Source organism: Leptosomus discolor, chromosome 7 (genome assembly GCF_034619465.1).
Source record: "Leptosomus discolor isolate bLepDis1 chromosome 7, bLepDis1.hap2, whole genome shotgun sequence".
Lineage (NCBI taxonomy): Eukaryota > Metazoa > Chordata > Aves > Leptosomiformes > Leptosomidae > Leptosomus > Leptosomus discolor.
Genome location: NC_141397.1, coordinates 38,241,566 through 38,379,232, shown reverse-complemented (window position 1 = coordinate 38,379,232; position 137,667 = coordinate 38,241,566). Strand labels below are relative to the sequence as shown.

General features: G+C 49.9%; 9 protein-coding genes across 15 annotated transcripts in view; 5 read left to right on the top strand and 4 right to left on the bottom strand.

Moving 5' to 3' along the window:
* SENP2 (SUMO specific peptidase 2) overlaps positions 1-7,719 on the top strand; it is a 12,989-nt gene extending 5,270 nt beyond the window's left edge. Inside the window, exons 6-17 of the mRNA XM_086468552.1 lie at positions 330-459; positions 1,383-1,486; positions 2,174-2,271; positions 2,661-2,718; positions 3,765-3,828; positions 4,139-4,261; positions 4,427-4,558; positions 4,970-5,173; positions 5,301-5,380; positions 6,416-6,500; positions 6,990-7,085; positions 7,657-7,719. Of these exons, the coding sequence (XP_086324678.1) occupies positions 330-459; positions 1,383-1,486; positions 2,174-2,271; positions 2,661-2,718; positions 3,765-3,828; positions 4,139-4,261; positions 4,427-4,558; positions 4,970-5,173; positions 5,301-5,380; positions 6,416-6,500; positions 6,990-7,085; positions 7,657-7,719 (1,237 nt within the window). The remainder of the gene's footprint in view (positions 1-329; positions 460-1,382; positions 1,487-2,173; positions 2,272-2,660; positions 2,719-3,764; positions 3,829-4,138; positions 4,262-4,426; positions 4,559-4,969; positions 5,174-5,300; positions 5,381-6,415; positions 6,501-6,989; positions 7,086-7,656) is intronic.
* A 3,877-nt stretch (positions 7,720-11,596) lies between these two features.
* Positions 11,597-35,907, bottom strand: IGF2BP2 (insulin like growth factor 2 mRNA binding protein 2). 6 transcript variants are annotated; one of them, XM_086468763.1, is made up of 17 exons: positions 35,718-35,907; positions 35,126-35,186; positions 24,948-24,996; positions 24,511-24,562; positions 23,850-23,913; positions 21,534-21,806; positions 17,326-17,460; positions 16,752-16,874; positions 16,329-16,464; positions 16,017-16,145; positions 15,182-15,205; positions 13,649-13,717; positions 13,395-13,511; positions 13,075-13,149; positions 12,691-12,822; positions 12,289-12,402; positions 11,597-11,692 (listed from the first exon to the last, which is right to left on the bottom strand). In XM_086468763.1, exons 1-17 carry the CDS (start codon positions 35,905-35,907, stop codon positions 11,597-11,599), a joined length of 1,839 nt encoding a protein of 612 aa, XP_086324889.1. The 6 variants fall into 6 exon arrangements, with proteins under 6 accessions (XP_086324889.1, XP_086324890.1, XP_086324891.1 ...); XM_086468764.1 differs by lacking the exon at positions 15,182-15,205; XM_086468765.1 differs by lacking the exons at positions 13,649-13,717; positions 15,182-15,205 and having other exon boundaries at positions 16,011-16,145; positions 35,718-35,892.
* Positions 35,908-43,080: 7,173 nt separating this feature from the next.
* On the bottom strand, positions 43,081-63,728 carry TRA2B (transformer 2 beta homolog). The gene is made up of 9 exons (XM_086468222.1): positions 63,647-63,728; positions 56,581-56,714; positions 52,538-52,700; positions 51,963-52,151; positions 50,614-50,729; positions 49,339-49,422; positions 45,130-45,192; positions 44,307-44,380; positions 43,081-43,482 (listed from the first exon to the last, which is right to left on the bottom strand). Exons 1-9 carry the CDS (start codon positions 63,680-63,682, stop codon positions 43,472-43,474), a joined length of 870 nt encoding a protein of 289 aa, XP_086324348.1. The 5' UTR covers positions 63,683-63,728; the 3' UTR covers positions 43,081-43,471.
* Positions 63,729-71,547: 7,819 nt separating this feature from the next.
* Positions 71,548-76,685, top strand: CFAP410 (cilia and flagella associated protein 410). The gene is made up of 7 exons (XM_086468031.1): positions 71,548-71,624; positions 72,013-72,031; positions 72,740-72,786; positions 73,601-73,830; positions 74,483-74,654; positions 75,319-75,412; positions 76,515-76,685. Exons 1-7 carry the CDS (start codon positions 71,548-71,550, stop codon positions 76,638-76,640), a joined length of 765 nt encoding a protein of 254 aa, XP_086324157.1. The 3' UTR covers positions 76,641-76,685.
* Positions 76,686-80,388: 3,703 nt separating this feature from the next.
* Positions 80,389-86,934, bottom strand: PFKL (phosphofructokinase, liver type). The gene is made up of 22 exons (XM_086468156.1): positions 86,859-86,934; positions 86,286-86,359; positions 86,105-86,182; positions 85,827-86,016; positions 85,458-85,623; positions 85,332-85,376; positions 85,133-85,241; positions 84,716-84,811; positions 84,546-84,638; positions 84,056-84,181; positions 83,884-83,948; positions 83,661-83,724; positions 83,428-83,574; positions 83,245-83,315; positions 83,038-83,125; positions 82,760-82,912; positions 82,443-82,607; positions 82,170-82,231; positions 81,730-81,841; positions 81,550-81,649; positions 81,312-81,417; positions 80,389-81,210 (listed from the first exon to the last, which is right to left on the bottom strand). The coding sequence occupies exons 1-22, from the start codon at positions 86,911-86,913 to the stop codon at positions 81,063-81,065; spliced, it is 2,313 nt and encodes a 770-aa protein (XP_086324282.1). The 5' UTR covers positions 86,914-86,934; the 3' UTR covers positions 80,389-81,062.
* Positions 86,935-87,793: 859 nt separating this feature from the next.
* On the top strand, positions 87,794-89,625 carry PROCR (protein C receptor). The gene is made up of 4 exons (XM_009953079.1): positions 87,794-87,848; positions 87,968-88,204; positions 89,160-89,426; positions 89,513-89,625. Exons 1-4 carry the CDS (start codon positions 87,794-87,796, stop codon positions 89,623-89,625), a joined length of 672 nt encoding a protein of 223 aa, XP_009951381.1.
* Positions 89,626-97,095: 7,470 nt separating this feature from the next.
* Positions 97,096-110,045, bottom strand: DNAJB11 (DnaJ heat shock protein family (Hsp40) member B11). Its single transcript, XM_086468020.1, has 10 exons — positions 109,978-110,045; positions 109,691-109,847; positions 106,254-106,351; positions 104,996-105,128; positions 103,923-104,065; positions 103,300-103,382; positions 102,645-102,702; positions 101,969-102,080; positions 101,428-101,587; positions 97,096-97,202 (listed from the first exon to the last, which is right to left on the bottom strand). Exons 1-10 carry the CDS (start codon positions 110,043-110,045, stop codon positions 97,138-97,140), a joined length of 1,077 nt encoding a protein of 358 aa, XP_086324146.1. The 3' UTR covers positions 97,096-97,137.
* A 540-nt stretch (positions 110,046-110,585) lies between these two features.
* Positions 110,586-118,468, top strand: TBCCD1 (TBCC domain containing 1). The gene is made up of 7 exons (XM_009955887.2): positions 110,586-110,927; positions 111,009-111,158; positions 112,480-112,846; positions 113,804-113,990; positions 114,141-114,638; positions 117,687-117,850; positions 118,436-118,468. Exons 1-6 carry the CDS (start codon positions 110,586-110,588, stop codon positions 117,814-117,816), a joined length of 1,674 nt encoding a protein of 557 aa, XP_009954189.2. The 3' UTR covers positions 117,817-117,850; positions 118,436-118,468.
* Positions 118,469-120,797: 2,329 nt separating this feature from the next.
* CRYGS (crystallin gamma S) lies at positions 120,798-128,132 on the top strand. 2 transcript variants are annotated; one of them, XM_009955886.2, is made up of 3 exons: positions 120,798-120,818; positions 125,556-125,798; positions 127,805-128,132. In XM_009955886.2, the coding sequence occupies exons 1-3, from the start codon at positions 120,798-120,800 to the stop codon at positions 128,075-128,077; spliced, it is 537 nt and encodes a 178-aa protein (XP_009954188.1). In that variant the 3' UTR covers positions 128,078-128,132. The 2 variants fall into 2 exon arrangements, with proteins under 2 accessions (XP_009954188.1, XP_086324027.1); XM_086467901.1 differs by lacking the exon at positions 120,798-120,818 and having other exon boundaries at positions 123,293-125,798.
* The last annotated feature ends 9,535 nt before the right edge of the window (positions 128,133-137,667 follow it).

Below are 137,667 nucleotides of genomic sequence, written 5' to 3'. Positions count from 1 at the left end.
TTCTTTAGCCTTCTGTATTGGCTCAGGGCTTGGACTGCCGTGGTGTCACATGTGCCTCCGAGGGCAGTTGTGACATGTGGATCAAACAACAGTGTACGTTAAAGGCAGTTGCTCTGGTTTTCACTTTTACACCTCTGTACTTTCCCATTAGCCAGTTGAAGACAGCAGGGCTCCCTCTGAAGGTCATAGACATCTTGTATCTGTCTCCAGCATCATTGGTGTATGTGCTTTACAGAAGAGTTGGTGGTGGAGCTGGAATCAGGAGATGCATATTTGAATGTTCCTTTGATACTGTTTTCTTTTGCTGTTGGTGTTTTTAGCGCGAGCAGGAAACACCACATCAAACCTGTTCCGGACAACATCTTGACACTGAGGCCGCCCATTAAGGAGCGCCCTGGGCCGGAATCGACACCTTCTGAGGTCAGCAAAATGGGGAGGCTCTTCTGTGCTGCGGAAGAGGTGAGCTGGGTGAGCCAGGTGTCTTCTGAAATGAAACACCTCAACAGTTACAGCAAAGCTGTACGTCCACGCTGAAGAGGCAGTTTGTAGCAGCACAGTGGGTGCAGTTAATGTAGTTGTACGAATGCCTCTGGAAAACCGGCGTGTTGCATTTTATTTGCCTTTGACATTTATCAAGCCTTGGAGCAGAGCAGTACCATGTTGCCAAAAGGCTGAATTTTAAAGCATTTTCATGGAAATGTTGTACTGGGGAAGGACCCTCTAGCTGGTTTCACTTGGCAGTGGAGCTGAACTGCCTTGTCACTGAGTGTGTATTTGTTGCAGAGTTGTTTCACTATTTTGCCCTTAACTAGCCCAATGGTGATCTTTACACAGCAACTGTGAAAGGATGAGGTAGGCAAAACCCCACTCAGTTGCTGACAGTCCTTCCTTACAGGACTTTCTGAGAGGTCTTTCCCTCTCCTTTCCTTCCAGTATCTGCAGCAACTCTTGAAAATTCCTGATAAACCCAGCTTACGTGGGAGAAGAACTTCCCGCGAGGTCATGGGGAAGCAGGCCATGTCAAGGTGTGGAGTGTGATTAAGAAACCCTGGGGACCCGTAGCATCCAGTCATGATGTATATGGCCAGGAGTGCATATTAGCCTGGGTGGCTGTGCCAGAGGTGCAGTCCAGAGCTGAAGGGAAGAGGCCCCCATTTGAGGGAACAGCTGCAGAAGGTGTGTGGAGGTTTTTTTGGTGGGACACAAGTTCCTAGCACAGGGCTAACGCAAAATGGAGCTGTGGGAGTTCCTGCTAAATTAAACTTGAACAATGTGCCAGGATTTTGGGAACAGCCAATGCCTCCCATGCTCTATCCAGATTCCAAACATGGGCTTCGTATGCAGTGGTTCTAATCTGTTTGGTTTTTCCTTCCATTCTGTAGGATGTTCAGCGAGAAGAAAAGGAGAAATACCAGCAGCTCCTGCAACTTGTAAAGGAAAAGTATCCTGGCAGCCGCCCGATTCTACAGCCAACAAGCTTCCGCAAGTAATTACAGGAAAAAGAACCATTCAGTTTTTTGGGGGTAGCTTTGTAGGTGTTGTACATGGAAGTGGAGGGGAATTAATCTTTCCTGCCCTCGGGATTCTGGACAGTGTCCCAGGGCAGGTGTTGCGGCAAAGTAATTTTCAAGAGACCCCTTCAGCTCCCTGCAGTGAAACATGAATATTCTCTGAATGTAAATTCTGTCTTGTCCAGTAAAATGAAGTGGCCTCCTCAGTTTAATCTAGAGAGTTGTGGGATGTGCATGGATTCTCTTTTATTTTTAAAGACAAGCCAAAAAAGCTACTGATTTGCTGGTGAGAAGGTAAAGGAATCCCATTTCAGGGTTGATTTGTCTCTTTTGAAATTCTGAAGAAACAGAAGATGTGACTCCTACATAATATGCCCGAGGTGGAAGTAGCCGAGCTTCTGAAGGTGAACTGCTCCTCAGGGAAATGCCCTTTGCATTTTGTCCCGAAAGCAGCGCAGGAGACAGGCTGTTCCTATTAAGGGATTGAACAGTCTCGTTTTACTCTACATATTTCTATTGTTCTGACTATGGCTTCCACCTCTAGTGTAGACAGTTGTGTACGAATAAACTGTGTCCTTTCTAGAGAATTGGTATGCACTGATGACAAATACCAGACATATAAAACTTATGATTCTTCTCTGGTGTTTTTTGCTGCATCCAAGTGTTCAAGCCTCCTCCCAGGAACCGGTGATGCCTGTGAGTCACCTGGAAATACAAAAATACGGCGGAGATGTCTATCCATGTGCAACACTAAGAACCAGTGAGTGTCCCCATAATACATTTCTGTTCCACTCTGTAGGTAGACTTGGAATCAAAAGAGGGCGTTTCCTTCTGTCTCGAAGGTATAGCCTATGCTAGAAAGATTTGTTCAGTGCCAGTCTGTACTTTATCTGTGTCTATAAGGAAATCTAAATCAGCCAGCGTGTTTAGGCTGGTATAGCTTATGTCAGCTCTTAGAAAGAAATGAGCTGTCTCTGGACAGAAGGGGAGAAGAAAAAGAGGGGGAACCCCCCTGCAAAGCATAGATTGTTGTTGTCTAAAATGGCTTTGTGAGGTTTTTGTGGGAGTGAAAAAGTTTGTTTAAACTTGTACTTGAAAGACGTTACTCCAGTTGACTTCTGATTTTCCTCGTCGTGCTTTTCTGTGCAGATATCAGACATACAGACGTTTGCAGCCCCCGGTGGGCACAGAGGAGTGACACGACCAGGTAGAGTCTCTTTTTACCATGGACCTTGTTTCTTTTGGCCCTGCATGCATGTCTTTCTCACCCTCCAGTAGCGTCCAGAAGAAGACAAATCACAGTGACTGTCCCAGTGCTGTGGCAGAGGAGTAGCTGGCTTGTGGCTTTGGGATTGCTCGCAAGCCAGTTGCATCTCAACCACAACTCCCATGCTGGGGGCTTGCTGTGTGCCAAACTAGATTGTGCTGGTGTGGTGGTTTCTGGGCCCTTTGCTGGGGGCAGGAAGCCAGAGGTGGCCGTATCAGGCTGTCCTGGGATTTGCAGAATGCAGTTTTGCTTGTGAGTGCCTTTCTGCCAAAGCACTAATGAGCTGACATTTCACTTCTTTCCCTTTGAAACCAGGATCCTAAGCATAAAGATTTGGGAGCTCGTAATGCCTGGTGGGACTGAGGCAGGTTTTGTGACTGACGGATTTAGTGACTGTCTGAGGTGGCTGGACTGTGAGCTCAGATGGCTTGGGGTTGTGAGGGCAGCGGGCTTTTGGCTGCAGTAAGTGCAGCTGCAGGGAGAGATTTGTTGTGGCAGTCTGATGCACGTGTCTTTCTGTAGTGACCTGCCCTTAAATGAGAGAGGAGAATGCATAGGTGGGAGCAAAGAGAGAGTCAGCTGTGACAGTCCTGGTTTCTAGCTTGTTCTGTCCCTGTCCTCGTCCCTGCTTTAAACACTAGCGCTAGATTTAGCTGTGCAGCACTGTCCCTGTGCTTAAATTGACAGAGGAAGTGCTGGTTGCTTCCCTGTTTCCCAAATAATGACACTGATAAACAAAAGGAGTCTCTCGCCCATGGGGGTGGCCAACAGTTTGCAAAGCTCCCAGCTCTTCCTTCTATCCCGGTCTTCCTGCTACGGAAGAACGGTGCTGGAAGCTGAGACGATGTTGTCACCTGCTCTTGTGTGCGACTGAGGCTGTCAAGAGAATCGGCCTTCAAGAAGCATTTCTGCTCCAGAAGGTGAATTCTGGAGAATGATGTGAGGCAGCACCAATACACAGCTCACCTCTCTTTCTCTCCTCACAGGTACAACAGCCCAGCGGCCAGCTCCCCCCTACATGGAAGAGCAGTGAAACAAGCTGTTGCAGGGGTAAGCTTGTGCTAGTCATCATTTCATTTTTTAGGAACATACAGGTGTTTGTGATCAGAAATCATTGCACACTTCACTGATGTGTGTTATTGAGTAAGTAATGCATGTATCCCGGCTGTTTTTCCCTGGGAAAGCAGGAGCATTCTCTGATGAGTAGCGCTGTACAAGGGTTTCCCACTGCCATTCGTTTTGTTTCTGGACACTGCACTGTCCTGTTTTTATTCTTCCCCTTTAAGCAAGACTTTCTGCAGTGTCCCCTAGCAAACAACTCTGTGCTTATGTGCTAGCTTCATGTCCTTTTCTCTAATAGGGAGCTGAAACATCAGCAGAGGGCTTCCACGAGTTCCCCCAGGCACCTCTTGTCCTCCACACGCATGAAGAGAAGCCGCCGAGAACCTCAGAGAAGCCCGAACGCCTTTCTCCACTGACAGAGGTACCAGAGCTGACGCTGTCGCTGACCTGGCAAACACTGTCAGGGCCAGTTGCTCTGTCGCTTGGGCTTGATGTACAGGCCTTGTTTCTGTTGAAAGCTGCCCACAGGTCAGTGTGCTCCGGGCTCTGTTTCCCCAGCCCTTCCCCATTTAATTGTTCACTCCAGGCCATGGAGAGAGAGGTCGCTGCGGCGTTTGGCCCAGGGGAGCCAGACGAAATCCTGAGCAGCGCCTTTAAACTCAACATCACGCGTGAGGACATCTGCACCCTGAGGCACCTGCGTTGGCTGAACGATGAGGTAAAATGAGCCGCAGCACAGTGAGATTCTGATTGAGTGTTTCTTTAAAAATGCCCCTTCACTGTGTGCAGAAGTCTTTCCAGAGTTATGTGGTGACCTCCACCGCAGAGCCTAGAAAGGGCTGTGCAGTTCTTGTTTGAGGTACTCAAGGGCCTGGTGTTTCTGGAAGTTCCTCTGCTTCTCGTGTGATGCAGCTTCCAGGAGTTAGTCTGGGTTATTGGAGGGGGTGCAGATGTTTATCAAGCTGCAGAAGTAACCAAGTGCAAATTTCTCAGCAGAAAAGCTCAGAGCTGGGGCTGAAATTCTTTCTGCTATGTACTCAAGGGTGGCCAGCAACGACCTGTTGCTCTGTTTTTCTTTTGCTGAGCCAGTGTCTGATTTTACATCTCAAGTTTACTCTTTGTGCTACAGGTGATCAACTTCTACCTGATGCTTCTCAGTGAAAGAAGCAAGAAGACAGGATACCCAGCCATCCATGTGTTCAGCACGTTTTTCTACACAAAATTAGTTTCTGGGGGTTACCAGATAGTGCGCAGGTGGACTAGAAGTATAGACCTCTTTAAGCAAGACATCGTCCTGGTCCCCGTTCATCTCAGAGCGCACTGGGCCCTCGTGGTGAGTCAAACTGGCTTTTTACTTACAATTGGATAGAGAGAAAAACCGAGCCAGAAAAGCCATTGAGGTTTTGTTGTGCGTGCAGCACAAGGTTGTGCTTTGTCTAACAGTCACCTTTTAACACCAGGCCATAGATATGCGGAAGAAAACCATCAGGTACTTCGACTCATTTGGACAGAACGGGGGTGAGATCTGTGCTACTTTGTTGTAAGTAACTACTCACTCGGTGCTTTGATGTGGTGAATTATGAGAAGGTTTTGGGGGTTTGTCCCAGTGATATGGTTGCAAGTTTTCACCTTTCTTGTAGCTACGGAACACAAATCTTTGATTTGCTTCTGCCAGTGGTGGCTACTTATCTGGTCTCACATCATCCCCTTCACCCAGGGTCTTGGATGCCAGATACCTTCCCACTCAGAAGATTACAGTGAGCCAAGAGCTTTCGAACTCCCCCTTCGCTAAGAGCTTTGACATGGCAGCTCAGCACTGTTGGTGCCCTAGGGTGTGCACACACTTGCCGGCCATCAGCTCCGCAGGCACTTTTACTCTTTCTTGCTTAGCTCCTGTGCCCTCCTCTTGTGCTGAGACCTTTCCCCCCCCAATTTGTCACATTCTTCCTCCCTACTGCAGCGAGCTATGGAACATGCTCCTTCTCCCTTTGTCTCCAGCTCTTCTGTTCTGCAAGAACAGGGCAAGCACAGGAGAGCAGCCCCACAGGGACAAGGCAAGAGTTGTTTTAGCCCAGTGCTCTCCTGAGAGTTAACAGCAGCTGCCTGGGAGAGGGTATGAGAGCAGCTCTGCAGAGAATCCTTGTTTCCTCAAGGGTATTCTTCCAGCAACTGGTGGCCTGGGCACTTCCTCAGCCAGAGCCATCAGCCCAGAAGCTTTTGTGTTAAAGCACACGCTGGAATTAGGGCGTTGTGGTTCCTTGCATGGTTTTTCTGTTCCTCCTCTGATAGCAAGTGGTGTGGGGTTGTTTGACCTCTACAGAGCAACAAGCTCATGCTTTTGTGGAAGTCCCTGTTGGAATTAGTGGTCTCATTCCTGACCATTAGCTCACAGCCTCTCACAGGGTTTGTGAATTTAAGATTTGGATTATTCCTCGAAATGCTTTCAGTCAGCTGCTGTGAGGATCCGCTGACATTTTACTGGCCTGCCACTCATCTTCCTCTGATCCTTCAGCAGCTCCTTTTGCGTTGGCCTAAATGATGGAGCTGAAGAGGGATTTTGTTTTGTTTGGAACAGCCAATACCTGCAAGAAGAACACCGGGAGAAGAGAAGACTGGACCTGCCGCCTTCTGAATGGACTCTGCACAGCATGGAGCCGCATGTACGTGAGCGCTGCTTGGGTTTGAGCTGTGAACTGGAACTCTTTGTCACAAAGTCTTCATGCTTTCTAAGAAGTCCAGGCCTTTAGAGAACGGCCATAAGCATCCTGTGTTCTTGCAGTACCAGCTTAGGCTGCAGGTGGACCAGGAAGCCCTGCTGGGATGAAATCTTTAAGCAGCGCCTCTCCCTGCTGGCCGAATGCTTTCTTTTCCTTAATTAGTCTGCCACATGGAGGTAAAGCTGGCTCTGCCCCTGTTTCACAAGTCAAATTGAAATATCCGTTTAGCTGTTGCCAGAGAGCGTGGGCTTCTGGTTTGGAGCATGACTTCATTAATGGGGTGTATTCCTTGTGTTCGGGAGGGGCAAAGGGGCTGTGCCAGCAGGTTCACGCGTGTCCTGTGAGCGTATTGTTGGTGTGGGCAACGTGTGCTGCTTCCAAATTGCTTTGCTTTGGAGACACAGGGAAATTCTCCATCTTTGCATTCATTAGGAAATCCCCCAGCAGTTTAATGGCAGCGACTGCGGTGTGTTTGTGTGCCAGTACGCGAATCACATCTCGCGAGACCAGCCGCTCACATTCACCCAGGTGAGTGAAGGTTCTGAATAGCTCCAGGCTTTTTTGCACTGCGCCAAGTGTCGGGGAAGTCACACAGCAGTTGTTAATGGTGTCTGGGGCAGGGCCTGAGGTTTTGTACCTCTGTCTGGGTTTGGTGACTGGTTGCTGGGCTTGGAACTTCCCAGTGGCCTCCTCAGCAGGGCAGAGCTGTATTGTCCATCCTTACATCTGGGGTCTGCCTCCCAGCTGAACCAGTGAGATCCCTCTGGGGCTGTAGCCAGCAGGTCTGTGATATTGGGGCCTCTTGGAGAACTGGGTTTCCCCTTTTGCCCAGGTTAGACACAGGCTTTTTGCCAGTGCGGTGCCGTTTTAGTAAAGTGTGTGTGAGCTGCTATGTAGTTGAGTGACTCTGGTTGTGTTGGGATGGTCATGTCACCCTGTTGGGAGCCACGTGGGTGAACCCCATGTTGGACCCAAACAGCGAGCGTTGACAGTTCTTCAAAGGAGCTTCACGTTAGAGAGTTAATGGGGGGGGTTATGCGTGTTTTGGGCCTCTTTCTGCTGTGACTTCCTATTCCAGGGATTTTTCTTTTCTTTTCAGAGTCATATGCCTTATTTCCGGAGGAAGATGGTATGGGAAATTCTACATCAACAGCTTCTCTGAGTTTTGTTTTGGGGGGATGGGGGGTGGGGTCTGGGGAATACCTCATGTGAAAAGAGTATTTATTTATTTTTGTTAAAATAAATATATTAACTTATATAAAGAGCCTTACGGTAATGAACATCTAGCTGGTAATTAAACAGAGAGGGTTTTTTAACAGCAAAAAAGGTTGACCCATCAGTGTGTTTTTTAGCTCACTGACAATCTACGAGGAAGAAGCCTCTAGTCAGGAGGACTGTCAGAGCACAAAAGCCTCAAAGACATTGTCACAACATCCCGAAGGGGCAATCAGGATATCGTTCAGCAGCGGGATGAGCAAGTGCAATCCTGGTCGTACCAAAGCAGGAGATTCCTCTTTGGGGTAACTCCCTGAAGACGATCAAAGCCTGTGTGCGCAGCTTGGGGAACACAGGCTGTCCCATACCGGGATCTGTTTCGGGCTCCTAGGGGCGTCTCCGCGCAGTATTGCGGTGTACTGCTGTGAACGTGGGATGAAACGTGCTCGCACCGATGTGCCGGGCTACGGCCGTGTGTCCTGCCAGGGTCAGTGGTGTTGCTGGAAGGTGTCACTGCCTCATGGCCCTGCTGCTGCAGGCACTGCCTCCACACATCTGCCAAAGGAAGAGCTCGTGTCAGTCCTCGCTCCGTTATGCTTAGACCCAGCCAGATCAGTTGAAACGAAACGTGGTGGTTTCCCCTTGCTTTTGTCTTTTCTCCTTTCGGTTCTACTCCAAGGCTGGAGCAGGATTTCAAGTCTTTCCTTGACCATCGCAGAGGAAAATTGCCCCACGGCTGGTTTGGAAGCCGCATGTTCGCATGCTTGTATAAATAACCGTGTCTGCTTGTTCCTGTCATGGCGTCGGTACCACCAGGTAAGGTGATTCATGGCTGGTGACTGCCTGGTATCTCCTCTGCTCAGCTCTGGGGGAAAGATGGTGATTTTGGGGCCATCCCCTCTGTCGCTGTGGGTACAGTCAGCCTTCATGGTGCTGCTCCTTGCCTGAAGATCTGTTTTCCTGGCACACCTGGTACACTGGTTTGTCATTGGTGTTGCTGGTCAGCAGCTGCATCAGGCTTTGCTTTCAAACTGATTAGCTTAATCCATCACAAAACCAGAGGCAATCCTCCAAAGAGAGAAGCATTACAAAGGCGATCTATCTGGCATGTTTTGTCCTTATGTGAGATACTCGATTGTCCCTGGATCCCCAAGCGCTCAGAAGCTTGTAGCTATTCATTAACCCTGGGACCCAGGAGCTGAAGGCTTTAAGGCTCCTTTCCCTTTAGCTTCAGTCCTCACTCTTTGGGGCATGCAGTTTTGAGGCTGACCCTGCAGTCTGCTGGTTACAAAAGCAGAATTTTTATTTTGGGGAAAAGAACCCAACAACAAACCAACCCCTACAGAGGGGCTAGCGGCATAAGGCTGCCCTCCCGGTCCTCCTTGTGCTCACCCCTTCAGCACTGGGGGCTTGGCTAGGGAAGCAGCAGGGTGATGCTGCTGTGAACAGCCAGTGCCTTCCCTGCCCTCCACACCAACCCAAAAGCACTTTTGTGGGTTAAACCCTGTTAGGGGCCACTGCACTGGTTGGTGGTTGCTGGTCACTTTGAAGTGCCCACATGTCTGTGGCTGCTGAAAGCCCCCCTGTATGAGATGGCAGGGAAATTGTACCAGTCACTATCCCCTCTGGCTGGAAGGCCAACTCAGGGGCTCTGGCCCTTCAGATGGGGTTTGGGTCCTTATGCCCCTACAACCTGATGGGTGGGAGGGAAGGAGCACAGGTCCAGGGCCGATGGCAGGGGTTCCCTCATTGTGGCATCTGTCAGCACCCCACGCAATGCCCAGATGCAGCCCTACCCCTGCCACAGTTTCATGCAAGGGACACCTACCCCCATTCTGGTCCTTTCCCCATTGGGTGTTGCCCTTCCACCCACCCCAGAGGTGACTGCCTCCCTGCTGCTGGCCAAGCTCCGCTGCCTAGCTAGAGAAGCAGCCCTGGGGGTCAATAAAAGCACCCAAGCTTTCCATAGCATAATTAACACATCATTAATAACTGCAGCAGTGCCACAGCATCGTTTTGGCTCTGCCAGCTAACTGTGGAGAGGACTGGCCTCTGGTTTAGTGTGACGAGAGGCAGCTTCACAATGGCAACATCTCTCCAAGTGACTGAGTAAAGCTCTACACCCAGCAATGTCTGCAACCACCACCCTTCCCCTCCCCCAAAAAATACCCTCCCCATCCACCCCTTCACCCCCCAGCAGTGAGCTCTGGCTGCCCAGTGCTGGAGACAGGGACACGGGGTGGCCGTAGGGGAGCCCACCCTGCCCCAAGCTCAGCTTGGCCATGATCAAAGAAAGAAAGCAACAGAGAGCAACCTCAGGCTCTTGTTAGTTGGATATATTTCTCTTTTTTTTTTTTCTTCTCATTGTCGTTGGGTTTTCACAGAACACGTTGCAGTAGAGGAAAAGGCAGCAGTGCAGCCCATGGGTCCGGCGCTGGCACCGGCCCCTCACCGGCACACTCAGTGACAGCACGCTGCTCCCCTCCCTCCTCGTGCCTGTTGGGTTTCACCGCTTTTGTTCATTTTTTTTTCTTCCTACCTTTTTTATGGTTTGTTTATTTTTCTTTTTAAACATTTCTCAAGCTTTCTCCAAAGGAACAGCCACTGGCTCTCAGCTAGCAGAAGGAGACTATAGAAGAGCTCTGGGAGACATGGGATGGTTTCCTTCTCCCACGTCGCAGCTGACTTGGTCAAGATCATTTTCCAACTCGTTTTTTATTAAAAAAATAAAAAAATGCTCCAACTATCAGTTTTACAAGGCATACAAAATCTCTAAAAGGGAAAGACAAGCGCAAGGTGCTGAGGTACGAAAACCTGAGGTAGATTTTGTGTGTGTGTCGTGGGGGGGGGGGGTCGGTGGTTCTTTTTTAAACATTAGAAAGATTGTGTTGGTGGTTTTTCCAACCTGGTGTAAATCTGTTTTTTTCCCCCCTCCTCTCTCTGCAATGGGAAGTGTTCCCCAAAGATCCCTGCCCAACACGGGCAGGGCTGGTGCTGCCCATCATTCTCCGGGGATGTTAGCACCAAGCCTGGCTACGTTGGGCACCGATGGCGAGAGAGGGAACAGACCGACACTCAGAAAGGGGGCACAGAACAGATGCAAACCCCAGTTTGGGACTTGGTGAAGCAAACAGGAAAGGGCGTGTGAAAGAGAGATTCCTTGTTCAGGAGACGGTATCCCTTCTGTTGGCTCATACAGGCACTGCTCTTCTCAAAGCCCTTAAAAAGTGATCTCTTAACACAACTTTTTTCTTTTTTTCCCCTGCTGGCAATCCTACATCTCTGCTCTACTGTCCATTAGAGAACCAATGGTCTAGCTCCTTTCCTTAAAACTCTAGAAAAGCCTGCTTTTGCTAAAAACAAACATCGCCCTCCCCTGACCCCTTTGAAATTAAAAAAGAGTTTAAAAAAAATTCTTACAGAACTTAAAAATTGGCATTAGTTTTGTTATTGATATATTAATTCTAAAATCGATGAGTGCCACGCTGTGTGCCGCAGCCCCCCCAAGCCGGGCAAGCTCCTCTGGCCGTGCCTGGATGAAATGGGTGGCTCTTATGAAATTCAAAATAAAAAAATCTCGCTCTCTGCCTCTGTTAGTCCAACTAAAGGGATAGCGTCCGGAGGCGATGGGAGTAAAGGGGAGGCTGCGGGATGGAGAGAGCCCTCCCCGTCCCCTCCACTGCGCATCCTCACGGCACTCTGGCTGCGGGAGGGGGGGTGGGGGGGGGTGGTGTCTTTGGTTTGCTCCCCTGACCTGCTGGGGGGTCCGGCAGCGGCAGCGGGGTTACATTCATCGGGCGGTGCTGGCCGGCACAGCGGGAGCCTCACTTGCTGCGCTGCAAGGCCAGGGCTCCCTGAGCGTGCTTCAGCTCCTGCTGCTTCACCTGCTGTACGATTTCCCTGATCTTGCGCTGTGCAGTCTTGGGGAAGTGGGGGAAGCAAGAACCGCAGGTCAGGGTGGGCACCGCAAGCAGCCCGAATAGTTGTTCCCCCCGCCAGCCACAAAAGCGTCTTGCTGCTCGTCGCCCTCCAAGCTTTTAATGCCAGGACAAGCATGCGGTTCAGCACAGCCGTATTAAGGATGTGCTAAAGCAGGAGCCGCTCTGCTTCCGCACAGCTGCAAGCGGAGTGCTGCAGGGGTTTAACTTGCGCTGCTTCTGTCACCCCGCATGAGCCTGAATTTGGGGCTGCTGCTGTCCCGCTCAAGCAGTCAGGAGATAAGATCGTGGTACATGCATCCACGTGGGATGCGAGTGCCTGTGAGAGCTCCCTGCTGGCACTGATGCCAGGAAGAAGGTGATTCCCACCCTGCATGGTGTCCAAGACACATACTTGAGCTAAATCAAGCCAATCTTTAATTTTTTTAGTGCTAGCACAGCTGGGGAGAGCTGCCAAAACACCTTTAGCACATCCCACGTGCACAAGAACAATCCAAAACAGAGCAGCATGATGCTCAGGCATTCCTTGCTGGATTAAACTGGCTGGGAATATTGGAAAAGCCACGGCCCAACCTTACCTGACTGGCAAAGAAATGCCCAATGATTTTAACGATGACCTCCTTGTTCTCGTCTGGGGTTTGGTCTCGTGGCACAATGACTTCTGCACTAGTTAAATTTTGCAGTTCGTTCACCTGGGGAAAACCACAGAGCCCCAGGTGGGTTTTGCTGCGGAAGAGCCGAAATCCTCCGCTGCCAGTGTCACCCCCTAGCTCCAAGTCAGCACTCAGCACCAGGCTGCCATAGGTGACACCCTGTCCCCACCTTGGGATGGTCATCACCCAGTAAGAGCCACCACCAGGACACAGGGCTGGGGTGAAGACATTGCTGTGGTCAGTGATAGGGTGGGCAGGTGTGATATGCGATGCCCAACTCTGCAGCCCCAGGGCAGGGGGGGAGCATCCCTGCACCCCCCCACCTACCGTCTTGCCACCTTTGCCTATCACGCGGCCGGCGGCGAAGGAAGGCACCTTGATGTGGGCTTCAAGCTTCACTTCTTCTTTTGGGTTAAAGAAGTTTTCCTCTTTCAGCTTCCCAAATATTCGCCCCTGTGCCTGGTGAGGAGACGTAAGGGAAGTAAAACTGGCAGGCAGCCATCCTGGGTGCTGCTGGCAGGGCCCTCCAGCCCTGACCGTGATGATGGGCCAATGTCCGGCAGCATCAAACCAATGGTACTGAGTGAGGAGCTCCTCCTGCACTCAAGGAGGCAAACCCAGGCTGGCAGCACAGCGGCGACCAAAGGGATACTTTCGACTTGTCCTTTAGCACCCCACCCAACCACAGCCCCCGCCCTATGGCCAGCCCACCTTGAACTGAGCCTCGGGCGGCCCCGTGATAATGACCATCCGCTCGCTGATGTCAGGACCTTCTGCCGGGGCAATCTGCGGAGGGATGGGGGAGAAGGAGCATGAGCGTGGCCTCATTTTGGCAAGCCCTCCCCAGTGTGGGACTTGCCCCCATGCAAGAGCATCCCAAGCAGGGCTGATCAATGGGGTGTTGCAGGACTGGGTTTCTACTAATTTAGGGAGCAAAACCGCTCCCCAAGAGCTTCAGTTCGCTGCCCTCAGCAGTAGCAAGGGGAAACCAAGACAAAGCCCGGGACCAGCCCCGCAGTGCCCTGGCTCACCTTGATGGAGGCGCCGGCAAACCGTGCCAGCTGCTTGATGTGCTGCCCCTTCTTCCCGATGATGGCCCCCACCGCCTGCGTCGGGATGAACAAGTTCACAATCTCCTGCTCCGGCAGCTGGCGAGGGCACGGAAGAATGAGATGGTCAGTGGACCAGCTGGATCACGGGAGGTGGCTGCCCACCCCGGCCACGTGCCCACCCTCCCAAGGTGCCCGAGAGACTATCTCACAGAGGAAGGTGCCAGGGCACTTACAGGGTGCTGATGGGGGAAGGTGCCGACTGGGGGGGCTCCGTACAGACCCGAGAGGTATGTCGAGGAGCTCTACGGTGGGAGAGAAAATGAGGGTAAATGACAGCCCTTCCCAGCCACCCCCAGTCCAATGCAGAGCATCATGTCACCACTGTGAGCCTGGCAGGGACACGAGGGGACAACCTTCAGCCCCTGAAAGGCCCCCTGGAAAGCGCGGGTGCACTCGAGGGTGTATCAGGATGAGCTGCAGCCTGGACCCTGCGCCTGTAGCACAGCATAACAGGGCTGGGAGTTGGATGGGAGCTCCCAGTTATCCCAAATCTTTCCCCACTTTGTCCTGCTAGAGTTTGTAGTGGAAAAACAGCCCCTACAGCCTTTCAGAGCAGCCACAACCCTGGAAAAGCTGAAACCGTGCTGTAACCACCATCAGTCCCCTGTGGAGAAGGTGGGGGTTTGGTGAGAACTCAGCAAAAACGTCTGGTTTGGCTCTGATTGCCATCACCATTTCCCTTCTCCAGTTCCAATAGAAGCAAAAGCAAAGGCTGAAGATAGTCTCCCACAACCTAGGCTGGGGACAGGGAGAAAGCAGTGTGTCTCTCCACTGCCAAAAGCAAGGGGTGCATGGCAGCACCCTAACCCGACTCAAGTCAACCCAAGCCAACTCCTCTTCAGCTCTTGTGTGGCTCAAATACATCAGACATTGCTCCTGGAAGAGACACAACACTCTACCACTCTGGATTTGGGCAAGTGCAACCAGATGCTACCTGCAAACCATGGTTACTCAGGTGAAGAAGACCTAGCTCCCCTGCCCATGGCAGACACTGCTCTTGCTCCCAGCCCTCTATTTAAACCCATTGTACTCAGGTTCTGTGCTCCTCATCACAGCAAGCTCATGCTTCCTGTGTCCACCCTCTGCTTCTGGCCACAGGCTGCTCCATGTCTCCTACACCAACGTGTCCTTTCCTGCCCAGCCAGGGTGGGCACCGCACCTCCCCAGCTCCCCCTATTCACCGTGAGGCTCATTCCTCATCCTCACCCTTGCCAGGTCTCTAGAGCTCCAAAGTTGAAGCTACAGCCACCGGCCCCAGGTCCTGCTGAGGACACGGTCAGAAGTGACCACTCTGAAGTGTGAAACACAAAGTACCTGGCAGGGGGGGGAAGGAGCTGCCACAGAGCCAAGCTAGTTTCCTATTAGATTTTTTTGCCAGCTCCTTGTTTTACTATAAAAAATTATGGCAAAGGCAATTGCTCCTCTTGGCCTCGCCACAGAAAAAGGCAAAGCTTTGGGGTGAAGGAGCCCACATGGAACGCTGCCCTTTCAGAAGACCTGCCCAGCTCCTCTCCATCACACCGACAAAAGCTCGAGCAGATGTCTCCTGAAGGCTGAGCTTGCTCAGGTGGCCAACGCAGGCAGAGCATCCTCCCCTCCGTGTGCTGGCAGTGCACAGACAGACCAACCGACCCTCTCGGTGCCCTCTGGGGCCATCACACACATGACACTCATCCATCCCTCCACACCGCCAGCCTGGCACTCACCGTTCTCCTCCAACTGCTCTGCTGCTGGCGTCGCCAGGAAAAGAAAACAGCACAAGTAAATTAACCAGCGTGCCAGTCACCGTGCAGAAGTATTCAGAGAGACTGAGACAGACCACAGAGCCTGCTCATGCTACGGGTGCTCTGCAGGTGCTAGGGGGTTGGGGATGGACCTTCCCCGCCAGCACTTTGGTCGGCGTGTTTTCCTGACACTGGACCATCCTTGCCTGCATGCAACCTCAGCAGTTTTGAAACTGCTTCCCAGGCTTGCTTTGCCTCAGGTCTCAGCAGCCACAGCACCCCAAGAAAGAGGAAGAACCCTTGCCTACGAAATCAGATGAAGATCAACTCCCAGCAAGCAGAACCCCTTGGCTGCCAGGGCCACCGAGACCAGACCCACAGGGCACAACCAAGTCCACGCCATCACAACCCAGTGGTGGGTTTGGGGTCAGGACTGAAGACCACCTACATGGTTTTTCCATGCCAGCATCAGCACAGATTGCCCCCAGCCACCTTCAGAGAGCACCACCCTTGGGACACGGCTAGTCCTTAAATACAGGTGAACCGAGCTCAGCACAACATGGGGATGCAGCTCATCTTCCTGGGGAGCTAAATCCAAGGAGGGACAAGCAACATTCATTCACCATCCTCTCCATTTCAAAGCTGTGATGAGCACTTTCCCCAAACGGCCAAAAGCCAGAGCTCTTGTTCAAGGCTCCCCACAACATGGCTCCTCTAGCTACAGCGTCCACCCAAGGCCAAGAGCTACAGCAGAGAGTCTAGAGACCACTCTGCCCCCAAGAATGTATTCCCCCCACCCCAAACCTCTTACACTTACTGCAAATGGGTGGTACGGGGCAGCCGCGGCAGGCCCTCGGGCCCCCGGGGTGGATGGGAGCATGGACAGCCCCGTTGAGAAGATGCCCAAAGCACTGAGGTTCAGTCCTGGGATCAGGTTGGCTTGTTGCTGGGAAAGCAAAGACACAGAGAAACACGTAAAAGGTTTTTGGGGTTCTCACCACATAGTGTGGACAGGATGGGTGAGGGCGAACCCTTCTTGTAACAGACTGACTCCCCCCAGTTTTCTTCTGGCCACCTCAGCAGCGGCTCTGAAGCAGGGGCATCCCAGGCACGAAGGCTGGGAGCTTACATTGACGGCCACCACATCGTTCTCGTAGGCCTCTCGCAACTTCTTCATTATCTCCACTTCGGCATTGGAGCATGCCTCCGTGCTGCCCTTCACTGTGATGGTCCGCTCAGGGTTATAAATGGTTAAATCCTGCAAACTACGCCACAGACAAATCCAGAGATGTGGTTACATTTTATTTCCTCCAAGTCAAGAAGAAAAAAAAAAAAAGAGGAAAACCCAAATCAAAGATAAAGGCTCCCCCCTTAGACAGCATGGGACCACATGCCCTCTCCCTGTCCAACACCACCATCCACCTGGGATGAGAAATGCCCACCCAGGATGGGGAACGTGCACGAGAGGACACAACTGCTCTGTTTTCTGGCTCCAGCACTGCCCGCACTGTGTTGGATAGAGGGGGATGGCCTGTTGTTCACCAGGACTTACGGGGAGATGGTGATCTTCGTGCCCGTGTCCTGCTCGATCTTCTTGAGGTTGCGGCCCTCCTTGCCAATCAACCTCCCCACCAGACTGTTGTGTGCTAGGATTTTCAAGGGAATCTCTTCTGCTCTAAAATGGATTAAAAAATAGAATCTAAAGGTCCATGTGGCCAGCAAACCAATTTCCAGCAACGGCACTAATGACGCGGTGGAAAGAGCAGAAGAACCCCCACCATTTCCCACCACTGTATCCGTTCAGCTTCTGGGGAATGGGAAATCAGGGACTTCCCAAGCCCGATGGCACATCTGTATTTCATGGGGTTTTGGTCTCCAAGTTTGCCCACATGCTCTTTGGACCCACCCAAGCTTCTGGTCTCTACAGCACTGTCAAACACACCGTGGAGAAGTCAGTAAGTTGGAAGTTAGTAACTGACCCATGACTCTATCCTTAAACTGCAAATGCCAGCAGTTCCCTCAACAAGTGTGGGGGGGGTGACACAAGATGCCTTCTACTCCACTAATAGCTGAATTGACCTCCCTTCCACCAAACCTGCCTGTTTTGCTGACCCAGGACCACTTACGATTTAGTTTCATCAGCCTCCTTCTGCATGATATCAAGGATCATGCGACACGCTTCCGAGCACCCCTCTGGTGTAGCATGGATGGTGATGGGCTTTTCGGCAGCGCCAGCATTCTCCTTCCGATGAATGTCAACTCTACAGTGAAACAATCAGCAGAGAGGAGCCCCCTAAGATGTGACTTGTGTCACAAAAAGGCTTTTGAGTGCTCAGGAGCTGAGCCTGCTATTCACAGAAAAGCTCATTTCAACACCTGCTCAAGCTTTGGGGTGAACCTGGGTCTTGCTGACATACATCTACTGTCATTTGGTCTCATGCAAGCCCAGGTTGTGTTTCGCTTTGGTTGGTTTAGATCAGATTTGAGCTACGTTCACCTTTATGACCTGAGGTCTGCCTGGAAGCTGAGGGATGTCAATCGACATCCAACGATGCATCAAGAGGGAGCAGAACAAATCCTCAACTGGACAAAGCCCTGAGCAACCTGATCTATTGTCTTTGACACCAGTCCCACTTGGAGCAGGAGACCAGATTAGAGGTCTCCAGAGGTCCCTTCCAACCTCAACCTCTCTCTGCACAACACCTGAGGCTGTCCAACAACCAGTGGCTGCCAAAACCGTTGCGTGTCGTTCGGGACAGAGACAACTTACCCGTAGGCAGCATTTGTCACGACACAGAGGCACGCATCAACAACAGCACTCGTACTCACGCCCTTCCACGGGAGACCAGAAAGCTCTCCCCCTTGCGCACCAGCAGGGACCATGCTCTAGCTCCTCTGGTCCTCCCCTCAGCTCATGGCGGGGAGGAGGCACATCCCTCCAGCTCGCTCCTCACCGCTCAACCGTACCTGGCAAAGGCCCTGAGAGAGAGGGAGAGAGGAAAGCAGGGTAGGAGACTCCCACACGTCAACCACACATCTTGAAGCACAGTGGTAAGCAACCTTTCCATCTTCTCCACATGAGTCCGTGTGCTCTTCCCACCAGAAGATGATGCTGTGCAGCCATCCTGCCATCGGCTACCTCCTCAATGTCCCTGTCACTGGTGCGGTCAGGGCTGGGCTGGCCCAGATCTTCTGCAAAGGTGCAGTAGTGGCTGCTCAGCCACTCAGCGAATGCCACCAGCGCTCAGCTCCAACATGGCACCCTCCAGCCACGTCTCTGTTTTCGTAAGAGGTCCCCATCCTGACCGGGATCGTTCATGGGTGCTGCTGCGCATGCAAGGCCAAGGGTTGTGGTGGAGAGTCACCCCTAACCAGCACCACGTTTGGATGCTACAGGGTCATGATGGGTTTGCACAGGTCAGCTCTTCCAGGAGCTCATGAACCAGCACGCAGAAACGAAGACTCTTCATCTACAAGTAGTGGGAGAGCAGCTGGGTGAACCTTTCCTGAGATAAGTGAAGAGCCTACCCCACAGCTTCAAAAGGGACCCTGGGGTGGTTTCATCTGAGCACTGAAGAGGGAATGAAGACAGAGCGATGTCCTTTGCAGGCTACATCTCTCCAGATCTCCTACAGCTTCAACCAGAGCTGCTCAGGCAGGAGACTGGTCCTCCCTGGACTGTGCAAAAGAGGTGCTGGAGACGCCGGCACCAATGACCTCTCCCTACCCTTTGGTTATGTCTACAGGACAGGGTGACGCAGTTGCATGCTGTGTGATGCCCTCCACGGCACTTCCGGCTCCGAAACTCCACTAGGTTGACTTGGAAGATCTGTTCCTTCAGAGACAGTGCACAGCAAACACCCACTGCCACCCCCTCTGCCAGGGAGAAGGCAAGCACATCACGACATGCCACAAGAGGCGACGACAGGCCCGTGCTCCAGAACGGTGCCGCAACACCACATTGGGCTGATGCTCCCAACTAGGGGAAACGAATGAGGAATCCATGGCTGCCCCAGCAAACCCCATAGATAGGACTCAGGCAGCTTCTTGAACCCATGAGTAGTTGAGGCTGGTGGAGATGGGGTACACAACTGAGCCTTTGCACCAAAGAAGGGCCAAGAGTCACGGATGGGCTGAATGGATGCACCGAAGTGATGAGTACCTTGGACAAGCCCAGGAGAGGGACATGGGCCAGGCTTCTGGCTGACATCCAACCCATCCCAAACCTGGATGGGCACGCACAAGCTCCATTTGCAGAAAGAAGATAGGGCACCAGGAAGGGGCTGCTGCATTCAGGCATGTCCCACCCCAAAGAGCTGGAGTGTGGAAGACTTCCCAGCACATCCCAGTGCTGCTGCTGCACAGCTCCATCCCAATGAGAGGATGGAGAACGTGACCCTCAACCCCCTCACCCTATCAGCAGCTGCCTGGGAGCCCAGGATGCTGCAGGCAGGGGAGGCTGGGGCAGCTGAGAACAGGGATGGCAGGACAAGGAGAAGGCAGGTTTGCCCATGGTGCAGCAGGAAAAACCTCCGAGACACCTTATGGATGCACTGGGAATGCTTCAGAGAGCAGTGTCCATGTCCTCTCAAGGTGGAGACAGCACGGTATGCATACAGGGTTATCCTGGCCCCACAGCTGCTTCGCAGCAATGGTGCTTTCATCAGGTTACAAGGGCTGCAGTCACTGTGGAAGGTCATCTGGTGGGGTCGGCTCTTGGTCTGGGCTCCTCCACAGCCAAGGAAGAAGATGGCTCAACCTGGGGACAGTTTTGTCCCCTGGAACTCAGGAGCATCTCTGGGCATCACTGTGTGTGGAGACAGGGGTGAAGTCCTAAGTGACCAGAGGAATCCAGGACCCAACGTTGCTCTAGCCAGGAGCAGGGACCAGGCAACAGGATGTCACCAGCACCCTTGTTCCCTGGACCATCACACCCGTGGGTGAGGGTGGCCTGAGCAGGGACAGAGCTGCAGGCTGATACCCCAAACTGAAGGCAATGGTCTCCTGCAATCGCCCAAGCTGGGTGCATGAGGTCCCCCTTGCCCAAGGCCAGAGCAGAGGTGGTGGCCCACCATGGCACAGGGCCTCCTTGGCAGGTCAGGAAAGTTGAGAGCATGGAACACGGCCTTCCTCCATGGCACCAGGTCTTCGGGGCAGGCATGGGGAGCCAACCCACAACAAGGGACAGCTCAGCGGTAGAAAGTGCCCCAGGCAGCAGTGTATGGCCTCATGGTCAGGAGCAATCTGCGCCTCCCAACTTCCTCGCCAGGATCAGGGCTTACAAAGGGCAACCTTCCAGTCTTCAGTGGCAAGGACACAGCTACACCCGCTGCTCATCACACCAGGGGACTCACCTGGAGAAGAAGGGCTTGTGGCCAACCAGCTCACAGCTACTAGGTGGCCATGCTCTAGGGCTATATGGGCTCGAAGAGCTCCTCTCCCTATGCATCTGCCCCCTTTCCGTACAAACCTCTTCCTGCAAACCCAATACTGGGGTTCGGCTCACTTGGCTGCAGAGTGGCATGTCTTCCTACCTTCTGCTCAAGCAGATGTGCTATTATCAAATAATTTGCCTCTAAAAGCTTCTCTGAGAACTAGGACACCCTGGAAGATGTTCTGGTACAGGAGTCCTATGTCCTGTGGGGTCACCGGGTTCAGGATGACAAGCATGGGAGAAGACAGCTTTGGGTTAAACACAAACAAATCTGGGCAGGAACAAACCATGCAGGAAAAACATGCAGAAAATCAGAAATGAAATCAATGTGAACATTGACAAGAGAAACATGGAAAACTTTGGCAAGACAGTCACCCCCTTTCCTTTTTTTTTTTCTTCCAAAAAAAAAAAAAAAAAAAGGTTAGATTGCAAAAAAAGGCTTCAAACAGTTACAAAAAGCTCATCCTTCTCAAGGCAGTGCTCCCACCACGCCCCCTTTCCCCCTACAACAGCTCTGGCCCACATGGAATGCTGTGGGATGAGCAAATCCTGAGGGCAAAGACTGCATGGGCACCGACTGCTGTACCTAGTATCCCCCTTCAGCATTTTATCCCCAAACTTGCCATTTCTCCCTAAAGCCTCCACCCCAGCCATTCTCATGATTAGACTCTGGAAACTCATTCCTGGCCTTTTTGAACGTGCATCCCCCTTCTTGCCACACCCAGACCACCCTGGCCAGCAGGAATGGTTTAGGACATGGGCTCTGCCACCATCCCATGAAGGCTGCACCCCGAGAAAACAGCACTGGCTGGCACTCAAAAGCCCCAAGTGCATTGAGGACCCATGCTGGGGGACCTACAGCACCCTACGGAAGGAAACAAAACCATTCAAGGTACTTACTTGGACTGGGTTTGCTTAGTAAGGTTCTTTATGGTCAAGCCCTCCTTTCCTATGATCGCACCAACAAACTGCGTGGGCACCAGCATCCGCAGTGGGAAATCGAGCTGTTTGGGCTGTGAGGAGCCCCCCGGGGAGGAGCCCCGCTCCCTGGAAGAGTGGCCCGCGCGGCGGGATCGCTGCAGGGGCGGAGGGGAGCTCACCTCTTCATCCGGGATGTAGGAAATCTTGAAGGAATAGTTCTCAAACTGGTGGTTGCTCAGCTTCTCAATTGCTCTGCAAGGTAGGGAGAAAGGTGCTGAGGGGCTCTCTGGGGATGCAGTACCCCCAGTACTTGCCCTTGTAGACCATGGTCCCTCCCCAACCTTGCATCTTCCTCCTGCACCAGTCTGGAGAAGGTGGCCATGGGAAGCCAGAGCCTCGCCCCTTTTCCCTGTGTGGAGCAAGCCCCCACAGCGTGGTGGGACGATGTCCCCTCCCACGTGGGTGATACCCACTGTTTGTCCCCCCAGCAGAGGTGAGACGCCAGGCTGGGGAAAGCGCTGACAAGAAGCCACCACACAGCATGGAAACAGTCTCATGCACTTTTTGGACATGGAAAAAGGTGACAGGTGGACTCCGACCAAGAGCCACTGCTCCAAGGAGGAGGATGTGGCACGTGGTGACCCTCCATCGGGAACTCCAACTCTCTTTCCAGCTCAGTGAGACTGGGAGTGCAGCACCTGGACTTTTCATTCCCCCCCCAGACCCTCCTTGCTGGTGCAATGCTCAGCCATGCCAGAGCCTGTGATGACTTCTGCAAGCGGTGATGGCTTCAGCCATACTTCTTCCCTCTTCCTACCACATTTCACTTTGGCCATTTATAGGCAGGCGTATGAATGCACCGCTGCAAGCAGCTCCTTGTCAGGTCTGAACTTCATATCCAGTGAGGACTTCTGCACCTTTGCCATCCCTTTCCAAAATCAGCACAGTGCCTCACAGCCAAATTTCTCTGCCAATGTCTTCCTTTCTCCTGTTCCTATCACAACATACCAACACATGAACCCACGAACCACCCCTGCCTTTCCTCCCATCGCTCACTTCTGCATTGAGCTGCTGAGCACTGCCTAAGATGGACATCAGTCCAGCTGGACAGTGTCTTCTCTAACCCTGAAGCCTCTTACCCCAAAGCAACAAGAACTGCTGTGTTGGTAAGACTCTTCTTCCCACACATCCTAAGACACAGCAGCTCGTGCCACATTTATCTGTGGTCCACGGCACCTTCCTCCAGCCACACGAGGCTAGAGCACATCTAGCATGGCCATCCCAACAGGCACAACAAGGACCCTCCTCTGGCCTCCTGGACCAGCAGATCATTCTCCCCATCTCCGTCCTCACAAGTCCAACCTCGTCATGGGTCAACTGGGACGTTGCTCGAATGTCCATCAGCAAATGGACTCTGGCAAAGGCTCTTCCTTGCATGGGGTCTGCCTGGCTCTTGGTCATATAAAAAAATATCCTGGCCACAAAGTATGACATGTGCTCACTATATACTCGTAGCTAACTTAGGGCTGGTCTCTAGCACAGGGTTAAAGTCTCTACAAGCCCGTGACAAAGAGTTTTGCTTAAAATGCTCCTTGCATTTCTGAAATAAATGGGGTGTTTCTTCACCTTCTCTCCCACCTTCTTCACCATATTCCACCTCTTCAGCAGCTCAGGCTGGATGGTCAGATCGGTGACCAATCTGGTGCATTCCCAGTTTAGGTTTGGATTCCCAACCCAGGAAGTCAACTCCTTGACAAACTGCTTATCTGAGCCAACCCTCGGCTGTCTAGAGTGCTTTACTCCCTCAAGACAAAGCCACTGCGACCCTGCAGAAGGGCAGTGTTCAAAGGGAACTGCAAGATGGCACATCTGGGAGCCATGTCCTTGGGGACAAGAGGAGAAGGCACAGAGGAAGAGGGGACAACCACAGGACTGATGGTCCCAAGCTGGTCCAGCAGTGCCTGCGCATGTATGACAGGGTGCCACAAGAAACCCCGTCCCCCATTGCGAAGGCAGAAGGCAGGAGACCACCCAGCAGTGGGACAAAGAGAAGACTGCTGGCAGAAGACAGGTGAGATGACACAGCTCAAGATAAAACCAACATCTGCCTGCTGTATCTTGAGAAGATACACAGACAGCCCTTAAGGCACTTGAAGCCTACACTGCAAGAGCTTAGAAACAACCCAAGGAGACTTAGAGACAAGACAAGAAGCAGCCTAGGAGATATCTGGGATTCCTCAGAAAAAGTTCAGGTGGTGTGAAAATATGGACAAAAAGAAACAAAAACCCACTTACACTTTTGCTTCTGCTTTAGTTGCATATGTTACGTTGACAACGGCTGTTTCTGTGTCTGTGTTGACTGAGGGGGGAAAAGCAAAAGGAGCGTTAGAGCAGGGGAGGAGGGAGACGTCACTGCCGCTGCTCCCAGTCCCCCCAGTACGCATCAGAGGAGGGATGCAGGTGGGGATGGTGGAAGGGTAAAGCCTGTCCCACAGGGGACTGCCCTGGCCACCGCACACAGTGCATGCTTGTGCAATGCTGTTATTTTCCCCCAGCACAAGGATTGGGCTGGGCTGGCAAAGGACTAGAAGGTGCCAAGGCCAGATCTTGCCACCCTCGCCAAGGAGGACGCAAAGCTGGACATCAACGAACCACCAGCGGACCCCAAGCAACACTCGGTTCATTTTTGCTTGCAGGGACAATTGTTTTTTTTAATTTGCCAGTGACCAGGGGTAGCCCTGGGGATGGAGGACTGATGGCCCATGCCATCCCACCACTGGACGGGTGGCCCCACCTCTACTAGCAGGGCTTGGGTCCACAGGGAAAACCATTTTAACCCAATACCAATGACTGGGAAAACTAGGTTGCACCCCACTGGGTTTTCTCCAGCGCGGACAGAGCAGGGGAACAGCACTGGGACCTTTGCACAGATGAGGACCATGCTGGATCACCTTACCTTGCTCTACGTTCTCCACCGTACCATACTGAGCTAACAGGCCATCCAGCACCTGGGGGAGAGAGCAGCAAAAAGGGCAGGTACAGCAGGCAGGAGAAGCTGACGGACAGGCAGGAAGCAGGCAGGGGAAGAGCCTGCTTCATCCACAGACACCCTCCAAAGAGCCAGTGTCACCCAACTGCTTAAATGCCTCCACCCACCTGCATCCCATTATCCCAATGATGCCCTACTGCTCAAAGCTGCCCTGTGGCTCCAGGACCCACACACAGGCAGGAGATGGAGCCCAGTTTACACTCCACCTCTCTCCTGGGGTTACTGGGAAGGTAAAGGGCGGCCCACGCGCAGACCACCCGCTTCAGCAGCACAGCTTAAGCTGCTCAGCATAACTGATGGAGGAAGAGATGAATGGGATGTTTTTGGGATCGTCTGCTTCTTACCTCCCACTGCAGGTGGGGGGGGATATTTCGGATCTGGATCTTCCTGCTCCTGCAAAGACAAAGCCCCAGGTTAGGGTCTGCAGGCAACATTGCAGCAGGAGAGTAAAGGCTTTCCGGGTATCAGATGGCAGCTGGCGAGAGCTTGCCAAAGCATCCCGCTTCCCCACGCCAAGCTGGAGCAGCTCATCCCTGGGGAAAAGTCATTTCTCCCAGCCTTGCCCTGGTCACCACCCACCAGGGCTGAAGCTGTCTCGGGAATGCTCCCTCCTCATGCTGGCTGCCAGGTTTCCAAGGAAACCTTCTGAAATGAGCCTCTGCAAAGTCACAGCTGCACAGGCAAGGCTGGGATGCATGCACACCCCTGACCGCACCGCCTGGGGCTGGCCAGCTGGATGGGGACAGAACCCTGAGACCCCACCATGGCCAGCCCCGCTATCTCTTGAGAGGGGCTCTCCAAAACTGCATCCTGCTGATGTCCACCACTTCCAAGCAACGTGGGGCTGCTTTCCATGGGGAAACCTAAATAAATATCCTCTGAGGCCTGCCCTTGGAGATGGCCAACACACCCAGCCTTGCCTGGTTGCATTCTCAACCTCACAATTGTACCAACTTGCCACACTGCAGCCTTGGGGCATGGATGCAAAGGAAGAGTTGCAAAGGCTTCTCAAGAGGTAATGGCAGCCAAACGTCCTCCCAGCCTGGCTGCAAGAAGATGTGCTTGGGCAGCAGGAAGTTTTGAGACACCCAACTCCATGGAGGATCCAGCCAAGCCATGAACTCATCCACTGTCCACCCAGACCAGCATTCATAATCCTGTTTGTAGTCAATCACCTCCAACCAAAGCAATGTCCTGTGTTCTCACCTGGTCCAGCTCTTAACGCTCTGATCAGAGCAGACCACCTCTCCCAACATCAGAGATGCATTTTCTGATGGAGCCACCCCACGCACACAGCCAGGTTTCAGGAGCTGATCGGCAGCTGGAAGCTGGTTTTATGAAGCTTTGATCTTCCTTGAGACAAGCTCAAGGAGGATGCTTGGAAGGAATGATACCACCAGCCTAAAGGCTATGTGGGGACATGCAAGTAGCCACCAGCAGTCCCATCTGATGGCCAGCAACACCCAAAGGCTTTGGGCCAAATCCTGAAGGACAAGCTCTGCAGGAGGAGGTGGGAGGAGCTCTGCTCATCTGCAAACCATCAGCACCCAGCACCCTGATTCCACCAGCAGTCTTCCAACAGCTGGAAAACAAACTTTGTCCCAAGTGGTGAGGCTGGTCTCTGCACTTGGTGCTCATTGCAGAGGTGCACCCCAAGCCCCTGCAAACAATTTTGGCACATAAAGATTTTCTCAGGTACTTTGGGGCCAGACACTTGACACAGGGCGGAAATGTGAGGCACAGCAAGAACCAGAGGAAAGGCTGGCTTTCATGCAGACCCAAAGCAGGCAGGGCTGGGAGAGCCATGCACTGCAGCGCTGAGGTTGGCGTGCTCCAGACACGATCCTTCTACCTCCACAGCAGCCACACGCTACCCTTCCTCCTGATTTAATAGTGCAGGACAACCAGACCCTTGTGATGGACAACTATCTGCCTTGTGAAACATGAATTTAGAGGCAGCACGAGCAACACGACTATAAGGATGCTGATGAGTACGTGTAGCAATCTGGAGCATCCACCCCACACGCAGCAGATAAAATGCAGGCTCCAAGTGAGAAAGGGATGGCAGGGAAAGGATGTTTCTTGCAATGCAGGCTATGAGGGCAAGACAAAATCCACAGAAGGACCACAGTCAAGCAAAGCAGCTAAAACCACCATCGTATCTCACGGTGCTGCTCAAACAAGTATGGTCAGTGGTGCAATCAGCAATGGACAACAAAACCCTATGCTCGCATCCAACCGAGGACGTGTGCTCAATAAAACCCTGCGTGGGTTTGACAGATGGCTCTCGCAGGCCAGCCCCTGCTGGATCCTCCTCCAGGGATCCTGCGTATGGCCATCCTTGCTGAACCCTGCCTGGTTCACAGCCTACCTCCCGCTCTGCATGTCTCTGCAGAGATGGCTCTGTCAGTCAAAAGAAATCGGTCAATACAAAAAAGCGTGGCAGCCAAAGCCAGATAAAATGGCGCTCTCCTGTAGTGTTACCAAACCTCTCTCCTCCAGCAGCTGGACTCCTCCTGTCCCCAGCTGCCACCAGGGATTTCAAGGTTTGGAATGCAGCTGTACAATCCTTGCGAGGCAAGCAGCAAGGTTCATCCCATCACATTCAATCGAACCCCACCTCATCCCATCCCTAAGACATTCCCACCCCATGCCAGGAGGAAGACACTCAGGAGGACCATGACAATGACAATCCTGCACTACTCACCAACAGCCTAAACCCTCCTCCTGCCTATCCTTGTCACCCACTTGTGGCTGATGCCACACTGCTGCTCCCAGTACCAACACCCTGCAGGGCCCACTCCAGAAAACAAGACATGTTTCATTTTTAAAACCCACCAACATTTTTCCAGAGGGGCTACTTTAAGGTGCCCAGGTCCAGTCCTAGGAGATGCTCAGCCCCCAGGGTGACTGTTCCTGCCTGCTCCAAGAGACTCATCCTGGTCCCGAGCCGACTGGCGACATGCTGCGAGGCCGGTTTGCCCGAGCAAATCCCGGACCAAGTGCCAGCACAAACCATGGGCACCCTGAAAGCTTTCCACGGAAAAGCCCTTCTCTGCTCTGAAAACCCAACTGAAGCCAAGGACTGGCCTCTCCACTCCTGGCAGAGAGGGCTGGACATGCTGCCCGGTTACTTCTACCACCTTCCAACTCCAAAAAAAGAGTGGTGCCGCCTTCACCTGCCTTGCCGCAAGATGCCACTGCTCAGCTACAAGCCAAAGCATCTACTACTACAACCATCCTCCTCCCCCAGCCTGGGAACCATCTGTGCCCATGGGATGCCACAGGCTGGACCACAGAGAAGCCACTCTCCTTTTGGGGTTCATTTGGCTCACCCTGCCCCGTTACCGAAGCCCAGCAGCCCGGGGGACATGGGGAATTTTGAAGTAGCTCATCCAAGTGAAACCAGCACACTGGCTGGACATGGTCCCCTCACCACGGTGTCGGCAGCGACTCTAGAAAAGCCTCTGCCTTGAACTGAACTGCACCAGGGCCATCACCTCCCAACACTGCTGCCAAGGGAGATGCCAGGGCAGCCCTGGTCCCGCGAGGTGCTGCCTCACCCCTCCATGCTGCTCACCTGACACCCGAAACACCCAAAGGGAAGGACCACAGCAAGATGCCACGTAACTCCACTTCTCAGTGGAACACTACAGCACATTCACACTTCCAATGTCCATGTGAGCTGATGCAGAGCACCTAAAGGTACCCAAATAGTGCTCAAGGCTTCACCTCCACCACCTGGCAGGTCTCCCAGCAGCTCATTATCACCACTTGGCATTTAAAACAAGGTTATTATTCCTACTGGGTGTATTTTTTATAGCTCTCATAATTCCCCACCTGGTTGAAGCGGTGCTGGATCACACACGGTCATCACTGACGGAGTGATGGATGCATATGCGGGGCCATGACAGACAGATGTGTTATTCTCAGGGCTGGGGCACGGACCACAGCATGGTCCTCACAGGACAGGGCAGCAAATCTCAAGGCCACTCTTCTCCAAATTTGGAGCAGAAACCCCCTTTATTTTCATTTTCCTTGCCCCTCCCAAAACCTGGGAGACAAGGGATTGATTTCAGTGCACGCACACAAACCCTGTGCAGGACTTGTGCCGAAGGCAGCAACCACGTTTCACCCAACCTGTTTTGCAGCAGGTTGGCAGGAATTAAAAAAAAAAAAAAAAAAAAAATCATAGTAACTACAGGCACACAGGTCGAGGAAAAATACTCCATTGTGTAGTGCAACTAGCCCTGGCATAGTGAGCTGCCCTCAGATAACCACGACAGCTGTATCCTTCTGTATCACCAGCCTGCTCTTCCATACCTGCACATGCATATCAGCCATCTCAGTGCCCAGCCCAGGACAAAATGTCTGGTGGCAACCAAGCATCAGCTTCAAGTGTTAAAGAAACCCGATTTACAGAGGTTCACCTGCCTTTTTGCCCTTCTAAATTCAGCTAAAAATGGTCCTGCTTGCCAGCAGCTACTCTGGCTGGAGAAGGAAGTATCTCCTCTACCCCAGAACTGGGTTTCAGGTACCACATGCCAGCCGGCATCATGTACAGGACAAAGGAGCCAGCTTTCTAAGCAAGTGAGGCTGTCAGCTGGGTTCATGAAATAATCCACGACAGAGCTGTGCTATATTTCATGCATCCACGAGGTCAACATCACAACGCTGCAGGGAAAGGGAACAGAAAACCCACAGTCACCCATGCCCCGCCAGCATCACTGGCTGATGTTCACAAATGAGAGCTTCACATGCTGTGTGCTGGACATCAAACAATAAAACAGAAAATGCCTTAAAAGTTGCAGTTTGTTCCCCAAAATCAGGTGGATTGGGTTATTTTTTGGCACATCTCTCCCCTTCCCAGCAGCCCAGGTAAGCAGCAGCACTCACAAGGCTTCGTGGTTACCCCCTCCCACAGCTCCCAGGGAAATAACAGATAAAAGCTTCCCCCAAAATTCAGGGCCACAGAGGAAGAAGAATAAAGATGAAATGAAGCCATGACATGAGAACAAGCCACCAGCCCCCCTGCCCAACCTCCATGAGCCCTCCCTGCATCTGCCCATCCCTCCCCTGCCCGTTGGGCTGCAGCTCCATGGACCACCCACCTCCCCCACCATCCACTGGTCTCATGCTCCAGAGGGGCTTCACCTCCCACAAGCGTTTGGGAACCAGAAACTCAATTTCACTGAGCTGGCTTAAATACAAACCTTACAATGGCACGTAAGGGATGGCTTCACCACTCTTTGCCCTAAAAAAAAGACTTTTTCCTAGCCAACCTTCATAATATCTTACTATAACAAAGCCACCTTCCACCTCAGATCAGTACCAAGGGCAGAGAAAACACTGTCTGGCAGTTCCTGCTTTCAATAAAAATCAGTTTTCAAGAGAACTGGGGAAAAAATCAGAGGGGAAACGTGCTGGAAAACAACCATCTCCCCAGCAGCCCTGCCCGCTTTATGAAATATTTGTCCAAGGCAAGAAAACACTTACAAAAAAATGATGCTTAAGACCAGGCAGGGATCAAACTCAGTCCCACCTGAATTTTTCAGACCCGGCAGCTTGGAGCCTAAGACAGGCATGCTCCCCTAACCAGGCAGGGAAGAAAGAGACTGATGGGTTTGTGTCTTTTGATTATTCGATATATTTTTTCGGTTTATCAGGGTCATCCTTGACAAGTTTTGCTCTCACTCAACCCAATTCATCAGCAGATCTTAACAAGCAATGGCTCCATCAGCACCGGGCTGGATAAGCATTAAAGAGTTGCCCCAGTTTCAACCAGTTGCCAAGAGCATCGTGGATGTGTCTGCTCCAGTTCCCCTCCCAGACCGGGGGCTTTGCCTTGACGCTTTTAAGGAATTAAAATCTGTTCACATTAAAGCCCTGTCCTCTTCCGCAGGATGAACATCCTGCTGAGGGACGGAGTGGGGTGCAGGGGATGGTGAGGACAGCACGTGACTGATAGCCCCCCCGTGAGCTGGGGATGTATTAACAATAGGGATGAATGGGAAATAACGTCCCATCTGTCACAGTTTTTCAAGATTAAGGGGAGGGGGGGGAAGAGGGGTAATTAAAAAAAAAAAAAAAAAGAGGGAATAAAAAAAAAAAAAAAAAAGAGGGCAGCAAAAAATAGGGGGGAAAAATAGGGTGAGAGAAGGAAAAAAAAAAGGGGGGGGGGCAAAAGAAGCCACCCCCTGCATCCCCATTCATCACCAGGATGAAGAGGAAAGCCAAGCCCTGGGCAGGAGCAGGGCTGCCAGCCTGTCGTGCTGGAAGCAGGCAGGGAGACGTGCAGAGCTGCTGCAAGGGGCCGTTAGCCACACCATGCTCCTGTCCTCTGCCACCCAAAGCCATCCCACCATCCCCCAAAGCCACCCCACTGTGCCCCCCCAAGCCCTGGCATCTGTCCCTCCCCAGGGAGGGCTGACGGACAGCGAGCGGGAGTAGGCAGGGCATCAATGCCATGCCCAAAGGGGCAGAAGGGCAAGTTCAAACCACTGGAACAACTATAAACTGACAAAAATAAGAGGTAATGAATGGCCTTGGTCACCCCCCTGCATCCTCCATGCCCCATCACGCATCCCCAATGCCGCCCTGCTCCCATCCCCGTGTCCCAGCAAAGAACCAAGCGAAAAAAGCGTCTAAAGGAAAATAAAATCACTCAAATGCCACCAGCTCCCAATTTATCCACACCTGAAAACAGATAAAATAAACCAAGTGACAGTGTTACACCTAGATATAACAAGCACCTAGGAAAGGATCACTTCCGAGGGTTTTTTCCCTGACCAGCTCCATAGTGAACAGCATCCGAGACCTACGGGAAAGCTGCCGTGCACCGAGCGGGCAGCAGGAGGCGGTTTCCCCATGCCTGATATGGCTACCATCACCCTGGCAGTGTCATATTTATGTGTATATTTATATATAAAGTCTTTTTTTTAACATATATAAATACGCATTTAAAAGCATCTTTTTTAATACATATATAAAAAGTATATACATAAAGTATCATAGATATAATTATTTATCTACTATCTCTTACTTACATATACATAAAAGATACTAAATAAATACTGAAAGATACATTACTAATTTATATAAATACAAAAGAAACTAAAATATATTAAATACGTATGTTTAAAACCCAGACTAGAACCGAGTGCAGCCCCACTTTTAGCAAACTCAGTTTTAGATCCGGTGTAACTCAACAAACCCCCCACACAAGAAAATCTCCAAGTTTAATTCTCTCGGTGAAGCAAAGCAAACCCTCCCATCTGCAGCTGGAGAAAAATCTCTTCTTGTTCTTTAGGATTCTCTAATTTAAAAAAAAAAAATTCTAATTTTTAAATTTTTTTTCTAAATTTCTCTAATTATTTTTTTTTTAATTAGATTTTTTTAAAAAAAAAATAAATTCGAGATATGGGAACTAGAGGGCCAGGGGAGTCTTTTTTTATGCTCCTTGTGTGTATTTATAGACATGCGGGTAAATAGGTGCTGGGGGCTCTTCCTGGCAAAGCAACTGGTTTGCTTGAGGATTTCCTCACCCCTAATTAAGCACCTCATTGACGACAAGCAATTAATAGTGAGGAAAAAAAAGATGAGCTGCCCGTAGGGAGACAAAAGGGCTTGTACGTTTATTCTAAGCCTTAAGGTCACCAGCATTTTGGGTTTAAAAACAAAGGGGTGGGGCAAAACAAACAAACAAACAAATAAAGCCAAAATACACGGAAACAAGAACTGAATTGATGCTCAAGAGAGGAAACCTGAGTTAAGGATAATTCCTTCTGAAAGAGGAGAAAATCCTGCAGATCCCACAAAATCACCCCTAGTGAAGCTGCTCGGGCTGGCATTTTCATCAGACCCCTCCAGCAACCACTGTCCAGGGCAAAACCACCCAAGTTTCGCCCTTTATTAAAATAATCAAAATTATTATTTTTAATATTACAGAGATTTCCAGCCCAAACTCTATCCGACAGCCTCCCCCTCCATGCTGTTCAGCTCTCCCTCGTGCTTTTATTTCTCACAGCTGAAAATTATAGCAGAAGCAGAAATGAAAAGGCACCTTCACAACCAGGAACCTGAAAAATTTCACTGGTTTGGAGACATTAAATGGGGCTTTGCTAACTCGCTGCTACTTATTAAACTCACCGTTTTCTCCAATCCTCGTATAAAAGTCAACATTGGGGTGGCTGAGTTTTACTTCCCGTATTTCACAACCAATCGTAATTTATTTTTTTTAGTATCTCTCTTTCCCGTTGACAGGATTTTCAGAGATGTACAATCTTTAAGGGGAAAGAGGCCAATGCTTCCCTCACAGCCCCACTCCGGATCCCAAATACTCTTGAAGCGGGATTGCATTGCCTCGCTTTAAGCAAATAAAAGCATTCTCTGCTCCTGCTGAATTTAAAAATCAATTTTAAAATAAATTTAAAAATTAATTTAAAAGTTTAGAATGTTGATTAAAAAAGGGGGTGATTTTTTTCTTTAATTCTCCAAGGCACAATACAGCAGAAAAAAATAACAAACAAACAAACAAAACAATAGAGACACTCCTTCCTATAGGAGCCCAAACCATTTGCACAGCAGCAGAAAGGCTGATTTTTAACTTGTGAGAGGCAGAGCGGGCAGGATTCATGCTCCTTCCCACTGCCGTCAGGTTTAATTCATGCCTTCAGAGAAACAGAAACAATCCCCTGCCAGCAACTCCCGGCAGCACCTTGAGGAAAACCCTTCCCCTACCTACCGCAGCAAGGTGTCAGAGGTGTTTTCCAGCCTGTTTCTTATCGATCCATATTTATATGCATGAAAATACATTAGTAAAATATACAGATATTAGATTTGGTTATAAAAATAAAGCACTCCAGGTGAACAGAGGGGAAGCATCGGGTATTGTCACCGCCTGGTTCCCATCCCCATGACACAGAAATGCTGGCAGATGAGAGCCAAGAGGGGCTTAGGTTCCACAAACCAAATGAAAACACAAACTCGTGTAAATAACCGGGGGGTTTCACTATTTGAACCCCCCAGCACCTCTCTGGGACTCAACTGCAGCTACAAAAACTAGATTTTCTACAAATTTTAAGGGGGGGGGGGGAGGGCAGGGAACAACTAAAACATAACCACGTGAGGCTCTGTTCCCTGCCAAAAATCGCATTATAAACATAAAAGCTATAATCTACAGTGGCAAAGGCATGGCCCCCCTAACCAGACACAGTAACATAAAGTGGCAATGTTTTTAGCTGCAAAAAAAAGATGTCATCTTAAATTAGATCTCAATAATCTGATGAACCTTGGGAGCCCAGCTGAAATACAAAACTTGGGAGCCAGCTGAAAACAGACCAATGCAAAATAAATCAGCATTTATTTCTGGTCTGTTTAAATATCTTTTTTCTTTTAAAACTCAGAAGGAAAAGTAGCAGCACCCCAGCCCAATGGAGAATTTAGGTGAAGAGTAATTCCTTGTTTACATCCCCTTTATACACGGTAAAGGTCAAGTCCTGGTTCCATACTATCTCCCAAAACTCCAGTTTCTGACTCCATCACTCTTAAAAAGTCATTGTCAGACCAGCCTAAGGCTGCTGCAGACTCAGGTTAGAAATACTACAGCTGGGATATTTTTTTTGCCTTGTTTTTAAAGACTTTTTAAGGTAAGAGAGCGTGTGATCCCTTCCGAAGAAGAAATCCCGCTCCAGCACACGTGATGCTGGGCATGAGCCGTTCCCCCACCGAGCCTCAATTACACAACAGCATTCCCCCCCCCCCCCCCGTAATTTCAAAATTAATACTCCAAGATCAATCACGGGCCAAGCCTCCAAGCCAAGCAGCAGCAAATTATCCGGCAGGACCATTCGATGGGGTATTTTTTTCCAGCACACGGACCTTTTATCCTGACACGTGTGGGGGGAATAATCTTGCGACGAGGCAGCTACGCAACGCGGTCCCGGGTTTTATTTTCTCTACGAGATGAGCGTGTCCCCGGCCGGCCTCGGCGCTCCCTGACGCCTGATTAAAATCACAGGGCGCGCTTCGACGCAATATAGAAACTCATCGAGTTTTTTTGGGGAAAAAAAGAGCAAATTTCTGAATTATAGATGAAAAAACTTCCCACAGCACCGGCAACCCCGTTGCTGGGCACGACCCCCCCCCGGTGTAAACCCCAGCCGGCCCTCCAGGAGAAAGTAGGGGGGGGAAAGGGCTTTTTAGGTTCCCTCCCCGCCCCCCAAAAAGCAGCTGTTTTCCGCTCGCACCGGCGGGGAGCGCCCGCCCAGCGCCACGGCCGCCGCCTGCCCCGCACCGGGCCGGGGGGCCGGACCCGCCGCCACCAGGACCCCCGCGGGAGCCGATGCCGGGCGGGAGCTCCCTTCCCCCTCCTCCGCTTTCCGGAGCGAAAGTAAAACCGGCGGGGTTCCCGCCTCCCACCCCCCACCCTCTCCCATACCGCTGCTCCCGGAGCTCCCCCTCGCCCCAGTGGGGTGGCGGCAGGGGGGGTGGGTTTGGTACACCGGTGATGGCGAGGGGTTACCTGAGCTTTTTGGGCACGGAATAATCCACTTCCATTACTTTGCCATGCAGCTCCACTTTCCCTGCGGAGACAGCGGGGCGCTCAGCATTACCCCGGGGCAACCCATCCCTACACCCCCTCCTCCCCAACCTCCATCCCATCGCCCCCCCCCCCCCCCCCAACCTCCATCCCTCCGGCCCCCACCCGGCCTGCCCGCCCCCGCCCCGCCGGTGCTCTGCCCGCGCTCCCCCGCGCCGCCGGCCCCCAGCCGCCCCTTCGGTCGCCCTTTGCTCCGCGCCCCCGGTGAGTTAGGGCAGGGCACCTCGTAAAATGGTTCCCCAGGGGGAGCGGGTGCCGAGGGGGTGGAGGGTCGGGGGGTTCCGCGCCCAGTCGCCTCTTAATAAAATCGAAGAAAAAAATCAGCAAAAAATACCCGAGGCTGGAAAGAGCTGGGGCGGCCGCAGGAAGGCGGGGGAGGTGGGGGGACGGCGGGGATGCCCGGGGAGGGGGGTCAGTGGGATGGGGGAGCCCCGGTGGAGACGGGCGGGGGGGGGGGGGGGGAAGCCGGGGGGATGCCGGCGGGGGGGGTGTCAGGCTGCGGCGCTTGGCTTACCCGAGAGGGTCTCGATAGCCCGGATGGCCCAGTTTTGGTCTGGGTAATCCACGAAGGCGTAGCCCGACTTGAGCAGGACCTGGCCGGCCAGGGGCAGCTTTCTCTCCCCGAAAAGCTGCTTGAGGTCGTCGGCGGTGGCGGCGGGGCTGAGATTCCCGATGTACAGCTTGTTCATCCTCCGTCGCTTCATGGGGAGAGCCCCCTTACACACACACACACATACACACGCACACTCCCCCCCACAACCCCGGCTCCTCCCCGCCCTCGGCGGCCGGTAGAGACGCGGGGACGGGAGAGTCCGGCTCTGCGCCACCCGCCCTGCCCCAAACCCCAGCCCCAGCCCCGCAGCAGCCCTGCAAGTGCGGCGGGCAGCGGGCGGAGCCGCCCCGAGCCCAGCCCAGCCCGCCTCCGTCCACCACCCCCACGGAGCGCCCAGTCCCGGAGCCCCCCCCCGTCGGGGGTCGGCAGCAGGTGGAGCGGGAAGACCCCCGCGGTGGGGTCGAGACAGGGTGTCCCCGCCTCGGGGTAGGACACGGGCGGCCAGAGCCAGCACCCCTCCCCGGGGTGGGGTGGGGGTTGCCCAGAAGCGGCTTGGAGCGGGGTCCCAGCCGTGTCAGGTCGGTTATCGGTGGTGGGTGAGGAGGTGCGGCCCTGCCCGCGGCTGCTCTGCCTGCCTGCACGGCCCAACACCTCCGCCCTTCAACCCATCACACTCCGGCACCGAGAGTCTGCCGGGCGCTGGTGTCCCGCTGGCAGGGAGCACCCGGCCTTGCTCGAAACCGCTCAAGGAGTTGCTTCCGGGAGAGGAAAACTGTCTCGCTCAGGAACCAGGTGAAAAAAATCAGTAAATAAATAAAAGCCTGTATTAAACGCACTTTTTGGGAAAGCACGAGTGCGCAAACCCACCCTGACTGAGGTCCAACCAGCCATCGGGACCTGTGAGCCCATCATCCAAAAGGCTTTAAGAACTGGCAAGCTGGTACTCTGACACCCCAGCACTGAGTTTCGCATGTTCTCAGCCCGGTGGTAGATGGCTGCTGTAGCTTCTAGGGCATGTGGCTCTCTGGGGCTCTGCAGAAGGATATCCTCGAGTGACCAAGTTAGTGTCACGACCTGCCTCATTTGCTAAGGGCTGGATGCTGCAGGTCACACGACTTTTTTCTCTCTCTTCTTGAGAGCACAAAGCCAAATCTTCATGGAAGTGCATCCAGGCCGTAACCAGAGACTAAAATAAAGTGCAGAAGTAATACTGGCCCTCGCAGCAGAGTTGTGCCCAAGGGCCAGTCGTCCTTTACTAGGGAGGCAGGTATGTGTGTGAAGGGCGATAATTGAATTCCCCAGATTTTAAGCTGCGTGGCAGGACAATTAGAAGCGATGCTTCCTCCTGCCATGCTCCATCCCGCTGCCACTCTTCCCATGTCATGCGGAGGTGCTGGATGGAGTAGGAATAGCAGTGACGGGTGCTTGATGCCATGCGTATAGCAAAAATAGATGTGGTTGGACTGTGATGATGCAAAGCGAGAAGAATCCTTTCTTCTCCAATTTCTTCGTCTTCGCTTTCAGCGCAGCTCCTGCCAGGCTGCTGCTTAGCAGCAGGGCTGGGGGCTTTTCCATCCCAAGCACCTTTTTTGGGGTGCTTTTAGGCTAAAATGTATTGATAACATCCTTTCAAGAAAGGCTTACCCTCATTCAGGTCATTAATTCATCCTCAGTGATGAGCTATCGACAGTAAGGGGGCAGGGAGCTGCCATTTCAGCACACGACGTCATTGCCACTGGGAAGCAGCAAGAGAAACCCAAGGTTTCTGGAGTAGTTAGTGACCACAGGCTGCAATACTAATTTATGGCTCATCGCTCAAGTCTTCTGCAGGAGCTGGATGTAACGTAGGAAGTCTCTTGCAATTACCTGCATGGTATCATCCCTCCTGGCCCTGATTTTTGACTTTGCAGAAGGAGCTCAACAACCTTCTTCAGATGTTTTCTCAACCCTACAGAAGTGGTACTGTCTTTCCCAGACTTTTGGTGGACCGGTCTTGGTCTGGATGAGATGATCAAGGGAAGTATATGCTTTGGGGAGAAAGCTTTAAGAGCGCTGGTACAAAATAGCTGGTGAGGCAGCAACCACACAGGCAAAGATCAGGGTAAATGGTCTTAAAGGTGGTGCAGGACCCAGCAGGAAAGGCAAGTCTTCTTCTAAGGGCTACCCTGCAGGTAGAACGTGCAGCGAGACCATTCCTGTCTGAAAAGAGATGCTGACATGGAATGAGTCCAGGAGGCAGCAGCGAGACTGATAAAAAAAGAAAAAAAAGTGAGAGCATGGAGAGGTTGAAGGAGGATTTGTTTAGTCTGGAGGGTTCAAGATAACGAGCTTGTGTGAAGGGCTACCTTGAAAAGACAGGAGAAATTAGGAAAAAAAATCACGAGCATTTGGTTGATCAGACACACGAAGAGGAGGAGGCATCACCATTCCTCAGCTGGAGGTTTTGGGAGGAGGTAGGACAAAAATCTGGGACTACCACATCCACCCTGGTACTGGGGCTGGCCCAAGGGATTCCCGAGTCCCCTCCAAGGCCCACAACTCTGTCTTTGCCCAAGCCTTTGTTAAGCCTGTCTTGGAGCAGGCAGGTTAAGATCAATGAGGTTTCATCACCCTTTTCTGATGGACTGGTCTCACTGGGACCTGCAGTCAGGGCACTGGTTGGGCTCCTGTCAACAGATGTTTTCGGGGGGGACCTGGCTGAGGCTGCCTTGGGGCATCTGTATGGGATCCCTCCTTGGATCCTGCAGCTGCAGTGTCCATCCCCAGAGGGTGTTGGGAACAGGATAGAGAAAGGGACAGCGCGGGGAGGGGAGGATCCTGCCTCAAGCCAACGGGAAGGATACAGTGAAACCATCACATTTCCATCCATAGAGGGGCTCCAGAAGTTGTGTACTTGGCAGGGCTGGCAGCAAGGTGGACTTGGGGATGATCCCAAGGGAGATGTCCTCCATGAGCCATCCCCCACTGCCACCAGGGATCAGAGAAGCGGCTGGAGGGGATGCTAAAGCATCAGTGGACAAACAGAATGTCTGGCCAGATGTCTCTGTCAAACCCAGGGAGGTGAGAAGCATGGCTTTTCTACCAGCAGACAAGAAAAATCACATGCCTGCTCTTTGCAGTCCAGTACGGCAGGATTGTAGCCCCAGCAGGTGGATAAACAGGCTATGCAGTGGGAGGAAAACTGGCCCAACTGTGCTCATCAGGGGCTGCATTAATCTGGCAGAAAAAGCCCAGCTACCTGTCTCAGGAGGAACCTGCCTCATCTCTCTGGCCTGCTCACTTTCCCTGAATCCTTAAGGGCATTTTTCACCCATTTATCATGCAGGAGAAACCTCAGCACAGCTTTGTCCCATCCCCGCCCCATCTGATTCGGGGGCAAGATGAGATGCAGCCGCTCATGACTCTTGTGTGGGCACAGAGGAGCCTTCACAGGAGAGGCAGTGCCAAAAAAAAAAAAAAAAGCAGCCCTAATTAAACCCCGCCCTACAAATTAACCTTTACAGAAGCACTTATTTTTGTCTTCTAACCAGTTGCAGACCTGAAATTTAACTCCTCTAATATAGTTTTGATGAACTTTCTTGGAAGTGTCTTTTAGCTTTTAGAAACCTCTTTGCAAGAAAAGCCAGCAGCTGCTGCAGAGACGAGGCAAGAGCATCACAGAAGTGGCTGCAGGCAGCAGCGCCAAGTGCGAGGGCAGCCCACCTCGGTAGGGTGAGATTTATCCAGCACCAACAGCACAGCTGAGAAAGTAATTCAGAATTTGGTTGAAAAATGCTTCTGTACTTTTCAAGCCATGAGGGAATCGTTTATGCTCACTGTTTGCTAGGACACAAGTGAAAAATCTACCAGCTACTAACAGAATTTCAGAAGCTTTCAGGACATCAGCCCTTAATACTGGGGGGATGCCAAGGTGCAAGGCAACTTTCACGGCTCAGTAATTAAATTAATAACTGGGTCTTTGTTACTTGCACCTGTCCAGGGGCTGAGCGTGATTGAGACATAACTCTTACGTTATTAACGATGGGAATGGTAGACAGAGACTGTCAGTAGCGAGGTACCAATAGCTCCTTCCCAACAGGCTAAAAGTTCTGCTGACTCTCCTAAGGTGATCTTGACGGTCTGGATGTCTAGGATCAACGTGATCGAGCCAGGGCCAGAGACTGACACCCAAGAGAGCCCTATGGAGCCATACCTGTCATATTGAAGGAGGAAAAAGAAAGGGTCAGCTTCTCTCAGCTCTGAAAGCAGCTCTGTTGGGTTGGGAGTACCTGCCTTCGGTGTGATGAGATTCGCTGGAGCTGAAACATGAACCACAAAATAAATTGCTTGAACCCAAATTAAGGAGTTGCGAGGGAAAATGTGATTTTTAGGAACTTGTCAAGTTCAGTGGGGAGATGAAAGCTGCCGCACTGCTTGTGCAAGGGGTGCCAGGAGAGTCGCAGCCCTGTGCTCTCCATTCCCCCTGCTCAGTGCCACCCTAGACCCAGACACTCTCAATGTCCAGTTTCAATTTGTGTTGTAAACCACCTTTACAAGTTGATTTTAGTAAGGTTTGTCTGAATATGCTAAAACCAGACCTATCCCATATGATATCAACACTTGCTTGTGCCGATGCTCGGCAGCTCCCTCAAAGCTACACCACCCCCACGGGGACCCTCCTCAGGCCCAGGGGACTGGGGAGACATCGCGGGGGTCGCACAGGGACTGGATCATCTCTCATGCTGGGAGAGGCACACACTGACCCAGAGGAAACTCCACCTGCACACAGTGGGGAGAGACCAGCAGCACAACGGCACAAATGTTACCCGGTTTCCTTTTACCCCCGACGTGCTTTTAAAGTGGTTTGGTGGGGTTTTTTTCATATTTGTCCTACTCTTGACAGAAAAGCGGGTCAGCAAAGGGCACAGCATTTCGCATCCACCCCAGCGGATGTCACTGCGGCAGAGGATGCCTCCCCACCGCTGGTGGGGTTTCTGCCCAAGCTCAGGGAACGTGTCTCCCCCCTTCCCTCCCCTGCGATGGATTTCTGTGTTACACGCTGGCAGAGCACCAGGACATCCAGCAGTGATTCAGACGTGGGTTTCAAAGCACATCACATACCACAGCAATCTGTCATTCCTGCATAACAGGGCAGCATTACACAGGCCAGGGAGCATCTGAGCAGGAGCTCTTTCTGGACGAAGAAGCAGATGGAGTAATTCAGCGGCAGGGAACACCCAGACAAAAGGCTCTCCACCCTCCATTCCCCCCCCAACCCCACAAGGCTGCAGCAGCACCGGAGCTGCTGCTTTCCCAAACCCTAGAAGTGGCTTTAAAACAATTTTAGGGTACACCTTGGCACACTGCCTCCCACCAACACAACACTCCATGTTCCTTTTGTACCCTTTGCAGAGGAAAAGCTCGTTTTCATCCATAGCAGAGCATGGCTCCACAGCGGATCTGAGCCTTACCAGAAGTACCAGGTGTCACTGTGCAGGGAAGGGGTGGGAGGATGCTCTTCTGGCAGCAACAAGCCATCAGATGAACTCAGCTGCCAGGAACTACACCACAAGTTACGAAATCCTCATTTTACTAAAACATGAAGAAGCTTACCCAAAGGACAAGTGTTCTTGACTCCACGTTTGTCAACCCATGCCGAGCAATGCAAAGGAAGCGTAAGACCAGGACTAAGAAGATGAGGTCAAAAGAATGAAGAGACTGCCTGCTCCGCAAAGGAGGTCAGCTCTGGCAGGTGGGACTCCACCTTCCCAGGGAACGCTGTGGCACAATCGCAGCCCCAGAACACCCACACCCACCAGGCAGGGACCTGGGCAGGGATTCAAGATGCTCCCAGTGCAGGAGCAGCGCTATGCATCCCACAGCACGGTTCAAAGGGAGTACTGACTTGTTAGGGATGGGGTCATACTGCCAATACAGTTAAAAACAATTACTGCTGAAATGCTGTTGTCCAGCCTTACATTCAGACAGTAAAAACCAATATGGATTTATAGAAAATATCCAGGTATTGGAAAAAGCCTTCCCAAGACACCTGGTGTACTGCTGACAGCCGCCTTCCTTTCCAGGCAGCTGCAGAGGTAGACTGAAGAAATAAGCCTTCTTGCTTCATGCAATCGCAGAGAATTTGTCAAACTGCTTCTGCAGCAAAAGGGCAAAAAATTTTCTTCCCTATGTCAGTAGAGAAAGTAATTTTTTGATTCCAGAAATGAGCATACCACTATTCCTACACAAAAAAATATTCTCGCCATAAACCAACGAGGCAAGCTTAATGCACCTCCTCCAACAGAAGATTAAAAAATAATTAGACCATAGATCTAACAGCATAGTTACCACACGGTATGACAGACAGACTATGCAGTGTTTGCCCAAGATCTTCTAAATCCAATGCCATCTTGCTCCTTCCTTCCACTCTCCTCCAAAAGAACAGACCAAGTTCCTGACAACTTCCATACAAAGATCTAACTAGACCCGAGAACCACCGTGAGATGAGAGATGGAGGTGTGGATTAGAAATGGCACAGAACTGCATGGAGAGCAGCTGTCTGTTCCCCAGGAACAGGTGAAATCATCAAACAAAGGTCAAGAGGCTGCAGGCCCATAGGGTCCTGTAACTGCTCTTAGTCCATGAAAAAAAGTGTGGAAATTGCCACACAGGAAAAAAAAAAAAAGCAGAGCCTCAAAAGCCAAGAGAACAGTGGCAGCTGTAGTCTAGCATCGCACTGCTCTGGTTTTCTAGGTCCTCCATGCATGGCCAGCTTTGTAGCTACGATACCAGGCTGAGGAAAGGTCTACTCTGACAAAGTACCTTCAAATCTTGCACAGAATTTTCCTATAAGTGTAAGAAGTTCATGAATCCAAGTAGGCAAAACGGTACTAGGAAAGCAGCATTTCAGAGGGAGACTGCCTTTTAGCCATCAGTGAAGAAATAAGAAAAATCCAAGTAGTCTAAATGTTATTTCGTTGCCTTCTCTAAATATATGCTTACCTACATCCACTGAAGCCCTCTCCATGTTACAGGTGATTATCTGCCAACAGCTCACCCACCTCAAGGCTCAGCAGCATTATCAAGAGTTTATGACAAGCCCTGCTCCATGCGTACAGTGCTGCTGAAGGTCAGTTCTCACTCCTGCTGCTGCACAATTTGCACAAAGGACTTCTCTATACACTGGGCTTACACACCTGAAGGTATTAGACATTTAGAAACAACACAAAATTATGGTGAATTTTACCTCTGGGCTTTAAAGGTTATTCTAGAACACACAGCGTAAGTGTTGTAGTCTCTTCTCAACCCATAACTTGTACTGGGCAAAAGTAAGTAGGAAAAGGAAAACCAAACTTCTTTTTATTTTATTTTTCACTTTTTGAAAGCATTTTACACAGGTTTTGATCTTCAGAATACCTTGGAATCAGTAGAAAAAACTAACTGAACAGTTTATCTTTACAATAGAAACCTTTCAGGAGTCAAAATCGAGACTAAAAAAATACATGCAAAACATACTCCTTTCAAAACACAACTTGAAACAAAGCACCAAACTACACAAATATGCAGAATGAACAGCATTTAACATCACAGAAGTAGTCGTCATAAAAGGTGTAAAAGTCACCTATTCACTAGGCACTGTTCACTTGTTTAAACAGAAGAGACAATAAAAATATTGTCCACAAACTTGCAATTTCAACGCAAAGGCTGTAGCTAGAAATTCCTCTACATGTCATGCTTTAATAGCGACCTGAAAGAGAAACAAAAACATGCCGTTAGACTTCCAAGGACCGACAGATCTTCCGAGTTCTGTTGAAATTCACTGCCACCGCTCAGGTGCGAACTCGAGCACCCAGCATCAGTAGTGCTGCCAGCAAGTCCCTTTGTATAGAAACCCCCCCAATTCCTGTCATATGCCTCGGGGCCGGGGCTGATGTCTCAGCACAGGATGAGAATTCAGAGTGTAACTGCTCCCTGGGCACCAGAACCTGCCTCTCAGTAAAAGCAGTTACACTTGTTTTTGTTTGGACACAGGAGAGAACCCAACCTATTCATTCACTCTGGATCCGTTACAAAGGCAGTATGCTAGGAATGCTATTGCAGTTTATTAACTTTCTGCCATCAAAACGCAGCTTTATCTTCCATGCAAATAAGCACTTCAGAAAAAAAAAAAAAAAAGCTCTGTTCGGCTATTGGATGAAGTTAAGCTCCTCTTTAACAAGTTACGTTGGAAAATTTACTGTCAGTGTTTGAACGTGCGAGGCTTGGGAATTCGGCCCTGCTGTCCAAGAGGTAACCAAACTGTCAATGTACTCAAAACTCCTGCTTTAACAGTTTCAGAGAAACCTCAGACTTTTTAAATAAGTGGTATTATCTAGTTTATTTTTTGCAAACTAAATATTTGCTCTGTCCTTAAGGTTGCCAGTTGCTCAATGAAACATTAAAGGGAACTGTGGTTCAAAAAAAAACCCCACCGCACTGAAGTCAAATCATCTTGACGGACACAAAAGCTCCAAAGTAAGATCAGGGAAAGTGAAAATTTGCTTTTGACACGCGAGCTCTACGGCTACTTACGAGGTGAATAGGATCGAGATCTGGATCGCGATCTGTAGCCCCCTCGGCTGTAATACGGGGATGGTGATCTCCTCCTGGGGAAGAGGGCAACAGAAACAATCCCTTTGTCAGAGCCTGCGGCAGCTTTACATGGAGACCTCTAACCTGGTCCTGGTATCAAGAGTCCACTTGGGAAAGCCAACAAGCACATAAAGAGCTGATTTCTACTGGATAAAGCAAATACTTGAATTTTCTCAGCACTCTTTTTATTACTGAGTCAGAGTAATATTACTTTGGACTAATGGAAGAAATACAAGCTCTCTGCATTCACAGTGCGATCCTTTTAGTGTTTCAAGACAGGAGCATACCAACCAAGCAGTGGAAGCCACCTCACACCTTAACTTTTAATCTGACTTATTTGTTCTGAGATGAAGAGCTTATTGGACTAGCAGTCACTGCTACAACCAACCCACCCTCAAACCCCTCCAAGCCAGGCACTCCCAAGTTTTGCGTTTCCTTGCCTAGTTCCACTAATCTCCTAAAAATAAAAAAAATAAACCCCAAATATGCAGGACATTCAACTTCTTGGCATAAATCACAAGTTTTTCCTGCACAAAAGTGCAGTAACCTGCCCTATACTAACCTCATTCCTTTCCACAGCAATAAGGGAACCTCTGAAACGAGATGCACTGCTTGCTGAAGAGCTGCAAGTGCCAATCATCCACCCAGTGTCCGTTAATGCGTTTAAAAATCTCCTAGACTTCATTTATAGAACACTCAAAATCCCCCCGTGTATAAGAATATTTCCACTGATGACCAGACACTGAAAGCTTTCCCACCACACCTGTAAAACTGATCCCTGTCTTGAACAGCTCTCCATCCTCCTCCTCCTCCGCCACCTCCTCCTCTGTGAATACAAAAGCAGAACAACTTTTGAAAATTTTAAAAATAAAAGTTTGTTGTACAGGGAAAAAGCGTCATCAAGCATAATAAAATGATGTGAAGATAAGGAAACATTGGTTCCTATGCTGGATTATGCTGAATTACTTCATTATGCTAATTTTTATCTATTCCTGGAATGAGCTGGCTAAACTCTGTGTCAAGGAACAGTTAAAGAGGACTCATGTTCCACCTGACCAATATTGTATTTTAAAATGTCATACTCCCCAGCGAGCAGCATTTTAAGATCAGTACAGAACCTTCGCTTCTAAGACCATTTCTATTCTCAGATGCTTATCCACTTGAGGCAAGCAATTTTTTTTTTTTTTTTTTAAATAGAAAGAGCAATTCACTGTCCTGAGGAAAAACTTGAGCCAAAGTGGAGGCAGGGACAAAACCCCACACCCTTACATTTTAACACTTTACAAGCATGTTCAAACAAGGGCATTTAAGAAATGTAGTAGAACTTCCCCATATATAGAAGCTGCCCTGAACTGAAACAACACATTATAGTATTTAACAATATTAAGTGCTTGGGCTGGTACCTCCGTATGTTTAGAGACAGTAAGGCATTACCAGGAGGAGACTAAATTGCATTTGGATTATGGAACAGTCACTACCACAGATGTCTCACAGCAGCTCACAAAGGTCATAAATCACTTGAAGGACAAAGAACCCCCCAAATACCGCGCTTCCAATCAGCAGGTTTTTGTGGTTTGGTTTTTTTTTTTTCAATTTTAGTTTTTTAAAGTCATCTCCATTTGGTAGGTAGCCAGTGCACAAGTGGGGGGGGTGTGGGTGGTCGTGGTGTTAAGGTTTTTCTTTAGTTTACAGATGCTTTTCCAGGCAAGATGAATAACCCCACAGCAATGAGGAGAAATTAAAAGTTATTTAACATGACAGTTCCCATCTGAAATTGTATTTCCCTTAAGGCTTCACTGCACAGAGGGCAAGAAAGGCAAAGTAATTGTTACTAATTGATTTTCTAGGGTGGAATACTAACACCTAACTTTCCCTTTCTCAAGGAAACAACTTATTCTTCTCTCCGTCTCAAACGACCAGTATCTGCAGGATGTAGGTATCTAACCTGGGCAGACCGTATTTTTAGAGTAGCCACACACAAACCATTTGTGGCTTACTTTCACTTTTTCAGTATCTGATATGAAAAGACGTTACAAAGGTTCTGCAGTGAGTTGTAAAACATTGGGTTGTGGGTTGGTTTGGTTTTGTGTTGTTTTTTTGTTTTGGTTTGGTTTTTTTTAAGACGGGAAACGGAAATCACCCTCGCTGGAATTGTCCATTTTCTGAGTATTTCCACCCCAAAGCCCTAGTTCACAACAGGCATAGGATAGGAGAGCATGTAGGAAGGTCAGAACATGGCCCAGCATATGACTGCCTTAAAGAGCTGGACCAAAGCACGGCCGTGAATTCCGATACGCTACGCTCAGACTAGTACACTAAAGTAGTCCATCTTCTCACATCACTTCTTACTAGCCTGCTCTTCCTCATCTCATGCACACACTCTGCTTTATGTTCAGTCACTATCACAACTATTCTCAATAGCATGTACCCAGAACTATGTAATTGCAAACTTTTGGTAACGTTTTACAAACATTTGAGCCACTGGTCACTATCAGGAATGGAAAAGGTAACACTTAAGCACTAAAGACTTGGGTCACGCCATAATGTGAACAAGGAATAAATTACATTTTAAGACCACACAAACAACAGATTTCAAGGACAACCAGGACACCCCGACTGACCCTTCAAGAAAGAATAAGGAAATCTGTACTATGAAGTGCAAGACGACAGACCAATGGTGTGAAACTCTTACCAATGACTGCACAGCCCCACATCTTTTGCTGGTCTTTAGGTGCCTTTGCCATTTTGATAGGTTTACATCAGAACCCCACAGAAAAAAAAAGGAAAGTGGGAGAAGCAAGCCAGAAGCACCACTTAACAGGCCACTTAGCAGGCAACGCTGCAAGTCTTTCCTATTGGGCCCCAACACTTTGGCAAGCTGCTGCAGTTAATTTACCCACTAGACTTCAATTAATCACTTTTAATCCATTAAGTGAGATGAGGCTATGTTAACTATCATAGAATCATCTGAGTTGGAAGGGACCTTTAAAGGTCATCTAGTCCACCCCCCCTGCAGTGAGCAGGGACATCTTTAGCTGGATCAGGTTGCTCAGAGCCCTGTCCAACCTGGCCTTGAATATCGCCAGGGATGGGGCTTCTGCCACCTCTCTTGGCAGCCTATGCCAGTGCCTCACCACCCCCATTGTAAAAATGTCTTCCTTATACCTAGCCTAAAGCTGCCCTCTTTTAGTTTAAAACCATTACTCCTTCTCCTACCAAAGCATGCCCTGCTAAAAAGATTGCCCCCATCTTTCTTACAGGCCCCCTTTAAGTACTGAAAGGCCGCAAGCACGTTTTTGTACCTTGTGCTCCGAAACCAACTGGAAGTTTGGTCCAAGAGCCATCTACCACATACGAAAGCCTAGATACACATGCTGGTAAAGAGAAACCCAACATATCTTTGTTCTTGTATGCCCAGATCAGCTTCAGATTTTAGCTGCAACAGTTCTCCAAAACGTTCAAAGCCACTGATGTTTCAAGAAAAGGATTGTTAGAGGCAGAAGTACCCTAATGACTGCTTCCCAGAAATGTAAGCAGCACACTTGTGTCTCCTGTATTCACTGTGGTGATGTAGAGCACCTTGATCCCCCCTCTGTCCCCAGAAGCACTGAAGCACTGTAGAAGCAAGGCACCCAATTTAAGTGACAACAGCAAGGCAGGGAGGGGAGAAATAGACTGGAAGCAATGCCAACAGCCCAGGAAGGAGAAAAAATGGCTGAAAGCAGTAAGAGGGGAAGGAGGAGATAGCTGCCCTCAGTCACTGATAATGACCATACAGCTATCAATGTCAGGATAAAGATTCTATTCTCTTCTACACCTAGAAAGCAACAGAAGAGTACACCGAAAGCTAAGATCACAGAATTTAATTATTTCCTTTATCTTTAAGCTATAATGTGATAATGCAATTTGAATTCATGTATTTCCATGAATACATGGTTGCCATCAGGGAACAATCACAAGTCCACCCATTGCTGATGCATTTAAGCTTTGCAAACCACTTAGGAAGTACTACTACAGAATTCTGCTGCTATAGGAACATTGGGTAACTGCAGACAGAAAAAACAAAAAACAAAACTAACTCTTATCTTTGTGTCCAACTTAACAGTGTCCAGAAACCGTGAGGATTTCACAGAGCACAAGTCTTGTTGGCAGTCTTAATGTAAAACACAGAAGACAAACTCGCTTTATCACCAAAACCAATTACACACCAACCATGTTTTCAACAGATTTTATGTCAGTTTGACTAGCCCCTGACAACGTATATTGCCACCTAAATATTCACCTCTTTTGGCTAACTACTATGCTGTCGAACACAGAAGTTTAGACTGAAGACAGACAGAAATAGGAGGTGTGAGTCCAATCAAAACACACATCCAACCCAACAGAGTATATTAAAAAAAGCTTTTTTATGCTTTTTTAAATTTGCATTTTAATGCAAATGTCCAATACAGAAAAGGTAATGTTCTAATCCCTGATTCCTTATTTTTGGCAACAGTTCAGGTGCCGTAATTATTAGCAGTGGATACTGGTGACCACTGAAATTTCCCACTTTTTGCCTACTAAACTATGCTCAAAATGTAAGCTGGCACTATAATACCAACTCAAATACTAGATCTGCACCTGTATTCCCATCATGTCAATGCTAACAGATGAACCAACAAAAGTGTCTTTTAAAATGAGAGTATTGAGAATACACTTTGTTTTTCAAAACTTAATGCAGATTAAGACAAAAATTACGGACTAACTCATGCCACAGGTTGAAATCACAAAGTACTTCTCAAACTGACCAATCTGGTTTGTACTGAGCAATCACTTTGGTAATGATTTCATAGCAACATTCAAGAACAACAGTTAGTGCAGAAATATTGTGGCATATGCACGTAGGATGAACTGCTTAACACTTACATAGGTAGAAATGTAGATGAGAAAGCACAGTTTAAAAAGCAGTCAAATATTACAAATGCTGCCTCACCTGTACGATCTGCTGTAATAGTCACGATCATCATACCCTCTGTCATACCCTCTGTCATAGTAATCTCGTCGTCGTGAGCTGCCACTACAAACAGTGAAACAGAATTACATTTAATAAAATATAAAACATTCAGACTGTTTGCAGTGCTTTTCAACAGGCATACAGTCAGTTAAGTATACATCATTTTAACTGGGTTCTATTACTGCCTTGTGTCCTCACAGCTGAAATGATTGTGAGCACTCCTGCTCTCCCATCAGTGCAGATGGGAACAGAACTACTTCAATATCTGCTTATTATTTAAGCAATTCCCCTCCTTGGTCTGAAACCTTTTGATACCACAGGCACATAAGGAATTCCATTCTGTGACAACGCTTCATTCACTTTTAACTCTCAGAAAGTTCCTTTTGGATTAACTTTCTGATTAAAAAAAATAACCTGCAGTCTCAACACAAAATCAACTATGTAACTACCAGTACCAGAAGCTGAAAGGCTTGGGAAACAACTGGGAAATGACTTGGGAAAGCAATTTACATTCTTGGCTTTACAAGAAGTCAAAAGCGTACTCTGTGGGTAGGGCAAACTGTGCCACACAGCTGCTCAACTATTTGTCAATTCACTCTTGAAAACTTGAGCTTGCAAAAGACATTAATACTTGAAAGTACACAGGACAACTACTTAAAATAATTTAGAAGTTGTCAAAAAAATCTTACTGTAGACTTACTGAAATGTTCAGATACCTCTGGCTGGGCTACAGAACTAAGGAACACAGGTTCCTGCTCACTGTAATCCAGGCCGACCCCAGATCAGTCACCAGCAAGTGCTATATAAACCCCTCCTACCTAAAGAAGCTGGAAAGATAAGCATTACTACAATGGCTGTCCACATGTAGTCTTTCTTTTTTTTTTTTTTCCAATTCTGAAAAGCCTTCTTTATCAGTTGAGTTTTTTAGTTTTCAGAAGCTTTGCCAGATAAGCACACAAGTACTAGCACATCTCCTGTTAAGTAGACTTTTTAAAAAAAAAAACACCCTAATTAGGCATCAACAGTGATTTTTGTGTTTTAGTTTCTAGTACTGAAACATCTGCATGATGTACAGGACACAAGTCATAAGCAAGGAAACAGCTTTCAGAACAGTGCATTAATGCGAAAGCCCAATACTCTAGGAAAAACACAGAGAATCAGGTGTCTTAGAGGGGATACAGAACAGGTTTTAACAAAACTCAAGACAATCCTATCCCATACTGGTTTGGCAAAAACCCCACACAGCTAACTTACTAAGTAGGTCTTCCCATATAGATTCCAGGGGTAGGTGTGTGAGGTCTTTTTGTTATGGAGAAGTCTACCCGGATCCTTCTTCCATCCAGCTCCATTCCATTGGCACGTTCCTTTGCCTAAACAGTGAGAAAATACAACTAGCTGTAGGTATGAACTTTACCCCCAACACAAGTTTCTAATCCCTGCTTCAAGTACTAAAAGAAGTTCTAAAATGGCTCATGGATGCATGTCTAAAGCTTCTCTTATGCCTTGTAGGTAACACTGAACATAAACTCTAAGACGTTCTAGGCCAGCTGGATTAAGCTTCAGTAACCACTTAAAGGGTGAGTTATATAGCATAAAAAGCCTTAAAGGAACATAATTTAACAATTGTTTCAGTACCTGTTTCTAACATGATTAAGAGCAACCTTTTAACATGCTTGTGTAGGGAGATGTAAACACTCCAACATACAACATGAAGCAAAGTATTCAAAAGTCAACAAAAGAGCACTGTTAGGGTTTTTTTCTCCAATACATCCTCAAAACCTACCGTAACCTTGAATATAGTAGTATCTTGAGTCATAAGCAAGTCTGAAGTAAAAAACCCAAAACCATTGGGTTTTTTTCTGCCAAGTAGCAGGACCTACATTCAAAGCTCCAACCTAACATGGAAGCCTTCATGCCAAATTTGGAAAAGATGATACTAGGGACTTTAAGTACTGGAATTTATGCCAAATATAAGCCTTGTTATAGCCCATAAGCACACTGCTGTCCAAGGGCTGGCCTGAGAATAGAATCCTATACCTAGCAAGTACAGAATCCCCCACTCCTTCTGTAGCACTTGTAAGCACAAATCCCATATTTTGTTACATGGCATTGACTTTGCTTCAATTTACCGAGTCCCTTAGGGTTTGCCATGGATACCTGGAGGCACCAGGAAGCCATGTACAGCCTGGCCTTTTATTTTCAGAAAAGATTCCCCCCCACCCCCTTTCAGACAGAAGCACTATAAGTCAGCAGAACACACACTAGTGCTCCTACAGAGAGCTCTGAAATGGCCACCTGGTCCACTCTGAACATGCCCATTATTAAACAGAAGATCACATGTGCAGTGAGGCAATAAATCCCATCTGATAATAAAACAGAGAGCCTGTGTTTCTATTTTCTTCTCCTTGTTGGCACAGTTTGCATATGGCTAGCCTTAAGTTTGCTTTTGTGAATTACATGACAGCTCCGCCTGCACAGGGACCAGGATTGATACCCCTCCACTGGCACATAGTAGGTAACCTTTTGAACCAAGACTCTGACATATAAATTATGAGATGATGAGAACCCAGCAAACGTGCCATATATTCTATACCCCAACCTACTTCCTTCGCATCCTCGACGTTTTCAAAGTACACAAACGCAAATCCTCTCGAACGTCGAGATTGCTGATCATACACAATGGAAACATCAGCAATTGGACCATACTTGGAGAAAACTTCTCTCAGGTCTCTTTCTGTGGTGTACAGACTCAATCCAAACACGCCAAGACAACAATTTGGGTCAGGATTTGCCTAAAGGAAGGGACAGACATTAGAATAAAATTGCTTGTATTCACAGTACAAGGTATTTCCCTCCTAATTCTACCCCCATCCTTCACTGCATACATTCCCTCACTCATTACAGCAGGTACACTGACAACAGCCTGCACTGGTAGCACAGCGAAAAGCATCTGTTAAAAACCAAACAAGACGTCCCCATCCCACAATCTTAAGCAACTTACGGAGATTCATGGCTTATCAAGAGCCAAATGACAATTCACCTCAGTGAATACAACAGTACCTTTTAAATAAACCTGAGCACAAAGCAAAACATTTTTCTGGAACATGCCCATCAATTGAGTGATTTCAGGATGTATTCAGGACTATGTACGAGTCATCTGCTTCTACAACAGACATACCCTGTTTCCAATATGGCGTCTGCGAGTAGACATGGGTGAATGGCTGTGACTGTGTCGTCGACGATAATCCCGACTGTAAGATCTACTTCTGGATCTCCTATGCGAGCGGGAACGAGAGCGGGATCTTGTGTAGTGTCTACGGGAACTCCTCCTTGATCTAGATCTGAGAAAAAAAAAATAAAAGGGTACAGTGTTGGGTTTGTTTGTGTTTTTTAAACCCTTCAAAAATGTCAGATATTCACAAACAAAAAGCCCAAATAACCATTTTCTAAAAACCTGCAGTACGACATGATTCAGCTATAATCAATTTAGTCACTAGTCTCAAGGACTGTGTGCTATATCTTTTTCCCTTAGATTATGGTAGATGCTCTCAGAGCATTTCTACTGCAGAACAGGACCTGGTCTCCCATTTTAGTTAGCTTTTAATTCCTCAATAGCTGTTAATTTGCTCTAACGAGGTTATCGTTATTTAACACCGTACACACTTAGAATATTCACAGCATTTACAGTAGCATTTAAGTAAAAACAGCTGGGGGGAGCTTTCTTTTAGAATTAAGAGAAAAAAGGAACAGGAGTAAACATGACTTAACATAAAGCACGCACGACTGCAGAGGTGCACACTGCTTATTCTAGCACTGCTTTCAGTGACACTGAAAAGCAAATACACTTTTCACTAGTGCATAATTACAAGCACAGAAGTCTGGCAAATGCCCCTGAAACAGAGCTCAACACAACTGTGGAAGTTAAGCTGTAGTCGGCTCATTTACCTTCTGGTATTTCAACAGTGATTTAACATTAGCTGTTCACGAACGTTAACATGTTCACAGTTCAAGTGTATTTAGGCAAAGGTGAAACTGCTCACTTAATTTCAGGCCAAGCCTCATCAGCGCAGTTCCAGAAATGTTTTCTGACAGCACTAGGTCTGTGGAGATGACGTTCTCAAACATTTCAATTCCTTCTACTAAACCCTCAGCCCTCCCAACACAGACAATCTTAGCTGAAAAGCTGGGCAGGCACTTAAACTGGAATATTATGCCTGAGCTCGGCCTGTTGGTGGCAGTCACTGAGTAATCTGCGTTCCACACAACTACAAAAAAAATCACTGCAAGGCTAAGAAGTGCAATGAGCAGTTTAATATTCAAAGGCTCTTTGTCATAAATTGTTTATCTTCAGACTCTTGTTTGTGTCTTCTAGTTTGTGAAAACCAAGGTAGTAAGTACAGACCGAGACCATAAGGTATCACTGCTGCTCAACCGTGTTTCACAGTACCACCACCACTACACTGCCATGAATGAAGCTCTTAACCTGAACCTGTTTTTACTCCTGAGCATTTAACAGCTTCTACCACAGACAGCATTCCTCACCAGGTAAGTGTCACCAGACAGCCAGACTGTATGAGACACTCTGTGCATTACAGGCCTCCTTAAAAAATACATTCAACCTCTTCAGAAGTGAGCCAGCTAAGTTCTGTCTTCCTCAACTTAAAACATGCATGCACGTCCAGGAAAAAAAACCAAACCTTCAGCATGTCCCATTGCAATACTCCTAATTTCTTTCTATATTCATAGTTATTTTTGACAACAAAAAGCAAGAAAGACAGAGAACTTCCCTGAGGAGGGGAAGACAGTAAAGACAGACAGAAATAATACTACTACTACAAAAAAGAAGTGCAACATGCGCATATGGCCACATTTCAACTGCTGACAGAAAAAAAAACTGAAGGCAAACACAGAACTGATGGTTCCAGGTAACAGAATGGATCTGTTACACTGAATACGAGCTGGACACTTCTAAACCAGGCAACTCATTATGTGAGAGAACAAGGCTTATTTTAAATAGGTGCCACTTATATTGCTGCCTTAAAACATCATACTGCCATTATTCTCCTTTGCTGCAAAGCCACCGCAGCTGAAAATCCTATTCCTTCATTAAGAATTGTTTAGACTTCACAGAGTCAGCCAAAGATACAAGCTTGCCATGCTGCTACTGAAAACTTCAATAAAAGATTTTTAAATCAAGTATATCCACACCGCAACTGATAAATACGCCAGGACACAGATTTGTTCCCAAATCAAAGTTTAATTTGCAAAGCTGGTAACTCAAAAATAATTTGCCACAGAAACTGTCATGAAATATGAGTTCTCACAAGGTTGTTTCATGATCACATCCAAACAAGTGAAGGCACTGGAAAGAGATGTAAGTATGTTGGTTCTAAATACATGCCTTGACACAATTCTGCCCAAATCTGCTAATCAGCGCACCAACTCTGCAATTTACTTCCAGTATTCCCAGCCAGAGGCGTTTTCAAGACAGCTGTTAAATGCTCAGGAAGCCATGGCAGTCATAAGCTTCTACTTTTGTTCATCAAAAAGTAAAAAGTCAGTTGCCAGGATATTATTTAAAGGGTGATTTCTTGCGAAAGTATGTGATTTGCCAGGTCTCTCAAATTCTAGATCTTGTATTTGCTTCTTCCAGCATTTTATACAATTTGCAATTGCATTCTTACACAGTGTTATGACTACTCTGCAAGTGAGAAACACAGTGCTTTAAAGAGTACGGAATCCCTAGGGGTTACAGATTAAAGTGCAGAAGGACATGCTGGGCTGGGTCCCGACTTGCTTATTTTAAAATTAAAAGGCTCCCCAAAGCTGTTGTGCAGATTCCATCCTCCAAGGTTTCCAAAACCCCACTGGATAAAGCCCTGAGAACACTGTGTGAGCCCAGAGCTGACTCTGCCTTGAGCAGGATTTTGGACTGGACCCTTCCTGAGCTGTCCTATGAATCTCTCGCTACTTGCAATTCCAGAGGTCACTTCAATTTCATACTCCATAAAGCAGTATTACCCTACAAAGGTTTTATTATTAATTTAATTCGACATATTTGTTCTTGCACTACAGGGATTGCCAAGTGCATGACTTGACGCTTCTGACTGTGCCTGAAGCACACAAAACCCAAGCCCATTCCTCTGCTGTCAAAACTTCCCAAGTATTTACCTTCTCACAAAAGCCTTTCAAACTCATCACTTTGATACTGCAAGGAGACCTAAACACAGTATTTGATAGCGTTTTCCATCGTGGGTGATTTGTAACAGCACAATGCCTTCCAGAGTTGTCATCTTTCCTCCAGCCTGACCCCCAGGCTTTGGCAAGCCTAATTCATTGCATATACTCATTAAGAGTATATTGTGGACAGCTCAATCAGAAACCCTGCTGCCGAAATCCACGTTTTTTAACCTAAATGCTTAAGAATGGGTAAAGAAACTATCAACACGTTCATTTCTGCAGTCGGCACTCAATTATCTAGACTCTTTAACATCATTTACCCATTTACAGGTTTTGTTGCCTCTCTATTCATTCCTCTGTTAAACATATACCTCTTACATGACACACCTGGTAAAGCCAATGTAAAGTGGCTAGCAATGACATCTATAGGCTTATTTCTCAACCAAGAGCGTATTTTATGCCACATAAATACAATAAGCAAGCTACTTTTTTCACAACTTTTTTTGAGGGCTTGGAAAGCTGCCTAATCTTTAAGGTTTTCCAGCCTGATAATTTTTAGAAGGTCAGACAGATTCACATTTATCTCTACTGCTTCTTTTTCATGGACTATACCATTAACTACTCCAGAAACTTCACTGTTTCCAGCGAGAAAATGTAATACATTAATGCAACCTAAAATGGAAAACCTACTGATGCACATATTTCTTTTAATGCACAGAAAAACGAAGATGTACAGTTCCTCATGCTTCACGCTCAGAAACTAGCTGTTATTCTAAGACTTAAAAGGCAGGCCACCTCCAAACTCTATCAGCAGAGATACAAGCCTATGTAGCCAATTACCTCTTCGAAAAAGCTGCAAAAAGATCGAACTTGGTAATTTAGCTTTTCAAATCCTGAAACCACACATGCCCCTTTGGATTCAATGTCCACATATCACCAATTATCTCTGGAAACAGAACTGGGCTAAATGGATTTCAGTTCACCTCTGACATAATCATCTGACCTGTGAAGAGGAGGAAGAGGTAAAAGAAGTAAACTCACCTGGATTCAGACCTGGATCTAGATTTTGATCTGGAACGCCTGGAATCCTCCTTAGATCGAGATCTCGCAGGGGTGTGCCTCCCTGACTTGCCAGACCCATGAGCACTTCCGCTTCTGGAAGCAGAACGGGATTCCTGCACGCAGATATTGAAAGCCTAATTTGTACACAGTTTCTCGTTTACCCAAGGTCTGTAAACAAGCTCCAGTGAAATAAATGGTAAAAATTCATATCTATGCGTCCGGGCAGTTGGCATTAGAACTGCCTAGATTTTTAAGAAGGTTGGTTGTTTTTTTTTTTTTTTTTTTTTTTTTTCCCTGGTAGACACTTCTTTACCCTGCATGTATTTTTGCTATTAAACAGATAATGCATGCATGTTTAGCAAAATATACAGGGACACATAAACAGACTAGTAATTACTTAGCGTAGTGCTTTCAGATTCCAGATTACTTCTTATCTTAACTTCATTTTTATTCCTTTTCTTCATTCTTCCGTTTCAAATTCTGACTTCTTTCATCTTCCCCACTTCACACAAATTGCTCAATATTCTACAAGTGGGACTTCTGGTCTGATAATTAGCATGCATTCACTTTCTTTTTTTTCAAATTTCAGCTTCACTTATTCCTGAGCTTCAAATAATTCTCATTTATAAAACTCGTCAAATGGCGACTTCCGCATTTTCCTTCTTCAACATTAACCTTAATAGAAAAAGAACAGGATGAAGAATATTTAAAAACTCCAGGATAAAATCTAGTGCCAAAACTGAAACTAGAAAAAAAAATGTTTTGTGGATTTTTACTATGTATGCAGTTCAAGATTTGAATCTACCAAATGCCCTACTATTTTATAAACAGATTCAGTCAATTCAGTTTAACTTGGTACTAAGGAACTGAATTCGCTATTTATGCCTGTATTTAATAGCAAACGCACAGTGGATCAACTGAGTATCTACTAAGAAATTCTAGCATTAGGAAACTCAAAATACTTTGCACTGTCAGCCACATACTTAGACAAAAAAAAAAATCAAGAAGTGACTTAAGCAAGGTCCCTGCTGCAGCCAGAGATGACAAACTGCTGTGCTTTTTGAATGCAGAAAGCACAATGCAGTTCTCTTTCAACGACTTACAGTTAACATTACTTTTGGGGACATTTCTTGCAGTTTACAAGGCCCAGTTTGAAGGTCTAGGAGCACACTCACACCTACTCTGCCTGCACAAGTGTGATTACGTACATAGGCTTCATGCTTCCAAGTAAATCACAATTTTCCACTGATCAAAACACAATTCTGTGCAACGCACTCAAACACTATTCTGGAATAATACCCCACCTACTCTTATTATTTACTTGTAATCTTCTTTGGTAATGACATAACCTAATTAGCATTTTCGTCTTTGACATATACCTTTTTTTTAACCAGTATAATGCTTAACTTTAGTCACACGGCTTAAACACTTGAACACACGAGAAGGTATTCTTTATTTCAAGATATTAGAGAAAATTTAAAATTCAGCAGCAAAATTCTACTTTTTCCTAAAACCAAACAATTTAAACATTCTGTCAATTCCGATCAAGAATGCTCACTAACAACACTGGAGTACCACATTTTTCTCAAAAATCACTTGTTTTGTCTCTGTAACATCTATTAAACCCAAACACTCAACTTCATGGGCATTCCGTACTAAGCATTCAAAAATGCATTTGCTAACCGAAACTTTAATTGTGCTTAAACCACTTCCATAGAACACAGACGAAAGTTTAGCTATTTACAACTGCCTACGACACAATATAGGGAGGAAGGGGAAACATGACTTACAGGATAAAGCAGGCATAATACCAAGAGCAACCAAAATAATGCAAAGTTGGTCAAGGTCATATTCTTCTCTGTCAAAATGTTTAAGGAGGTGTTCTGAACTACAGCCACCTCATATACTAACTCTGCAAAGGGCAGTGCAAACAAACACTGAGAACTAGTTTAACTTACAACTAATAAATTTAACCTAAACCCATTACTACCATCAAATGAAAACAATCCATGGAGTTCTGAGCTAATATATTAATTTAGTCATAGGAAATCTTCAACTCTTTCTTTTAAAGAGTTAGACAACGAAGAAGGGCTAAAAACCAAACTAAGACTGTTATTCATTTGAGGAAAAATACCTCCCTTCACAAAACATAACACTCTTGACAGAAGGAGCCATGTCTAAATACTGAAATGTCCAATACTGAAAAGGACACAAGAAACGCACAATGGGAGGGAAGCAGCAGGGAGGATCTTGCCTATGAACACACCCTTTTTAGGGTTTTTAGAAGTCAATAAGCTTTGGAAAACTCAGTAAAGAAACAGTATTAGCGTAAGCAAATGACTGAAGCCTTCATCTATTTAATACATTTTTTGGATGATCTTTGCTGTATTATGTTAAGATTGATGTGGAAACTGGACACCAAGGATCTGAGAAGAAACTTAGGAAGAAAGAAACCTCAAGACAACTGTATATCTAATTAAAAAAATTAGACAGATGGCTTATTTTCATCCATCTTCTTTGGATTTTACGTTTTCCAGTTTTTAAACACCCACATTTTGCTTCCAGTTCATCCTTCTTCAAAACCTTTATCTTCAGTTTACACCATCTCTTTATTACTTCCAGCCTCAAAGGAATTCATTGCACCTCACCTGCTCTGGGTATTACTAAGATTGGTAATAACCCCTAAAATTTCAAAGTTGTCACTCTCCCCGCCCCAACCCCCAGGAAATCCTCCCTACCCCAAACTTCAAGCACTAGGAGCCTGCAGCATTCCAAACTTAATTTACACCCCATTATACTGACACCCATGGAGGGCTCACCCCAAGCCATTCCCACAGCTCACTTAAATTGGAGAATTTCTACTATTTGGTCTTGTCATTCTTAACACACTTTCTTTTTCTCCTTTTCACTCGTTTGCTTTGTGAATTTTAAGGTTTTTTTAAAATGCCATCGTAGACTCCTGTCATGACGTGGGAGAGAAGAGGAAACAACCTTCTTTACCGTACCTATATTCAAACACTGCTGGTAAGCAGATCAAGACTGGTTTTCACTATTAAATAACTTTTTTTTTCCCCCTAGCCTTGAGTTCATGAAGCGTAGATTTTAAAAACCACCAGCTCCCTTAATCTTTACCAACAGTTCTTCACCTTCAACACGCATTATTGGAATTCAGTTGGAAGCCCTGACATCCAGCCTTGTGGTTTTCAAACTATTCTTTCCATACTTTTAAGTATGCTAAAACCAACGTGTAATACTGTAGAGATAACATTTTTAACACCTCCAAGCACAAAAACATGCGTTACAGCCATTTACTCCATAAGCAAGGTATGTCACAACAGCAGCATTATTTTGGGGGCAGTAGATACAAGGTTTCCATGAACAGGAACGGCTGTAAGGCATGTTAAGTGAAGGCCATGCGTTCTTTGCATTTCTGAGATTCAGTTTTTCCTCACAGGAATACAAGCTACAGATTTCAGTTACTTAATGTAAGATACAGGCAAATAAAATTATTAGTATTTTTTAAACCCTAAATCCCTCCAAACTTACGGATTTCCACTTGTTTTTCTAAAGAAAGGTACAGCCTCGCATCACACATTATCAAATCTGTAGCTGGATTTATTCAAGGTGTAATTGTGCTAACTTCACATTCCTTCAACCTCTCTACTACTGAATTTAACAATTGATTCAACAGAAAAATAACAGTTCTTGCCTCTCTTCCCCCGAAGCACACGATCACCAGAACAGGTCACTGCTGCTGGGGGGCTGGGAATCCACTCATAGGGAAAGAAGAACAACCCCTTTCCACAACAGTTTCCAAATTCCACCAAAAAAAAAAAAAAAAAGGCAAGAAATGTGTTTTGAAAAATCAAAATAGCAGACCATGAGCACAGAAGCCCAGCTTCCTCCCACCACCTCTGCCACCTGCACTGACCCTGTGGGCTCATTCAGTACACCAAGCTGGCAGCAAAATAAAGTCAGCAAAAGGCAAACTATTTTCTGACAGCTTGGGGTACTAAATCTGCCCACCAAGAAGTCAGATCAAGTGGCAGCTGACAAAGAAGGAACACAGAGAATGACCTATCCTTTTGGCAGCATCAAGCTATGAGACTGTTTCTAATCTTCTCAAACTGCTTCCTTAGACCTTCTTCCACAACTTAGTAATAAAATCAGGATGTTTGAAAATGTATGTCTTAAGTACCTTGTAGGCAGATCTATAAATTGAGCATTTACACCATTCAAGTCATTCTGATTGAAAAAGAACAAAAACACCTGACTACCATATTAAACAGTTTATGATCAGACACATACCAAGTAATCACTATCAGCATTAACTAATTCACAGAATAAGACATTGTTTTTTTCCTTTAACTGCCTTCTTTCCAACCCTTCCATGCTTGGATCACATGTTCTTCAGTAAGCACAATTTCAATGAATGCAAACAAAATAAAAGTGACTCAGAAAAACGTGGCAATTATTACAGCATACTGACAGTATTTGAAGTATATTCCATACTTGAAGTATTGGTAGCATTCGATAATTTATACTCCAATCAGTTAAAAAAAAAAGTTTCCAGAATTTAATCCCACTATGGAGTATAAACTGTGAAAGAGAGTTTGACTGTGAATTTTTTCTTCCCTTTTTTTTTTCCTTTCCTTTTTAAGGTATGACATAAGCCAGTTTAAGTTTGTATTGCTGCTGCAATAGCAAGTCCCATCACTTGCAAAAGCACCTGGTATTTCTTCTTCATCCCCAATGCTGACATTAGGATTCGTGCCTACACAACAAGTCAAGCCTGCAAACCAATGCAGCTGGAAATGGAATCAGAAAAAAAAAAATCAGCTGATTTAATTCCCAGATCTGACTGACTACACAAACACTAGTACAAAGGAGAAAGCAGGAACACATTTTCAGCAGTAAAAATCTTGTTGGCAGCAGGGACTTGGAACACCTTAACAGACAGTTGTAAAGTCATATCCTAGATTATTTATCCAAATACTGTTTCTACTCTGCAGAGATTTTAGCACTTCCAGCTTGAAAAATAGAAAGCCATTGACTCAGTAAAACATAAGCCTTAAGTAAGTAAAAAATATCATAAATAACACGGGCAATAGCATTAGAAGAGCCACTCCCTGATCTAGTCTGAAATACCAGGTTTGTAGTTCTATGGTTTTATCTTTTAGTTTTACAAACACGTACGTTGCATACAACTTATGTATTTACAATTCACGAAAGTTCAGGCAGAACTCATTTTAAGCCTTGGTGAAGACTGCCTGCATATGATTTATATTTTTTTAATAGTAGAAAAGTATGTAGGACAGCAATCGCTGTCCTATCACACCCTGCACAATTATGTTTCAAAAACACTTTGCTAAAGGTTTTAACATTTCCACTCATTCTGACTGAAAATACAATTAAGGTAATCCTTCAAACTTTGCAAAAGTTAGGCTACCATCTTAAACTGGCTTTCAGCCTGACTTGCACAGCAGCAATTAAATCCCGCTTTTTAAAAAACGAAGACAGAAATCCTCATTGAGCAAGTCAGAAGTAATACTCCCTCACTAAACATGCACCAGTTCTAAACGTGACATGAAGACATCAATGAAAAGATAATACCAGTGGTGGTATGAGTCTCCTCTTTAATCCCTATCTTTCAGCGTTCATTTACATTTAGTATTTTCAGCCACCGGAGACCAAATTTTTGTAACCTAACCTACCTTGAAGTAGAAACTAGTATGAGTGTTTAATAGTTCTAAAGCTTGCTGTGGTGGAATTGAGTAAGCAAAGGCCAAATTCAAAGACAGAGACTGCAATTTTGCGCTCAGAATTACTACATCCTAATTTTCTTTTTGCCACCTCCAGTGAAGGTTTAAAATTTAAGCTACTTATCACCTCCACAGCTCCCTCTGATGCTGCAATAAATTAAACTTACAAACTGACGCTGAGAAAAAAAATTAGACCCCTGCGCTGCACTCATCTATTGCAATAAAAATTAAAGGCCTCAAAGGAAAATGAGACCAATTCGCTAAAGAAAAAACAACTATAGGTAATCTGTACTACAGATGTACATTACAAATGTAAAGCTTAGCAAGTTACCTACTGCAATATTAGTAAAATTCCATCCAGACAGTAACATCTTGCAGTAACTATGCAGTTTAAGAGAACATCTACTGCAAGTTTCACAAAGCAAGGATATTGCCCTAGCACTGACTACTGCAATCGCATTTAAATTCGGGGACCAAGCCACCTGGATGCAAGGCTGCAACTACATCAAGAAGCAGAGTTAATATTTCACAAGCAAGCGCGAGGAGCAGCAAATCAGAGCTCAATTTAGAAAATAATTCAACAAACGTGCGTTGGAATGCAGCTTTGCAGAGAGTACAACAAAGGCTCTGACTACTACCGGCTCAGGATTGTCTTTCCCTACCCAGATGTCACCGAACGGGGCTGGAGGATGGAGGACGAGGCACCACGGCACCAGCCAAGACCGCCGCAGCCCGACTGCGAGTTCGGAGGGGCCTGAAGGGCCGCGCCCCACCCCCAGCGCTGCCGCGGGAGGCACGAGGGAACAGAGCCGGCCGCCTCCCGCCCGGCCCCGCCGCAGTCCGTGCCCCACCAGGCTCGGGGCAAGTGCAAGGCGCCCCACCGTGGGGGCGCAGCGGTAGAGCACGGGACACGCAGGCCGGCCGCCCTCGGCCATTTTGTCCCTCTCCGGCGCGCCCGGTCACCAACCCAAGATGGCGCCGGGCACACTCACCATGGAGCGCGCCGGCGGACGGGCAGCTAGAGCGTCCTCGCCGCGCGCCCCCACCGCCTTCCCGACCGGGCAAGCCGCCATCTTTCCCCCGCCAAGCCCCAGCCCCGCCGGGCCTCCCGCGCGTCCGACGGGGCCTCTTCACCCACAGCGCCACGGCGGCGGCTCCGCCACCCGCTCCGCCCAGGCCGCGGGACGGGGACACGGGTGGCGGCGGCGGCGGCGCCGCCCGGAGAAGGGCGGAGGAGGGTGGGAGGTCCCGGCCGGGCAGCGCACTCAGGCTCCGTGTATTACCCGCTCGCCGTAGTTCTGCTCCCCGCTGTCGCTCATCGTCCCGCCACACCGCTCCCCGCCACCGCTGCGTCGCGACGACCCGACCGTCCCTTGCACCAGCGCTCTCCGCAGAGGAAGTGACGCAGCCCGCGCGCGCGCGCGCCAGGCCCCGCACCCTCCTCCCAGGCGGTGAAGGCCCCGCCCCTCACTGACCGCAGATGGCGGTGGCGCGGTTTGGTGGAGTTTGGCGGGGGCCGTCTGGTCACAGCCTGCTGAGTGACCCTTTCAGAGGCAGCTCCAGTGCCCGGCGGAGGTGCTGCTCCTGCCCGCCCGGCCGGGGGGCTGCGGCCGAGGCCAGGATCCCCTCCTGCCCCCCGGCCGCCCTCTCCGCAGGCCGCGAAAACGATTTAAAAAAAATCCCTGGGATTGCAGGGAACTCTCTCGGAGGCGATGCCCCAGAGTTTTAAAGCGTTAGTTCAGTGCAGGTCGGGATCGGAGATTGGGATATTTCTAAAATAGTCGCGTGAGGGCAGCACAGCATCACCGAACGGTCATTTTTGATCAGTCCGTGGATTGTTTCTTCACAAAACCCGTACCGCCGCCTCTGCGAGTGGCACAAACACCTTCTTCTGAGTAACAGGCACTGAGCGTTGTCACGTCTGTTTGATTTCACTCTGACAAGACAAGCAGCACAAGTAAAGCACCATCATCTGCAAAGGGTCAACAGTGTATTAAACAAGGATGCCCAAATGGAGTGGACTGCCATGACTTAAAACACATCACTTCGGTTTAAGCAAAACACCGACTTATCCAACACTCTCAAGAGGGTTGATGCGTGGAGACAGAGTCATCACACCCGGTCGGCACACCTCAGTGCACCAGTTACCCCACATGCCGCTGAAGGATGCGATCCTGCTCCACACCAGCAGCCATTATTCTTCCTCACTTAAATGCATTTTCTGTGTAATGAGAGTTGAGGTAATGGTCTGCACACCCCCTACGTTTGTGCTGTTAAGCGAGCAGCCAGGCAGAGAGCTGAGCAGCTCAGTACCTCTTAACTGTGGATGTTTTGCTGCTGAGGTTGTTCCCAGCACCATTTACCACACAGCAGTAAGAGGTGGCAGCAATGTGCTCACACAGTAAAACTGAAAATGCCAGAGAGCAGGCCGGCAGCAAACTGCAAAGTGAAGACAGCAATTTGACTGACAGGTTTCAACATCATCAAGCTCTGCTGTGTGGTGAGCAGCTCTGGCACTGCAGATTTCCAGGTGATGACTCCTGAAATGCCCAGGGGGGACTCCAGCTCTGTCTCTAGTAACTTTGACACTCACGAGAAGTGACAAGCTGGAGGCTGCTTGGCTGCCTTCCTTCTCCCTCCCAGCCTCAGAACACAAAGTTGAATTTATCAACCAAAGAGGAAGGTGAACAGTGTTTTTGTAGCTTTCACTGATTTAAAGATACCACAGCATTTTCCAGTGCACTTTCCAATGGTTTCATCTCAATGCTTTTGCTGGTTTTATAGCACAGTTAGGGATACACTGCACTGTACAAAGTCATAAGCAAGGGTGGAAGGATGTAGTCACAGCAATCACCACTATGTTTATTGAATCGTTGACAACGCAAGCTCAGAAAAATCAGGTTTCTCTATATGCTGCTTGTAACGCAAGGGGGAGAAGGAGCATCCTGTGCTGAAGGGGCAAAGAGATATCTGACATGAGCTATCAAAGCTGGCTAATATTCAGGAGCATGACATCGAAGTCCTGGGTTGTCTTTAGAAACCGTGACACTCACCCAAAATGTGTGGCGGAGGGTTTTGACTGAAAGCATACGAACTCTACAAGGAACCTCCTTTGGTTCACTTTTGTTGCAGAAAGTTTCAAGGCCATTTGTTTTCCAGCCCTTGGTCTCTATTTACAAAGCCAGGCAGTCTTCGAGTCTAAGAGAGGGTCCTGTGACTGTAAAAGCCAAATCTCTGCCCACAACACTCACTGCAGAACGAAGCATTGGCGTAGTCAACATAGTCCCATACAAGCTACTGTGGAAAAAATTAACTCTATCCCAGTCAAAACCAGCACAGCAGTTCAAGTAGCAGTCTCACACATGTTGCGTCATCTTTCGGTGCAACTTATTCCTCAGAAGAGATGCCTCCAAATGTACAAACAGGTAAGGTCGTGCACTCTTGTTTCAGAGTGTGCTTAGACATGACTCAGGTCAAGCAGTGACCGTCCTCTCTGTGCTCATTTCCATCAGCAGCAAGGTGAGCCAGCACCCAGGGGAAAACATTATTATTCTTAGCAGAATCGGTTGCTCTGATCGCTTTCCAGCAGAGCTGCACAAGCGCTTGGTCTGGCACTGTTCTGGGTAGCACACAGCCAGGAAGAAGGGGTGCAGCGAGACGATGGTGGGAACTCACACCCACGCTGCCACTGAAAAGCTGTTTGAGAAACTGGACTGTCACCCTTGGCAGCAGAGCCATCCAATGCCAGTTCACTAATTATTTTCGAGCTGGCTTGCTCCCTAATGTGGTTTCTGTGTGCTCTAGTAAGCGTGTTGGCGTGCCACGCAGGGCGGTGTGGGGGCAAGAGGAGGTGGAGGGGGAGCGGGGAGCTGTCAGGTTGGCTCTGCAGCTGCAGACATGTTGGAATCAGAGTGCGCTGCTGAAACAAGTATCTTTTCATAACTTTCAGAAGTGCGGATTTTTTCATAGCCTGCAATTCAATAAACAAATGCCAAAGAATTAGCAACCCCCAAGTGAACATCGCTATTTGTCTTTTACATCACAGAAATCTATCTGTCAAAATAATCATTTTTCCTCATCTTGAATTGCTCATGGGAGTGGATTTTTCCTTTACTCAAATTACATATGATATCTGTTAGTCATTCAAAGCTGATCATAGGCGGTTCATTGTTCTTGCTTACCAGCCTTAAATGGCACAGGATAAAAACCTTTCATTTTTCGCCATTACAAGAGCTATTGCAATAGTATTTTGCCCATCTGGGGTCAGCTGAAAGATGATTTTGAAGCAGTAAGAGCAACCCAGTCTGCTCCAGAGACCTGAACAGTGTAGACATGCTCCACGTGGGATCAATTTTGGTGATTATACATAATTGCTGCTGCTGGACAGAGTGAAAGTGCTGTTCTGGGAGCTATTACAGCAGCTCCTTGCCACGAACGGGTGTTTTCTGCTCAGGCCCTTTCACTTACTCTTTGTTCTTAATCTTTCATCTTCACTTAAATTAAATGTTATTAATCTTCACTTAATCTTTGTTCTTCCAGTACACTGACCTCATAATGGGGCATGTAAGGAAGGAGCGGGATTGAGAGGTGAAACAACTGGGCTTCAAGGGACATTTCCCCTGCAAAGTGGCATTGTCCTTGGCAGATCTGGGTGGAGAAGACAGTGCAGGTTAAACACCCATTACCCGCTTGTACCTCCTTGTGCTCTTCTCCAGATCCTTTGTAAAATGTAATTTTTTTAAAAAATTGCCATTTCGTTGTGGCTTCAAAATCTAGAGTATTACGTAGTGCTGGTGCTGTAATCCACACATGTCTGTAATGATCAGTAAACTTTTGCAGGATTTCTCTGCTTTTTTCCCTTTTCTCTCTTCCCCAATACCTATCATTCACCCCCCTTGCAGTCAGTTCTACTGTATTTTGGCTCCCTTCGCTCTGCTTCACTAATTCTGTGGGTTTTTTTCTTCAGAAAGGATGAAGTCAAGAGGAAGCTTTCTGACCCACCTAGAGTCTAATGTTCTGCCTTTTTTTGCATGTCTTTTGGTCTCTTTGTAAGGGAGAGACCTATCGCCCTGATCCCTTCAAGCTCCTTCTGGTGAATCTCAGAGCATCATATGCTCTGCAGAAAGAAGCGTAATATTTTACTGTGATTATGTGCAAATCAGCAGGGTCTCAATTCCCTGTAAATGTGTTCATACAATGTGTATTATTGACAAAAGGATCTGATAATAATCATCTCTGCAGAGCAGTAGAAATTGCTCCTTATTTTGGCATTTCAGCTGTAACCAGTGACTGACTCTGTCGACATGGCAAAGCACTAAAAATCTGGACTGCAACAGCATGGCGATGCTGCTGTGCAGTTTCTATCTTGGGGTGATGACAGCACATAAAACAAAGGAAAGAAAAGCTGACGGAGCTCCTGCACAGCAGTGAAGAAGAGCCTGAAGAAAGAAGTCTTCCACCTGTCTGGTGGCCTTTGCCTCTTCACTCTTAATTTTGTAGTCTGCACAGTAAATTGAATGCTTGTTCTATGCAATTGGCATGAGGACAGCAAGCTGCTCCGATGAGATTAGCTTTTAATAATACAACAATTTGCTATATAAATAACTTGTAAGTTCTTGATTTAATGCTTTCTATGTTTTAGTTAGCTTGACATGATAGGGATTGAATTTTAAGCTGTTGTTTATTGAAGTGGCCCTTTTTGATTTCCTTCTACTGTGGATGGCTGTCTTGAGAATTCATATTTGTCAGGTTGGATGGGTCTTGGCTGTCGTAAAATCCCTCGGCCTGGTCAGATCGCTGAACCTATGCGATGTCCTAAGGTGGCTTCAGGAGTGCTTGCTGCAGCGTCCATACAGCTCTCTAGGGCAACAGTGCTAGTGCTGGTGTGATCATACAAGAAAAATCTCTGCTGTTCCTCCCTTTTGTAGGTAGCAGGAGCTTTCCTGGAAGCCCTCTCCAAAGCTCTTTTCCAGAATTTCTGCAGAAGCTGCACAGTGACCCAGGAGTGCTCATCTCCTTCACTGGCTCTGGCAGTGTCTTGTAAACACCGGTTTTCCTCTTATCTGGCTCTTCAGAGGGGCTGAAGAGGATGCTTCCCAAAGAGAAACTGATGGAGCCTGTGTAGGTCTATGGTGACATGCCTGACTCCATGATGACAAGATTTTTTTATTAGCTCTTACCAAACCATGGCATTTCCTGCCAATATCTAAACAGCAAGCCCATCTGTCATTGATGAGCCAGAAACAGTGACAGCTGCACAGAGGGAATGTCCTGTGGCTAGAATAGCTGCTGGAGGGCTGCCATGAGCAGAGCATCCTCTGAACCACAGTATGGTCAATCTTGCCGTGACGCTAAATTACATTGGAGCAGTTACAGGAACAACTTGCTGCCCAGAGACGACTGCTGAGACATTTTCAAAGAAGTGGGGCTTTCCTAAGAACATGCCCAGCAGCTGCCCTTCCCTGCCACACACCACACAGGAGGGGAGGGAGCAGAACCCATCTCCAGGAGTGCTGATCACCTCTCTGGTGATACCAGGAGGATAAAACAGGTTTCCTGAATGTCTCCCTCAAATTAATCCTTCTCCTTCTACCTCATTTAGCAGCTCTTCCTAATCAGGATTCAGCTTGGTAGGGATGAGCTTCTAGACTACATAAAACTGCTGTAAGCAGATATCACTGTTGCAAATTGGGTAGCATCAAAGGAGGTGGCTCTGGTTGCCCTCCCAGCTGCAGCAGCAAGGCTGCCTACTGCCACAACTCAAGAGGAGGGTGTCTGTACAGGCACTGCCCTGCACTTCTTGTGATCATCATCATCAGTGGCAGCTCCCAGCTCCTTCAAATTCCCTTTGCCGTGACTCACACACCAACAGCAATCCCATAGCACGTCCTGGGAAGGTTCAGTTTTAGTAGCTAGGATGCTCGGTGGTTCAAACACCTCTTTCTGAAGCTGCTGTGGGCATTACAAGTAAGCTGTGAGACCCAGTGTGGAGGAATCGCAGGTCACAGCAAAAGCTACTGATCAGAAAAAAGAGCTTTACTGAAATGAGAAAATACACATAAGGATTATGTGAAAGAAGTGGCTTTCCTGGACGCTCTACAAAGCAATTAAATAAGCAATAATAGATTCATTGTATAAAACACTGAAACAGAGCTGGAAAGGGAACATGTGGCTACAGCATAGTGCAGACCAAACTGAAGGTACTCTAGATATGAGCCCAAGCATAGGAAGAGCTTTCTGCTTTCTTGCTCGGGTAGAGCTGAGAAGCAAGCACAACCTGCCACCAGGAATTAATGGGCAAATTGGACCTCATCACGCCTGAGTATGACGCAAGCTGAGAGCCTGGGGAGCTCGCAGTGGGGACATTCAATCTCTGCACCGAAGCCTTGAAAGATCTGTTAGGTGACACTGCAGGGTTGGGAGCAGGAGGAGGACATGCCAGGGACTATAGGTGATCCTATGCCACCTTACGAGGCCATTGGTCCCAGACCTCAGTCATTCTTTTGTTCTCTCCAGGTTGCTACTTTAATGCACTTTACAAGTCTGTATGCATTATTTAAGTGCTCTCCTTTTTAAAAGACCTGGGAGGAAGTTTGCCTGAGATCATTATTGGTACTACTTGCAATATTAAACTGGGGATTAAAATTTATTTTATTTAATTAACCTGAATGAAACAATCTTTTGTGAATATTTCAGTTGTGGGAGAGATGTCAGAGCAAACAGAGGAGAATGTGTAAGTTTAAACTGACCGAACTGTACTTTTGTCAGCAAGATAAGTAAGAAAATCTTTCTGTGGCACCTAGAGAAGATTCCTTTATCTACCTCAAGGACAGGCTTTGCTGCCAAAAGTGCAGCAAAGCATGGCTGGGGCCAGGATTGTGCGGCCAGGCAGTTGAAAGCGTGCTTGGGTGTTTCCATATTTCACTGGAAGTGAAAGCAGCCTGGGATTTGGAGAACGAAAGTATTGCAAAGCCATTGCTGTTCCTCCCGTGATGCCAAGGATTCGGATCCTGCAGCTGCTTTCACTGACACACAGCCCAAGCGGCCAAATCCCCTGTCTCAGCAGCCATCTCACGGCAGCTGGCCTGTGAACAGCCACACACTTTTCTTGACAGAAAAGTCAAGAACTCAAAAAATCGCTCCAATTTCCTCCAACTGCTTGTATATCCAGCTCTAAAAACCTCAGTGCAACACCTGTGCTCTGGCCTCACAGCCCAAGGACCCAGCTAGCTCTCCATGGGTGTGATGACAGGCCAGCACTGAGAGACAGAAAGAAGAAAAGGCAGAGGGATGATCTGCCTAACCCACTTATCCCACATTTTTCCTGAAAAGCACATGCCCATCAATCCCAATAAATGCATCTCTTGGCTCTTTGCTTACTCAAAAAACACCGGCATAAACAAGTAAATAACTGCCAGCCCCCATCCTGCAGTTGTTTCTGTTGCTGAATAAAGCAGAAACATGCAGAAAAAGCATTGGGAAATTCTGCCTTAACCCTTATTTTGGACTGTAAGTCTTTGCTAACCACACTGCTTCTCCAGGTCTTTTTGTTTCAGTTATCCCCGTTCAACCACCGAAGTTACGTGTTAAGCCCCTGAAGATACGAAATGGAGGCACATCACAGCAGCTTTACTCCAAAATGTGATGGAGGAGGACTGCCTTTGGGGCTCCGGGTGCTGTTGCATTCAGTAGTCCTGCCTACAGTTCTATATATAAGGCGGTGTAGAAATATGAATAAATATATTTATGCACAGTTCATATATATATAGGGGTATATATGCTCACGTGTAAAGTTAGATATAAATATATATACATAAAGGTGTTGCTGTATGTATGAAACATGCTCTAGATCTAACGAAATGAATAATAAAACTTACACGTAAATATCAAGTATTTAAATAACACTGCACCTCAGGGAGCCCCAGGGCACCCAGACTTCTGCAGCCAGGACAGCCAGATTCGGGCTGGGCAGACCCCGAGCAGAAGCGGGGCCTCTGCCCCCCTTCCCGGCCGCCCGCCAGCCCCCGCAGGCCGGGCTGGGGAGGGGCAGGCCGGGCAATGCCCCATGGAGCTCCGCTGCCGAGGCCCGGCCCGCCCCGGCCGGGAGGAGCCTGCGCGGCCGGCGGGTCCCGCCCCCGGCGACAGCGGCGGCGGTGGCGCCGGGGCCCGGCGGCCCGGCCCGGCCATGAGGTTGACGCGGGCGGCCGTGCTGGCGCGGACCAAGGCCGCCGCCCTCGATGGCGTCCGCCGCCTCAACTGCTGGTGGGCGCCGGCGGGGGACGGCCTCAGGGCCGGGCGGGCCCGGCGGGAGGCGGGGCGGGCAGCCGGGCAGGGCGCTGGCCCCGGGCAAACTGGCGGCCCTGGGGCACAGGCTGGGCTGGGGAACGCAGGCAGGGCTGGGGCTGAGGGGGCAGGCAGAGCTGGGGGACACGGGTTGGGGCTGAGGGGGCAGGCTGGGCTGGGGGCACTGGCAAGCCAAGGGTTGGGGGGCAAGGCGGCCTAGGGAATAATGAGGCCCGTGGTAGGCCGTGTCAGAGCAGCTTTGGTGGGGACAGGGTGGAGACGGTGGGGGTGCGCGGCTGTGAGGGGGCGGCGGGTGGGTTGCGGGTCCCTGCCGTGCTCCCAGTGATCCCCTGCTCTCCTCCCACAGGGGCAGCCACCTGACAGATGTAAGTACCGAGGTGTCCCCCTCCCATCCTGCCAGGACAAACCAGCGAGGAGGGGTCCCACAGCTTCCGGCTGCCAGTGTCTAGCCCTGGCCTGCACCCTGCAGTGCTGCCTGAGAGAAGCCTTAGCCTGGGCCTGCAGCCGGAACAGTGAGGGGACAGAGTTGATGGGGTGCTGAGGAAGGTGCAGGCTTGCATTTGGGCTGGCCCGGTGTCAAAGAGCTGCAGTGCTTTTCAGGATTGATTAGCATGTCATACCAAAAAAGAAAAAGGATTAGCATTATTTCCAGAGAGCACTTGGAAAATTCCTCTCTGAGGCCCTGCATGGACCCCCGGAGAGTGGGACCCTGAGTCCTACCTCGGCTGTTTGGGACTTTGGTGACATACTCTCCTTACGAGAGGGCTGTCTGGGATAAGAGTGATCCTTGCTGCATGCGGTGGCTGGAAATGGGTGCGGAGACTGCAGGGTTGCTGGAGCAGAAGAGCGACGTGATACTGGCTGGTGTCTGCGCTTCCACTCCTGGGCGGAGAGGGCAGAGGAGTTGCTGACTCTGCACTGACTGTGGCAGCAATCTCTGGTGGCGTTAAGCTTGAGTTAAACTGAAGCAAATATCAATTCCGTTATCTTGCTCTTTTGTGATTTAAATTGCCTTTTATTTTTATTTTTTTTCTGGGAGTGCCAACTTGCTGTTTCTGTGTCTTCCTGCCCAGATATCGATATGCCGGGACTTGCCCAACATCGAGGTGATTACGTTCAGGTGAATGTTGGAGTGCCAGCTTTGGAGAGGGCAGGCGAAATGGCCTTTCTCATGGGGCTGTGGCTTGGTCTGTGGTTTCATACCACCTTTCTGTGGTTGTGTGTCTGAGCTGCCTGGCTCTTCATGCCTGATTTCTCAAGCGGCAGAGTTGCAGAAATGATTCTTCTTTTGCAAGCTTCTCTGCGCCTTTCCCTGTGCTACTAGAGAAAATAATCCTGGTTTTGAGAGGTGTTAAAACCTCTTCGGATTATTGCTCCCTGAGTCTTATTCTGTAGTTTAGATGGGATCTTCTAGTTCTCTGTATGGGGCCAGTTTGCAGAATGCTTGTTGAAATGCTTTTTGGATATCACAAAGCTTTTTGTATCTGTAAGCCTCCCTCCAACACACCTATCCTTCACCTGCCCTGGGGATCCCACGGAGTCAGTGCTGTCTGCAAATTTGAGAGTTTTAGCTTGGAAATCTTAAATGGGTTCTCATGCAGTGAGTCTGAGGAGCTGCTACAGCAAAGGGTGCAAGTGTGACAGGCGTTTGGGTGAAGCAGAGTCTGTTTTGTAGTCTTCAGCATAGAGGAGAGCCTGCTTTTTTGATTCTTTCCTCTGTTTAAAAAGATGCAATGGTATATTTCTGTTCTGTGCAAAGCCATAGGCCTCTGAGTGCCCCTTGCTGTGCTGTGCCAGGGCGAGGCTCCTCAGTGAAGCTGTTGCAGGAAAGGGGGCTGGAAAGCTACTGTGCTATGGGGGCTGTGCTCCCGCTGGAACAGCACAGCAATGGAGGGATGGGCTCGCTGGTCTCTGATCCCACGATCTCTCCTCAGTGTGAATGGCATCTCGGACCTCGAGCCACTGAGTCAGTGCCAGAATCTGAGTGAACTCTATCTGAGGAAGAACAACATTGCAAACCTACATGAGCTCTTCTACCTCAAAAACCTACCCCGGCTGAGGGTCCTGTGGCTGTCAGAAAATCCCTGTTGTGGGTCGGACCCCCACCGCTACCGAATGACGGTACTGCGTAACCTACCCAGCCTACAGAAACTTGATAACCAAGGTGGGTGTTTGCAGGTAAACAAATAGCCCTAAACTATGGGCAGGGTGAGCTGGAAATGGGTGATGAGTTGGTTGCTCTTGTTAAAGCATCCTTTGACTCTTCACTGACATGGTAGTGATACTCAGCCAGGCAGGATCTGTTTGAGGTTGAGCGTCCCCTCTGCAAGAACCACTGCTCCTAAGCGGTTTTCTCCCTTCCCTGCGGTGCCAGAGTTAACACTCGCTGAGAAAGCCTCATTATAGCTGAGACAGTACCACTAATTAGTGGGGTTTTAGAGCTCTCTCCTGTGCTGTGGCAAAACAAAGATTCTGTAACTATATCTGCTGTCACAAAAAAATGAGAAGCTTTTCTGTCTGGTAGCAGTAATTTGGTGGATTTTGGAGCCTTCTCCAGAGACAAGAAATGGCAAAGCATGTTTGTGTCCCTCCCTGATACCTTTCCCACTTTGAGAGACTGGTGATGGCTGCTGGTGTTCTCCTATGCAGGTTTAACTGCAGGAGGAGGGTGAAAGCAAAAGGCCAGTACAAAGGACAATTTTTGGACCAAACCCCTGCGGTATAGCTCTGCAGCAGCAGTACCTGCCCCGTTACAGATGCTGTCTTCCTGGGCTGCTGGAGTTCATTGCAGCAGGTTTTTGTTTTTGCTGTTGCAGCTGTGACAGAGGAAGAGCTGTCCCAGGCCCTGCTTGATGGCGAGGAGATCACGGTCCCACCAGCTGGGAGGAACGTGGAGGACAGCTGTCCCGAGTCCACTGAATCCAGTGCTGCTGAGTCCACAACAGAGACCGAGAGTGAACTGCTGAACTTCAGTCTGGAGGAGACAAAGTGAGGGCTTGCTTGTGAGCTGTTAGGATTTCTGGGCTGAACTTGTGTGTAGCATGAAAGGACCCTGCCAGACAACCCTGATATTCCATGGGCCAGGCCTGCAGCTGGTTCAGATTCCTGTTGTTCCAGTTACCATGGTGGAGCTGTGCTGGTTTAATAACACTTGTGGGTCTGGTTCTATATCTGCAAAACTGTCTCTTCTATAGGTGGGTACTTATTCTCGAGCGTGTCAGCTGCATGTACAGACAGAGATGAATGCTCTGAAGTGTGAGCTCCCCTCCATTCCTGCTTAGGTCTGCTTCTGCGACACACTTTGGCACATGTCAGTGCTGTGACATGTGCTGTTTGAGGGCGCTGTTACACGGTCTGCAGTCCCAGCTATAGCATCAGGCATGGGAATCTGCAGTCCCAGGTGGGACTGTGAGCAGATTCCTTGTGGCAGTGTGCTCGTTTACATTTTCTAGCTGTGAGGCTCTTACTTCATGTGGGAGTTTTGCTTGGAGTGTTGTGGTCTGTAGGCAGTGGTGGTATGTGAGCAGATGTGCCTTGAGTCCTTCAGCTAGATACTTGGTACGTGGTTGCCCATGGTTAGAAAGGATTGGCCTGGTAGAGTAAGGTTTTCCAGCTGGTCAGAATAACATTTGCTCTTCCTCCCCTTCTTTAGCAAAATTCAAGAGGAGCTTGATATGAAGCCTGTTCCCAGGGATAAGTTTTCCTCCTTTTCACCTCGAGAGACAGACTGCAACCGAAAGAAGAGAGTGAGTATGTTTAAAGACCCAATTGCTTTTCATCTTTAAGACTTGATGCAATGTAAAGAAACCTAGATGGGGTTTGTCCTCTTAATCTGTCTGCACGCGAGCTCACGTGCGTCCCTTCACTGATGTTGTACTAAGAACACACGGTAGCTGGGCAGTGGCTGAAATGCAGCCTGGCAGAAAGGAGACTGCTGAATTGAAAGCTTAGATGCTTCCTCAGCCCTCTCTGTGGTGTAGCCTTGAATGAACCTCATGGATCTTGGGCGTTCAACTGTGAATTGCTGTCTGCTGGGCTCAGTGCCATCACTTCAGTCAGCACCGGAAGGCCGGAGAGAGATCTAGACCACGTTCTGCCTCATTCTGGTATTACTTGCCTGCAATCTCTCTTCTGTTCATGTTTTAAGTGTACTTGAGTGTATTGGTTTGCAGCAGCGTGAGTACCACCTGGCCTTCGGGAAAAGAAAATGTTAAAGAAGGGGAAACAGTCCCAGATTGCAGCTGGGGAGGTTCAAGTTGGACGTTAGGAAAAAGATTTTCCCTAGAAGGACGGTTATTTAGAGAGGCTGTGGAATTTCTTCGTGGAGTTTTTCAAGACGTGGTTTGACAGAGCCATGGTCTGGTGTTGGCAGTAGTCCTGTGTCCGTGGGAGGCTGGGCTGGGGACCTTCGAGGGTTCCTTCCAGCTCGTGCTTCTGCAATTCTGCCAGCTCTTCTTACTCTTCAGATCCGAGGGTTCCTGTCCTTTCCTATCCTACACTCTGTCACACTGGAGAGAGAGGGTGGCTGCTGTTGAATGTGCCTCTCCTAACAGAAGACAACTGGGAAGGCAGCCAGGAGCCCAAGGCGTGCGGGCAGTCTGTGCAGGCCTGGGCAGACTGGCTTGTCCTGTGTTCCAGTTAGCCTCATCACATGCAGTCCCTGCCCATGTTTGCCCTGAGGGCTTGGTTGTTCTGTCCCTGTAGCTGCAGGTGGCTGTTGAAAACCACTGCTGGTGGTAGTGGTGGTGGTGGAGTTCTTAGAAAGAGCTGCTCTTTGAAAATCAAGTGTCCTTTTTTGGACTGATGTTAACATGCTTGTATAAAGCAGTGTCTGTCTCATCCCAACAGAACAATGTCCTGAATGCCATCCTGCTTCTTATGAAGGAACTGGACGCAGAGGGTCTGGAGATCGTCCAGCAGTCAGTAGGGAGGAGGCTCCAGACCCTTCAGAAGATGGAGCTGCAGGAGGAGTGACGGTGCCCATTATAAACCTCCCCGGAGCACCAGCCAGCCCCAGACCTGCAGCACCGTTCTACCCACACATGCCTGGCTGAAGCCAAAGCCTCGGTGTTGCCTGCTGTGCTTCCCCTACGGAGGAGCTGGGACAGGGTGCTGCTGGCTGCCCCTGTAGCTCCTGACATTGCCCCTGGCTCTGTCATGCTGGCACCGGCAGGACCTGACCTGGACTGCAGGAGCTTTCCTGCTTGCGTAGCAGGCTCCATTAACACCTGTATCTCATGTTGCTGGGACTTTTTGATGGGAGCTGCAGGCGAATCGGCAAAGCAGAAGTGAGCAGGGCTGCAGTGAGAGGTGCTGCTGTGCTGTGCGATTGAAGAGCAAAGCCCGCTGATGGCTAAGAAGGTCAGTGCTTGGTGGCTCCCTGTCAGACTAACCCTCAGCCAACCTCTGTTTGTGTGTAGCAGACTGTGAAGGCAGTTTCTATGACAAAGGTTTGTTCTTGTGAAGTCTATCGGAGACACTGCCTGAAACGATCACTGAGAACTGTCTGGTGCAGATTGTGAAGGTCAATGTCAAATTCTTCCTTATCTTCAACTCCTGACTTCTTCTGTCCTCCTTAGTCATGCAGCATCTGACTCAGTGATCAGGTGGCCAAAAGAAAAGCTCCGTGCAGCCTAGGTGAGACAGAAATTTCTCTTTCCCAGATCCTGAATGCTCAGCTGTACTCTCACCCCCACATGGCCCTGCAGGCATTAGAGCAGCTTAAGGAAACTTAAAGTCAGAGCAAAAAGCCCCTGGGTGTTCTGCAGTTAGGAGAAAACAAGCCAAGCGTTACTGCCTGGCTTGCAGAGGCATCAGGGGTGGTGTTTCTCTTTAACTGAAAAAGCTACATTTACTTTATAGAGCCTTTAAATACAAACTAAAACGTTGTGACGGTACCAAATAAAACCAATTATCCCTCTAGGATGTGTAAGTTGTGGCTGGGGTTCAGCAAACAGAGTGAGAACGACTGACTCTGGGCATTGCTCCATTACGTCTGGTTCATGGCTTGCATTGTTAGCCCTGAGGAGCAGGAGGAGGGCTGTGGGCCCCTGCGCCTTCCCGCTTCGCTGGACCTGTGAAATGGCTCACCCGCCTCCGGTGCTGGTTGGTAACTGCACCAAGCTGCTTTTCAAAGGCAGCCTGTGGTTTGGGAGCCTTCTTGCAGCCACGAGTAGTCTACACCCAGTGCAGGAAGCAAAAGAGATGGTGAGCAAAGCTCACTTGCTCAGGCAGAGGTGCAAAAGCCTGCCCAGGCAGGACAGTGGCCCCTGAGACATAGGACAAAGCCCTCCATGCCGCTTGCTGTGGGCCCTGGTGCTGCGTGGCATGGCCCGTCCGTGTCCCCACTCTCCCTGTTTGTGCAGGTGTCCGAGCCCCTGCGTGCCGGGTTGTGCTGAGGGGAAGGCATGTTCCTCAGGGATGGTGACAGCCCTGTGTCCACAAGCCTGTTTACTTGACCTTGGTGGGAGGAGGGGGGAAGAGTTTGACCCTCGTCAGTTGGATGAACTTGCCTTTAACTCTTCAAATGACCTATTTCTTGCCTTCTGCGTTATCCAGCTGTGCATTTAAATGGCTAGTGTGATTTATGATGTACCAGCCTTCCCTTGACAGCCAGGCCCGAGAGACTTGCCCATCATCTTGTTTGCATCTTGCCCTTGTGCTGAGGGCAAGTCCTCTCCTGGGCTGTCTCGACAGCCAGCTCAGTGACAGAAGTCACACCTTTCCATGTTGGGGAACAGGGGACCTGCTGTTGCGGTGGGCTGGAAACCCGCCCCAGCTTTGCTGGGAGGAGAGCGATCAAAGCAAGCTCATGGTTTGTCATTGGGGCTTGTTTGGAGTGAAAGTGGTTAATGGAGCAATTGCCACGGCCTGAGGCTGCTCTGGCACAGTTCCTCTCCACTGCTGGAGAAGTTGGGCGGTTAATCCCTGACTGCACGACTGTCCCCAAGCAGAGCTTGCTGCCTATGTACTGTGCTCGTCATACTTGGCCGGTACCAGCGCACAGGCTGCCAGGCAAGCTGCCCTTGATGCCTCCGACCACTCCTCGCAGGGTGACCCCGCAGCATCCTGCTCGCTCTCGGCACATCCCAGGGGTGAGGCTGGCCCCTTCGGCTCATGCCTCTTCCCTCCAGGAACCTGGCAGCCTGCCTTTTGCTGTGAGATGCTCATGGCTTTTTGCTCTTCTCTCTCTTTGGGGACAGGGAGAAGCCAGGGCTGGACTGGATGTGCTGGGGAGCCTGGGTCCACAATCACATCCTCTCCTGCTTGTCCTGGCAGGGGACAGGGTGATTGGCCCCCCCAGAGGGCTGTGCCTGTCCCATGCCCTCCAGGAATTTGGTGCTCCAGGCCTTTTTTTTTTTTTTTTTTTTTTTTTTTTTTTGAGTGGAAATGAGGTGTTCGGGCTGCAGAGCCCCCTGTCCCCAAGTGCGTCCAAATGTGCAGCTGATCTGAATGTGGAGACGCGCCCTTCCCCATTCACACCCTAAACCTGGCTGCGGGAGGGCTGCAGTGCCATGCCAGCCCCGCCGAGAGCGCCATGCTGGAGAAAACATGCTGGAGAGGAGCCGAAGGCGAAGGCCCGGGGCCTGCCAGCTGCACCCAGGCACGAAGCTCCGCCTGGGTTGCAGTACAACCCCGGGGCTTTTCGGTGTGACCTGCTTTCACCCTGACTTGCCTCAGCGGGGGATATTGAGCAGTGAGGGCAGACGTTTACTGGTTGTGGAAAATGCCAGCGGCTGGCTGCCCGCAGGCACAGATCCAACGCGACTTGCATTCAAAGCATCCTTGGGGACTGTTGGAGGCTGACAGTGAGGCAGGCGTGCAGGACCACCGTGGCACGGTGGGCCGTGGCTGACGAGACGTCCTGCTTGGGGCTCCTCAAAAGTGGCACACGGGATGGTGGAAAAGCCTGTTTCCTACCTGCCAGAGCTGGGAAGATCAGCCAGGTCTGCCTGGTGTCCCCAGAGCAGATACTTGCCCAGGAATAGCAGCGATGCTGCCTCCATCAGCAAGGTCTGTTATTTCTCTGTCTAGCTCTGGCAGGGAAGATATAATAATAATCATCTTCCTCCAGAACCTAAACCAAGTAACGTGGCCAGCTAGGAGAAAAGCACTGAAATCGAGGGGGACTTGTCACTTGGGGACAACTCCACAGGGAGAAAAAAAAATAATTGCGTGTTCGACTCAAGAGGTCGTGATGCATCCTCATGTTGGCAGCATCCCAGAGGCTGGAGCTGTCAGCTGAAAGCCCCAGGAGGAAAGTGGCCTGGGAAAGGGGCTACGTGCAGCCATCTGGCATTGGCCGAGTGCGGCGGAGCTCAGCCAAGCCTGAGCGTTGCACCCGGGAGCCGGCACACTTGGCAGCCACCCTGAGAAGCTGCCTTAACAAAAAGGCAGTTATCGCCTTGATAAATCACTTCTGTGCTTTCTTTGAAGGTGGGAACCAAAACAAGGGAGATGCAATTTTTCTCTGTGATTGCAAAGTCTGCCCGCAGAGGGATGCCGACCTTGCACCCGCCCTGGCCTGGCCAGGGAGAGGCCGGCCACAGTCCCACTCTTCCAGGCTTTCAGGATGCACAAAGCAGCAAATCATCCTGGCCTGGCGTTAATCTGGCTCCAGCAAACCATCTGGCTTTGCTCATCCCCGTCCTAACCCCAGGTCTGCCCCCCATTCCACCCCGCAGGGACTTGGTGTGCAATAATCACTCTCTGGCAAGGCAGGTTTGGCTCCAGCAGGTTTTATGTCTAAGGAGGAGAGCAGTGCCGCGAACAGTACAAGATTGGGGGGGGGTCACCGAGCAGTGGTGAGATGATGGGCGCAGCACCCGGGGCCGCGTGGTGACGGTCGCAGCCAAGCGTCATGCAAGGTGGCCAGGGAAGAGGGGCTTGCCAGGACCGGTGCTCTGCGCTGAGCCCTCAAGACACCCCACTGGGCAAACACCACAGGAGGATGGAGCTTTACTGGGGCTCACAGGGCAGCCAAAAGCCCCCACCTGCTCTGGGAGAGCACCGCATCCTCCTTGGTTCCCCTCCCGCACACAGGGCAGGCGACTAAAAGCAGCAGTTGGCTCAGGCGGTCAAGCCGCTAAATAAGGAATTGAGATATCCCATCATTAAATAATAGGAAGAAACCATTAAGGGAGCATTAAAGGTCTGGGCTGTGCAGCTGGGCTCTAGCAACACCTCTTTTCTGCATCTGCACAGGGACCAGACCCTGTACCAGCGATTCGGGGCTGGAATGTGCCATTTTGGGAGCTGGGACCAGACTCTGCCTGCTTTAAGGGGTTGATGGCAAAGCTACAGGGCTACTGAGAACAGGGAGGGACCCGGTCCTCCCTGAGTAGCACGTGGGGATGGAGAGGACGCAGAACGGGGCTATGGCTCAGGCTGGCGTGACTAGAAGCCCTTCTCAATGCTGAGGGTGCGGCGGGTGACATGCTCCATCTTCCCCGAGATGTACTCGGTCAGGCTGATCTGGTAGTTGGCGAGCATCTTCAGCATCAGCCGCAGGTTCAGCCACCACTGCTCCTGGGGCAGCCTGTGCCTGCGCAGGGAGGAGACAGAGCTCTAGAGTGGCCCCAGAGACAAATTGGGAAGGTCCCCCTGGGACCTGTGAACCGCTGGGGCATGGGGACAGGGACTTACTCAAAATCAGTAACTTTCTTAAGCTCTGTCACGGGGCTGAAGGCCACCACCTTCTTCCTGAGCCCGATCACGCAGGCAGAGTCACCTGAGTTGGCAAACACGCGCCCTGGAAGGGGGACAGAGCCGACCACGGCCACCTCGCTGGGGGCTGAGTGGCCAAGCCTGGAGCAGCAGGGGCTGCCCAGTGCCACCAGCCTCCTGCCACCCCACTGTGGGACTCCCCCAGCCCTCGGCTCACCCTTGCGGTAGACCTCCTGCAGCTTCTCTGACATCCACAGCACTGCCTTCACTCCCAGCTTGGTCCCGTAGTTGCGGTCAAAGGGGGTTGGAGCTCCCCCCTGGGGGCAGAAAGATGGCCACGTCAAGCCTGCCCAGCTCTTGAGGACAGTGGTGGCCCATGTTGCCCTGTTCCCCATACCTGCTGGAGGTGGCCCAGGACGTTAATCCTGCAGTCAAAGATGCCTTTGCCCTCAGAGGAGTAGAGGTTGTAGAGGAACTCGGTGGTGTAGTGCTCATGGCACTTCTCGTTGCTGGGCGAGCAGAGAGAAGGGAGTGGGGGGCTGCTTCTTAACCTGGCATCCCCGGGGGGTCCCTCCATCCTCCCCTAAACACTTGGGGTTTTGCTGGTTTGTTCTCCCTGAGGCCCAGAGCCCTGGCCCATCTCCCCAGCTGGGGCCGGGGTGGGGATGGCAGTGCAGGCATGCAGCACAGGACTGTCCCCCTGGCTAAGCGTGGCATCAACCCAACCCTGCTGTGCCCAGGGACCCTCTGTGGCCATGGGAAGGGCTCAGCTCCGGCCTCGCTTCCCACCGCGGGGCTGGGTTTTTCAGTGAGTGTCCCCAAGGATCCTCAACTCACCGCAGCACCAGCCCTCTCTGGATATCCGTCTTCATTTTGTCCGTCAAGTGCTCCACGTTGGCCTGCAAGATGAATGTCAGGTTGCTGGCAGCCATCCTGGGTCCCTCTGGTCCTCTCATCTGGACCCAAGTGTCACTAATGTCAACCCAGCAGCTACACAGGGCTTGGTCACACTCCTCCAAATCCTGCCCCGACCCAGCATGCCCCCTTTCCCATTTTCCTTCTTATTTTACCCAAATAATGCTGCCAGAAAGCAGCTCCTGCCCTGCTCACCTTCAGGTCGTGAATGGTGAAGGGATCTTCATAGACGTAGGCGGCGTCAGCGCCCACCGCGATGCCAGTGACGGTCGACAGGTACCCACAGTAGCCACCCATCGTCTCCACGATGAAGACGCGGCGCTTGGTGCCTGAGGCCGACTGCTTGATGCGGTCACAGCTCTGTGCCGGAAGAAGCAGGGGTCACACCAGGAAAACCCATCTTTGCTGCTCGGGATGGGAAGCTGGTTCATCCCACACATCATCCCAAAACATGATGGGACCTGGTGGAGCGGGACAGCCCCATGAGCTGCACCCCCTGCCCCACCCCTCACCTCCATGGCTGCATTGACGGCTGTGTCCGAGCCCAGGCTGAAGTCGGTCCCAGGCACGTTGTTGCTGATGGTGGCGGGGATGACACACATGATAATGCAGAGCTCCTCGTACTGCCCACGGGCCTCGACCAGCTGCAGCACCCCCTCGTATGCCTGCAAGGAGCCAAGGGCTGGGGAGATGCTGGCCCCGGGCCAGATCCGCATCCCAAAAGGGATGGCCCAGGGTGCCACAGCCCACCCTACTCTCCACTGAAACAGGGCTGAGGGTTCCCCCGCACCTCAAACCCCCCGATGACCAGCAGCCCCTGGATGTTGAATTTCCGCACGTTCTCCACGATCTTTTCCATGCAGGTCTTGGGTAGCGTCCTGTGGTGAGGAAGGGGAGAAGAGATGATGGGGTGAGGACACAGGGTCCCTGCAATCCCCGGGGACAGTGGCGTCCCCGCCTGCTACATGCCCTTGCCCCCCCCCAGGGCTGTGCTTACCGCTTGGTGCCCAGCATGGACCCGCCACGTCCCAGCCAGCCTGCCACATCGTGCCAGCCCACCTCACGGATCTGCAAGCAGCAGCATTTGGTTTTGGGGTGGGGGAGCACCCCACTACCCCCTCCAAGCCCAAACCTGGCCTCCTGGGAAACCCACAGCACCCAGGGTTGCTGTTCCCCTTACCTGCCCCTTGGACAAGCCCTCGAAGCCATCGCTCACCACGTAGACAGTGTGTCCCTGGCAGATGCCGATCCGCACGGCCGACCTGACGGCAGCGTTCATGCCGGCAGCAGGGGCACCCACATTCAGGATGGCCAGGCTGAAGGGGCTCTGCGGGGACAGGGATGGGGACGGCACATCAGTGCATGTCTCCAAGGTGGGGACAGTGTCCTCTGCCGCTCCCCATCCCTCCTCACCTTCTCCTGCGCTGGCTTCTGGTGTGCCAGCAGCTTGTAGATGTTCCAGTTGTTCTCAAAGCTCCTGCAAGGACAAGGAAGTGTGGCCCCAAGGTGTGTGTGGGGCGAACCCTCCCTGGCTGCAGGAGCCACTGGTTTCCCCCCAGGAGAAGCCCCCATCCAAGCATGTCCTTTTGGACACCCCACAGGGATGTCTTCCCCCATCCCAGTCCCCGCTCCTCACCTCCCACGGAGCTGGATGGCCTCCTCAAACCTCTTCTCATCCATGGCCTTCTGCACATCCTTCGTCTTGGGAAGGGGGAAGAGATGCAGCACTGTGACACCCATGATTGCAGGGAGGGGAACGGGACCTCCACCCAGTGGGCTGGCATGTCTGATTCCCCACCAGTACTCACCACCTGGACACACTCCATGAGTGGCAGCCGCACAGACTGGTTCCCCGAGAGGCTCACCACACAGGCAGGGGTGTCTGGCGTGGCCTCCAGCAGCGCCATCACCGCTTCCATCCCCATCTTGCTGCTCTGCAAAGGGAAAGGGGCACTCGCCGCCCTGTGACACTGGGTCCACCCGTGCCAGCCAGGTGCGATGCTCCCCTGGGCTCACGCAGGGATGCTCCCATGGGCTTGGAAACAGCGTGACTGGTTGCATGCCTGATTTACAGCCAGAGAGCTCCTGGTTTTATTTAAAAACCTGTGAAATTTGCAGCAAATGAGGGGAAATGGGCTCATTGTTCTGTCCGGCACGGAGGGGCCGAGTCCATGGGGACTGTCGGAGCCTCATCCCACCTTTGCAACGGGCAGAGGGAAGGAAGGAGCAGAGTTCCCCAGCTGCCTGTTCCTTTCTGCAGGGTGACACCCCCCCCCCCCGCATCCCCCCAGGACCTACCAGCACACGGTCAAAGGCTGACGGGGTCCCTCCACGCTGCACGTGGCCAAGGACAGTGACCCGCGTGTCAAAGCCCAAGCGTTGTACCACAAGCTGAAGAGAGAGGACGTCACGCCAGGGACCCACCGGCCACCACGGGTACCGGAGCAGGTGCTGGAGTGGGCACTTACGTCTTTCACGTAGTTGGAGGAGATGGGTTTGCCGCTGCGGTCGATGGCACCCTCGGCGATGATGATGATGTTGAGCCGCGACCCTCTGCTGCGTGTCTGGGGTGGAAAACAGCCACCGCGGCTTAGCCAAAACTCACCAGCGGCTGAGTCTGAGCATCCTTCTCCCCCCTCCGGCCTCACTGATTGCTGCCCAGGGGGTGGCTCAGGTTCTGGGCGGCCGAGCCCCTGAGCCAGCACTGCCCCTGGCACCCGAGGGCTTGATTTGTGCTCGGCTGAGTGCCCCATTTCACAGGGACAATGGCAGGAGCTCCCGAAGCTTCGCAGGGGCCAGGCACCAGGCACGGGGCTCAGCCTGGGTCCCTGCAGGGACTCTCTGGGAAGAAAAGGGGGATGGGACTGTAGGAACCCCCCCCTCACCTCCCCGAGCCTCTCGCACATGAGGTCCTCCCAGCCGTCCTCCGGAGGAGATTCGGGGATGAAGAGCCAGTCGGCGCCCGAGGCCAAGCCGGACACCAGTGCCAGGTACCTGGGGAGACATGACAGTGGCAGCACCAGCACTGGTCCTGGCCTCGAAAGTGGCACCCACCAATTGGCTTCCCCACCCACAGGGGCTTACCCACAGTGGCGGCCCATCACCTCCAGCACGAACGTCCGCTGGTGGCTGCAAGGACATGGATGAGAGGAGAAGGAGAGTGAGTGCTATGCCCGGGGTGGTCCAGCACCCAGCAGCCAGCACGCTTACCTCTGTGCCGTGGTGGTGATGGCGTCGATCACCTCCATGATGCGGTGCAGTGCTGAGTCAGTGCCAATAGTCATGTCAGTGCCACAGAAATCGTTGTCGATGGAGCCCACCAGCCCCACGATGTTCAGGCGACAGTTCTCCTGTGCCACCTCCTCACTGATCTGCCCTGCATGGGGGGGATGACCACACCACCGGTTATTTTATGGTGCTTTCATTCGCCCCGCAGCATCAGGCTGGATCCTGCAGAGCAGCAAAGGAGCCCAGCCCTCCCTGGGGGTCATAGTGATAGGGTGGACCTCTGGACCTCAATACGCCTTGAATTCTTTTGTCTCTCCCCACCCAGGGGTTTTGGGAGGGGGGTTCACCCACCATCTTGGACTAGCTCCTCCAGCAGCCCGCCCCACTCGGAGCGGAAGATGTCGGCACCCGTCAAGCTGCCGTCCCCGCCAATGACGCAGAGGTTGGTGATGCCATGTTCCACCAGGTTACGGGCAGCCTGCAGCCGGCCCGCCCGGGTGGTGAAGGCTTTGCAGCGGGCGCTGCCGATCACTGTCCCACCCTGGAGAGATAAAGGGGGGAGACACAGCTCGTCATGCAGGTTTGGGGGGAGGAATTGGGGATCCCATGGCCCCACCGGTGATCCTCACCAGCTGGATGATGTTGGAGACGCTGAGCCAGTTGGCTTGCTTGATGTTGTCTCCCCCCTCCACCAACCCCTCGTAGCCCTGCAGAGAAGCAGGAGGCAAAGGTGAGGGGTACTCTGGCACGGGGCGGGGGGAGGATTTGGTTCTCCCCCAGCCATGATGGGAAGCAGAGGGGTACCCCAACCTCGTAGATGAGGAAGACCTTGGCTCCCACGTATATCCCCATGCGGGTGACGGCACGGACGGCAGCATTCATCCCTGGAAAGGTGAGACGTGAGCCGGGGTGGCCTCAAGGGACCCCACACCCCATAGGGGACCGGGTCCTATAGGTGACCCTGAAGTGTCCCCTCGAGTGGGGGACACCCACACAAGCAGAGACTGGGGAAACTTCAGTGCACGGGTCAGAGCTGCAGATGAGCAACTGCCTGAGAGCGAGACAGAAATCGCTGCTTATCCCCGGGTCGGACACACACGGGGGACACCCCACCCGTGGGCCTTCCCCCGTGGGGCCAGTGACCTCCTGTGGCGGGTGCTCGGGAGGGGGGGGGGGAGGGGGACGGCGATGGGGAAACGCCGCGGGGAAGGGGGAAACGTGGGCGGCGTCCCCGCTGCTCGCCCCGAGGCCCCGCCGGACTCCGGCCCCGCCGCGCCCGTGGGGCCGGGCGGCTGCGGCCACGCATCCCCCCGCGGGGCGGCACCGGGGCCGAGCCGCGTCGCGTCCCGCCCCCCCCGCCCCGCTCCTCCCGCCGGGCCCCACCTTGCGCGTCGCCGCCGCTGGTGAGGACGGCGATGGCCATGCCGGCCCCCGCCATCCGCAGCCGTTCCAGCTCCGCCGCCGCCGCCATCGCTGCGCTGCCGGCACCGGCGCCGCCGGACACGCCCCCGAGAGAGACACACCCCCGACCGGTGAGGCCACACCCCTCCGGCTGCTTGGCCACGCCTCTCTCCGCAGCCGTGGCGCACCATACCACGCCAAACTGTGCCATACCGCCCCAGGCTGTGCCAGCGGGGCGAGCTGGCTATTTTAACATCCATTTTCTATTTTAAAAAAGTTTAATCTATAATTATTTTCGGTGTAATTAAAAAAAAACCCAAACAACAAAATACACGGCGCGAGCCCAGCCGGGAGGAGTTTCTTGGTCTCCAGCCCCCACACAGCCCGTTCCGGGGGCTGCAGGGATGCCGCATCCCCAGGGTTGCAGCGTTGCGGGGGTGGGGGTCCTGTCATACCAGGGAGCACGGGCGCTGGATGTCCACCCCAGGCCCCGACGTGGTGCTGCGAGGCTGCTCCCCTCCATCCCTCCGTTCTCCTCCTGGAGGGGTTCCCCTCCACTGTGTTGTCACCAGCCTCCCGTATCGCCCAGGGCGAGCGGGTTTGGGGCCCCTGCCCAGCCAATGGGTGGGGAAACTGAGGCAGGCGTTGGCCGCTGGCTCCTCCACCAGCCGGAGCGGTGCTGTATGGTCCTGCAGGCCTTGGGTTGAGCTCGAAGCCTCATCCTTGGGTGCTGCAGCCAGGCACCCCTGGCATATCCAGCAGGGAAGGGGTGTGGGTGGCTCAGGCTAAGGAAATGGGAGAGACTTGGCTGGACTCCCACTCTCCTCCTCCTGCAGCCCCACCTCTCCGGTCCTGCTTAACTCCCCTCCAGGCCAGCTGTGAGGCCACCATTCTGTCCACATCCCTGTCCCCACACGATGCTCGGGTTGCTGCTGCTCTGCGGGGCCCTGGGCTGCGGGGCGGACCAGGCGGGTAAGGCAATGACACAGTGGCAGTGGGGTTGGAGAGACTTGGGGTTGGCATGGGACACACACACACAGAGCTTACGGGGAGGGGACAGGGCGGTGGGTGATGTCCGGTGTCTCTCGCAGCCCCTCTCACCTTCACCATGCTGCAATGGACCCGCATCTCCAAAGGCAGCTCCGAATTCTGGGGGAACGCCAGCCTGGACGGGCAGCTCAGCCATCTCCTGGAGGGGCTTAATGTCACCCAAGTGCTGCCACTGGAGCCCCCAGATGCCTGGGCCAGGCGGCTGCAGGACGTTGATACCTATCTGCTCTACTTCAGCCAGCTGGTGATGTTCTTCAACAAGGAGAGACCCATCAACTGTGAGTGGTACCCCGAGGGGACACAGGGATTGGGATGCATGGCCCGGTGGGGGGACGGGTCCCACTGGGGAAGGGGAGCCCCCCCCTGCACTGCCTGGCCATGGGGAGGGCTCCCTGGGGACAGCTGAGCAAAGAGACGTGGACCCGGCCACGTGTAAAACCTCGTTCTGGGCAAAAGGAGTCCTTCTGCAGAGATGGGAATTTCTTACCTGGAGCCCAGCCTGGGGAAAGGGTGATGCTCAACCTCCTGCTGCCCCTCTGGAAAAATGCTGGGGGCTGCAGCCTGAGGGGGCACGACGAGGTGTAGGCACCCTGCCTGCACCTGGCTGTCACCCTGCATGGATCCTGCCTTCACCCTGCATGCACCCTGCCTGCACCCCACCTGCACCCTGCATGCATGCTGCCTGCACCGCACAGCTTTCATGTGAGGTGTAGGATACTGGTGGCAATGGTTTCATGTTCCCTCTTGTGTTGCTCTGCAAGCCCACTCTATCTCTGATGTTCCTGCCCAGGGTGTGTTTTACCGTCATTTTCTTTGTTATCCCCAAAGCAGTTTTGCCCCAGCTCTGCATTTCTTTCCCTGGTGCTTGGGGAGCACTGTCTCACCTCGGGGTCTCTGGTGTGAGCCCCTCACCTCCCCTCACCTGGTGTCCCCACGCTCCCTGTGCTGCATCCTTCTGTGAGGGCGATGGATAGCTCACTCCATGCCGAAAAACCTCCTGTCTCTGTAAAACCGTACTGTGCACAGATAAGGAAGGGAAAAATAAGCATGGCTGCCCAGTCGTTGGAAAAGTCACCGCTACAGCTAAACTGAGTGAAACCAAAGCTGTGGGTGGGTCAGATGGTATGAGACTGAGGTCTTGCAAACTCAGTGCATAGCTCGATGCTGGTGATGGCGATGGGCTGCCGCGTGTGGGAGCATGCTGACGCTGACCCCCTCCTTCTGTCCCTGCAGACACCCAGAGCCTGTGCTGCCGTCTGGGCTGCAGCCTCTTCCCCAACGGCACGGCCCACAGCTTCTATGAGGTGACCCTCAACGGGACGGCTTTCCTCAGCTTCCATGTCGCCAACGCCACCTGGGAGCGGCACTGGCCTGGCAGTGACGCAGTGGCCACTTTTGCCGAGAGGGAGCTGATGAAGTACCCCAAGACCACGCGGGACCTCCAGCTTTTCCTCAACACCACCTGTGTCAGCATCCTGCAGGCTCAGAGCGCTGGGACAGGTCCGTGCTGGGGCTGGTGGTGGTGGACATGGTGGCATGGTGGGAATGACCCCAGTCATCACCTCCATTCCTTTTGCCTCTTGTAGGAAAACAGAGCAGCTGGTCACGCGCCCCACTGGTGCTAGGCCTGATCCTGGGGACCATTGCCTTGCTGGGCACAGCCGTGGGGATCTTCTTGTGCACAGGAGGGAGCTGCTAGCAGAGCTGGCAGCTGTACCACGTCACCCCATGGAGGCAGGGTGTGGACCCACCATCACCCTGCGGAGGCAGGGACTGAGCCGTCTCCCAGCACCACAGGCTTTGCTCCCAAAGGACACCAGTGGCTTCCCTGCTTGGCCCCATCTGGGTTGACACCCCCAGCAGCAGCACCCTGCCCCGGGGACAGTCCCCATGCTGGGTTGGCACAATGTACTGAGAATGCAGAAAGATGCTTGGCATGGCTGGAAAAAATGGGGAAGAGGGGTGGGGGGAGAAAGTGGTAGGAGAAACAGACAATAAAGGGTTAAAAGGATGGCATTGAAACCCTCATTTATCCCTGTTCCAGCGGGATAAAATGCTGGGGAGGGAGGATGTCACACCTCTGTGGTAATAAAACCACCCATCAGCTCTCACAGGGCGGTTGGTTGCTCTCATTTTCCCCCCAGCAGCATTGACATGGGGCTGCGGATCCATCGCAGGGTGGGGGTTGGCAGCCACAGGGGGGACTGCAGTTGCTTATCGGGGTTGCCAACCCCTGCGTCAGACCCCAGATCGTGCACTGAGTTTGCAAGGCCTCTAGAGAGAGGCTGGTGGGGTTTGTGCCTCTTGAGCTCGTTTCAAGATGCCTGCAGCTTTGGTTTGACTCAAAATTAAGTCATTTTTCCAGTGGCGACGCTTCGTTTCTCATTTCCTCAGCTTTGTAGAAGACATGAAGTACGGACGGCTGTAACAGCCCATCTGCCTGAGCAGATGAACACCTTCACCGCTCTCCCATAAGGATGCTGCCCTGAGGGATACAGGAGCGTGGGGATGCTGGGCGAGGGGCAGGGTGGACATGGGGGACCCTAAAGCGAGAAACCGCGCCCCAAGGAGCAGCTAAAGAAACATAGAGCTGTATCACTAGTACTGTCCAACAGGATTCATGGCTTTATTTTCCTTTTTTTTTGCAATCTAGATCTGAGATAGAAACTGCTCGTGGACTGCTTAGACTTTGGTTATGTTCATCATAAATTCTTGGCTGCATTTCCCTTTTGCCCATAGCAAGATTTGGAGCATGACACCCCTCTTGTCTTCACTGCCCCGAGGGCAGAAATGGCTGGGGATGAGCCAGGAGCTGGCTTGGGCCACCTAAAGAGGGGATAGCACAGCAGGGAGGAGCTTTCTTAGATTAACTTCCAGCTCATTGCTTTCTAAACACCCTTCTCTGCAGCTCAAAGCAAGAGAGGAAGGGTGGGCAAGGGGGAAGATGGGAAAAGAGATCCAGGACAGAAAGGGGATGGGAAGAAGACATGCTGGTTGTCCTTAAGGAGGGATGGAGGAGGAAGTCTCCAAAGACCACATCTCATCATCCTGGCCACTGGCCACCCCCCCGTCAAGCAGTCCCCGCCTCCTCCAGGCTCCCAGGGCAGGGGCCAGGGTGCTCCCCACCCTTCAGTGGGCTCCTTTGCAAAAGAGAAATGGCAGCCAAGAGGCCAGGGGATCCAAAACAACGAGGCTGAGGCATGCGAGCGTCATTGGCTTGGCCTCTAAAGAAGCGCCCTTGGCAGGAGCTCTGCTGCAGGCTGAGCACTGTGTGTCCCTGCTTGGGCATCAGGGGACAGGAGGCTGATGGTGAAGGTCAAAGGCAGTAGGTTTGCTCCCCACGAAGGGATAAACCCACTTGTAGCCAGCCTCCAGCAGAGAGAAACCACTGTGTTTGCAGCTCTGCTTTAGCTTTGGATGTAGGGCATATTTGCTGCTGGCACGTGGAGGCAGATGTTGCGCTGCAGTCCCAAGATCTTTGTGTTTTCCCAGAGACATTCTCACACTGAGTCCCCTGGGGCTGCAGCTCGTTGCTCCCACGCGAGAGCGATGCCCTGAGACTGGGAACGGACTGTGGCTGGCAACCTGGGACAGACCCAGGCTGGAAAGCCTGGGGAGGTCTGGAACAACAGGCCTTGTTTTGCTTTTTGCTTCTGAAACACATCATATTTTGGACAGATGAGGAAGTCTCCACTTCAAACAACTCTGGAAAAGCCTTTTTCCTGCCCTGGGACCCCCCTGTGTGTGTGTCACTTGCAGCAGGAGAGCTCTCCAGAAAGGAGCTGTCTTTGCTGCTGGTCTCTTGAGTCTGTACTAGCAACCCCAAGGGGATGGGGCAGCAACAGGGATCCCCCCAAAACCACAAGATCCTGAGAAACAGCCTCATCTTGAACTATGCCTGCAGGCAATGTGCCCACAGCTGCCACCCCCTCCCTGTCCCATGCCACCTCCCTGGTGGTGACCAGCACCTCCACCCAATACAGGCACGGTGGCCAAGAGAAAAGGGGTTACGACAATAGTGTCCGTCTCCAAAATCCAGTAGCCCCAAGATTTCTCTTCCTTATCTTCAAACAGCCTCATTGCAGGGCTACCAATGCCTGGCCTGGTGCAGCATGCTGGGGCCATGTGGCCCAGCTGTCCCAGTTTGTGAGCTGGGCTCCCTCCCCACCACCACCACTCCAACATCTAGCTGTTAGCCACATCCATGGCCGATCCTCTCCCAAATTCAGCTGTTATTCCACCCTTGATCACAGCTTAGGACAGGCGCCAACACATAACTGCATATTTTGGTTGGTATTAATTTGCTCCTTGGGGTTTTCCTCACTTTCTGCAAGAGGGTGAACAAGCGCGCATACCTTCGGAGCTTTAACCAACCCCCCCCCTCAGCATCTCCCCCAAAGCAAACCATCCCAGTCAGCTGCACCAGTCACAGCATGAGGCTTTGCTTTCCTTGCACCACATGGATTCTAGCACTCAGCTCTGCTATCGCTGGCTTGGATAAGGGTTGAGATAAGACACCCAGCCTTGAACCTTGTGTCGGTGACTAATACGATGCCAATGTGCTAGGAACCAGCTTTTCCCCTTTACCCACGGGTGCTTCAGATGGGGTGTGCAGGTTCCCCTCCCGCCTAGCAGGGACACATTCCCCCCTCACTGCCTTTTGGACATCAGCTCCTGCCACCAAGTTAGCATCTCTGGTCGTCTCCTTTGGGAGCCTCCAGGCACTCACACAGCATTGTTGGCTCCATGCTCCAGCCGGCAGCCACGGTGCCCTGCCTGTCCCCAGGGGCAAAGGGCAAGACAGTGCCAGGAGCTGCCCCAAGCCTCAGCAATGGGCTCCTGTGCCTGCTTGGGTGGGGATGGGGAATGCAGCAGCTGGGAAAAAAAAATAAATAAATGGGGCCAACGGTATCAGTACTTCTCTGGAAAATGGGTAGCACCAGATTTGAGTCCGGAAGGAAGAAGGAATTATCCTTGTAACCACGCCTTATGCACTCAGTGCTTGCCCTAGTGTCATCACTTTCCTAGACTAAACAAGGTTTGTTCTTCAGAATTGCCCCCTGCACCACATTGTCACAGACCCAGATGTTTTCAGTTCTGGCATCACCAGCTTTGGGGGATCCTTTTTAACGTGGTGGCTGCACAGGGGTGAAGCAATCCACTTGTGCAGCCTCCAGCCAGCCCTCCACGAGCAAGTGATGCTTTTTTTTTTTTTTGGCAACATAGTTTTGGGAGTGGAGGCTGTTGGGCATCTGCTTTCTAGCAGCCCCCTGCTCCCACACGAGGGGGCAGGTCCCTGGATATATTTAACAGCAGAGGAAAGGGCTGTGGTGGTGAGTCCCTCCTGGTAAGGCACATGGGTGCCCAGGAGCCATCACTGCCCTCTTCCTTTTCCTCTCACTTCCCAGGTCAGTGTGCCTGACCAAGCCAGAGGAAACAGGAGAAAGCTGGCTGCTGGCCACAGTCAACATCAAGCAGGGCCATGTGGTTGTCAGGATGAAGGGAGGCTTCTGGGCAGCAGGACACCACCAGTCCCACCACATCCCAACCAGGCTGTCCCCTCCCTGGTGACTGCTTTGCTTTGAGCAAGCCATGCCCTGCAAGATGTTCCACCACTGCTCATCAGCCCAATGGCACAGGAGCAGAGGTGGCGGCTGCTACTTAGAAATCACATTTGACTTGGGCAAGGAATCATCGCTTCACCTTCCCTTCCCAGCCAGAGGCCCCCATGGTCTTCAGCCATTTAATGTATGGAGGAACATCGCACATCTGCGTCTTCAGAGCAATCTTCTCCTGGCACCAGCCACTTCTCCACTGCTTGTCTCTCAGAACCAGAAAAGTTTATAGATAAGCACTTTAAAATAACAAACTCTTTGGAATAAACCAAGCCAGCCCACAGCATACTCACAGAGAGGTTTCCATGGAGAAGCAGCTGTTCGGGAATACTTCCACCCCCTGCCCGGCTGCAGGGAGGAGGGGATGCGCTGTGCAAGCAGTGCCATTTGCTGTGGTGAGAAATAAGACAGTGGTGGTCCTCCACGTGGCTGAAGCCATGGGGAACAAACCACCCCTTCGGGCCAGACTGCTCCCCAGGACCCACATACCTAATGCTGAAGCTCCTGTGCGCAGCCCCAAAATTTCCAACAGCTGGTTTGGGATGGGCAACACGGGTTTAGATCAAAACAGACTTCTAGAAATGTGTTTTGACGATGAGTGTTTTGCTAGAAGAATTAACAACATGCTTGTATCTAAACCCTCAACAATCCTTGATGTGTGCAAGGATTTAGGGTAAAAGGGGACCAGGAAATTATTTTTAAATTTGATCCAATTTGGGAACAACTGCATTGCTTTGAAAGGGCTGAAAATTAAGAGGGTGCGCTATAGGACTCTCAACTCAGGGGTCTGCACCTTCAGGATGCTTCCTTGGTCCCAAACCAAGATGAGGGGATGGGAACATCTAAGCCTCCCAAGAAGTGTTTATATGAGATAAAAGGAGTCTGTGCATGCTACAACTCACTCACACCAGCTAAATGTTACTGAAATAGGGGACACAGGATGTCACAGACACCAAACAGCTTCCACATCCCCCTGGCCAGACACCCTGGGGCCCTTGGAAGAAGAATACCCACCGCCACCCCCCCCCCCCCCAATCCTAGAAGCAGCATGACTTTCCTCAGACAAGCACACCAAAACAAAGTAGAAATGTTTGAGCCAGACCATGGCAAGCATTAGCATACACTGCTGCCTGCAGAGGAAGCACGGAAACAGAGAAGCTTTGTCTGAACGTGAAAAAGGCGGAGCACCCCGCTCTATCACACCCCACAGCAGGGGGCGGGGAAGGAAGATGGAAGAAAGCAGGGTTGCTTGGTATGATTTAGGACTTTCTTTTCTGTTTTAATTCTCACCCTTGTAAAAGCTGGGGCTTTGCAGCTATTGCTGCTGTTCTACATAGCATTGGCCTCTCAGGAGTACAGACCCACAATTAAAAAAAAAAACCCCCAAAAAAACCCCCAAAACGAAACACCACCCCACACAACAGAAAACCAAAACAAACCAAAACCACAGGAAGGAAAAGAATTAGCAGGGAAAGGAAAAGCAGCAGCAGGAACAAGTACTCATGCTCAAAATAAATGCACTGCCTGCTGCTAAGGGTGCAGGTAGGAAAGGTTACACCACCTTCTCCTCTGGAGAAGTTGAGACTTTAGGGTGAAGTCCCAGCTTTTTAGCTTTGTTGCTACAAGTGAGCACTGGCAGCATGGTCATGCACCAGTGGAACAGGAAGGCAGAAAGACAATCAAACGGACCCTCAAGGGGCTAACAGGAATCAGCTCCAGTTTCTTTGAAATCTGAGATTTCTTAGAAACCTAAACTAAGGGGGGAAGCAGGGGCAGAGCTGCCTACAGACACCTGGAAAGAGCTGGTCACCAAACAGGCAGACAGCCAAGGTAGCAGCTTCAGTGGGGATCAACAGCTTACACTCACAGACTTTGGAGACAAGCACTAAGACCAAGGGTTTGGCATCCCAGGATTGTCTCCCCCTCCCCCCCCCCAGCTGTTCCCAAAGCCCCTGCTTGCTCTGCCAAGGCAAATGGACAAGGATCCAACAGGAAACCTTCCCGGTGCTGCTGCTTCCGCTGCGTCAGCTCCCACTGGAATTGAAGGGTTGGGTGGGACAACGCTAGACCAAGGGCAGCACACAAGGGCTGGGCCAGAGCTGCTCTCCACCTCTCCGAGCTCAGAGCTGAGCTCAGTTCACAGTGAAAAAAAAACAAACAACAAACCCAAAACCCCTACCTCGAGTCTCCTGCTGCTGCTCCCCAGCAAACACTGCCATGTACAAACGAGATTCCACCTACTTGCCAGGCAGGGGATGAGGTACAGGGCAGCAGCTGTAAAGATCCCACTTCATAGCCCCCAAGAGCCAAGAGGGAAGGAGTAGGACACAGTCCTACGTGAACAGACTCATTTCTCTTGCTGCCTACCTCTCTGTCACAGTGAAGCACAAGCCTAACTGACACAGGCACCTCTGAGAAACTGTTTAGCCATTGCTCCTGAAGAACACAGAGATGAGTCTCTGATGGGGATGCTGAGAGCAACAAGGTCTTCATGACAAAGACCACAGCAGCACAGGTACCTCCCTGCCAGGTTACCAGGCCCCTGGTTCAAACAAAGCAGTTACAGAGCTTTTGCTGTAGTTTCACCCTCTACAACAGCTCACAGCTTTGATCACTGAAGGGACCAGTCCTTGTTCGCCCAACGACTCGCAGCTCTCCCAGGACAAGGGCTGCTGAAAGACATAACCAGGTAGTTTTTGCCATTCCAACTCAAACACCTTTATTTCTGTGCTCTTAGCTTCACCTATCCTCACAGAGGACAGCGTGCAGGAGGTAAGTGAACTTTTACAGACAAGCTGTTGGTTACATTTGGGGGTGATGAGGAAGAACCAAGGCCATGAGGAGCCATTCCCATTATTTTCCAAAATCCCACCATGACAGTCTGAGGAGTCTTTGCTAAGCTGTTGCAACTTCAAATTTAAAACTAAGTATTAACTTTTGGGACAAGAGGACTACTTGGTAGTTAAGAGAGTCCAAGGAGCCTTAAGAGACTCTTTTCCCCTGCTTTCCCAACCATACGTGGGGCATTAACATAGCCCGTAAAGGCTCTCCTGCCAGTCTGCTCCCAACAGTGCCTGTACTCCTGCCCCAGAAACACAGACTCTGAAGCAACGCCACACTCCAGACTTTGAGGGGAAGGGGAGGAAGAGCTGGGATTAAAAAAAAAAACCAAAAACCACGAAACAGAAAATTGGAAGAGACTGACACAAAGGACATAAAAGGCAGGAGAAGCTATGAAAATATGTTGAGATAGTCAAGAAAAGTCACATCAAAATATATTTAAAAACCAGAAATTCCAATCTCCGTAGAATCTAAAACTCCCCCTTCCCCTGCCTTTCCCCCCCCCGCCCCGCTCAAGGAGTCTCTTTGTTGTTCCAGGACGTGGAATGGGATAGGCAGCACCAGTTATGTCCTGAAAAGGGTAGTATTTGCCCCAACTCATCTGAGCACTTCCACCACTTACAAAGAAAAAAAATTATATATACCTCAACAATTGCCCCACCCTCCCTCTTTTCCTTTCTACAGCAGGCAGGAGAAAAGACTGCAAACAAATCTGACTTTTCATTTTCAGTTAAGTCCATTTTTTTTTCCACACATCAATATCCCTGCAATCCATTGTACACCTTCTGCACTGATCCTTGTTTCAACAACTGTTTGAGACCTGCAAGAGAAAGGAAAGCATTACTGCACGGAACAACAGGAGGAAGACTCTGCATTTGCTGTTCCTGCTGCATTTACACATCTGGCTCATGGGCAACACAGCACCAGCCTTTCAAGGCTGAGCCCATGTATCTGAATGATGCAAACACTCTACGGGTATCATTAAAAGGAAAAATCCCCCCAAACCCAGTGGTGGAAGAACTTTACTCCTGCTCCTTCAGCATTCCTACAAGGAGAAGCAGGGCTCAGGTTAGTGACGCTGTAACAGTGCTTTCATGCACTCTCAGGACCACACAAGTCCAGTGGTTCCAGGAAGAAAGCCTCCTGTGCTACAAACTCAAAGCCCAGTGCACCACCTTGAAATCCTCACAGCTCTGAAAGGGATAAAGTTGACCTCCAGAGCTGCTTTGCTGTTGAAGTTGACAAAATTTTGTCATCTGAAGTACAAATGCAAAACCAAACAACTTGCTCAGTATTTCCAGAGTCTAATTAATCTAGCTTATCTCCCCACGCTCCCTCTACAACCAAGAGAGGTCTGTTAGCAGCAAGCTGGGGAGGACTACATCTGAGTCCTTCTGGACTTGCCAGCTACAGAAACCTACACAAGTAATTAGAAAGCAGAGGTTTTCACACTGGTATGTGGTGTCTCAGGACACTACTGTTCACTAGAAGTAGTCCCTGAAGGCAAGTAAGAGAAGCAAACTCATTACCTGTGGGCTTGAGTATCCTACTGAAGGCCTGAAAAAAAAAAAATCTTTTTTTTGAAACCCACTGTTTCACGAAGGAGTCTAGATCACTTTTCAAATACCATCTTCCCCACCCCTGAAAGCCCATTCATAAAACATTTCCAAGAACTGGCCACTCATAGGTCCTGTCAGTATCAAATTCCTACCAGAGTAAGATAAAAGCAGAGTGAGTCAGCCTATAAAACCTCATCTACTGGGGTCAGTACCTTCAGGAAGACCAGCAGGTCTTCACTGATACTTAAAGGGCAAGTCCACACAAAAGAGAGGAAGCAGACTGGCAAGAACGGATATGTCACACTTTTTCCAGAGATAATCGGAGGGGACTCCCTCTTTAAAGTCAGCCTGGTCACACACTGCCAGGACTCCCTCTGCCCTGGCCATGGGACTCCCCAGAGTGTGGCACCATCTCTGCTCTGACCAAGCAGCAGAAACCACTGAGCCCGAGGAGGTGCTGTCAGGACCCAAAACAAGAGAGAAAAACTCCCTGCACCAGGGGTAACTTTCAAATAATAAAACCCCTTAAGCTGAACTGCTATAAACCTGCCTTCAGGGGTCCCCAACCAGCATCAGTCTTGCAACAAAGCACAGAAGCAGCTGGCTTGCACCTTAACACAACAGAGGACAGGATCGCAGTCCTGCCACCATCAGCTGGCTCCGCTGAAGCCAGAGGCATGGTGTCATACCGTACATGCTTATACAACAGGTGAAATTAGGCTGCCTATAAAATACCACTGTTGTTAACTTTAAGTGAGGTATGCAGGCAAGGGGAGGGAGAATCAGTAATTAAATCAACCAATTTACTTGTACAGAAAAAGACCCCAAGCTTTTGGGCATGGAAGTCCTCTATCAGGAAATCCAGCTAAGAGAGAGTATGTCTCCCTGCAAACCTTGTCCTGCTTGTCTACCCTTAAATCATTCTGGCTACAAATGCTGCTGTGCTTTGAGGCCGGTGGTTTAATGCCTAAGGGTCACAGCAGCCCTGTTAAAATCCTGGAAACCTGTCAATGGAACAGAGATGACTCTGCCAGGCAAGAACTATTCATGCTTCTTGCTTGTTGGCCAGAGAATCCTGAACTCTCTTCTACATTCAGAAACATCCTCAACAGCAGAGGAAAGTGAAGCCTTGTGTAGGAGCTGCTAATCATGAAGCACAGGTCATTCTCCAGAGAAGTGCAAGGCAAGTTCAGCTCCCCTCTATGGGGGCCAACAGAGGCCCAAAGCCACTTCCTGGCTGATGGGTAAGAGGATGTGCCTCCTGGATGTGTAGTTCTTTGAAAGGAAGTATGTAGCTGGAGAGAGTAACCCTGAAAAAAGCAGGATTAGCACCATTCCTGTACCTCATTTCCTGCTAGCTAGCTCTAGGCAGCTGCCTGCTGGCCTGAAGGACACCCTCAGTGCAGAGGATATTTCAACACATACCTGATTTCAATCAAGAATTCCAGCCAGGAATCCTGACATTTGGTGCTACTGCACCTCGGGCATTTTTTACTAGAGCCAACTTTGAGATTTTTCTGACATCGTCTCCGCCAGGTGACAGGTTACCACACAAGCCGGGCACTTTGCTGCCTGCCATTGCTCTGAGCACTCCAGTGTTAAAGCATGGGATCCAAAGCTCCAAAACAGAACATAAACAAGTGTCAGCAGAGACTAACGAGAGATATGTGAAAGTCACATCTGATCAACAGGCAATAAATTCCCTGATGTCACGTCGGCAGGAAAGAAAGAATGTTATTTCTCTAACTCTGATGCTTAGACTGACCAGAGTGGTGCTCTCAGTCACAGTATCTTCTGACTGCCCCAGGAGCTGGCCATATGGTTAAGATAAGAAATTAGGACCACTGCCAACAATAAGAAAAAAAGGGATGTTTTGAATTCTGAAGCCTAGAGTGTTCCTTTGAGTGTGTACACTGAACTGCTACCACACACCACGAATAGACCTATTCCCTCATAAAACCCCTTAAATCACTGAGTGTTTGCAGATATTCTAGCACAAAGAAATGCAACTGACTGCCTACGCAGTCCCCTTCCCCTGGGAAGCATGGAATTGCTTTAGCAGGGAGTGAAACACTTGAAGGCCCTGTGTCTGAACACACTTATGCCAGCACCATCACCTCTCTGTTCCTGAGATATCTGTGAAGCCGCATGAGCCATTTTGACAAACACAGAGGCTTCTGTCACTGCTCTTTGCCCACTCTTTTCACAAACTGCCAAAAGCAACAGCTGGAAAAACTTCATGTGCGTTCGAGAGGTGCTGTCACCTTACAAAGCTTCAAGGAGGGCAGCAGAGCCTGGGAATGAGCCTTCACACTGATGCAGTCACTGTGCTCTACAGATCTCACTGGGCACAACACACTTGCAACAGGCAGGACAGCACAGGAGTCAAAAAACAAATCAGGTTCCCTCAAAGCACAGCCCAGAGGCACAGATCTCCCAGTCCAAACAGCTGCAGAAAAGAGCCACAGAACATCAGTCAAACCTGCAGCTGCAGCTACCAACCGGGCTCCAAGTGACAGCTAGCACAGGATCATTAACAGAGCAGTAAGTGCCATAGGGCGGAGAAATGCCCACCCAGGGCTTGGCTTCCCTCTACAAGCTTGAGGAGTCCAGGAAAGCTGTGCATTTGCATCGTTCTACCACGACAGCTGCCAGAATCCACTAAAAGGGCATGTTCAGAAGCAGAAAGTATGATAGCCCTCACCAGCAGGAAGAAGTTTTGGGGATGGGGATTTTCTGGAGCTGCATTGGTACATGTGAGGAACTTCTTTGCCCCATAGCAGAGGACGTGGCCCTTGATGCCTACTCTGATGTCTTGTAGAGCAACAGAACCTACTGCAGAGGCTGCTGAAAAAGAGGAATTACCAGGTAGGAGTATAGTATTTACCCTCCTGTCAGTCTTAGGATTTCGACATGGTTCATCAAGTTCCCATTTGAGCCCTCAAACTGAGAAGCAGATCTCTCCTATCAAACATCTGCATTGCACCCTTTTTCCTTGCATGGCCACAAAGCACTTGGGTTAGAAGGAGATGTAGAAAGGAACAATCCTCCTGATGCTGCCTGACACACTTTACCCTTGACAGTAGAGGGATTTTCACAAGTCTTGCCTCCAAGAAAGGAGGGGCTGGAAAACTGCTTGTGGTTCCATTCCAGCAGAGGCAAAGCAGACAGAGGCTAAGCCCAGTAAGTCTTTCCGTTCAGACGGATGGCCAGCTACAAAACAAAGCACCTGCAAACTTCCCAAGTGCTACATCCCAGCCTAATATGGTTCCCTGCAACTGCAGCAGCCAAGCTCCCTTGCTTCAAAGGGAAACCAAAGTTAATCAGAGGGCACTGGTCAACTGTGTTACGTTGTACAAGGGGCACAGGGAAAGGAGAGCCTCTCCTGACCGCTGCAGGCCACTGGCTCAGTTGTACCAACTTTGTATCAGCTCTGGCAAGAGGTCTGTGCAGCCCGCTGCCTTGACAGAGCTTTAAAACACGCACCTTCCCGCTGTTCATTTGTCAGTTGCTCTTTGGGAAACTCCACGTCAAATGTTATTATTAGTGAGCCTTTGATATTATTGTTATCAAAATTTGGAAGACCTTCTCCTTTCTTCCACAGTTTGGCCCCAGGTTTCGTAATTTTATCCCGAGCAATGTGAACCTAGAGACAAAAGAAACGTCAGAACTTTACTAGTGTTCTGTGTGTCTACCCCAATACTTCAATGCCTTTTCCAACTCACTGGAAAGCTTCAACCGATATTGATCCCTTGGGAAAGTCAGTGATATTCAAGGGGTCCAGGCAGTATTACTGCAAGAACTAACACCACCTGAGACAGGACACGCTGTGACAGCCTGGAACAGACCCACACTGTGCACCCCTTGTACAGGGCCTGTTTTGGCTCCAGGGGAATTGGTCTGGAAGGCTCTAGCAGTACTGTATACAACCAGCACCTACAAGACCCTGAACAATCTAACTGTCAGCACAGGAGACCTGCAGCTGAATTTTCTTGACACACAGCAAGGAAGCAAACCCTGGCCTCACCTTGTGCCCATCCAAGTGGGCGATATCCATTTCAAAGCCTGTAAGTGCCTCGACCAGTGAGATTGTCACGTTTGTATACAAGTCATCTCCTCTTCTTTCAAAGACTGGGTGCCTGTGGAAATAAGAGACATTGGAACTTTTCTCCTTCCTCATAGGGGAAATCAGTCCTGTAGCTTCCTCGCCACTATTTGTGAGTTCGGAGAATTCACGTATCTGAGAGTAAGAGAAGAATGAATGAAATTTAGCTTCATTTTCCTGTGTGAGGTATGCCCTACTAAAAAACCTTTCTATTTCTAGGGCAATGAGTAGAGAGGCGTGGCAAGAAGTTGTGACTCACGCAACAACTACTTTTAGTAGTGTATTTCCTTATTATTTCCCTATTGTATGTTTATGGAAAAAGGAGACATTTCAAGTGATTCACACAGGAGCTACTAATGCACACAGAACTCAAGCCAAACGAAATTAAAGGAGGGAATTATTGCAGCATCTGAACAGTGGCGAATCCAGCATCACCAGGGTTGGACATCCTGCACAGCCCTGCGTACCAGACCCCTGGCTGCATCAGCCCTGCTGAAGGGCAAGCTACACGATAGCCAAGCAGGCAATACTGGCCAGAAAGTTGCTTGCAAGCTTCCTTTACAGCAATCAGAAAGAGTGGTCTAACTAGGCCACTTACTTAAGAACTTTTATTCGGAAGCGCAAATCACCTGGCTCCCCATCCACATGGGGTTCACCTGTGAAAGAGAAAGAAAAGCTCTGTTTAAAGTAGCTAGGTATAACAACTGAAGAAACAAGCAGCATATTAAATGCAACAGATATTTGCAGCTCACATGTTAAAGGAAAAAACCAACTAGTTGATCTTTACATCACTAAAATCCTCCTTACATCTATCTGTTATTAGCGATCCTAGGACTTTCTGAGTATTGCCTCAATAAGCTCATACCTCTTTGCTGTTCTGAAAGCCTTGCCTGCATGTTAATGATGTCCTTTACTTGTTGAAGGGATTCACCTCCTTGGGCAGAAAGGATTCCCTCACATACTCAAGCCTGGAACAGATGCTCCTACTCAAAAAGTTATCTGAAATATCAGGTTTAGAGCTTTTTTTGTGCCAATACCAGCAAAGGGAGAGGAACTCTGAGCATTATCCAGACTTAGCAAAGAGCATGCTCACGGACTTCAGCAGCATGCAGAGGACACAGCACTTCAAACCACATGTGCTGCTCAGTTACCCAAAGCAGGGCTTGGACACTGTCACTGCCATGAAGACCAGCCTTGCATTACAGAGAAGGAGCAAGTCAAAGCTGAGGAGCAGGGCAGTGCCATGTACATACCTTCACCAATGAAGGGATACTCCATACCATCCCTCACGCCTGGCTCTATCTCCACCTCTAGCGTTCGCTCCTCGTTCACAAGCCTGTGAAGGGGAAGAGCAAGCAAGCACTAAGTTTTCAGCTGTCAGTGGTAGCACCTACTTACATTACTGGGGTAACAAGACGACCCCCCCCCAGTTAACCCGTATTCTCTCCTTGCTCATATCTAAAACCAGAGGGCAAGTGCTGCCACTTATCTAGTAAAGGCAGCAAAGTTAAGCTCCTAAACACACAGTCAGCATCTGGATGTGTGACTACACCACAGTACTCCACAGCCAACTGTTCACAGCTGGAAACCGTGGGTGTCCCTGACTTTGTTTATTCAGATTTAGTTGTGGAACTTCCACTGTAGTATGACTGATTGTTCGAGGAATAAGAGGCTGATAAAGCAAATTGGGGAGTTCTACATCTAATAGAGCTGCCCATCTCTAATGTAAGAAAAAAGACTGGCTCCTTGGAAATGAGAAACCTGTGTTAAGTTTTCCCAGATTCCCCAGGTCTTACTGGTAGTACAGGCACTTTCCTCCATCTAGTGGTAGGTTCTGAATAAACATCCATATAGCAAGAAAAAGCATAAAACTCACTTGACATTTGGACATTCATCACAAACAACTTCTTGAGTCATCTGGAAGCGTCCAGGGCCCAACTGGGTGGTCCTCATCTCCTGCCGGCAATTGCATTTCCGTTTGCCAGGGGCCTGTCGTGCCACTGGTTTGTTCCTGACAACCTGCATGGAAGAGGAAGAGGTTGATATCAGCACTCCTGGGTCTCCACAAGGGTCTGGATTTCTCAAACAGCCTGAACATCATTTGGTTTCATGTGCCACCTCCACAGTAGCTCCGAATGGCCTCAGCAAAACATTCTGCCAAGTTTTCACCTTGCACCTCTTGCTGATCACACATTAAACACCAAAAAACCACCTCTCTCTGACATGACTATTACTATTTCCTTTCTTTTTCCTGTAGACCTTTCTGAATAGGAAAGGTAACACTGGGATGGAAGACCTCAAAGTTCGGTTATGATAGCTTCCTTATGATAGTCCCACACAACAGGCACAACTATTTGGAATTCCCCATTTACCCACACACAACACAAACTCAATCAACGCAAATTCTATATGCAGAATAGAAGGGATTGTCAACACCAGAAGTGTAGCTTGTTTAAAAAAACCCCATAAATTAAGAGGCCACCATATATTTGCCAAGTACGTAATCCAGAAATTTGTGGTGACGTGTTTGGCCACAGAAAGAGGCCATGAAAAGTCCTCAACGTGGTTTCGCAGGAATTGCAAAATGAATTTAAGGCTTATGAATGGGACCTCAAATATCACTAAATTCTAGACAGAGACCACTTATACCTTTTCCAACTGGGCTAATGCAATAAAAAAAAAAGCTACAGCTCATCACTGACAGCCAATAAATGAGCTACTATCACAAGAAGCATCCCCCCTTATAGAGAAACTGCCAGGTGGTGAAGATGAATAAATGTTTTGTTTCTTTTATTTACTACTAGCAAATAGTGTCACAACATCTTCCACTGCCAGATACTGACCAAACGAGCACCTATGTAGTTCCATTCGTTGGGAGAAGATATTCTGAGCAGTGGCCAGGCATCTCAAACCTGAGAACACACTGGAAAGACAAGGAGGCAAACTTACTTCTACGAAGTTTCCTGAATACACCTCCTCCAGTGTAACCTCCAGGTCCACGATGATATCACTTCCCCGGGGAATGTTCCTGTCTTGTTGGCGAGGGTTCCCTCCAAACATGAATCCAAAGTCCCCAAAGAAGCTGGAGTAAAAACATATCGATTAGTTCAGGGAGGAATTCTGATCAAATGAAGCTTTGAAGAAGACAGCCACCCAAGGCAGCAGCGTGTTGCTTGGCAAATACTTCTAGCCCACTAGAGAACAGCCTCCTCGCAGTACAAAAGCACCACAGTAGATCCAGACGCCTCTTTTTGCTCCTCCGGGACACAAACTAATGCCTTCAAACAAAGCCGTCACTTTGGAAGAGTTTTCCGTACTAAAGAAAAGAAGTTTTGGAGCAGGAGTTGAATGCCAACACCTCAAAACCGGACCACTGCCTAAGGGAAGTCCTCTCCACACTGCACTGCTACTCAGCTACCATCGCCACAAGGTGCAAACTTGGGGAGTAGCACTCCAGCTCTGTCTGGCACTGCAAGTCAGTGCTAGCAGGTTGATTTTCAGTAGTTTGAGGACAAGGAGGATGAGAAAAAAATTCCTAGCGTGTTTGCACACCCTTCCTCAAAACAGAACAGCAGATGGTGCGAGTTCTCACCCAGAAGGTTTACATGAAGTGAGCAACTTCAGGAATTGTTTTAGAAAATTTCTGCCCAGCAGAATCAAAGCGGTCTCAAATAAACAGAAAATCAGGTTCTGCTTGAGCACCATGCAAGTGCTTTCAGATTTTAGTGATCCAAATTCTACAGTTGCTCCGAAGCATAGCGTAAGTCACTGCAGCATTACTTTGCAAAAGAAGCAGCAACTCCCAAAGCACACGCATGATCTGTGACAACACGTTAAACATCAATCACACACCAGGTAATGTGAGAAAGTTGCTACACATTTAATGCAGCTGCAGCACCTCACAAATCACCCAGGCTGGCGACACAGCTTGCCAAGTGAGCAAGAGCGGCCCATGTGGGAAGACATCACTGGTTCCTACTCACTGCTCTTGAAGCAAGGACTGATGCAAGACAGACAACAGAAAACTGCACATGGGATATCCACTGTAAACGTCTGTCTTCAAATTTTCAACTGTCACTTCAGATCAGCACCTCTGGACTGGCTAAGAGATCTTAACCTAGAATTTGTCCATGTCAAATATGTGCATAAGCATCACAAAATTAGAGCAGCAACTGCAGAATAGGCTAAAGCAGCAAAATCTCCTTACTGTGAGAAGATGTCTCCATGGGAGCTCTGGTGCCCATCCTTCAGTCCCTCCTCGCCATAGGCATCGTACTGCTTCCTCTTCTCCTCATCTGACAGCACCTGGCAGAGAGATGCAAGTAGACAAGACATTCACCTGCAGCTGAGCTGAGCTATTTAAAGGAAACAGAGGAAGCTCACCAGTACTCTTCACTGGGGGATAAGCAGAAATGCTTTACGTTACAGAAGCACTGGGTAGAACTTGCTGCTGGACTAGAAAAGTTAAACGTTTATCAGTTAAACCATAGAAAGTACAGTTAGTTTAATAAAACAGCAGAAGCAAGACAGAAAATACAAACAACACCAAGTTTATCTGAAGGATTAAAGAAAAATAACCAGAAGAAATAATTCAAATCAGTGCCTACAAAGCAGGACACACCAAAAAAGTCACCACTGTTTCTCATTCTGTTCTTCAAGCATGCAGAATGAGTATTTCTCTGGGTTACTATTTCGTAACAACTGGCAAAGATGGCAAGTTTGCCTACCAAGCTGAACCAGCCAAATATGGTTAACTCCACACCAGTCTGAATGCTGGCCTCATTCCTATGAGCAGCAACAGTGACTTCAGTACTGAGGCAGAATAACATATCCCAACACATGGGTTTCAAGACTGCAAAGCTTCAATTTTAATTCCCAAGTAGTGATCTTTGCTCTTTCTTCCCTCAGAGATGGAAACAGGTGGAGAAGCAACTACACACGTGGAGAAGCTGGCTAAACAATGAAAACCAGCCTGAAACTGTAACCAATAAACACTAGCTACAGGATAAAAAACCCCAAACCAACAGCGACTTTACTAGCTTCACCTAATAGGTAAGAGTTCAATTCTCCCTTTGTCACTTCAGATTTTGCATTAAAACACACATTTCCTAAAAGTGGGATAAGCTTTCCATTTTGTGAGCAACATGTCAGAGCAAAATTCTTCCGGTTGAGTACTGCACAGTACTGACTATACCACAGGCAAGAAGAAAAGAATTAAGAACACAAAATATTTTCCTTTCCATTTGTTTCCCTTCTTTCTGCAGGCTGTTGGAGAACACAACTCCAAGAACACGATTTCAAGAGCTGTGAAGAGAGTTCTTCTGTGTAATATTAAGTTGCCTTGAAAGCAAAGCCTACAGTGGATAAGCTTAAGGAAAAAACTCCCATGGAAACTCCACCCCAAAACCATCCTGAGCCTCCCCCTCACATGGGACCAGTCTCCTTCCTAATTGAAACAATGACATTCAGTCCATACAGCTGCAGGGTGGAAATGACTTCTGCTGTTAAAATGAAGGAGACCAAGTACTTTAATTAACCTACTTTCCCCACAACTTTTTTTTTTTTCCAAGACTTTGCTGTAGATAGTTGGCTGGCCAAACCCTGAACAGCAAGAGTACTAGCAGAGGCAGCTGCTTTATGGCAGCAAGCATCCTGGTTTAGGTTATAAGAGACACAGAATTCTAGCTCCCTTTTGCCCAAAGCAGTCAAATCACCACACTGCGTCTCATCGCTGGTGTAGCGGAAGGATTTGCAAGCTGTACTGGCTAAACGAAGAGACAAAGACCTCGCAGGACATCAAAACGTTACTTCTCCCAAACCTGTTTAAAAACCACATACAGCAATACTGGATTTCAATATTCTGGTGTATCTCTTTTCAGCAAGAGGCACATGAATGAAGACTCGGAAAGGATGTTTTCTAGCTTCATCTTCAGCACTGTCTGTGTTAGCACTAGAAGTCTACGCTTCATGTTGAACAAGGACACTGCTCTGCTCCACTAATACCCTGGCTAGGGGGAGGCAGATTCAGTCATTGCTCATAAAAGTTAATATTCAGCTACTCCTGCCACCACAGCCCCTGCTGACCTGATTTTACAACCATTTTCTCCCCAGTGTTTTTAAAAGAAAGAGCACTCTCCACTGGCAAAGGCTTAAATAAACCAGGACTCAGGGAAGAGGTAGAGAAATGCTTCCTGTGCATAAAGTACTGCCAAATGCAACAAGATCTCAACTCACAGTAACAACACCAAGTTCACAGCTTTGAAGTAAACCGCACGCATCATTCTTCAGATGCTGCAAATGACAGGTTACAAGTACTTTCCCCCCCCAAATTCTTTACATTCTATGGTTTCCCTGTGATAGTTCAGCAAATTTATTCAAAAATGTCTGAACTAAAAAGAGGTCCCAGCTCCGATACAAAAATCAAAGCAAACGTGTTTTCTTTCTGACCACAGAGAATGCATTCAAGCCGTTTCTCTCACTTCCTCACCCATTTTATATTTGCATATCTGAAGAACAGAGGAGCATCAAGGACGGAGGTAGGAGCCACGCTACAGCTGCAGGACCAGACTGCAGTGGCAACACAAACCCTTTCCATCTGAAAATTGACTCTCTCAGAGAGGACACAAACCTCCCATCCAAACAGCCCACCAGTGCGGGCAAGCTCCCGTGGGAACCACTGCTCCAAATTCTTGCTGGTCAACGCTATCTTCCTCAGGGGCCCTCTGCTCTGTGGGGGACAGCAGGAGCAGATGGAAACCAACAGTGACAGAAGAGAGACAAAAAGAACAGAGAACATAGAACTGGATCCTATCACCCTGCCTAAACTGGGTTAACATGTACGTACGTGGCAGAGAAAGCAGGCTTTGATTTAAAATGTTTGGCTAATAAAATAATCTCAATGCAATTCAGATAATGCACTGTGCTATTAGCATCAATTATCACTTGTATGCTAATATACGATCACAGAAACAACAAGAATCCTCATGCATATGTAACCCACAATTATTTTCCACACCTTAATTCTTCTGAAAGGCAAGCCAACCACTTTTTATCTCCTTTCAGCTCAGACTCACTCACAGCCGGGCCCTACACACCCAACAGACTTGCTCCTGTATCAATACTTACAGCTGAAGCAACTCCATTTCTGCCTCAAAGAACTATTAACAAACACCAAACAACTGGAACTTGCCGTCTTCGTTCTCTCCTGGCTAAGTGAGCTTGTACGGTCCTCTGGCAGAGCTCCCTAATCAATCTGTAAGCCGCTCTATCTTTGACAGAATTTGGTAAAATGTCTGAAATTCGATACAGTAATAGGGAGAGGATGGATTGCACTTGCACCTTACAGAAGGGCCTTCACATTTCCCAGAAGCCCTCCTTTCTCATTCCCCTGAACGTCACAGAATGAAGCCCCATAATACTCCTTGTTGGCCAAGCTCAGCTTCATGCTCCCAGCATGTTTTTCCATGAACCCTGTCCACAGTCTGGAATAACTTCAGGTTCTCCGAGTTCCTCACAACAGGGTGCACAACTTCAACCCCCTCCTTCCCCAGCAGCTACACCAAGCCTCGCTCCACCCTGCCCTACACTGCAGGTAGCGGTGCCACTCACGGCGGGGGGAGGGGAACCCGCGGCCCCCGGCCTCACCTCATAGGCAGCCCCCAGGTCCTGGAACTTCTCCTGCGCCCGGGGGTCGTCGGGGTTCCTGTCGGGATGGAGCTGCAGCGCCAGTTTCCGGTAGGCCTTCTTGATGTCCTTGATGGAGGCGCCGCGGGACACCCCCAGGATCCTGTAGAAGTCCCTCCTGCCGCCGGGGAAAAGAGAAAAGGGAAAGGAGAGAGCCCCCGTCAGCGCCACCGAGCGGGGGGGAGGGGTGCAGGCCCGGCGCTGAGGCGGGGGGACGCAGTCCCGGCGGCGCGGCCCGGCGCCCTTACCCGGCGGCGGCCTCCCCGGAGAGGCAGAGCAGGAGGAGGCAGAGGCGGCCGAGCCAGCCGGGGGCCATGGCGTGGCGGCCGGGCCTGCCCGGGGGGGCAGCAAGCAGAGGGAGCGGCGCTCTCCAGGCGGGTCCACAGCACCGCAGCCGCCAACCCCGGCCAGGCCACCATGAAACGCGAAGCGGGGCCCGGTGAAGGCCGCCGGCCAATGGGAACGCGGCGCAACCCCGCGCGCTACGCGCCGCCAGCCTATCGGCTGCGCACACTTCACCACAGGCACGACGCCGTCGGCCAATCGCCTGCCAGAACGTCTGCACTGAGCCCACCGGTCCAATCACGGCTCATAGCGTCACGCCGCGCCCTACCCGATCGCCCCTCCAGGACGCACGGAAGTATGCATTCTCTCGGCAGCAGCCAGTCAGAGGGCGCGTCGCTTATTCCCGCCTCCGCGCTGGCTCGAGCAGCCAATCGAAACCGGCTCCTCGGGGAGGAGGCGGACCTGCCCGGCCCAGGGGGAGTCCTCCACGGTGTGGTCTCTTGGTCCGCGCGTTCGCCGCTCTGCGCGGCGCCTTGGCGGGCACCGGAAGCGGGCGGCGGCGGCCGTCGCCATGGAGGCGGCGGGGGCCCCGGTGCGGCTGTGGGTGAAGACGGAGCCGTTCCTGGTGGGGGCCCTGCCCATCCCGCCGCCCGCCCACCTCGGTCCCCACTACCTGCAGAAGATGGCGGCCTACGCCCGGGCACGGGCGGCCGAGGGCTTCTTCCCGCGGCTGTCGTGGCCCCGCTGGCGGCACATCGCCTGCGGGAAGCTGCAGCTCGGCCGCGGCCTGGCCTGGCTCTACTTCGAGCTCTTCCACAGCCTCCTCCGGCAGGACCCGCCGCGCCGACTCGAGTGGGCCGAGGCCGAGGCGGCCTGCGCCAGCGCCGAGGAGCTGGAGCGGGAGCGGAGCAAGGCAGGAGTCCCATTCCGAAGCGGGCGGGCGTGGGGAGAGCCCAGCTCATCCTAACGCCTCTTTTTCTCCCCTTTTGGCTAGCTGTCGGTAGACACTCTGCAGTTCTTGCTGTTCCTGTACGTCCAGCAGGTGAACAAGATTTCTCTGCGAAGGTCTCTGATTGGGGAGGAGTGGCCCAGCCCCAGGACCAAGTCTCCTAGCTTGACCGGAAAGTCGGCCAGCGAGAATAAGGTATTTGTGGCTGTAGGATTCTCCTTGTACGGCCGTGTGGGAAACGGCAAAGACCTGCCTTGAGGTGGGTTGAAAAGTGTCTGGTTTGTTCCCAGAAGAGCGTAACCCTGCCTGCAGTAAAGTCTGAGCTAGAGTCAAATTGGAGATCCTTTGCTCAGTGGTAAATGAAATGAAGTCAGTGTGTTCTCTGCAGCTTTACCAGCCAAAGTCCACGGGAATTTCCTAGAGTCTGAGACCAACTGTGAAAGTTCTCTCGGAGTCTTGGCAATTCTCCTTTTGAGAATCGTGTGCCTCTTTGCTTTTTCTATGAGTCAGATGGGAAGCTTGTCTTACGTTGGAGGCTGCTTTCCCATGATCCACTGTAGAGCATTAGGATCCCAGGATGGTCCCTATCATTAAATAGTATTTCAGAGAGGAGAGTTGCTTGGTTAGCTGGAGACAAACTATGTGGAAATGATAATGTTTCCTTTTAAAATACTGCTGAGTATTTTAAAAGAAGAGAAGTGAGTTGGATGCATTGGGTGCAGCTTGTGGGCAGCTCTGTATCTGAGGGTGAATTACAGATTGGCAACATCATTATAAAGGCCAGCTGCAAACCTCAGTGGATTTCTGTCATGTCTGTGATGCTGTACAAGCTGGTGAAATGTAGCCTGGGACAAGCTGAAATACTGAAAAATAGGAACTGGGTAACTTTATGCTGAAAGATTGAACAAACGAAAAAAGAAACGAGAGGAACTGACGCAGCTCGCAGTTCAGCAAAGCTTGTCATTATTAAGGTCTGCCATAATTCTAGTATTCCACTTTTTTTTTGGAGCTGTTTAGAATTTGAACTGACAATTCTTTCAGACGTCATTTGGTTTACTGGTCTGCTCGCTGTGAAGGAGTGCCCCTATGCTTTTTTCGTTGCAGTGCTTGGGAAGGCAGCACTGAATTGTAGCTGAAGGTCGGGAACAGATGCAGCAATTTTCCAACAGAGTGGTTGCCAGACCTTGACTGTCAGTTATTGATCTCTTTCCTACCTTCAGCTGCCAGAAGCAGCTGGCTGAATTTGTGCAGGAAGGATTGTAGGAGAGTCTGTTTCTGCTTTCTAGAATGAAATATTTGGTACTTGGAATTAGCATCAAATTGTTTTTCTTTTTGGGGGGAGGTTGCTTTCTGTGGTTTGGAGGAGCAGAGCGGCAGAAACAGTGAGCAGCAGAGAGCACCGCATTTTGACTTGCTTTCCCTCTTTTAGAAGCAAAGATGTGTTGTATAGTGTCAGTGGAGCTTGTCAGCTCTGTGAGAACTCATCTTCTTCTCATGTGTTTTTCTGCCCACCAAGAACTGGAATGACCAGGACCACCGTGCCTTTGTGCAGAGCCACCTCTCGGATATGCTGGAACTGCTGCTGGAGCCAGAGCAGCTCACTGCCTCCTCCCATTCCAGCCACAGTAGCTTGGTATCCTATGAAGCTGTCTGCGCTCTCAGCTTTCTTATTGAAGGGACCATGAACAAATCTAGGACGGTCCATCCTCTGCACGAGCTTGCCCTCTGGCAGCCCTGCCACGGACAGAACGGCTACTCCAGGGTCTCCAGAGCCTTCTGTTTCCCCAAGCTAGAGAGCTGGCTGTGCTCCTGCCTGACGACAAACCCTTTTGGAATGACTGCCTGTCTCAAGTCTGGGAAGAAACTCGCGTGGGCACAGCAAGGTAGCTACAGGCTTTGCCTGTATTTTTAGAAATAACTTACCAGTCTCAGTTCCTCTTGGTGACCAGGGATCTGGCAGTGGTGTGGGGGCTGGCCTCCTTTTCCTCCTACTGTCAGTGGTGATGGGGAAAGTGACAGTTAGAGGTGACACTGGGGGACTAGAGGGTGCTGCGTGACATCTGCATGGTGTGTTTTTTCTCGTCCTTGGATCACTTTTGTGAGCAAACATTAATGGCTTTATTGTCAAAGGTCCCTCTGAGTGAGGTCGGTATTACTATCCTGTTTATTTGAGTGTAGCTGGGCACAGAGAATAGATGATGCAATGTGTTTGTGGCAAAGCTGAGAACTGGTCTAGGTTTCCTTGTCTTGAATCGCAGCCCCTTCGCTGTGGGGACATGGCGGTGGAGCCAAGGCATCTTCCACCTCAGGAGAAGAAAAAATTGAGATGAATGTTTTGTTTCTCTGCACAGTCGTGAGTGGCAGCGCGTTAGGCAGGACAGCGAGGTTGCTCAAGGATTGCACTCTAGAGGGAGCATTTCACTGTCTTAAAGTGTACAGTTCCTGCTTTCAACATAAAACTTGGCCTAAGGATCTTCCTGCCAAGCTAAGTCTTGTGTTTGGGAACAGACTTCTGGAAATGAAGATGCCTAGGTCAGGGCTATCTGTAGCTTCTGGGAGGCTTTGGCTGCTCCTGAATAATCTTGAAGTAGTTTTGATCTTTCAATGGCCCTGTCTTCTGGAGCTTCTGACTGCTAGGTACTGCTGACCTGCCTAGGAGGTATCGATGGGTGGTAAGATTGGTGCGTGAAGTAATGCAGCTTGATGGTACCCTCCTTGAAGTTTTGGGCGCATTATTTTCTCGAGGGATTGCTGAGTGATGTAGATGGTATGTCTCACATAGAGCCTTTTTTGTACTTTTTTAAAAAATTTTAAATGAATTGGTGAACTTTATTTTGCAGTTGAAGGAACAACCAAGAGAGCAAAGATTGCCTGCAATACTCGCGTGGTGCCTGAGGTATTCCCCATAGTGATCATGAGCCAGGTGTACAAGCAGACGTTGGCCAAGAGCTCAGACACCCTGGTGGGGGCTCACATAAGAATTCATCGCTGCAACGAGTCCTTCATTTATCTCCTCTCTCCTCTCCGGTAAGATTTTGTTCTCCTGAGACGCAGCTAGATGTTTTTTCAGTAAATTTGTTCAAGCACTAAGTTTTTGTTAGATGGACTAAGCAGTGAAAAAGTCCAGGTTTTGGTCTTTGCTGCTCACCGTGTCCTCGCTCTCTTGTTCTTTCGCAGATCTGTGACCATTGAGAAGTGCCAGAATAGCACTTTTGTCCTTGGCCCTGTCCAGGCGTCCGTTCATGTCCACAGCTGTGACAACGTCAAGGTCATTGTGGTTTGCCATCGTCTGTCCCTTTCTTCCACTGCTGGCTGTACTTTTTACATTCTCACGCCTACCCAGCCTCTCATCCTCACGGGGAACCAAGCGGTCAGCTTTGCCCCTTTCCACACCCATTATCCAATGCTTGAAGACCACATGGCTCAGGTGGGCTTGGCCACTCTGCCGAACTACTGGGACAGCCCCATGCTGGTGTGCAAGGAAAGTGGTGACACGAGTGTCTTCCGCCTCCTGCCGCCCTCGGACTTCTACACCTTCGTGATTCCTTTCGAGATGGATGGAGACACCACGGAGACGCCGGGTGGGCTTCCCCACGTGTACCAGAAGGTGCTGAGTCAGCGGGAGCAGAAGGTACAGATCTGGCAGAAAACCGTGAAGGAAGCAGGCCTGACCAAGTGAGTGCTGCATCCCAACAGGAACATGTGAGCTGCATTGCAGCTCACCTCAGACATACAAACAGAAGATTCATTTGATGTGGTTCAACAGAAGTGCTTTAATAACGGGTTGATTTGCACGAGCCATGTCTTGCATGCCATTTCTAGGGCAGTAGTAATTAACAGTCTTGGGATCCTGGTCTTTGGTATTATTTTGTGAGAAGACTGGTGCTCAGAGTTGTAACTCTGAAGGAGGTGCTTTGTCACGATTGCATTTTCCCAGCTTATGAGACTCAAGGAAAAGCATGCCTAGATACTGTTGAGGTGAGGGGTCCACCCTGGCAGTAAGAGTTTACAACTTATCTCACGCTGGGTACTGTCTCTCTGCTGACTCTGTTCTGCTTCCAGTGTTGCATGCTGCCGTGGGTGAGATCTGGGTGTGTACCTTGAACAACAGCTCGACTAAGTGGTGGCCTGCAGCTGACTGGTGGTCACTCTTAGCCCAACCTTTGCATTGAGATTGAAGCTTTAAATTACTGTCCCATCTGTTGGTGAGGTGAGCTAAGAATGTACATGTGGACCATTACAGTAGGTCACCTTGTGGACAGTAGCTTTTAAAGTCCTCTTTATCAGAGCACATCGAATCCTCTGCCCAGCTTTTACTGCACTACGTAGGCTTGTCCTGCCCCTTCTTATGTACTGATGTGTGTCTGTTTGCTTTCTTAGCACCAGGTGTGGAGTTCTGAAAAAGTTGAGCTTGCTTCCTTTGTCAGCATGCTTTCTTCTGCCTCCAGCCAGATCAGGCAAGGGTACACATCTCTGCTGACTTCGGTTGTGCTGCTTTTATCTTTTTGTGAACCATTATGATGCAGCAACCTGAAGGACCTGGCTTCCTTTGCCAGAATGGGGATGGAAACCCAGATACTCAATTGTAAAGGCTTGAAGAGATGAGGACGAGTTTTGTCCCTAAGCTGTACTTAAGCTGTATAGATTTTCTTTCTGTTCTGTGCTCAGTCAATGACTTGTAATGGACGTGTAACTGGGTGCCGATAAGCAGTGATCTGTGAAAACTCCTCTTGGGTCAAACTGTCAACACTTCCCGTCATACCAGGCTGAGGAGTTCTAGCCCATTTGATTGTTCATTGTTTTGGAGGAGCTTCTTCCACTTCCCTTGTTCTTTTCTGAAATCCAAGTGCTTCTGTGCAGAGCATGGAGGAGCCTGGAGTTTGAAAGAGCTTTGGACTGGGAGAGAAAGAGGATTTTGGGGCAGGGTTTTGTTACAGGTAGAGGGTGGCTGAGCAGTGGTGACCCAGTAGTGGCGACAGAGGTGTAAAAACCTTCAAAACTCTCAGCCCTGAGTTGTCAGGGGCAGCAGAGGGGAAACTTCAGCCCTTGTGCTGGAGTCATCTGTTGTGTCTATCAACCTCATCTAAGGTGCTTCCACCTCCAGCCATTGTCCTCCCAGGGCTGATACTTCTCACCCCAGGGTTTTGTGAAGGTGTTTGGCCTGTCAAAATCTTACTGTTAAAGAAATGTGAGGTAAAATGGATGACGTGCTTAGATTTCACATCCTCTACAGCAGTCACAGGAGGCAAGAGCTCACTACTGGAGTGGCTTATTTCATAAAAGGGAAAACTCTGCCAAGTTAGGAGCTTGCTGAAAAGAAACTGGGCTGCTGATAGTGAAAAAGGTCTGTCTCCTGCAGGCAGGGAAACAACTGGGGAGACAACTAGGAAGCTTAGAGCAAACAGGATATCAGACTTGTAGAAAGAAAAAAGCTGCCATTCTTGAATGGGGAGGTGAAAGAGAATGTTAGAAGTTGAAGTTGTCTGAATGAGGGAAGTGGGGCAAAAAAAGAATGTAAATCCTGCCAGGCTGAAAGTAAAACCCCCCGTAAGACAGGACCAATAAGACAGCTTGAGGAACAACTTGCAAAAGCATAAAATCCTATTTATTAATTTTTTGAGCGTATCAGACGGAAAGTCTTTCAGGGTCAGTAGCAGATCAAGGTATATAAAAAGCACTTGCAGAAGATAAAACCATAAGGGAAGAAAGAAGCGACTGCCTTTGTGTTCCTGTTCACTGGGGAGGAAATTAGGTTAGTTTCTGTCCTAGAACCCTGCTTTCTGGGGAATGCCTCAAATGGAAGCGATAGTGCAAAGAAGAACCTTTAACTGGAAAAAAGGGTCTGGGTACACTGAGCCTCTCTGGAGCTGAGTGGCACAAAAATTAATAGGGCTGGTTTACTGCTTTTCCCAGTACGGGATGGGATCAGCAAATCAAATTAGGAATGGGTTCAAAGCAAAACCACATAAAATCTTCAAAGGATTTTGAAAATGTTCATATTTTATGTGGGTTCGGAAAGGAATTGCATAAGCTCATAGAAAAAAAAAACAAAAAACCAAGACCAGCAGGAGCCACTCAACACCCATGCCACCTTTGGCTTAAGAAACTCCGGAGCTGAGCTGATCCCAGATGGCTCAGATGCTCTTCTAGAGAAATACCACTGTGAGCCTCTGCTGCTCTTGTGCACCTGACCAGTGGTAGAGACAGCCTGAACTAAGTGGTGGCACCCTGTTATTGCTGGTCTTACCGAAAACACCCCAAAAGTTATTTAGCAGTAATGAGAATTACTTGAGGAGTGTTGTTTATAGGTGCATTTTTTTCCTGATCTCCATCCTCTCATTTTCAGATGCTGTCAGAACGGAATTTCTCGTCTTTACTGCTGGTTACTAATCTTCTTTTTCTCCCTTTTCAGGCAGTTTTTAATCTGTGCTTTAAGAGTAAAGCGGAGGCAGCCCTGTGGTGCAGTGTTGCTGCGCTAGTGGGATGGGGAAGTTTGCCTGACTTCTCCAGCTCCATCAAGTTCTGCCTTTGGGGTTCATTATAGTCATACTCAATTGGTAAAAACCTTCTCTTCCTGGTACAGACAGTTCAGGAACCAAGCCCAGTTCTTAGCTGATATATATATGGAGGCTGGTTTCAGTAGTGAAGGTGAGGTTAGAAGTGTAATACTATAAATAAATGTGACCTTAACGTTCTTCCCTGCTGATGTTCTTTTGGTTTCAGGGATCAGAGGAAGCAGTTCCAGGTACTGGTAGAAAACAAATTCTATGAATGGCTGGTTCAGACAGGGAACCGTCAGCAGCTGGATAGCCTTGTCCCTCCCGTGGTAGGCTCCAAGCAGGCAGCAGGATAGCATCACATTCCTGTGGAGCAAAAGGAACAGAAGGGTTAGTTTGTTTCTCTTGATTCTTCTCTGTCTAGAAGAATTGTCCCATGTTTGTGTGCACAGCCTAGGCAGAGGTGGAAGAAGTAGGAGGCTGTTTAGTGGATGTTCTCCCAAGAGCCTTTTGTTTTAGTCCTTATTTTGCAGACAAAACCTCTTTTCAATTTGAATCTGTTCCCTGTGTACGCAGCACCTCCCTTGTTCTCTGCAGGTGTTCTCTGTGATTTGTTGGAGACTTCTGTGTGCGTCTGCAAAGGCAGATAGCCATATTGTACATAATCTGATGTAAGAACTTCCTTGAATAGCTGCTCTTTCAAAGAGGCTGTGTCTCTGAGTGTCTGTACTTACCTGTCTCACTTCTTGCTTAACAGAATCGGGTGAGACTTCAAATCCTTCTTACTTTGTGGTGTCTTTCTCTTCCCAAGCAGAAGGGGTTTAGGAGCCAGAGACAAGCCTTTATCATGCTTTTCTGCCATTGCGCATTTCAAACCATTAGAAAGTTGGGGTTTTTTTCCTTTTCTTTAGTCTTTGAGTTGCTTTTTCTTCGCTAGTGTTGGGAATAAAATCTGCTCCTCTTATTTTGTTACAGAGTCCTGGGAACAGGCAGCGATAACACTGAAAACAGTTCTCAGTAAGACTTTGTGGCCATCCTGCCTGAATACACTTGATGTGGATCCGACACCCAGCCTCAGTGTGGATTGTCTGTCTGCTTTAGGATTTCTAATCACTGCCACTTTCCCAGGAATGTGCTGTAACTAATCTGAAGTGCATGTCACTAAGGGATGAAGAACAAGTATGCCCTGTTGCAAATCCTTTAGTGGGAAGGTTGGCATCATGGTTAGCATCTGTGGTGTGCAAGGAGCCAGCAAAGGAGCCCTTCGTGGTGCAAACCTGGATGCAGGGCCCTGGCCGTTGCGTGCATCTTTATGGTACAAGCCAGCTGCACTGTTTTTGTAGATGTGAAATGAAAAGTTTGATTTTTTAATGAATGAAATTCCATGGATTTTTTTTTTAATATGAAAATAGTACTTAAGTAATGTGATTTTATGGAATTAACTTTCTTACACATTTGCATTGTTTTGACAAATGTCAATAAAACAGAGTTCTCAGAAAAGCCTGTCACATGTCCTAGGGAAAGGTTTTTACCTGTGCAGTGGGTGTTAGAGGGGCACAACATCTTTGCTGCTTAATGAAATGTAAACTGGTCAGCTGAGAGAAAAGTGCTAATTTATTAACAGCCATGGAGCTGAAGGTTTTGAAGGCTGCTGTAGCACAGCATTTTGAGACAACCACTGTTTCCTACTTTTAATATTTCTTATAATGAGAACTGTTTTCATGTGCTAGTGGAACCTGTCGTGGGGAGATGTGCTTGTGGCTGAGCTCCGAAATTAGCTAGGCAAAACAGGCAGAGGGGTTACCTTGCTGACCGCAGGCAGCAGCTATGTGTGCCTTATGAAGAGCTATCCAGCCCGAGAGTGAGAGGCAGGCAGGGGCATTTAGTGCTCTGGTGAACCCAGCTGTTGTGATGCTAGAACTTTCCTTGGCTTCTGGGGAGGCAGGTGGTGCAATGCAAGGTGAGTTTATTATATTGAACTGACTTTTAAAGGAGGGATGTGCAAAGTGACCGCAGCAGACCTTTGAGATGTCCTGGTAAACCTACTGGGTTGCCTTTTGATAGGACCTGGAGTGTGATTGTGCTGTGATCTTCATAAGACAGCATTTGAATTAATTGACTTTTTGACTTTTTTTTTTTTTTTAATGTAAGTGGCTTCACAGCTTTCCAGCGGTAAGAGCTGTTAACAACAGCTGTAAGTGATTCAAGGCGCATAAAATGGGGAGAGGACGAGATGCTGCTGAGCATGTCTGTCTCAGGCTGTCGTAGCTGAGTGCGTTTAGCAGAGCTGTGGCAGCGTACACACGGTGGCATGCAGAGCTGCTGTTGCGAGACTGCTTGTCCTGACAGATTTGAAATAGGGTCTGTGTGTTTCAGGCGCTGCTGTGCCAAATTCGTTTGCCTTTGTTTCGCTAAGCCTTTGGGCTGGTGCAGTGAATAGCTGCAGAAGTGGTTTTTCATAATGCACTGGCCGGGGGGGGGTGTGTGGGGGGGTGTGTGTGTGTACGTAAGCCAGCAATCCTTGCCCTCCCTGCTCAGTGGGCCAGAGTGTGGCTAAAAGAAAGACTTTTGCTCAAATCTCAGACGTTGGTGTAAGAGTTTTGAGTTGAATTTGTGACACTGGCAGATTTTGTCAGAAATTTGGGCACGATTCTTTACTATTTGATGTGTGAAATGACTCGCTTTGGGGATGTGTATCCAGACATCCTCATTTTCCTGTCAGGCACCATTTGGAGCAATAGAGCTCAAGCTGAGGGTGTGCTCTAAAAATACGCAGCCTCTTTGCTGTACAGATATTTCCATTGGGAGCTTTTGAAACAGAGCCTCCATGCAGAGGCTGGTCTTCGCAAGCCCGTGGTGTCTGCCCTGAGCACGTGTTGACCATTTCCTAGCTGCATCCTTTGCTGCTTGGGGGAATGTTCTCTGATAAATATTGGGTCTCCTTACAAATGGAGGTGGGCCTTTTGGAGCTGATGAGGATGCCTCCTTGTTTAATGTGCTTGAAAGGGAGAGAGCTGCCAAATTGCCCCCCGTCCCCCAGGACTTGGCAGGGGGCTGCATGTTTTGAGTGCCTTTGGCAGAGTTTTGGTGTTCTGACTCAGCAAATGGTAACAAAGGGAGGATGGTGAAGCCTTCCTTTATTCCATAATCCTGTTTGCTTTTCTGGAAATCGGCTATAGCCTCAGAATCACTGACTCAATTTTTGGATCCTATTCTCATGACAAAGCGGCTGTCTGGTTTAAAACAAGCCCGTTATAAAAAGGGTGCCTCAGATCCAGGCTGTTTGTAACAGCTTCTGACATTCCTCCAGCACTGGGGAGCTTGGCTGGAACGGAAAATGTCCAGAGCTGGAACCAAGGTAGGTTTATTTGCAGCCTATATTTGATTGTGGCTAGGAGAACAGAATTTATCAGGGGTAAGTTGTGGAGAAACTTTTGTTTCTTTGTTCTGCTCACAGCTTCCCCCTCTGTCAGTGTGTTGGCAAGAGGAGGTACTTGAAATCCCTCCTCAAATGGAGGGAAGCTGGAGCTGAGCCCTCTTTAGTCTTTTCCCAGATCTTGGCTGTTTGCTCTAGGTGTGGCTCTGTGAGAGGATGGAGTGGAATACAGTGGCTGGTGAGGGGATATTTTAAAATGCACCAGGACCTGTTGCCTTGTAAATTGATGGCGGAGGCTGCCGTGCCAGCAGCAAATGGTAACAGAGCCTCATTTTCAGAGCAGGCTCGTGGAAGGCTTCCTTGGGAGGACCCGAGTCCCAACACCAGTGGCAGGTGCTACATCCCCCTTCCATGGTGGAGCAAAGGATGTGCTGTGACAGAAGGATGCCTGAGTGAAGACTGTAGCACTGAAGGCGGTAGCATTCCCCAAGGGATGCGAACTGGCCTTGTGATTTGGTGGAAATGGGCAGAGATGAATTTAAACTGGTGAAGGAGGTAGATCAGAAAAGTCAGCTTCAGCTAAAGTGATGTGCATCAGGTGGGGATCCAGCTCTAATGCTGCGTTCTTCAGTCTTGAAGTTAGCAGAGCTGAGCTGGTTGGTCACGCAGACCTTGTTTCAGGGCGGGGACTGGGCAGGGATAGACGTCTGGGAAAGGAGGGAGAGAACTGTGGGCTAGTGGCCAGTTTCTCCCGTGAAGTGTTGAACAACTGTTAAGAGGCTGTGGACAGACGTACATCTTTCCACTGTATGAGTTTTGCTTTTGGGTTACATTCCTTTTAACCTGTGGAGGCTGTAAGACCCAAGGGGGCAGAGGGCTTGGAGGCAGAGTGGTTTTGTAGGCACTGACCGATGCTATGGAAGATCTGGATTCAGTCTCTGCTTCCCCGCTCCCTTTCGTCTGTGATCTTGGCGCGAAGCAATTTGATTCTTTCTGAGCAGTCTTTAGAAACTGAGGATGGTGCTGTTTGCTTCTAACCTGATGGTTGTGAGGTTGCCATGCTACAGTCTTTATGTACCTGGGCAGAAAGAAGGTGCTGGGGAAATGTAACCGATTCATGCTCGAGTCTCCTGTCTGCTTGAAGAGACAAACACATGCTGCCTTTTCCCCTGCTGAAGGCATGTCCCCTGTGAGTGTGCTACAGGGAATTCGTGGATTATATGCTGCTGTGGTGCAGCAAAATGTCCAAGAGGAGTTAAGTCAGTGAAAGTGTACAAATCTCATCTTTTCTCTATGCTGTGCTCTTGTCTAGCGCATTCCAGGGAGAAGAAAAGGGCAAAGGAGAGAATTAAACCCTGTATCTCGCAACCTAAGCAAACGGTCTGCCCTAGAAAGAGGTCACTGCCCCCATGCTGCTTACTCAGAAGGCGGTGGGCACTACTAGTTAGTGTTAACGAGTTTCCTTCTAATGGAATTACTGTTGGGAAGAAAAATGGTAGCTGCCAGGAGGTGGCCAAGAGAGTAAGAGTTTTATAGTCCTGTAAGGAAGATCTGCTATGGCAAATCTGTTTTCTGCCATATAAGCCCCAAAAAAGCAAAGTTTGGGTGGCGAGTGGTTAACAGGTTAGTGCTATGAGCAGAACAACTTGATAGCTTTACTGAAGGAAGGCGATTTGTGTAGGAGTAAGATGCGACTGAAGCGAACCGATGAATCGAATTGAAATCTGTAGTTCACCTGTCATTATTATCCTGTGGGTGAAAAACATCGGTCTGGTCTGTTTGTGCTTGAATCCTTGGAGGAAAGCTGAGAAGCGCTGAGTGCAAAGGTCTGAAACCAATTGAGGGTGTGTGCAAAGGGCTGTGGTGGAGAATGAGTGGGCAGGAGCTGTCGCCTTAAGTCTTCCTATAAATGGTCTAAAGAATAAAACAATGAACAACACTTTCGGTTGGTCACTGTTTGGTTCTATGGGAATTGCTGTACCCTTAATGTGCACTCGGATTCTTTGGCTTTGTGGCTTTATAAGTCAGGGAAAATACCCTCCTAGCAACACCAGGTAGCTTTGCCAAATTGAAGTTCAGTTGTGTTAGGCTGGGTGGGGAAAGGGCATCAAATAAGCTTTTCTTTTCTGTTGGCCAACTTAACCAACTTGATATGCAGTTGCTGTGATAGGGCATCGCAAGAGGAGCTGGTTCCGCTGGGTGCTAGCAACAAAATTGAGGCAGCTCATGCGGAGCCAGGACCAGAGGTGGTGGAGACCCGTTCCTTTCCTGCTGCCAGTTAGCCTGCTATGGGGCAGGAGGAGGCATCCCTCTGCCCAGGCAGGGTGCTGCCTGCACAGAGACCAGACCTGCAGTCTTACAGACATTGGGCAGAGTTCATCATGGACTGTGCTTGGATGCTCGCGGTGTGGACAGGAGGGGGACTGCAGATCAGAAGAGGCTGCAGAGCTTGGGGAGGGAGATGGAAGAGGGGGAAGAGCTCATCGGCTGTTCCAGTGGAAGGTAGTCGCTGAGCTGCAGAGAGATACATCCCTGTGTACCACCCTGGAGAGGGTGTTACAGGGATGCTATGGCTTCCTTGACCACTGAAGAGGATTCCTTGGTCAAGAAGAGGATTACTGGTGGTGAGTGACTGCCAAACCTCAGTGAGCAGGGCTTTCAGCATGGCCTCTGGGCTCATGCTGGCAGATTTTTCAGGTGATACCTCTAGGGACAAAGATCCATCAGCAGCATCTGTAAAACAACAACAGGGTTGTGGCTGGCCGGGGCTGACCAGCATGGTTAACTACCCAGCGTTAGCAGTGTGGGAAAACAGAAATTGGACATTTTGGTGCACAACCTTTATTCACTTGCTGGAAAGATGGTAGTGATCTCCTAACTCTCCGTTGCACTAAAGATGGAAAGAGCACACTCAGGAGGGAGAGATGTGGGCAGAGGTTGCTTTGTATGTGCCGACTGCTTCGTGATGGGAGATCAGTCTCTTGAAAGTAAGAGGAAAATGTGAGGGGAATAACATTATAAAGGTCTACTAACAGGCCACAAGACCGAGGATGTAAATCCTCTGGCATGATTAGTCCAACTCTCCAGATACCTGGCCAGGCCAGTGAGACACACTTGCCAACTAACTCTAGGAAAACCATGGCTGACTTAGTTTTTAACACAAAGTAAACGTAGAAAAAAATGTGAGCGAGTTGTCCTAGATTTGAGTCTATCTCCTGGATTGAAACTGTGACAATGAACAGTGTTTTCAGCAGCAGTGATGTTAGATTGATACCAGTAGCCAAAGCACCATAGGTGAAGTACAACCAGCTAGGACCGAAAGGTACCACGAGGCAATCTTGGACGCTACCAAATAGCTCGGCAGTGTGTATGGGGCTGATGCCATACTGGAAGTATGGAAAAGGTGAAATGCTGTCCTGAGTATGCACTGCGGTGGATCAACCAACTTGCACATCAGTTGATTTAATGCAAGGCTCTAGAAGACCGGAGTAAGTAATCAAACTCCTGTTGAGATGAAGGGCGGGCTGGTGGTTGGGTGCAGCTGAAAGGGATCTGCTGAGACAGATTCACATCAAACTAATGTAATTTTTTGCATGGTCTCACTTCACAGTACCAAGGGATATAGTCAAGGGATATAAGCAAGCAAGGGATATAGTAAAAATAGGCATGATGGTTCAGGAACCCTTATTCTGAAGAGAGCTCTTGATGAATAACTGTCACCTGGAAGGATTTAAAAATGGGGCTGTACAAAGGACTGGTCTGGGTCTAGGCCTTGGCAATATTTCCATGAAGGGGTTTTTGAAGAAAGTGTGCGTTGCCTCTCCAGGGCTGACTGGGTTGGTGATACCTTGGGCAAGAGGAATGGGATTTGCCCACCAGCTCTTGAGGTAATTTCAAAATGGGTTGTGATCAAGTAGGGAAAAGGTGTCCCTAAGCCAAGTGCTTTGCAGTCAGCTGCCTGGCTGTAGAGCAGCTCTTGGGAAAGAAATGTGGCAATGGATTTGAAATCTGTCAGACCTATAGACTTGCAGCAATCAAAGCAGAAGAAGCCAACTGCAAATGCAGTCCTCAGATGTCTGAAGAACTGTGCTATTCACCATGTACATGGAGCGCTTCTTTGGTTTTTCTTGGCACTGGTAAAGCTTGTATGATGTCCAGCTTTTGGCACTGACTTTTGAGAAAGCAAGCTGTTAGAGTGGGAACAAGGAGAACGATCGCAGGGCTAGAAGACGTGACCTAGGAGGAAAGAGACCTCACCACCCCCTTATCTAACTGCAACCCCTTGGTAAGCCAATATAAATAAAATGCTGATTAGTACGCAGTCCGTTGACTGCATAAGGCTCCCTTGACCACAACTTAGTAACTATGGATCTCAAGAATGTGGGAGGGAAATGTATTCATAGTGTTTTGCTGCAAAGGGGACAGAGACTTCACCAAGGGAGCTTTGGGTTGGGTTGGGTTGGGACAGAACTAAGTGCTGGGAAGGGCAAGACATTGGTGGCAGCTGGAGGTGTTGGGCCCGGACTGGTGAATTGCCTGCCAGGGTTGGTTGGAATGTGGTTGATCCTGCTCAGTGGTTGGGCTTGGTGACTTTTCGATGTCTTGAGGGCTGTTTTCAGATGTTTCATGCCATGATGCAGCTAGAATATGGATGCAGGCATGTGCACGCGCTGGACGTCGAGGAACCTCCCTGCTTTCCTTCCTCTGCTTGTGTTCCAGATCACCTTCTACGAAGATAAGAATTTCCTAGGCCGTTACTATGAATGTGACAGCGACTGCCCTGATTTTCACACCTACCTGAGCCGCTGCAACTCCATCCGTGTGGATGGGGGCACCTGGGTGGCCTATGAGAGGCCCAACTTTTCTGGGAACATGTATGTTCTGACGCATGGGGAGTATCCTGACTACCACCACTGGATGGGCCTCAATGATCGCCTTGGCTCCTGCAAAGCCGTCCAGATAGTAAGTGTGACTTCTTCCTAAGCGACAGTTTAATTTACACACCTACCATTAAAGGGATTCAACATGCTTGTGGGTGGCTCTCATCTTCCTGGGGACCCATATGAGCTCCCTTGGAGGGGATAGCTACAGGGGGTTTGCTCCCACAGTCCTGCTCAGTGAGTGGCGTGGTGTTTGGTGAGTGGAGAAGGTAAAACTACCATGGGAAAAAGCAGATCCCTTTGAGTGCTTTGTAGGTGAGTTTCCATAGGAACAGCAGCGTAGTTTTATCTGCGTGTTCCATTAGGGACTTCAGTGTCTGGGCAGGTCACTCCAAGGTTTACCTCTTGCCTTCCCCCCTGGTGTGCTGCCGACTGATCCAAATCTGATGGATTTTTAACTTTTAACAGTGGGATGTGGATTTTGCAGGAGCACTCAGAATGAGGGGCAGTTTGTTTACCTCTCTAGTGAGCCAGGGCTCCCTTCTGATACAGGGAAACAAATCTCAGTGTCACGAGGCCCCTCTGGGCATGGGGAGAACAGCCTCGGGAGCAGACCTGGAGTGACCAGGAGTGGGAGGGGTGTCCGAAGCCCTCCTTGGAGCAGCACGGTGTCTCCTGGTATTGGGAGAGCACAGAGCAATGCGTGTCTCCGTGCTGCTGCATAGGAACTGTGCTCATCCCCTCCTAACTTATGATGGGGAGATGCTTCTGCAGTCTCCAGCAGTGCCTGTCCTTCCACCAGCAGGAGGCAGGATAAATGTAGGCGGACGGTGAGCAGCGTTTACACCCTGTGGAAGCACTGGCGGGGAGAAAGGAGCAGAGGAAGGAACGAACCCTTTGGGAAGCCTATGGGGAGAAGCACCCTTTAAAACAGGCAGGGATGGGAGTGTGGCTGGAGCTTGGATTGGGGTTGAAACACAGAGTGCTGTTGTGTTTTTGCCAGCAGTGGGGCAGACTGGTTGGGATCTGTGTGTTGCTGACTGGAGTAGCACAGCCATGGAGTCCCATTGCATGGAGCAGATCTCACAGCTGAGAAGGGGTTTTGCTTTTATGTCTGGAGGTCTAATGCCACTTGGAGCCTGTTCTGGGTTTGAGCTAGATCTAAATCTCTTTGCACAGGGCAGGGAGAGTTTCCAGACAGTGTCAGAGCACTGATCTGGCATAAGAGATGGAGCCAAAACATGCGGGAGATGTAACAGCAAGACAGCTTCCTCCATCAGGATGAAATGCGGAGGCCTTACCCTGCATGTCCACCTGATGCCTGGCTTCCCTTCCTGTGCCTGGGGAGGTTGCAGGGGGATGTGCCGCTTGCAGGCGTTATTTCAGAGTGCTCGGAGAAGCCGCAGCACGCGGAGCTGAGAGACCCTACAGAGCTCAGCTTGGGCTGTCAATGAGAGTGGGCTCAGGCGGACGGAGGAGGCAGGGGAAGAATGGTGTCCAGGCAGCTGCAGATTAAAACTGCCGCAGTGCCTTCGGGCAGCGCAGCGCTTCAAATCACAGCGGAAAATATCCACGCTGCATTTGCCTGTAGTACAACCCAGCTGGGGTCACCAGCTCATTAAACTACTCATTGCCTGGAGGAGTGGGGAGTGGAGGGGGTCCGTCTCTCCTTTGGATACTCATGCGGAGTGGCTGAAGGGTTCAAGCCAGCAGCAGGACGGGCAGGCTGCCTGGGATAGAGAGCTCAGCACTTGCTGATGCGGTCTTATCCCTCCCTGTGAAACTGGGGCTGTGGTGGGGGTTTGAGCTGAAAGTGCTCTGCTCTGGCTTGGTGCTTTTGTGCTCTCTTTGCATGTCATGCTCAATCAAAAGTTGCCACCAGCTGCCTCCCTGCTGCACTTTTAGGGGGTGATGTGAGCTGTTGAGCCCTGTCCTGGTGTTCTAGGGGGGGGTGTGGGGAGGTGGTTTGTACCTGATGTGAGTCCGACTGTGCCTCAGCTCTGTTCCCATCCACTGGTGACCATCAGAGCTGGGGATGTGTCGGTGCCTCCCTCCAGCGCTCTGCCATTTTCTCTTCCCTTTTTCTAGCCAAGTGGAGGCCGGGGCCACATCCAGGTGTTTGAGAAGGGAGATTTTGGTGGGCAGATGTTTGAAGCCACTGAAGACTGCCCTTCCGTGATGGAGGAGTGGCACATGCGCGAGGTCCACGCCTGCAGAGTGCTGGAGGGTGTCTGGGTTTTCTACGAGCATCCCAACTACCGGGGCAGGCAGTACCTGCTGCCCAAGGGGGAGTACCGCAAACCTGTGGAGTGGGGAGCGGCGAGTCCTGCTGTCCAGTCCTTCCGCAGCATTGCCGAGTGAGGCAGCCCGTTGACTGGGCTGCTAAAGGCCCTCAATAAAGCAACTGAGTCACTCAGCTCAGCCTATCCTGCTTATTCTTGGGGTGTGTGTGCAAGTTATCCTGCCCTGGGGGGAGCTGGCATGGAGCTTAGCCTTCTCTAAGCAAAACACCCTCTGCCAGCCCCAACTGCCTCTGTCTCCTCTGTCATCTCCTTCCTCCAGGCTGGCCCTGTCCCCTCCCCACCGTCCTACTGCTCCTCTCCAGGGAAAATCTATCCCGAAGCTGGAGCTTGTCCTCCAGCATTTGGCCACCCCAGTGGAGCAGTAAGACCCACCTGTCCCTGGGACACCAGTTTTTGGTGCTTGCTGTGGGTGGTTCAGTCAATTGTGACCCTGGGGAGTCTCTGCTTGCTGTGTGGCTGCTCCATGGTGGTTCAGGAGAAGGGGCTGCTGGTGGCTGGGGAGAAGGGATGAGGTTTGCACCCATGCCATGTGCAGCAAGACACCCCAGGGGAGCCTGAGCAGGCAGCAGATGTCCTGTTGCTGGAGAAACACGTCCCTCTCGTGATTCACGGGGCAATGGGACGGGGGGGAAAGTGGACATGGGATCCCAGAGCAGCAGAAGGAAAATGACCACCATCTCCAGGGGGGATGCTGTGGACCTTGGCAGCCCAGTGCGTCGGGTACAGTATGCCCCTTGTAGGTGTGAGACAAGGGGCCTGGCTGCTTAAAATGGGGCTAAGCACCACATCAAGCTGGGCAGCTAGAAAGGGAAGAAGAGGTTGGGTGTGGACAGAGATGGTGAGTGCCTCTGAAAGCTGCCCTGGGATGGGAGGTTGCTGCTGAATGATCCTGAAGGGCAGGAAGAGGTCCCTGGGCACCTGAGACATGCAGGGAGCAAAGAGGGCTGTCGGGCTCCCAGTCAGCCCAGTTTGCCGCCAGCTGGAGCACCCCATTTTGGCCAGCGCTGCTAGATGTCAGGCTGAGTCCGTGCCATGGCTGCGTGCCCACATGCAGCCTCCCGCGCAGGAATAACTGATGTCTGCTGTGCAGGGCACTCTCCTCCTGGGGACCCACAGCCTCTTTGCATATTGAGCCAAGGGGCCTTGGGATAATGATGCTGGATGTAGAAGCAGAGCCCTTGAGCCATGCTCCACGGTCTTTTCCCAGTTGATGTATGAGGTTATTATTGAGCAGGGAGGCAGGTTAAGTGATGCTTGTCAAGCCACGGCACCGCGACCCCCTGGGAACGCAGCCACTGGCAGAGAGTGGGAAGGGGCTGCTGAGAGGGGCAGCTCCAGCCTTGCAGGCTTCCCCCAGCACAAAGGTGGGCTGGAGAGAGTCGCCTTCCTCCTCCTCATCTTCCTCCTGCTGTAACCCTGCAGTTCACTCCCCCTACTCTTAGCCTTCTACCCTGTTTCAGCCCTTTGCTGCGAAGGGTGATGCATCTTCTTGACCCACTTCTGTCCTGCCTTGCCTTTCTTCTCCATCACCTCTCCATCATGGGTCAGCAGGATGCAGATGATTCAGCATTACGGTTGGGTCTCGGTGCATTTTTCCCCAAAATATTTCTGCAGCTCTAGGACCAACCAGCCCTGCTAGCACCCAGCACTATCTCCCCTTTTCCCCCTGGCAAAGCTCTCCAAGAGCTGCCAGCTCCTACCCGTGCAAGGCACCAGCTCAAGCATAGCTTGGCTGCCGTTTTTTGTGGGAACCCTGTTGCTGCCTCCTTTTTAGAAGGAAAATCTGTGGGTATGCATACTCTGGCCAGTACATTTCCAACCATCTCCCACCCTGATTTTGGGGAATGTCTGCCTGGGCAGCTTGGTTCTCTTTCCTACATCCCCTGTGGTGGGATTTGTCCCTCCCTGCAGTGGGTGCTGGGGCTGCAGTGGGCAGATTTGGGGTGCTACAGCCCCATGGCCTGTATGTCCACCCCAGAGCATCAGAAGAACCAGATCTGGTTCTGGTTTGCCCTTATGGTAACATTTCCTCTCCGTGTCTTTCCCTTATGTCACTTGATCTACCCACCATGAAAATGCAATTATCCCAACTCTTTTCCCCCCTCTTCCTCTGGCTGGCTCTCACTCTCTGGTGAATTTTGCATTGTGCCCCGAATGTTGGCAACCAATGTGAATAGCAATAAAATATGCCAGTTGGGTGCAGTTTTTTATTATTTTTTATTTTATTATTATTATTTTAGATTACTTTTTCCATTGGGGGCTCCCTTGTCACAGCTGCACACAGAGCAGAGTGCATATGGATATGAGCGGTGGTGAGAGCGAGCGGAGAGCGCAAGCAATCCAAACCCAGCCTGCTGCTGCCGTTTTTTGCTTGACATCTAATTTCCATTTTTCAGTATCAGGGGGTCTGCTCTGGTAATTGGCATGCAGATTGTGTCTGATGGGCCTGTTAGACACGAGAAAAGACTCTGCTAGTTAGAATAAGCCAACTCCAGGCTGATGGATGGGGTGTAAGGAGGTCATTGCGAGAGAGAATATACTGATGCCCGCGTGCACGCACACACCTATGAAATTTCGCATTTTGTGCCCTCCCCCCACTCCTACTTTCTTTATCCTGCAAACTCTAATCTATCATATTTCATTGAGACAAATCCTGCTCCATTTCTCTCTCTTTCCTTTTTCCCTTTAAGGGAAATGTGATGGAACCTGCTCCTGGATTTAATAAGAAGATGGTGTGGCGTAGCAGGAATTAAAGCGGTGCCATGCTTCATTAGCAGCTGGGGATCACATGGAGCTGGCCCAGATGTTAATTACACTTTGGGAATTAATTGGTATAAGGTGTTCTTCTCCTCCATCATCTGTAATCTGGGTGTGCAAGGACTTCTGGAAGCGGAGACTGCTGGGTGGGTGTCTGTCTCCCCTCCTCAGGTCCTCTCTTGTGTCTGTGACTGGGGGACACAGGCTGGCTTTGAAATCTCGAAGCCACCTTCATTTCCATCCCCAAAGACCCGCTGCTATTTTCCCGTCTTTTCCTCCCTGTGCCACTCTTCTCCAAACTTCTCCAGCTGCTGGGCAGAAGCAGGTCCAGGTGGGACTGGGGGAACAGTGGGAGGTGGCACCTCTTTGAAGGAGGAAAGACTGTCCCCCTTGAAGCTGACTGTCCCCATGACACCCTCTACAAGGGCTGATGGGGTGGCAGCTTCCCTCTCTCCTGCTCCCCAACCCATCCTTGCTGGCTCATGCCTTCCCTCCAGTTCTGGGTGCAGACCTGTGCTGTTCCCTGTGCTGCACAGGAGAACCTCAATCCGCCCCTGCAGCATCTCTCTGCTGCTGGAATCCCCCCAGTTCTTGAGGGAAAATGATCTCCAGTTTCTTCCCTCCCCTTTTCCACCTTGGATTCAGCCTGATGAAATGCAATAACCGCTAAAAAGCTGGATGAGGGGACTTTTTGCCAGAGGACAGAAATTATATGCTTGGAAATGAAGAATATTCCTCTGAATACTGCCAATTTGTTCCTTTTCTGAGCTGGCTGGTGGCAGCCCAGCGTGGGGCACAGTTATCTCTGCGACGGAGCATCACATCTCCAGGTTTCTGCCTGGGCTAGGAGAGATTGCTGCATGGCCCCAGTGGGACACTGATGCTCAGCTTTGCCCTCCCACACCCCCCCCACTCCCCCAATTGCTCCCAGGCCTTAATGGTGCGAGCTTGCTGGCACCACAGCCACAGCAGGGGCTTGGGCAAAGCTCTCACCACGGCAGGCCTGACATGATCAGCCCACGCTCCTGTGTTCGCCCTCCTCTTCCAGGCTTTCCAGCAGCAATGCTCCCAGATTGCAGCAGACATCATCCTTGCTGCTTGCTGCTTGCTGTGGGCATGGCTTCAGCTGTTGTGCTGCCCACAACGGTCCTCAGGGTTTTGTGGGTCTTCTCTTCAGTTGCAAGGCGTCAGCAACGTGATGCACCTTTCTTCTGTCAGCAAAGGTCATTAATGAATGAGACCCAATAGTGTCCCTTCAGGGCAACACTGCATTGCCGTTTGGTTCCCTGGGAGCCCTGCTGCTTTGGATTCTGCATTTCCCACCGTCTCCTTGCTGAAACCAAAGGTCCTGGAAGTTCAGCCACTGCCTTAGACCGTACCTGAGCAGTCTCTGAAGGTCCTCACCAGGACTACAGCATGTACTTTGGTTTTGCCAGCATGGCCTTTCCAGATGTCCTCTTTTCCTTTGTTTTATGTGTGAACCACCCTATGCATCCCCTGTGGGCACTGGCTGAAATGCAAATGTTGTGCACAGCAAAGCATTTCAGGAGGTGACGCTCAAGTCTAGCTCTGTCCATCCTGCTTTGAGCTTGTGGGCAAAGTCTGGTCCAGCTCTGGGCATGCAGAGTTTTGAGTTGTGCACAAGTAGGTGCAATAGCAGAGCTGAGCTGCTTTGTACCTCACACATGTCTGTGTACCCACACACATGTCCTGGAGACCCTTCCAGTGTCCGCTCCCTGTCACACACATTGTCTCAGCCAGATGTGCTGGCCACGCACGGGGTTGGCCATGTCCACGAGTGGGTGTGTGGCCACTGTGGATGAGAGTTGTCTCTCTGGGAAGTGTGAGCGGTGACAAGGGATTGCTGTTGCGTGGAGGCACTGGCACCCTAACCTGTGGCTCTGTGGCTCCCCTAAAATTGCAGAGGGTGGTGGAGAGGAGAAGGCACTGCCCAGGGGATCGGCCTTCCCTTTGACGGTCCCCAGCAGAGGGCAATAGAAGCAAATGGAAGAGACAAGACCTTGCAAGCGATGAGCAAGAGGAGCAGTTTTTCAAGCCAGAGCGCCCTGCAAGCCGAGAAATGTACAAGCCGAGAGATGTGCAAGAGAGGGCAACGGGCAGACAGAGTGGTGTGCAGTGGGAGCAGGGCTTGGGGGTGGGCTTGAGAAGGAGATCGAAGTGAAACAGAGCAATCCAAGGATATTTTGTAAGAGTTAAAGCAAAACAATGCTTGCAGAAATCCAAAACTAATAGCTTTGGGTTTGGATGCGGAAGGAAGGGGAGGTATCTAACCCTTTTGTTCAAACTTTCTTGATTTTAGGTCAGTTTTTGAGTGAAAAGTGCTACTGTGACAGGCATGGCTGAGCACCTCCAGTGAATCATGCTGTAAGGAAAGGCTCTGAGAATTTCCAGCACCAGAAATTCCATCTGGTCAATTTGTGCGACTGACCCGAGTTCAGATTCTGGATCTTTTTCTGGGTGCTCTGGTCTCTTGGAGATCAAATCTACCGTAGCTACGTGCACCTTCAGACTTTGGGTGCTGGCCTCTGTCCTGGCCAGAAGGATGTGCTGGGCTGGGGCTGCTCGCAGGTTCCTGTCTGCCCCACAAAGGCAAAACCACGAGGGCTGCAGGGGGGGAGCGGAAGGGAAGAGACGGGCAGAGCATCCCTTCCATCCTCCCGCTTGGGCAAGAGCCTCTGCCCTGCTGCAATACCGTTCCCTGCATGCTCCTGCCTGGCTTGGCAGCTATTCACTTCCTGCTTGCAGGTTTCCTACTTACGTTTTTTCAGCTTTTTTTTTTTTTTCTTTTTTTCTTTTTTTTTTTTGGTCCCAAACTGCTTGGCATTGCACCATTGCACAGGGATGTTTTAGCAAGGAAAGCTTTCCATGGCAGGAGTGTGATCCCACAGATGCCCTCCCAGGCAGGACAAGACCTGGTCTTTTTTGGGGAAAAAACACAATTATTTGAAAAGGAAGGGCAAAATCCATGTAGTGGGGAGCTCTGGATGCTGGGGAGCAGCTCCCTGCCTGGATGCAGGGTGCCCAGGAGGGCCAGACACCGCAGCATGCAGCTGGGGAGTTTATCTGGATAGAGACCCACACCATGGTGCTGCTGCTGCAGCTTGGCACTGGGGGGCAAAGCCTTGGGGAAAAGGACTTTTTTTGGGGAGTCTGGGGTAGGCCTTTTGTTGAGATACTGCTGCTTGGAGAGGGCACAACCAGACTCCAGCCCTAAAGGAGAAGAATGAAGGGGCTCCACCACCTTTGCTCTGTGGAGCCCCCTGATATGCCTCATTAAACCCCTCCTTGCTGAGACGAGCAAGGCACAATCTCCCCATCTCAGCATTATCTCCCCATCTGCCTCCTCTCCTGCCACACTTCCAGATGTTCCTTATCTCCTCTCACCTTCCCCAGAAACCCAGCGTGCTTCTCCCGCTCCCCCAGCTGGAGGCAGAGACGGCTGCCTGCACTGAGCCTCTCTACCTGTGATCTCCCCAGGTCTTATCTGCTGCTGGGAGTTTTGATTCAGCCCCTGTCTCAAAGTCAAATGGATTTCTGGCAGGGTGAGCACAGTGAAGGTCGGTGGCAGGGAGGCAGGCAGGGACCGCGCTCCCCCTCCACCCTGCTCGAGCCAATTCTCCAGGTAGCGCCTATCCCCATTTATTCTCCAACATTATCAATTACATTTGGATTATTATTACTCATTCAAGCCAAAGTGAGTCACAGACAGCTATTTCCTAATGGGGAAATGTTACAGGCAACTTATTAATGAACAATGCATCATTAAGGGGGGAGAGCTTCAAAGGCTTATAAATGCATTTCAAAGGACACAATGCGAGTGGAGCCTGCAATCGCATATCTGGGGGACATGGGCAAAATTTGTAACAAGGAATATACTGGGCCCAATGTAATTAACTAATTCTTGATCAAAGGGGTTTTAGAACTGAATGGTCAGGGAATTCAATTATGGGTTTCCTAATGAACCACTGTGTGCCAAGGCAGGGGGATGTTTTCTCTGAGAAAAGCAGGGCTGAGGATGAGGACTAGGATTTCCAGGGAGGTCTGGGGAGAGAAACACCAGAAAAGCTCATCCTGGGCAGATTTGGCATGGAGGACAGAGTGATGCACCATGGAGGGAGGCACCGTCCAGGTCCACCACGACAATTGTCTGTACCAGAGATGGCCCACAAGGTGGGACATGTTCACCCTGTGTCTGATTTTTGGCAGACTGACACCTGTTTTGAAGACAAGGCTGGTGGAAGAGACTGGGGGATGCAGCTCCCTGGCCCCGAGGAGGGCAGGACGCCTGCTCTGGGGCTGGCACTGTGTGATCCCTTCTCTGGAAAACCTGGGCAAGAGAGATTTCATCCTTTGCCATCTGAGTCCAGCCTCCAGTAAGAATAATGTAGTTCCCTGTGTATGGAAGGAGCATCTTTTAGTCCTCCACTAGTTTCTTTTATTATAGAAAGTTGGTTTGCTCACTTTACAAAGGGAAATGTATTATGAGTTTTCCCTTCATTTTCCTCCTTTTTTTCCCCACATTTAACAACCGATTTGTGTGTTGCATGAAAGTTACACAGTTCTTTAGATGCGTTTGCTATTTTATTTTCTTTCATTCAAAAATATGTCAGTAATCTTTTTGTTAACATGAAAGATAAAGGATTAGTAATGCAAGATGCGGTTTTCTTGTAACCTTCTTGAAAGCAGACTATAGTTTCTTATCTGGCTCTAACATTCATTTTCCTGAAATGAAAAAAAAAAAAAAAGACTTCTTAAAATGAAATAAACTATATTCAATTCAGAGGAGCAGTGTTAGCAAAGAAATTTATTGCAGCCTGCAGAATGAAGCAGCCGTGCTGAAGTCCCTCTGTCACAGCAGTGAGTACATTTACACGAAAACAGCATACACACACGTACATGCGCGCACACTCGTGTGAATAGTCTGCATGGAAAACTCTGCTGTGAAGAGAAAGCACCATGACCCAGCCTTGTGTTGACATCACAACATATCCCAAGACGTGCCTGTCCAGTTGACTCCAGCAGCAGTGACGTTTGCTTCAGGGACATCCAGGAGCACGACCCTGCTGGCATGTCCCAAGCTGGAGATGGGCCACCCATTTCCTGAGCTCGGTGCTTGTTGCAGATATGCAGCAGTGGGCTGCCTGCCTGCTACCCACTGCATGCACCACTGCATCTCTTCTGGGTTTGGCCTAGAAGGTCTTGTGAACTAGGGTGCCTTTTGGGGCTACAGCAGCGCCGGGTGTCCAAGACTACAGAGGACAAGGAGGAAATTTGTTTATATGCTGATCATCCGTTGAGAAATGTTTCTAATGGAGCTGTACATTTGAAGGAAAGTTTGCTCTACCAGTGGTTCACAACTCTGGCAGGTCACAAACACAGCCCCAAACCACCTGATGGGCCATGGAGCATCGCAGGGTGTGACACGTGTGGGCAGCGCCCACCGCAGCTTCCTCCTGCTGATGATCCGAGGCACAATGCTCTAGCTAGTACTTGCAAGCAGAGCTATGCTATAAAGTCTTTTAGGCTGTCTCTGCCATCCCTGTTAGACTCCAGCAATTTCCATCTCAGCACCTTCTGCTCATGGCTCATGAGTGAACAAGGTTTTACAGCAATGCCAGCTCCTGATTACTTATTTGAGTGACACTGGGTCTTCAGGAGGTCCCACCATGCAATACCCCACATGTCTTGGCTGAAAGCGTCCTCTCCTCCCCACAAACTGGGGACAGGAGCTCCTGCGTTGGGCTATGCAAGCTGGTAATGGCAGGCAGGGAGTAGAAGATACAGAAAAACACCAGGGAGGGGAAAAAAGGGCACAATGCGAGGGGCTACCAGGGACCAGCAGGTCTTTGGGCATCACCTACTGAAGCAAAGAACTTAAATTTGATGGAATTGATTTCTTTGTAGACATAGAGAGTGAAAGCAAACACAGGGTGAGCAGGGACTGGTTTTTATAGCACCGAAATTCTCTGGTAAAAAAAAAACACTGTGGCAATAGCAGAAGAGGGCTGCAGTAACCCCAGGAGGAGAAGTGGTCCATGCGAGCACGCCGGGATGCCCCCCTGCCCCTGCCCTCTCTGCTACTATGCTAGCTGTTTTCCTGCACCGGCTGCCCTCTTTCACCTGCCTGACAGCTCCACAAGGGTTAAATCGTTATATAAAATGCCGGATTTCTATGGCAATTAGCTAATGGGTCCTCAGCATGTAAAACAAAGTACTTTTCCCCCATCAGGTGGATTTGGTTAATATTGAGTTAGTGTAATAAGGAGCTGGCGTTTACAACTTTGTTTATAATCTCATTTGCAGGGAATACTTTGTTTTGCTTTGGAGAAACTTGATATTTTCTATTGCTGACAGAAATAATGATTTCTGTCGCACACAACGTGGATGGCATTCTGCTCCCTCTGCAGGGCTTAACAATTAAAAAAAAAAAAAAAAGAGTGTCATCTTTTGGGCTGAAGTCTTCACCATTAGTATTTAATGGGTCTCTTGTCCTGTGCTAACAACAGTTCCGTGGTTTCATTTGAGGAAAAGTGTGTTTTCATATCAAAAGAGCCCCCCCTCACTGCCCCAGCCTTCCCTTCCTGCCTCTCTGCCCCAGCACACACGCTATTTTAATATTTCATATATTTCATAAGCTTTTATGCCTCTAAAAGAGAAGTGAATTTGTGGAGAGTTGAGCTCTTCAGAGCTGTACTTCAGAGCTGGGAAGTAATTCAGGGTGAAGCCTATATTAATCTCAGGTGAGAGAGATATTTAAATTCAGGCTACCAGTGTGAATATAAAATGGGGATCTCTTTACAAAAATTTCAAATTGTAATATGCAAAGCTTAAAGAAAAGAAACCCCAAGGGAACAGCTTTCTTCTAGAACA

Excerpts from the sequence above, each read along its gene's own strand:
- IGF2BP2 (XM_086468763.1), bottom strand. The coding sequence starts at position 35,907 with ATGAAGCGACGGAGGATGAACAAGCTGTACATCGGGAATCTCAGCCCC. Across the intron at positions 16,875-17,325 it reads GAGGCTGATGAAACTAAATC|AGCAGAAGAGATTCCCTTGA; the intron begins GTAAGTGGTCCT and ends AATCCATTTTAG. Across the intron at positions 11,693-12,288 it reads GGCATTTCTTTGCCAGTCAG|ACTGCACAGCGCAAGATCAG; the intron begins GTAAGGTTGGGC and ends CACTTCCCCAAG.
- TRA2B (XM_086468222.1), bottom strand. The coding sequence starts at position 63,682 with ATGAGCGACAGCGGGGAGCAGAACTACGGCGAGCGG. Across the intron at positions 56,715-63,646 it reads AGCAGAACTACGGCGAGCGG|GAATCCCGTTCTGCTTCCAG; the intron begins GTAATACACGGA and ends ATCTGCGTGCAG. Across the intron at positions 49,423-50,613 it reads TATATGGGAAGACCTACTTA|TGGCAGCTCACGACGACGAG; the intron begins GTAAGTTAGCTG and ends CACTGTTTGTAG.
- CFAP410 (XM_086468031.1), top strand. The coding sequence starts at position 71,548 with ATGAGGTTGACGCGGGCGGCCGTGCTGGCGCGGACCAAGGCCGCCGCC. Across the intron at positions 72,787-73,600 it reads ATCGAGGTGATTACGTTCAG|TGTGAATGGCATCTCGGACC; the intron begins GTGAATGTTGGA and ends ATCTCTCCTCAG. Across the intron at positions 74,655-75,318 it reads TTCAGTCTGGAGGAGACAAA|CAAAATTCAAGAGGAGCTTG; the intron begins GTGAGGGCTTGC and ends CCCCTTCTTTAG.
- PFKL (XM_086468156.1), bottom strand. The coding sequence starts at position 86,913 with ATGGCGGGGGCCGGCATGGCCATCGCCGTCCTCACCAGCGGCGGCGAC. Across the intron at positions 83,725-83,883 it reads GCCATCCAGCTCCGTGGGAG|GAGCTTTGAGAACAACTGGA; the intron begins GTGAGGAGCGGG and ends TTGTCCTTGCAG. Across the intron at positions 81,842-82,169 it reads CAGAGAGGGCTGGTGCTGCG|CAACGAGAAGTGCCATGAGC; the intron begins GTGAGTTGAGGA and ends CTGCTCGCCCAG.
- PROCR (XM_009953079.1), top strand. The coding sequence starts at position 87,794 with ATGCTCGGGTTGCTGCTGCTCTGCGGGGCCCTGGGCTGCGGGGCGGAC. Across the intron at positions 87,849-87,967 it reads CTGCGGGGCGGACCAGGCGG|CCCCTCTCACCTTCACCATG; the intron begins GTAAGGCAATGA and ends TGTCTCTCGCAG. Across the intron at positions 89,427-89,512 it reads GGCTCAGAGCGCTGGGACAG|GAAAACAGAGCAGCTGGTCA; the intron begins GTCCGTGCTGGG and ends TGCCTCTTGTAG.
- DNAJB11 (XM_086468020.1), bottom strand. The coding sequence starts at position 110,045 with ATGGCCCCCGGCTGGCTCGGCCGCCTCTGCCTCCTCCTGCTCTGCCTC. Across the intron at positions 103,383-103,922 it reads GATGAATGTCCAAATGTCAA|GCTTGTGAACGAGGAGCGAA; the intron begins GTGAGTTTTATG and ends TCCCCTTCACAG. Across the intron at positions 97,203-101,427 it reads GACAAATGAACAGCGGGAAG|GTCTCAAACAGTTGTTGAAA; the intron begins GTGCGTGTTTTA and ends TTTCTCTTGCAG.
- TBCCD1 (XM_009955887.2), top strand. The coding sequence starts at position 110,586 with ATGGAGGCGGCGGGGGCCCCGGTGCGGCTGTGGGTGAAGACGGAGCCG. Across the intron at positions 110,928-111,008 it reads TGGAGCGGGAGCGGAGCAAG|CTGTCGGTAGACACTCTGCA; the intron begins GCAGGAGTCCCA and ends CCTTTTGGCTAG. Across the intron at positions 111,159-112,479 it reads AGTCGGCCAGCGAGAATAAG|AACTGGAATGACCAGGACCA; the intron begins GTATTTGTGGCT and ends CTGCCCACCAAG.
- CRYGS (XM_086467901.1), top strand. The coding sequence starts at position 125,484 with ATGGATGCAGGCATGTGCACGCGCTGGACGTCGAGGAACCTCCCTGCT. Across the intron at positions 125,799-127,804 it reads CCTGCAAAGCCGTCCAGATA|CCAAGTGGAGGCCGGGGCCA; the intron begins GTAAGTGTGACT and ends CCCTTTTTCTAG.